Genomic DNA, 138,587 nt, shown 5'->3' on the forward strand with positions numbered 1-138,587 from the left:
GGGCCGAATCCACACGGCACACCCGGCAAAGATGAGGCTTCAGAACCATCCAGCCTCCGTCCTCTCAGGCTGTTAAATTGTCCGTGAGTCAGGACCTCTGGGACCCCACCCAGGGCTCGGCTGAGGGCCACTGACGTGCTCTCGGCTGGGACGTCCCTGTAAAGATCTTCTGAGACACGATAATCTCCCTTTATTAAAAATAGGCGGTCTAGTGGTTAAGACTCACACTTCCATTGCAGGAGGCGTGGGTTCAATCCCTGGTCGGGGAGCTAAGATCCCAAATGCCGCGTGGTACGGAAAAAAAGAAAAAAAAATACAGACCATAATTTATTTTAAAACTTCCTCTGTTTCAAAGGCCCCAAATGTTTATACACTCTAACTCATTATTCTTTCTTCTGATTTATTTTAGAGATAATCAGAAGTGCCCACGAGGTTTATATAGAAAGCTGTTCAATGCAGAATTCATTCTAATAAGAAGACTTGTCGATACTCTCCCTGCCCAGCAGCAACATTGTAACGCACGTACACTGAAGTATCAGCAGCTGTATTTAGCACTTGCTAAACTTCACAGACCCCTTAAAAGCTTCATAATCAATCTATGTGGACCTTTTCCGTCGGTTTTGTATATATGGTAATGAGTAATGAGTGCAAGAAAATGGCCAGATGATTTAGAAAATGATTTCTTTGCTATTATATCAATTCTCACTAAAAGGCAGTGTTTTTTTGTCTTTTTCTTTGCTTGTTTTTTTGCGGCACGCGAGCCTCTCACCGTTGTTGGCCTCTCCCGTTGCGGAGCACGGGCTTCCGGACGCGCAGGCTCAGCGGCCATGGCTCACGGGCCCAGCCGCTCCACGGCATGTGGGATCTTCCCGGACCGGGGCACGAACCCGTGTCCCCTGCATCGTCAGGCGGACCCTCAACCACTGTGCCACCAGGGAAGCCATAAAAGGCAATGTTTCTCCTCCCTTCTTTTGAGACAGTTCTGTCTTCAGGTGGCCCATCAGCGGGCATCGTCACGTTACACGGAGCCCTCAGCGCCCTGGGAATCAGGGGTGCCCCAACGCAGGGTGCTCTGTGCTTCTGTTCCCCACCCGCCCCGTCGCCTCTGCCACACCCCACAGACAGCTCCCAAAGCAGAAGCGATTTCTCACTGTCCCTGAGAGGCCTGAGGCCCAAGTCCCCCCGGGACACCCGCCCCCCACACCCTGCAGCTCCCTGAGCCCCCGTGCGGGGGTCCCCGGACCTCGGACCCTGCCTCGCTGCTGCTTTCCCAGCTCTTTCTCCCAGGGTCCCCCCGACCCGGTGATGCTTCAGCCCCACCCACCCCCGACCCACTGACCCTACAACTGCTTTGCTGTCCAGCCTCCTCCTGGCACCGGCCTGGAAGGCCCAGCGGTGCACTGTAGGTTCCAGGGCAGCGGGGCCAGAGGACCCCCTGCAGGACGGTGCCCACGTGGCCGGGGGCAGGGCCAGGGCTGCCCTGCCTGTGTGGGAGGGACTTCAGGGCCTGAAGATGAGGGGTGGGGACCACTGGCGCCCACCGTGGAGGCTGCAGGTCGTCCCATGTGGTTCCACTTTATGGAGCTCGAGATCAGGCAAAACGAACCTCCGGTGCCAGTGACGGCATTTACAGAAGCTCTGCTCCCGTGGGTGAGGCTTCACTGGCTGGGTTGCGGGGGGATCTCTGTCCTGAACTGGGTGACCGTGCAGGTCCACAGACACGTGTGAAAGCCCAGCTGAGCTCTTTGCTGGCTGTGAGCGAGTTACCCTTCGATACAATGTAAAAATTAGAACCTGTGGCCTGGTGAACACCCCAGGACCAGGGGTGCTGAGGACGGCAGGCTTGCAAGGACACCTGGGCTTGTGTGGGCCTCTGGGGAGAGTGAAGAGGGTCCGTGCACGTCTGTGGGGAGGCTGGGCACCAGGCCGTGAGCTCAGCAGCTCCCCTGGCAGGTGGCACTGGGAAGGGGGGCACGTGGGGAGGCCCTGAGGCCACCTAGAGAGAGAGAGATGCCACCAGCCCCCCACTGCTCTGCGTCCCAACACCCGGCCTTCTACCTTAACCAACCCCTGACCCCCACCCCAGAGCCCGATCCAGAACCACCAGAACCTTCCGGAATTCCAGACCCCAAATCCACGACTGGTTGTTAAAGTCCTGGGTTTGGGAGGCTCCTTCCTCCTCTGACTGAAGCGGTTGGTTGGGACCCGGGTGCGTTCGTGGCACTTCCTGTTGCGAGAAGCCAGTATGGACCCGGCAAGCCCGTCCGCAAACGCTCAGACTGGAAGAACACCTGTGCACCTGGCAGAGGGTGGCCTGTGAGAAGGGTCTCCTCCCGAGAAATGAGCAACCTTGAGAGCCACAGACGGTGCCCAGCTGCCACGTGATCGCTCCCATCACGGGCGGGGCACCGCCGCGAGTCCGCCAGCCCCATCACTCCGCCTGCCTCACCCCCAATCCATGAGCTTGAAAAGCAGCCCCCGGCCCCCCGGCCCCCCGGCCCCCCGGCCTGAGCAAGGGCCCGAGGGGCAGGTGGCAGGCACGGCCCTGAGCTCAAGCCGAGGAGGCCGAGGACGCCGCGGAGGGGTGCCGGGTGCGGGGGTGGGGGGTGCCGCTCGCCGGGGGTGCGGGGATCTCCCAGGCCCAGAGCAAAGGGATCAGAGGGGCTGGGGGCGGCATGGCCGGGGTGAGGGTGGGGCAGGGCTGCGGCTTCCTGCAGCAGCTTTGTGGGCCGAGGGCCTCAGCGGGTGGGCCCACACGTCCCCGCGTAGCTGCAGTTAAGGCCCCAAGCCGACGGAGGGCAGGACCGCGGGACTCACTCTGCCCGGAGGAGGTGGCCGGCTGTCCTGAGCGGTCACCTTCCCGGTGCCGGACAGGCTGCCCAGAGAGTGAGGGTCTGCATGTCCTGGGGCTGCACCACCGATCACCACACACGGGTGGCTTGGAGCAGCAGAAACATATCCTGCCCCTGCTCTGGAGGCCAGAGTCCGACGTGGAGGCCCCGCTCCCTCTGGAGGCTCCCGCCTAGTCCGCTGCTGGGGCCGTCGCTCCAACCCCTGCCTCCGTTTTCACGTGCCCCCCGCCATGTGTCTCGAATGCCCTCCTCCCCCCTCCTCAGGACACCTGCAATGCATTTAGGGCCAACCGGTTAATCCGGGATAATCTCCTCCTCACAACATCTTTAACTTGGTCACATCTGCTGTGTCGCATTTCTCCTATTTGAAGAAAGGTCACATTCCCAGATTCTGGGATCAGGATGTAGACGTGATCGGGCTGGCGGTTCCCGGCTGTGAACCGTGAAAGACAGCCCTGCCCAACGTCAGAAGCACCGCAGTCACTGGGAGGACAACAGGTGGCCTCCGATTTTCAGGGGAGGCTGGAGAGCGAGGTCCAGAACATGGGCACCTAGGCAGGAGGCCGGAAACCAGCCAAGGTGGCGGCCCGGGAGCCCCCGGTGACCTGACCACCCTCCCTGGAGTGTATCCTTCTTCGCACCTGTGTGTGCTGGACTGAGGGGCCTGACTCCCAGGAAACCCTGAGCCGTGTGGGACCTGCATGATGGGAGGCCCAGGTTGGGGCTCCCCAGCGCCTGTGGAGTCCCGTCCGCAGGCGACACTGCAGGGCACAGGTGAGGGCTACATCGTGGTGACGCAGCATCCCTCCAGTGTAAGGAATAAAAGCCCAAGGATATGGAGACTCCGGGGCCCCTCACTGTGGGGCCCCAGCCCTGCGCGGTCAAGTGTCTAGAGAGAGAGGCCTTGGGGAGCTGACCCACCACCACCAGCCTCTCTCCTGGCTGTCGGGGCTTCATCCTCTACCTGATTCATGTCTGCTGACCACTGACCACAGGAATCTGAAGGGAGGGGTCCTGAGGGATAGGGCCCAGGAGCCTCGGGGCCACCAGGATGTGCCGTCCTAGTTTCTGAGGGGTCGCCTGCACCATGAGTCCCCAGGGCCAGGCTCCCCAAATGCAGGAAGGGAATCAGATGCATGAAAGCCAACATGACAACACTGGTTCTAGCTCCAGGCTCCCACGGAGATGAGAGGAAATCCACGGGCGAGGAGAGTTAATCTTTGAAACATGAGTTCTCACCCGTGGTTCCTATGTCACACATTTCTAGCATCATTTTTATTTTATGAGATCCTTAAAACACACCTTCTTTCTCTTCATCTCTGGGCATCGCCACCGAGGCCTTGGAAGTAGAAGGAACCTTGTGACACGGATGCGCCAGGAACCCGAGACCCGGCCAGCCCCAGGTCATGAAGAACAAGTGACCATAAACAGCGTTGAGGGCACCCATGACATTCTCCTTCTCCAGAGGAAGCAGCTGTTATCTCTCACCTTCTATCAAATTCACTTCCACCCTCCATTTGTAAAATGTGAATCGCTCTTTTATTTCAGTTCGTGTATTTTTTTTTCCTGTATATTAGTGAAACAGGACAGAATGATTAAGTTCCATAGCATGGAAATACTTAACTAACTGGAGAGCCATACCATGTACATGAATTTCAACAGAATCAGGCCTCTAAAATTCATGTAGAAGAATAACCCTACAAAATGATCAAGAAATACTTGATAAAAGCAAAAACATGGGAGGGATAGGGAATGTCCCCCATGGAGAAAGAAGGAATATTGTGAAACGGCAGTGTCAGCCCGGGCCCAGTCAAAAACAGTCCAGGAAGCAGATCTGTGTACGTATAAGAATGTGCTATGTGGTATATGTGGCTTCCAAATCCATGGAGAAAAGGTAAAGCGTTCAATAAATCCTATTTGGACAAATGACTGTTCATCTGGAGAAAAAAAATATTGTATCCCAAAGACAAACGCCAAATACTTTAAGACCTAAACATGGGAAAACTACAAATGTATCAGAAGCAAATGTAAAGCAGTGGGTATACAGCCTTTGAGAATTAGGACCTTCTTATACCAGATAGTAAAAACAAAATGCGTAACCAATAAGACGACTGAGAAATTTGACCACCTCAAAATGTGAAACTTCTAAGTTGAAAGACAGTAAGTACACAGAGCAGGACAACTGAGGACGTAACAACGGTCAGAGTCATGATCCGGCATCTGTAAAGAACTCGGAAAATCCACACGGAACAGACACTCAACAGGAAGACAAGTCAGAAGCAGACAGCCTCAGAGGAGGAAATCCTGATGGCCAGTGAGGACTGAGAAAATAAACTCTCTGGTAAATAACACAACACAAATTGAAACAATTTCCACAGCTCAGGCTGCAATCATTTACGGTTGGGTCTTTTCTTGGGGGGAGGAGGGGACGGGTCTGTGGCCGACCCCAGACGTCCAGCAACATGCATCCCTCTTTGTTCCCTGTAAGAGTCCCCGACGCTGAGCTGGGACACAGCTTCCAGGAAAAGTTCATCTCCCAGCTTCCCTGCACCGGCACAGCCACGTGGCCAGCCGTGGCTCACGAGCGGAGGGGACGCTGTGCGTCCCCAGGCTAGTGGGGGCGTGGGGTACATATGCACATCTTCCTTCTTATCGGCTGGTTTCCAGGAGGACATGAGGGCTGGAGCTTGAACTCAAAGTAGACCCGCTGGTTGAGGATGACAGAGCCACAAAGCGAAGGGAGCAGGTCCCCACATGACCATGAGCCAGCAGGCACCACACCAGAACCGTCCCCCCGAATTTTGCCTTTAAGTCCCAGCTCTTACAGCCGCTGAGGCAAATCCTCACCACTGCAGGCTCTCCCCTCACTGCTGGCGGGAGTGCGGATTTGTTAGCACCTTGAATTACATGTTTAACGTAGACACCGCCCCCCGTCCTCAGGGGCCCCCCCCCCGCTACTTTCCTCTGTTATCCTCTAAATGTCCCACGTTGAACCATCCCTGAAAATAGCCCCTCTAGGAGACAGCCAGGCTGACCGTGGTCCACATGGCCAAGGTCAATTAGGTGACGGCGTTGGCTGGACGGGAGTTGGTGACCCGGTTGCATGTCCGTCAAGCTGAGGCCTGTGTTTGGCCACATGGTCAGTGGAGTGACGGGCATTGGGGGGTTTTCATTTTAAAGGGTCATGAGGGTGTTGGGTGCTGCCTCTGAAACAGGGCCCCACGTGGGATCAGAGGATAGACAAGGTCGTGTCAACCCAGGTGGGAAGGAACCAAGACGTGGGGCTGCTCCCACCCACATGGCTCTGCGGAGATCACACACAGCTCTGGTGGGTGAGCCTCAGATCCCCTCCCAGCTCTGGTGGGTGAGCCTCAGATCAGAGCGCCCCAGGGCAGCGCCCCAGTCACCTTCCATGCGGAGGGTGGAAGTGAACGTGTGGGTTTCAGCCTCCTGATCTGAGAAAATCTGAAGCCCTAAGAAAGCTGCTTTTGTTTTCATCACTTATTCCTGGGCCAGCACCGAACATCGGTGCCAAGTATTCATCTCCTCACTGAAGCAGAAAGAAGGCTGGTCCCCTTCTGTGTTCCCATGTGTATTTCAAGGCAGGACAACTTGATAATTTTGTTAAATCTACATGAGGGAGTTCACAGATTCAAACAGGTTCACCTGCTGAACAGAGCAAATCACTGATGGGTTGTCGACTTCTAAGGGAGTTCAGGGCCAGAAAGAGCCCTGACGGTGGGACCCGGGCCTGAGGCCTGGCCTGCAGCTGTCCAGGGCTGGGCCAGCTTGTTACCACCATCACCAGCAGGGCCCACGACCCCTGGGATTCAGCGGGAGCGGGTCTGACACTGAGTTGGTGGCCGAAGCCTGGACCGTCTGTTCCGTGGACCGAAGACCACGTCTGGTGGGAAATCGGGGCCAGCGCAGAGGCAGGTGTGGGTTTCAACGGTGAAGATTGCTCACAGTGACCGAAAGTGCCCAAACACCCAGGGACAGCTGAAGCAAGTGCTCACTGGAGGGCGCCCCGTGGTCTCAGGTGGCTCTCCAGCCAGGCTTCTGAGAGACGCATGTTTGCCCTCACTGGGCAGTGCGCACGCCAGCTGTTTCACTAAACCGTCGCCGAAACAACTGTACTGTGTGTTTACAGCTCGACTCCTCCTTTCTCTCCGGCCAGGATGTCGGCAGGACGTTCTCCACCCCTTCACGAGGGATGGCAGCTGGACATGGGTCTGTATCACCTGGACAGGACCACATGCACGCCGGTTTGTCCTGCGAGCCCGCCCTGAGTGTCTAGTTATAACTGAAAGCTGAAACCAGGGGAGACGTTCTCCCTGCGTATTTCGCCCGCCTGGCCTGGAGTCCCGCCCCAGGGCCATGCGACCTGGGGACGCTATTCAATCCTTGTGTCACAGCTGAGTCTGTAGGAGCAAGAAGCCCAGAGAAGGAGAGGAGTGTTTAAAAATAAGACGTTTTTTAAAAATCAAGCATCAGATTTTTAAAAAAAAAAGAGGAAATTTTTTAGGAACTCTCTGTGATTTGTGCTCTGAAGAAAATGCTGGTCAAGTGACCAAAATTCCCAGAGGCTGCCCTGGGCCAGGCCTCACACCCTCGCCTGCTCCCTGGGGGCAAACACTGTCCCGGGTGTCGCGTGGGAGAAGGTGTCTGCCAGCCGTAACCTCATCAACCCGTCTGCCCTTGACACGCGGGGAGCCCGTCCGAGCCAAGAGAAAATATTGATTCAGTGCTTAGCAAATAAGGAAAATCCATTGGAACAGCCTTGCTTTCACCCGAGAGCCCTTTGAAATCACGGTGGTTTAAAGTAATGGCTGGTTTTGAAATGCCTGTTTAGGTGGTATGAGTGCATTTACGCGCAACTGTTTATATAGCATTGCTATCTTTTTTGGAAAACTTTTATGACGTGTGACCGTCAAGCAGAATACGGTATAATTTCACACATCACGTGGCCATGACAGCACACCCAGAACTCGACACCAGCACACTCACAGTCCCCACTGCCCAGCCACCGCCCGGCCTTTCAGGGACCCCGTCCCCACCCCGGGGCACTGGACAGCGATGCCCAGTTTTGAAATCCGCGCTCTCAGCAGGAGCAGGATGCAGGCTCTTGTCTGGCTTCTGACAACCGCGTCCCCGAGATCTGCCCCAGTGTTGAGTGTGTTTGCAGTTCGCTTATCATCCTTGCTTGCTGGGTTCTGCTGTGCTCACCAGCCCCCCACCATTTATTCGTCCGCTGTGTTTTTCACGGGCAGTGGAGTTGTGCCCAGTTTGGGGCCGTGAACATTCACACTCGTGTGTTTTGGTGAACGTAGTGTACACGTTTTTGTTGGGTACCTGCCGGGCGTGGCATCGCGTGTTCCCACATGCAACTTCAGTGGCATCCCACATGCCTCCAGCTCTAGCTGCTCCACCCTGATGCCATCACTGACATTTCTGTCTGTTTCATTTTAGCCATCCTGGTGTGGGGAAGAAATTCTGAATTTTGGTGTAAGTGAAATGTCCCCATGTGTGTTTGTTTCTGGAGGCCCTTTTTGTCCTGTCGGTCTATTTTTCTTTCTAGAGTCCCACACTGTGTTACTGACGGTAACTTTAATTATTTTTATTTATTTGTTTATTTACTTATTTATTTTTAGCTGCGTTGGGTGTTCATTGCTGCACATAGGCTTTCTCTAGTTGTGGCAAGCGGGGGCTACTCTTTGTTGCAGTAGCTGGGCTTTTCTTGTTGTGGAGCACAGGCTCTAGGCATGCAGGCTTCAGTAGCTGTGGTGCGTGGGCTCACTAGTTGTGGCTCTCAGGCTTAGTTGCTCCGCAGGATGTGGGATCTTCCTGGACCAGGGACTGAACCCATGTCCCCTGCATTGGCAGGTGGATTCTTAACCACTACACCACCAGGGATGTCCATGGAACTTTAAAATAAGTCCCCCAGCCAAGAGCGGTAGTTCTGCAACTTTGTTCTTCCTCAAGATTATGTCTATTACGGACTCTTGGTATTTCAATGTATTTTTCAGAAATGTGTTTTCAATGTCCACACACACATACACAATCTGCTGAGATCTTGATCAGATTATGGTGAATCTATAAATCACCTTGCAGGGAATTAACATCTTCAAATATGAGACATTCATGAACATGGTACATCTCTGTATTCTTTAGGATTCAACACTTTTTTCTGAATAATATTGTGTAGATATTTTGTAAAAGGTTTTGAGCATATTTGATTAGATTTTTTCCTGATTTTTTAGTGCAGCTCTAAATATTTAAAAACTTTTTTAAATTGTTTTTGCTACTATATAAAAAGACAACAGATTTTTAAATAATTCATAGACTTTATGTTTTAGAACTTTTTTTTTTTTTTTTGCTGTACGCGGGCCTCTCACTGCTGTGGCCTCTCCCGTTGCGGAGCACAGGCTCCGGACGCGCAGACTCAGCAGCCAGGGCTCACGGGCCCAGCCACTCCGCGGCATGTGGGATCTTCCCGGACCGGGGCACGAACCCGCGTCCCCTGCATCGGCGGGCGGACTCTCAACCACTGCGCCACCAGGGAAGCCCCTAGAACATTTTTAAGTTTGCAGAAAAGTTGAACAGCAAGTACAGAGAGTTCCCATGCACCTCCTCTCCCCTGACCTGCAGTTTTCCTTACGTCTAATATCTTGCATTGATGTGGTACATTTGTTACACTTGATGAGCCAACGCTAATACGTTATGATTAACTTAAGTCCATAGTTCACACTGTGGTTCAACCTTGGTGCTGTACATTCTATGGGTTTAGACGAATGCATAATGACGTGTATCCAGAATTATAAAACCATACAGACTAGTTTCCCTGCCCTGAACATCCCCTGTGCTCCACCCATTTATCCCTCCCACCAAAGCCTGGCAACCACTGATCTTTTTACTGTCTGCCTATTTTGTATTTTCCAGAATGTCATAGAGTTGGAATCATACATTCTGTAGCTTTCTCTGATTGGCTTTTCTCACTTAATAACATGCCTTTAAGGTTTGTCCATGTCTTTTCATGGATTGATAGCTCTTTTCTTTTTAATATTGGACAAATCATAATATATTAACAAAATATTACCGTGGAAGAAAAAATGAGCAGTCCTGCATATCCAAATATTATTACTTGAAAAAATGATGAGAGTAGGTAGCTCATTTCTTTCCAGCACTGAACAATACTCGATTGTCTGGGTGGACCACGGTTTATTTATCCATCACCTACTGGCAGGAATCCTTTTTGGAAGCACTTAGTGACTGATTTGTTTGCCATCTGTTCTTTAATGTGATGAAATTCACCTGTGTTCCTTTAGCGAGAACCTCTAATTCAGATCCTTCGATCATTAAAACCAGGTCCCCAGTCACCCCCCAAGAGTGACGTTTTAGTGTCACTCACAATGGTCGTCAGTCACATACAGCTGGCCTGTCTGAACCATCCTTTATCTCCAATAAAACTATTCTACAGGTGTGGCTTTCCTTACTCTGAGCGGGCACTATTCTAGGTACACACCACGGTCCCTGCCATCCTGGAATGAACGTCTTGGTCGGCAAGAAAAACAGGAAGGGAAAAAGTAAGTACGAGCCCAGGTGGGTAGGCCCAGGTACTGCCCTTGGCTGAGTGGAAGAGGCCCACCCTGGGGAGAGCCATCTGCTTTACTGAGTGCATGGAATCAAAGGCTATTCTCATCCAGAAGCACCCAGAATAAAGTCTGACCAAGTATCTAGACACTCAGTGGTCCAGTTGCCCCCATAAACTCAGCTGTCACACAGAGTGACATCTCACAGGTAGTTCTGGCTTCTGTATGGACAACATGCTGCTGGGCTGTAGGAGGCAGAAGCTGGAGATGCCTCCAGGGGCCACTGTGATGACCCAGTGGGATGGAGCCGCCCTGCGTTTCCAAGGTCCCAGCCGGCACCCTCTGGTTCTTCCCCTCCGGTACCTGGTTGCACCAATCTGATGCGGCTCTCTGGGAGTGATTTGAGGGACTCTCACGCCGGTCTCCTGATGGCTTCTCCCTGCCCAGGCTTCTCCGGCGTGGACCACCATCCAGCATCTCACCGTCTCCCCCTCCCTGGTTTGGCAACGCACTGGTGCGTAATGCAGTACAGGTGACTCTGAGCCTCAGGGCTGTCAGGAAAAAGGCGCAGCCGCAAATACGTCACGGGAAAGCAGAGCTTTCAGAGTGCCCGTGTGGCTCTGAAATGCAAGTCGCCGCGGGGGGGGGGGGGTGGCCTGCTTGTCACATCAGAGGGGCTCCCGACACCGCATGGGAGACCCAGGTCAGACCCAGGCGCAGCCGGCTAAGGAAGATTCGTGTTTTCTCTTCTTTAGAAAGGGATGCTCAACTTAATCATCCCAGCGGGTTTACAGTTGAAGGAAACATTGTTTCTTTTTAAAAAATCATTCTTTCCTTCCAATAGAGTACAGCTGGCTCTCCATATGCGGTAACTGTTCTACAGAGACACCCAAACACTGAGTTGGCGAGTCCTGAGCCTTCGCTCCTGGGGACACAGGGCTGGGCTCCCATGGGCCCCAGGTCCCATTTCCCTCAATGGGTCAGTACCTAACCCTGTCTCGTGTGTGTTTCTGCTGAGGGACACCTTACCGGATATCTACTTTGCTGCATTGACACAGACCTTCAGCCAAGAGCACGTAACTCCGGCCCTGACAAAGCTTCTCTCCCAGGCCCTTTCTCCCGAAGCACAGTCTTTCCACACTGGGCTTGGGGGCATTTTAAGCAGCAAAATCACCAAAAAAAAAGCACAAAAATGCAAAAATGACAACTTTTCATAGACCTCTAGAAAGCCACGTGTCACAGCGGAGCTGACACAGGAAGCAGTGTCGCCTCTCGGGCCGGGGCTGGCACCACGAGGCGGGGCCACGCTGGCTCGTCCACGAGCGTGGATCTGGAGCCCCAGACGGACTTCAGTGAGCAAGTGTATTTGAGAGCACAGAACCAGGACGGTGAGGACCGGGGTGGTTGCCTGGCCTTTATTCCTCTCTCCTCCGGGACTGTCCTGAGCCTGGGGCTCCCCTGATGTCCAGTATACGCCTCTTGGGGTGTGGGGGGGTGAGCATCGCTTAGCACAAAGACAGCCAGGAGGGGGACAAGGGGTCAGCAGCGGGCCCACCAGGCAGGTCCTGGAGCAGACACCCTCTTCCGAGGGCTGCAGTGACACAGCCAGGAGCACACCTGTTGGAACCAGCCCAGCGCCTGGTGTCCCGTGGGTATTCTGTAAATAGTTACTGCCTGACCGTGAACCCCAAGGGGCCTTTTGAGGATGAAATCTCACTCCGGCCTCCATGGCCCTGCCAGCGAGAGACGAGGGGACGTGGGGCTTGGTACACAGTCTGTCACCTTTAGGCCAAAGGGCCACCCAATAACGGGCGGTGAGACGGCCACGAGTCCACACACTGCCTTGCCTCGTCGAAAGGAGCAGCAGAGGTGGGGCACAGCAGCCTGTGGGTGCTGGGGAAAGCCATGCCTTCAACCCACCTTCAGAATCGCACTGTCACTACAGCGAAAGCTAGAGAGGTCCAAACAGGGCTCTGCTGGGAACGGCTACAACAGCATGGGAATCCCGCCTGCTGAGGAGACCCCCTTTTTCCTTAAGGATGGCGACTAAAAACAAATCTTTTGGTAATTCCCTGGCGGTCCAGTGGTCAGGACTCTGCGCTTCCACTGCAGGAGGCACGGTTCAGTCCCCGGTCGAGGAACTAACATCCCATCCCGCTTACCGTGAGGCCAAAAAAAAAAAAAGATGGCACCTGCCAGACCTTGTGAGGTATGTTCCAGGCATGATTGCTTCCTGGAGAATCGTTATTCTTTCACAGAACTTTTAACCTTAATTTGCTAGAGATTGTCTTAAAGTCTTATCTCTAACATCTACATGTTTTAGGGGAATTCAGATAAAACTTTCCCCTTTTAGGAATTTCTTCAGAGGCTGAGATATTCCAAGCACTATTCTGATTCTGTAATTCACCTTATGGGGAAAGCTGGCTCAAGGAATATTTCTGAGACAGACAAAGAGACCAGGAGATGGGCCAGGCCACAGCCACCCCTGAGCACCATGCCATGCCCCCTGAAGCCTCAGCTCCTCCAAGCCATTGGGAGGTTTTCTCTCCTGTGAGTCAGGCGCCCCCACCTGTGAAACAGCTGATAACCCCCATCCGCCTCTGCTGGGTCTCCGAGGTAATTTACACAACACTTTGCAAACTCCAACACCGTTTGTTGTTTTACCATCACCATGGCTGTTATCATTATGCTATAGATGGTGACAAAAAAATTAATCAGTCGACCTAAGAGAGAAATGAAAAATTTTATTCGAGCCAATCTGAGGCTTCTAACCCAGGAACAGCCTCTCAGAAAGCTCCAGAATTGTTCCACCCATTAGAAGCCCAGGCACAGTCGTTTAAGTTTTTTGAGACAGAGGGCTGTACATTAGATGACGTATTATTGACAGTTTACACGGTCTAGAGCTAAGCGTCACTGTGGCCCCTTAAAAGATCAAGAAGGAATGTTTTCTTTAAGGGGCTGTCTTGCTGGCGCTGGGAGGATGTCGCTCCTCGCGGACGAGCAGGTATGTCCGCCGGTGGGGAGCTGTGGTCATCCCTAATGCAGATACAAGACGCTCAGCTGGGGGAGAGGGCAGGTCAAAGGGCAGAGTAAATTTCTTATGTTTAAATTTTTCCAGTCTTGCCATAAAATATGAATTTTATCTCACATAGATGAAGCTCCTGGTTAAAATAACAATGAAAGTGGAGCACCGATGGTATTTCACGGGTAGAATAAAACACCGCAATCTGAAACAGTTAAAATACTAGATGCACCTGAGTTCTCCAAACTATAATCTTTAAAAACTCAATCTTGTCTCAGAAATTACTTCTCCAAATTTTGACGTACGGTATTTCACGTTTGCCTTCTGCTGGGAGGGAAGTTGCCGACCTGAGCTTAGGGGACGGTGGGTCACCCGTAGGCCGATGACTCAGAGACAGCTGGCTCGGATGCAGCCGGAGGGACTGGGTCTGCTCTGGGTGCCCCCCTTCCCTGCTGCACTTGAGTAGAGGTGGCCAGAGGGACGTCCACCCCCAGACAGCACGGGCTTCCGAAAAAGCTCAAAGGCAGAGAACGGTGGGGTCCTCAGACCAGCACCCCAGCCGTTGGGAACAAGAGTGAATCAGCCCCCTGTGGACAGGGTGGGTGTGATGACATTCCTTGTGCCCCTGTGACCTGGCTGTGGCCCTGGACAAGGAACTACAATGCTTAGACTCACTCCCAGAGGGTCTGCCTCTCCAGGAAGGAGGGCGCTGGGCAGAGAGGGTGGAGAGATGGCAGCTCCCCTCCCCCCAGAGGCTTCCAGGAGTGGGGGAAATCAGGAAGGGCTCCTGGACGGAGGTGTCCGCCACTTGGCGAGGGTGCCGGTTTCCATGGGGGCAGACCCACCTCAGTGTGCCGATGCCGGGAGGTCGCCAGGCCCTGGGTGGACAGCAGGAGCTGTGCGTGCTCTGTCTGGGGATGCAGGCGGTCCTCATGGGCCTGTGTGTTCTGGACGCCAAGCCTGGACCTGCAGACCAAGCCGAGCATCTGAAGGAGGAGGGGAAAACACCAGACAAAGGCAGCATCTGGCCAGAGCGCCAGGACTAGGGCCAGGGCTGCTGGCCTGAGCTCCAGGGAAGAAAGTGCTGGACACTGGCTTTGCACGTGCTCGATGGCCAGGAACCGGTGGTCAAGCCGAGGAAGTCGGAAGTCGAAGAGCCAGCAGACGGAAAGCCCCGCGGTCCAGACTCTCCTCTACGTTCGAGGGTTGATAATCCTGGTTACAGAGAAGCGACGGTGCTCCTGGATGGAGGGGCGTAAACTTGCAGGAACTTTCCCGGTGGTGGGCGGGGGGCAGCGTCCGTCACAGACAGGTCTGGGAACCACCTCAGGGCCCCCGGCAGGGCCCCCAGACTCCACTGCTCAGGGTCGGCCCAGTTCATCAAAAGCCCTACTCAGTGCAGCCCCAGCGCGAGGTCCGGGGTCTTACATGTGATGCTCCAAGCAAGCAGGACAGCCAGCCTGGGCGGGGTCACCTGGGGCCCTGCCCTCCCAGCAGAACGGGTCCAGCGGCTGAAGGGGCGACGTCTCCGCCCCAAGGGTAGGACTGGAGTCGGGGGGACGGTGTCTCAAGGCCACGAGGCGGCCTCCTGCCCACGCCCCAGCCGCCCCCTCACACCGGACGCGCCCACATCCTGGCCTTGGTCAGCACTGCGTGGTCCCGTGCTGCCATTTCCAGGAGTCAGCTGACCCCAGAAGGCGAAGTTCCTGTTTGCAGGGCAGACATTCCGGCGGGGGAGGGGGAGGGACAGCCCCTCCTCCTCAGCTCCGCAGACCCTCCCGAGCTGAAAGGTCACAGTGACACATGGCAGGGGCCCGGGCAGCGTCCCCTGAGCGGCTTTGGGTTCCCCGAGGGAGCCTGTGGGCTTCCTCCAGGAAAGGAGTTGCAAAAGCACCGATTCTAGGGACTTTGTCCAGAAATGACCCCAACCCCCCAGCGGGGAGCATTGCACTGCCTCTCAACTCCAAGGGGCACAGACGCCTTGGGAGGGTCCCAGGAGACCGAGACCCCTCTGCTGAGGGCCCGGTGCGGACGGCAGGCACGGAGGCCTCGGCTTTGGTGGTCTGGGCGCCGCAAACCTGCTGCATGCGAGAGCTTTCCCGCGTGCCTCGGTGATGCTGCCCGGCCCCGACCTGCACCTGCTCTCACCTGGACGCTGGCCCTACTGTTCAAGGTCCCTTTCGTCTGTCTTTGGTGGGGGTCAGCCGCCTGCTGCCAGCCAGGACCCTGCTTATCCCTAGTGGTGCCCCGGGAGACCCACAGACGCCTGCGCAGGGCTGGCCCCAGAGCTGTTGCGCTTTGCGGCCAGGTTGTCCCTGCCATGACCACTCATCCTGATGTGGGCGGACAACGGCCACAGCGAATGCAAGAAGAGCCAGACAGGGCCGCGTTCTGGTAAAACCTCGCACACACTCTGCCCGTGGGTGCCTTTCCCTGGCCTGCACCCACACCCCTGTGACATGTGAACCTGGGAGGGTCCTGGCTGTGGACGGGATGACGGGGCCCAGACCCCTGCCTGCCAGGTGCTGCCCTGAGTCCTGTGGGAGCCTCATCCCCCCAGCCTCCCGCTACGGCCTCTTCCTCCGGGCAGCCTTCTCTGAGCAGGTCACACCTGCGTGTGACAACACCCCCCCCCAGCCCCGGTCAGAGCCTGAGCTTGGCTGCGTTGGGAACATGCTCCCACGTCCCAGGGCCCGGCCCTGAGCTGCGGGGACGGGGCATGAGGGGGGCAGGTTGAAAGCCAGAGCTTCGCCTGTTGAAGACGTCCTGGGCCTGTGAGAAGGGTGCGACGCCACACCTGCGTCAGGGTTTGGAAGTAAAATGACCCCCTTCCCTCGGCTTGGGGTACCCTGCAGCCCAGGCCCCACCCCTGCACGTGAATTCCACGCGGTCCTCAATCATCCGGACCCGACCGTGTCCTTGCAGGGACGCGACCCTCAGGTGACTTCATTCCATGGAGGAAAAGTCAGGCAAGGTGGCCAGTTTGCACAGCGTCACAAACCACAGGTGGAGTCGCTGCCCCGTCCGCTGTGGCGCTGGCCATCCCGGCACACCCGAAAACCCGGGTGTTTTCGTAACACCCGAAAAGCCCAGGCCCGCCCTGTGCTCTCCACAAGCAGAGTCGCAAACGGCATCTTCAAGAAGAATGACAAGAAGGGCCGGGAATCCACCCTGGGAGCAGGTGAAATTTGGTGGGAACCGAAAGCTGCCACTGTTGGCAGAGGGAGGGCCCATCCTGACACACCCTCATGCAGGGAAACCCCTGAGAGCCATTTTCGGGAAGGAACCTAAGATTCCGTGGCTCAGTAAATTTTAGCACGGCACGGAACACCCTGAGCGGCTGGATTCAGAGATGGACCTGGTTCTGCCGAAGTCGGGGCCGGGGTGGGGGCCTGCCCGACTGCGGCCCCGCAGTGACCCTCCCAGCAGCGCTCCCACCGCGTCGGGACATACCCCTGGCCCTCCCACCCAGCCCGCTGCAGACGGGCCCGTCCACTCCAGCCGGTTCCCTGGTGAGCTAAGGAGCGATGCTGCTGGGTCCCGGGAGGCCACCCCTCCCTTCTGTCCCTCGGTGTATAATCAAAACCGTTAGAAACTTTTCAAAAGGCATGCTTTCCATATGCAGTGGTGAGGGCCTGGCAGTCCAGACGTGGTTAGACACAGAAAAGCACCACTCAGTTAAAACAAAAGAAACTCTGAAACTAAGGAATCATCACTGCCAGGCTGTATAATCCTTGTTTTGACAGAAAAGACAGCTTCCAGATTACCCCGTTCTACAACTGAAAGCCTCACACACTGGACCGTCCTGCAGAAAATGCGCCGTGTGCCATGCAGCACAGTCAGAAAGGAGCAGCCGTCGGGTTAACCAGCGGCCGTGGGGGCCTGAGCTCCGCGGGGTGTCTCGCCAGGACCCAGGGTGTCGCCTTCGGGGTGAGCCTCGGATGAAGGTGTTTAGCCTTGAAAAGCACAGTTAGAATTTGCAAAGGTGTCAGGGTGGGGGGACCAATCCCATCACTCTGCAGATCAGGACACCGAGGGGCAAGTCCCCAGCCCTGATCAGGGACCCGCGGTGACCCCACCCGCCCCGCGCCCACATTCCAGGGCTGGCTCTGCAGAACCTCTGTTTGGCACGTGGGCCCTGCATCAGCCACCCGCCTCCACAGTCTCCCGTTCTCCTCCCAGCCCCACGTGGCTAAGTTCAAAACACACCCACCTCCGGGACACACCTGCGGACAGGTGTGTTCAGCAGGAAACCACTCAGAGCCGTCCTGTGCCTACCTAGGCCTCAGAGGGGCAGGACGGTGTAAAAGGAGCTCCCTGAAGCTTTGGTTGGAGAGAGGGGAGGAACGGGGTTAGGCGGGTGGAACACCCCTCGCGGGGAGCCCACCCGGGCTGCAGCGGGTCTGCCTGGAGGGACAAGCCCTCAGCCCCGCCCCCACCCCCTGGCTGACCGCCAGCTGCAAGTCCGCCCCAAAGGGCCTGGGCCGGCGTCGCTCCGAGGACTGTGCCCAGAGGAGAAGCAGGAAACGCGCCCTCTTCTCTTTCTGCTCCGCTGATTTCTGAAAATGGGGCCCAGCAGGTTCCGCCCCTGAGATGCAGCACCGCCCCGTCCTGGGAACTGTGCTGTGTCGACTGGACGGCAAGACAGCCTAGAAAGATCACACGGTGGTGGGCAAGCGCCCCCCCCCCCCCCCGCCCCACCACGTTCTAAGGTGCCAGGGCCTGAAAGAGCACGAGCCCCATCAGGAACCAGCTGCAGCGCCCCCCAACTCCCAGCCCGATGCGTCCGCCTCAGGTCCCTGCCAGGCTGTAGAGTTATCCAAACAAGCCCGCCTCGTCCCCCTGGGAACTGCAAAGCTTCCTCTGCAGCCCCCGGATGGGCCCATCAGTCACGTGCCCGTGACTAACCACCTGCGGCCAGTCTCACCTGTCCAGGGTGGGGTGTGGGCGGGGCGGGTCCCTCCCTTCTGGGTGGGGCGAGAGGCAGGTGGCCAGAGCGGCCCCTTTGGCTGTGTTGGCTGAGGTCCAGGCATCCCTAGACGCGCTTTCCCCTTGGGGTCAGGGAATCCTCCCCCGCCACTTCCTTCCAGGCAACGTCCAGACGGCTAAGGTTTCAAAGCCAAAAAAAAAAAAAAAGAGGGATTGAGAACTGAATACAGCAATTCTACAAAATCTGCAGGAATGGAGGTCTTCCCCAAACCAAGTTCCTGATGCTGAGTTTGTGGGGCTGACGTGAGCCAGTGCCCCCTCCCCGAAAACTAAACACTGGACCGAGCGCCTCAGGAAGGAAAGGAGAGGTGGTCGTGAGGGTCCCGTGACCTCGGAGGTGCTGCAGAAATTCGTGGGACAGAGTCCCCTTCCTCCAGTCCCCCCACTGAACCAGAATCGGGTACCCTGTCCCCCTCCGCGGGCTTTCCCGCCAGGTCCATCTGCAAGTCCGTCCGCGTGGCTGAGCCGAGGCAGGGACCCTCGCTGTGCAAAGCCTGTCGTGAAGGAACAGAGGCTTTTTGTTGCCCCGCGGTTTCCAGGGCTGAGCTGGCCTCACGCACCGAGTGGTCCTGCTCCACAGACCTTGGCCGCCTGGCCGCTGTCCAGCGGGGGACAGAGGGATCTGTGTTGGGTCAACAGCACAGCACAGCCACGGCAGGAAAGCGGGGCGGCCGTTCCCAGAGCCCTGGATTGTGCGAACGAGGTTTCTTTTTCCGAAGTCGCCAAAATGTCGGTCCATGCTGAAAGCTCACCGCCAGCCAGGGTCACTGCGGTTGCATCTAAAATAAAAATACTACAGAACCAGAAGCTGAGTAAATTCTTTTTTCTCACTCTCCTTCAACAAAGCTGAATGGAATAATTGGGATCAAATCCTCCCCTTCAAAATCACATTTGGCTGAGAACCATCTGTGCCAAGTGTCAGCCTGAAATAATCCTTTTGCTGACATTACAAACCCTGTGAAAGAGAGTGGACCACAGAGGTGCTGACACCACCAGAAGCGCGGCAGGACAGATGAGATGTGAGTTCTCTTTAATTTTATTCTTAAAGTGAAAGAGCTTGTCAGCGGAGCTGCATCTAAAACAACGAGTCATGTAAACGCCGTGAGCAGTCTAACAACCTACTGTCGGGATTTACCGTCCAATGTAAAATAAAATTCAAGCCCGGAGATTAAAATTAAAAGTACTGAATATAAAAAGCCATAGTTTCATGATCAAAAGAATAAAGCTCGGGCTTCCCTGGTGGCGCAGTGGTCCACCTGCCGATGCAGGGGGCGCGGGTTGGTGCCCCGGTCCCGGAGGATCCCACATGCCGCGGAGCGGCTGGGCCCGTGAGCCGTGGCCGCTGAGCCTGCGCGTCCGGCGCCTGTGCTCCGCAACGGGAGAGGCCACAACAGTGAGAGGCCCACGTACCGCAAAAAAAGAAAAAAAAAAGAATAAAGCTCACGTCCTAAAACGTACATTCCCAGTTACATAAACACCCGTGGGTGTCTCGGTGTCACAGCCCCTCCTGGGTCCAGCCCGTCTGCTTTCCTGTGCAGGACGGCAGTTGCCACAGTGAGACTCCAACGGACCCCAGCTTCGTGCTGCTCCCCTCACCCTCTGCTTTCGTCCATTTACTGCTGGGGTCATTTACCGTTGCTTCAGCTTTCAGGAGATGTCTCACCACCTCCTGCATCTACTTGTCAAAATCTGTTCATGTCTTAGAAGGAGTCCGAGTCCCCACCCCAAGTGCAGCCTTAGGACACCCCCTGGAACTCTGTGCCTCTCTTCTTTGGTCTTAGGTTGTGATTGTTTCCGTGCTTCTAAACACGAAACACAATCCCCATTCACTGTGGTTCTCCGGCTCTGCCTTGTTACCCACCGCCAGCAGCCGGGGCTGCACCTCCTTCTCAGCTACTAGTCGACAGCTCAGGGCTCCAGACGTGATTCCGCTGACTTCTCTTACCACCTGCCCCCTGGCTGGACACTCCAGTTCTCACAATTCCACGATAAAGCGTCTTCTCAGCTGTGGGGCTTCTCTGGGATGTATCCCTAGGGCTGTCGTTCCTGGGTCACAGGGCGTGTGCACCTTCACCGACCGGATGTTTGCGCACTGGTTCCCGAGCGGCCGCGCTCGCCTCGCGCCCCGGGTCCTGGCCGGTCCCCAGCACCACCTTGCCAGCCCCTCTCATGCGCATCTCCTTGGGTGCGTCTCCCATGGATCTGCAAGCCCAAGCACCTTCTCGTCTCTTCCTGCCCCGCGGGCTTCCTCTCTTGGGCGCTGCCTGTGCGTAAGCTTTCCCCGTTTGGGGTCATTTTGCTTTCTCAGAGCCGTGTAGAATTGCTTTACATTATCAAATGATGCTGGCCCTTTTTCCCATGATGCTCATTGTAACTATTTTCTGGCTGAGTTGTGGCTTTTGTCTTCAGCTGGTTTACAGTGAGACCTTTACAATGTTATGAAACGTGGTGGTGTCTCTTTGGCTTGTGATTTTTGTGGACCCGTTACGAGATCCTTTCCTATCCCAAAGTCACAAAGAAAATCTCCAATTTTTTTTTTTTTTTTCTGTACGTGGGCCTCTCACTGTTGTGGCCTCTCCCGCTGCGGAGCACAGGCTCCGGGAACACAGGCTCAGCGGCCATGGCTCACGGGCCCAGCCGCTCCGCGGCACGTGGGATCTTCCCGGACCGGGGCACGAACCCGCGTCCCCTGCATCGGCAGGCGGACTCTCAACCACTGCGCCACCAGGGAAGCCCAATAATCTCCAATTTTTTTAACTTTAAGGTTACACTTTGCACAATTAGCCACTCATTCACTTGTGGGTTTTTTTTTAACGTGGTAAAATAAACATAAAATAAAATTCACCATTTTAACCATTTTCAAGTGTATGGTTCAGTGGCATTCAGTGCATTCTCAATGCTATGCTACCATCACAGGCTCTTTCTTCACCCCGGACTCATTTGTTTTCTAAACCGTTTATTCAACAGACCTTATGGAGGCTCTCAGGAGGGCCGGCAAGACGCTGGAACAGCCAGTGAAGGAATTAACAGGCCTCCCCCTGTCCTCGGCGGCTGGCCCTCGGGGACGCGTCAGCGGTAAGAAGCGGGGACTCCCCGGCTTTTGCCCGAGGGCCGAGATTTGTCCCCTCTGACCTGTGAGGTGACGCGTGGGGCCGTCACCCCGGCCACGCAGGGCGGCCCGCTCGCGGACCGGACGCTGCTGCATCTCAAGGAGCTTCCCCCAGAGAAAAGCTGCCGAGAGCACCTGGTGGCACAAACCAGCTCCCGGACGCCGCTGATGAGGGGAGTCTGTGGGCAGGAGATGACGCTCGTTCCGTGCAGGTTTCAGATTCTGGAGCAGAGATGAGAACCAGATGAGCTGGTGAGAGGGGCCCCGGGAGGGCGGTGACGGCCACCGCCCCAGCTTTAAAGGGCTCATCCTGGAGGGAGGCAGGCGGCTGCTCTGTTCTGTTCTGTTCGGAGAGCAGCTTTCACGGTGTGGTTGGCGTCCTGGCCCGGGGTCGGGCGGCAGAAGGGGTGGCTCCGAGAACAGCCCAGCCCTGGGGTCCCAGGAGGTGCGGGCCGTGGGGCGGGAGGGCCCGGGATGCCCCCGGCACCTTCTTCAGGTGCAGCCGGCAGGGCCACAGCACGGCCACGGCTCCCCCGGGTTTGCCGACGGCACGGGCTCCTCGGCACAGGCCTCGGCCACATGTCCGGTGGGTAGAGGGAGGGTCGGCCTGCAGTGAGGCCGCCGGCTCGGGACGCGCCCTGGACAGAGGCACAGGGTCGGGGGATGGCTCAGGACCAGCTCGGGGTGCGGACAAGAGGCCCCGGCCGGGTCAGCCCCCTAGTCCGCAGCCAGGCTGGTCCTGACTGTGTCACTCCAGCCGCCCGAGGCGTCGCTGATTTTAACTCGCCTTCTCCCGAGCGGCGAGTTCCACCGGACCTTGGTAACAGAGCCATCGGGGAGCCATCCCCAGAGCGAGGCAGGCCACTGGGGTGCCCTTCACATGACGTTACTCAGGACTGGGGAAGAAGGTGGCTATTCTGTGTCTCACGGGGTCTGGAGCTTACACAACTGCAGGTGCTTTCTTTAAGGAAAAAGGTGTACAATTACAATAATAGATTAGGATGGCATTGAACACCTGTGTGGAGTGAGAACAGAAGTGGCCACATATCACACACGTTCTAAAGCTGCAGGACAAGGTCAGATGTGGGAGGAGTGCCCACCCTGGGGCCGCACCTTCTCCGCTCCCCAGCTGGTTCACACCTTGGACACAGAGAGTCCCGAGCCCAGCCCAGCCAGGCCACATTTACTGACAGCTTATGAAGTTTCCTTCCGCTTTGCCCTGCGGGAGGGCTGCCCTTCTGAGGCAGGAAGGGGGCAGGGCACAGCCCTTAAAAGCACGACATAGCCCAAGGACACGACAGAAGCTGCTTGGAACAACCAGACGGCTGACAAGCAGACCTCCGCTAGACCCCGAGCCCCAGTATCCGCTCATTGTAACACATCAGCTACGTGACTCACCCACAGGAGCCAGGAGAGTTCTGAGGGTGACCATGGAAGGCCCAAAGCGGGCGACGCCCAATTCCCAGAAGCTTCCCAGCCCTCCAACCCTCCTACTCACTAGCCTATGAAATTACCCAGCCCTATAAAAACTGACAACCCCGTACCCTGGCTCTCTCGGTTTCTTGCTTCTCTCACTTTCCGTCTATGGAGTGTGTTTCTCCCTGAATAAACCTTCTTTCTCTACCACGGCTCGCTCTTGAATTCCTTCCTGTGCGAAGCCAAGAATCCACACTCGGCAGCCGTGCCCAGGACTCAGATGGGACCCGGGAGGTGACCATCCTCTCACACCTCACTCTCTTAACCTGCAACACTTTGACCTCAGCTGTGCCAGCTTCTCACCCTGCCTCAGCCTCCGGGCTCGGCCAGGTCCTGGGTGCCCCAGGGGTACCCTGCTTCACTCTTCCGCCTTGAGGGTCACAGAGGTCCACGTGGCAATGGGCCCTGGGGGGTGGGGAGGTCATGTGGAAGCCAGAACCTCGCCCAGGGGAGGGCCTCACCCCACATCCCAGAGAACGCTCTGGAAGGGTCAGGAAAGAGGGGCCCTGAAGGTGGCTGGGCCGGGGGGTTGTGGGTGAGGACCCGGGCACCACTCTCTGGCCAATGGGGAGAAGCACCTCCCGGGGATGCTGTGGCAGTGGGGTGGACACCTGGCAGAGGCCAGTCTCCTCGGGCCAGGCCCCGCGGCTTCCTGGCAGAAAGAGGAAGGAAGAGGGTTTGCTTCTCTGACTTTGGCCCTTTCTCACTGCGTGCACGGTTAGAGCAGAGGCACCGGGCTCCGGCGCTGCAATTGTCATCGTTGTCACCTGGGCCCCCTTGCTGTCCCCTCACCGTGCTCTGTGGCTCACTCCCCTCTGCTCACGGGGGAACTCGGGGCCCCCACGAGTGCTGTCACTTCCTTCCTCTCACCTCGATCCCCTCAAACCCAGCCCCCAAGGGAGTGCCCACCTGGTCCAGTGCTGGGGGGTGACCCCACTGCCCCTCAGTCTCCCCCTCCTTCTTCCTCTCCGGGGCTGCGTCTCCTCTACGGACACCGCCGTCCACTCTGCCCCGCTCCATCTGTGTCCTGGAGCCGCGCCAGACATCTGGGCATCCCTTCCACGCCTGGAGGAGAGGAAACGAATTGGCTTTGAGGATCTGAAAGAAACCACTGCCAAAGTAAACCTTAGTGTCCCCCACGGTGACAAATACCACGGTTGGTTACTCAGACAACCGAGATTCGAACGTAAACGTGTGGGTCCCAAAGACGCCGTGGGGTGGTCCACAGTCAACCAAGGAAGAGCTCGCAACACCAAATGGTAACATGTCCACAGATTTTATTTTCTACTGAATCTCCTATCACTAGAAACTTTCTTTACTACTACGCTAAAAAAAAATTCTTTTTTAAGGATTAAGATAGAAAGATTTAAGTTGGAGCCTAAGAACCTTGTTACATACAGCTTGGGGGATTGACAAAAAAGAGGGAAATGGCAAGGATGCTATGAGGGTAAATCTGCAAGTCTGTCCTGCCTGCAGATGTTACTGAGAGCTTTATATCTCAAGGTAGAATACGCTTCCAAGGAAAGAAATCATTTCTGGAAAAAGGACCTTTTGAAAAATGTCTTTATTTTTTTTTTTTTACGTTACGCGGACCTCTCACTGTTGCGGCCTCTCCCGTTGCGGAGCACAGGCTCCGGACGCGCAGGCTCAGCGGCCACGGCTCACGGGCCCAGCCGCTCCGCGGCACATGGGATCTTCCCGGACCAGGGCACGAACCCGCGTCCCCTGCATCGGCAGGCGGACTCTCAACCACTGCGCCACCAGGGAAGCCCCTGAAAAATGTTTGACTAGTTCACATTCTCACAGTGTGTCTTTACATTTGGACTTTGGATAAAGAGGAGTGGCTGCGTAACGTACCTGTGTCCCCAGGGATCCCAGCACAGGCGTCACCCGACAAGGGACTCCACCTCCGAAGCCCTCGGGGCGGGTCTGTCCTCTTCTCTCCAAGCCCTAACCCTGAAGACTTAATTACTTAGACAGCAGGCCCAGACATCTGGGAACTCATTGGAATTCAAATTCACTGGGCATTCTTTTTGTTTGCTTGTTTTGTTTTGTTTTTTTAAGTTGATATGTTGTATTTTCACTTTTATTCAGTTCAAGGAATTTTTTTTTTTTTTGGCCACACGGCATGCGGGATCTAGTTCCCCAACCAGGGATCAAACTCGCTCCCCCTGCAGTGGAAGTCTTGGAACTGACTTCCAAGTGGAAGCCTGGAGTCTTAACCACTGGACCGCCAGGGAAGTCCCTGGGCACCCTTTTTGGGTGTGGGGAGACCCATCCCATCACCCAGTGTGGGACCTGCAAGGAGCTGCATTTTCACACTTCACGCCTGTGAAATATGACCGTGGCTGCAGAAGTACCTGGGGAGCAGACACAAGGGCTGCACGGGGTTCCTGTGTTCTTACCCGTGTTCGCTTCATAGGGTGGGTCTTGTCACCATCACACCTGTTGGGATCCTACAGGAATTCTTCATGATCGCTTAGCCACAGGGGACGTATGTCCTTAACCCCAGGTTGAGCTGTGCAGCCGCGATGCCCTCCCCCACCTCCGAAGAGGCACTGGATGCCAGGAACGAGGAAGTGGCCCTAGACCGTTTGGTTGAAGTCACTTCATGAATCATAATGATGGTCTAGAACAATAAGCCACATTGTGAACACTGCACGAGTTCACCTCAAATATACTGTGTTGCTGTGTGCAGCCTTTCCCCGGATTTCTTTTTAAAAGGGGAAGACAGAAGACCTTACTGCCCACCCACGTGTGATTCAATGTCCGTTTGTCTCGGGTGGTTTCATATGTGGGAGGTGGGTCCCTCTGGCCGTATTGGGGGCTCCAGACCCCACCTACCCTCGCCCCCCAGCCCCTCCCCCAGCTCACTCCCCCGGGGACAGGACAGGCATGAGGTTGGACCATTTACTTAGTGATTACCTCCGTAACCCTCTTGACAATCATCAAAGAGGCAACAAGATCTGGACGCAGCCAGGCCCTTGGACCCCAGTGAGAAAGGGGGGGAATTAGAATCCAGGCTTAGAGGCGGCCGCCTTCAGCCCCTGTCGACTTCGAGTTCTCACAAAAGCACAGCATGCCTGTGAGAGTCAAACGCATGAGCTAACGGTTTAAAATAAAAGTGCACGTCACATTTAGAGACAGGAAACAAACTGCAATCGAAAATAATAATAATAATTTGAATAACATCATAAAAAGACGACAGCGCATCGGCGCAGTTTGTTCCTGAGAGGCTGTGGTGTGGACGGAGGCCCACGGTCACGAACACTGAGCGGCACCTGAGCCAACGCAGGCCACGATGTTCCGCCTCGTGGAAGAGGAGGTCCATGCGGTTGGCACGGTGAGCGAGGAACAGCAGGACTTCAGGTTTAGGTGTGGAAGCGGCTCACGCGTTTCATGCCGGCGCTGACAGCGATCATTCACTAAGAACTTCCTGCGAGCCCACCTTTTGCTAAGGTTGGGCATGAAGACGCTGTCTGCAGTGACCCTTGAGACACGCCGTCCCACTGACCCCCTTAACTTGTCCAAGGTTCCCCTCGTGGCAAAGGGCCACCCCGAACCCCAACCCTCGGGCAGCCCCTGGGGGGCAGCCTTTGTTCCGGTGCCCTTGGTCAGCGAGCATGTTCATATGTCTAAGTCATGTCACCGTGCACACGTGCTGGGGATGTATGTCCAGAGAAATGCGTGTGTGTTACACAGGAACAAACCCAAACTGTGAAAATGAAGAATGCGGGGCATGTGGTCATAGTAGGACCCACGTAGCTGTATGTGAATGTGGAGGAAGTCCTTTGCTCAAAGAGAAGGTGGGGAGATGCCCACGTCAAAACACACCACCTCTCCTGTAAGAATTGGGGCTCTCTGCTAAACACACGAAGTTGGCACTGCTTTTCCCCAGTAATCTAGTCAGTAGCAAAAATCACATCCAACTGGGCTTGCCTGGTGGCGCAGTGGTTGAGAGTCCGCCTGCCGATGCAGGGGACGCGGGTTCGTGCCCCGGTCCGGGAAGATCCCACATGCCGCGGAGCGGCTGGGGCCGTGAGCCATGGCCGCCGAGCCTGCGCGTCCGGAGCCTGTGCTCCGCAACGGGAGGGGCCACAGCAGTGAGAGGCCCGCGTACCGCAAAAAAACAAACAAACAAAAAATTCACATCCAACTCTCCACAAAACCCCGTTTGCCGTCCAGGACCCAACTCTCAGGACTAGAACTGATTCCCTAACCTTCATGAAGCAGTTGACGCCTTGTGTTTTCCCAACCACATCAAAACAAACTCTACCGAGAACTCAGGGATGTGCTCCTGTCCACCCCAAATTCCCGCTTCTCTGTGAAAAGAGCACTGACTCTGGCAGACGAGCACTGATGAAGACCTTGGGGGCTTCAGAGCACAGGCTACGCCAGGCACCCTTCCACGCCCTTCCAGGCACCTCACCTGCGCTCACTCGGGGCTTCACAAAAACCCTGCAGACAGGTTCAGCTCCATCCTTATTTTGCAGATGAGGGAGGAAAGTGAGGCAGACAGAGGTGGTCCCTCCCAAGGTCACAGCAGAACCCACGCTCCTGACCCCACTCTGCTGTCTTGCTGTGTCACAGAATGTAACTCCCATGACTAAAAAAGACTTGGGACTTGGGTCAACTTGTCCCAACGGTGAGATCACCATTGGTTACAAGAGGGTTTCCAGGATAACCCTTTAATTCTGAGCCCGGATGAAAGGAGAATTGCTGAGACCATGGTCAGAAAACAACCCCGCTCATATCAGATAAGTTTGCCCTATCACGGGGATTGGCACAGCTAAACGGTATGAAAGTATTTCCTTTACAGCTTGAAGAATACAACTGCAGGAGAATCGGATTCATTTTGGGTTTTCAATGCCTGTTCTAACTGGGGGGTCATTTGGGACTTCCCTGGTGGTCCAGTGGTTAGGGCTCTGTGCTTCCACTGCTGGAGGCGCAGGTTCCATCCCTGGTCAGGGAACTAAGATCCCACATGCCGCGTGGCGAGGCCAGAAAAATGGGCTTCATTCTAAAAACACACGATGACGTGAAATATATGCTGTTCAACTCGGACTAAACATGCTTTCCGGGAAGCAAGGGCTGCACGCCCAGTTCTGAGCGCAGAGTCCTGACTCAGAAGCCCTTCCTCAAGCCCAGGAGCTACTTTCCACCCCTTGTCTTAAGAGATACACCCTCCTTATTGAGTCTCTAAAATCAAGTGGCTTATAAAAGCCCTATGCTCCAATACAAGTTCCCGGCCTTATCAATTTAAGTGCTGAAAATAGGCACAGGGCTCCTGTTATGACCGACACCCCGAGGTCAAGGAGCCAGATCAGGTGATTCTCTGCAGCCTCTGTTCTCGGAGACCAAGTGCCCCTGCTCAGGAGGACGCCCCTGTTTGCTGAAGCAAGAACCACTTGTACAAAGTGAGCCCTGGGGCTGCTGCAGCCGGGGCGCCAGTGCACTGGGAGGACATGAAGAGGACAGGTGTGCAGGCAGGGATGTGTGCAGGTGTGTGAACAGGTGCAAGTGTGCTTGCAGGTACAGGCTGTGAGCAGCACAGCCTGGGGTGCCCATGGCTCCACGGCCTAACCCACCCACACCTGCCATACTTGCTCACTTCCAGGTGTGAGTGAGGGATGTGGTACCACCCGCCTATGTAAGAGGTCTTGCCGGAGATCTGGCGCCCAGCCCTCATGTCCCCAAGAGAGGACTACGGGGGGGAGCGGGGGGCAGGCCACCCCCCCACACCTGGCACCACACGCTGCACACACCTGGGGCCTGGAGTGGATGAGGTTCTCACCTCCTCACTCACTACTTTCCTCCTGGACCTCTTTCCAGACTTTCCCAAATGCCCTCTCCTCCTTGGAGACCTCCGTGACCTTCCAGTAGGAGTTACTGCTCCCTTCCTCAAGCTTCTGGGCCTTTCCAGCCCCTCTTTTCCCCCAGGCACCTGCTGGGCCCACCTGCGCAGGTGTTATCCCCCAGCTCGGGGCAAACCCACATCCTTGCCCCAACCTCCCGGCCAGAGCTTGAGATGTACTAAGGGTTAGTCAATCATGAATATGAAGATTTAAGCCACTACACCCATCTAGAAGAAACTTTTTGCTTCTCTAAATGAGTCTATTTTCTTCCTCTCTCTCTCTCTCTCTCTCTCTCTCTTTCAAACAATAATGTGATACAACCAAAATGTCTCAGGAGCCTAGAGCGAAGGTGGCACCTTTGAGAAACATCTCCTGAATCCCTACAACATTCTAGAGCTTTGAGACGAATAAAAAGGTTCGGGAGATGTCAGGCCACCAAGGGCAGGAGGCCCTCCTGACAGGAGAGCAGGGTGGGCTCTGGGGAGTGAAGTGGTGTGGGAAGGGGTGGAGAGGGGCCAGGCCAAAAGGTCCTGTAGAAATTGGGATGAGAACCAACAAGGGGATTGAAGAGGAAGCGGGAGATAGGCGTATTCAGAGGGGTTTCAAGGGGCCTCCTAAGTCTATTTCAGTGCACAAAGATCAATACCTAAGTCTATTTTGTCGATACGAAAAGATCAAAAACATACCTCCTTGGGCTTTGCTTAGGTTTTGTGGGGGGTTTTGTTTGTTTTGTTTTGTTTGTTTTGGTTTTGCTTGGGCTTTTTTCAGTCCAAGCATCCCTAGTGGCCTATATATTCATTAGGATTAAGTTTGCTTGCAAGCAACAGAAAAATCCAAAACAATAACCACTTAAAGATTGAAGCGTACTTCTCACAACCATGAAGGCCAGCGGTAGCCACCCAGGGTTGGGAGCATCCTCCACATGGTCCGGGACTTGGGTTCCTTCTCTCCGATTGGTCTGCTAGGATGCCTTCCACTCCCAAAGTTGTTTCATGGCTCAAGATGGATGCGTAGCTCCAGCCATTACATTCCCCTTCCAGCCAGCAGAAAGGCACCCTTGCTTAAGGGCGCTTCCTAGAGGTTCCACAAATCTTGTGCTTTTGCCCCATCTGCTGCTGGAACGTAGTCATATGACCACAACTAACTGGCAGGTAGGTTAGGAAAAGCAGTCTTTATCCTGGGTGGCCGTGCTTCCCTGTGAAACGTGCATATTCCATCACGAAGGACGTGCGGATGGGTGTGGCCTGGCCTCTACCCTCCTCCTCACAGCGAAACCCCTCCTTCAGGAATATGCCCTTCTTCCGAAAAGTGAGATCTCTGCAACTTCGTAAAAATAATTCGACACAGGATTTCTCAATGCCAACTGGAAACAATTACTGTAAGCAAGTTTTTTCATAAAAGATCACTCCTTTGAGAATATATTTTCATATTTGTGCTTTCTTTTGACATTTTGGGAAGCAAAATTACATGCAAACATTTGTTCTGCAAACCCAATGTGTGAAGAAGCCGTGCCTCTGAGTTCCAAAATCTGTCTAGTTTGCACAGAGGCCCACGGAAGAGCATCTTCTCAGCTCATGTTCCACTCCGAGGATCGTTTTCTTAATGCCACAGAAAATGGAACGCTGCTAAGGGGACACCGCTAAGAGAGGGGCCGTGGGATGACAGACTTTAAACCCCTGCGGCCCCTTACACCTGCATCTCTGTGTAAGTGGCTTCAGATCACCAGCGTTACCCCACGTGGGTTGTAAGTGCTTACCTGAATATTAAATGACAGTCAAAAATTACACATAAGGGGGCTTCCCTGGTGGCGCAGTGGTTGGGGGTCCGCCTGCCGATGCAGGGGACACGGGATCGTGCCCCAGTCCGGGAGGATCCCACATGCCACGGAGCGGCTGGGCCCGTGAGCCATGGCCGCTGAGCCTGCACGTCCGGAGCCTGTGCTCCACAACGGGAGAGGCCACAGCGCTGAGAGGCCCGCGTACCGCAAAATAAAAAAAAAAAAAATTACACATAAAATATAGAAAAATGTCAGGTATCTAGATCCTTACTTGATGTCCAATGTCCGTAACTTTGAGGAAAATGGTTTTGTCTGGAATCCAAGTGTTATAAAAATAGGACCTCTCTCTGGAAGGCCACCTGCAGAGATGGATGACCACAGGGCAAGTCCATCCTGACACGTGAGCTGAAGGAACGACGCCTGGAAACGCGGCCGCGGCCTTCGCTGGTCCTGGCTTGGATCCCGACCTCAGTCTCTGCGCCTCCACTTTCCTATCTATAAAATGGCCCTACTGGGCCCGAGTGTGAGGGGAAGGGGGAGGGGAGGGAGGGAAAAAGCGGTTGGGAGAGAAGGGGGAGACTGGGGAAGGTGCTGACGGGGGTGGACGAGGTCAGGGGAGCCGCCAGCCAGGGGAGAGTGGACAGAGACTCCAGGGGCATCTGGGAGCCCCGGCAGTAAGGTGGACGAGGGGCGTGGCCAGCAGTGAGATGCCCAGGAGCGTCCAGACGCCGACGGACCAGGGCCCAGCAGTGTGGGCCCCAGGACCGGCCGTGGGAGGGTGGGGAGCCCGGGGTGGCAGCGGGTCCGGGCGGCCGCGGGTGTGGCTGCGCCAGCCCTCGGAGAGGACGGACACCTCGGGCCCCTCTGCTGTCCTGCCACCTCCAGAGGGTTCTGGGCCCTCCCCGGTGCCAGAGAGCAGCCCGTGCTGAGGGCACCAAACCAACACAGGCAAGACAGTGACGCTGCTCAGGCCACCAGCACCCGGGCAGCCTGGCTCCAGCCACGGCCACGGGTGGAGCCGGCAACGAGACTTGCGCGGGTACATCCTCGCCTCTGCCAGGTCTGAGGAGGGGTAAGGGCTCTGAAATCCTCCAACAAGAGGCCAGACCTCGCCTGTGTGTGCTGGTGGCTTAGCCCATGCTCGCGGAGACGCAGGCGCGAGCTCCACCCAGAACCTAGGAGACACCGACACAGCCAGGCTTTCTCTAAGGGACCACGTAACGTCGATTCCTGAGCGTGCAAAAGCAATATCTTCTTTGTGCTTCTGTGCTGGACTGTGCAGCTTGAATCTAAATTGAGTACAGAGAGGATGGCGCTCTTCACTGTGTACTAGACAAACCCTGCGTAATAACGCTCGACTGGCTGACGTCCATCAACAGTATACTTTGATAGGTTGAAGTCCCCAGATAGGTAATATTTTCTTTCTTTTTTTCCTCCAAATTGCATCAGTGTTGGGTTGAATAAGAAAGCACGACGGGGGATACTTCACAGCCTTAGAAACGCGGTCACACGCACGGTCCCCTTCTGCCCATGTCGACACCTGTCCCCTGCCCTGGGGAGGACCCCGGCGGGAAGGATTCAGACCCTGCAGCCCCGTCCCCACGGCTCACGGGGGCACTGCAGCCAGGACCCCTCCCCACCTTGAACCCTCCGAGGACTGGACGGGCAGTGGGTGCCCGGAGCAGGAGAGTCCTCAGTGAACTGGGTGCTTGGGTATTTTATGGCCAAATGTGTACGGGAAACTCTCCCAAAGGGATCAGCAAGGTAATGTAACAAGGAGAGTGGCGGGCGTGCAGTGAGACGAGGCCCCAGTGCAAGTGGGGCCACGAGGCCCACAGAAGAACTTGCTCCAGGGCCGGTGCGGCTTGTGATTTCCTGAGCCATCCTTTGCAGACGCCGCCAGTTTGCTTCTGGACGTGGGCGTTTTGGCTGAGCTGCTTCCACCGAGGTGATAACCCCCAGCCCACGGGAAAAGGGAGCCCTGAGCCCTGACCTCTTTGGGGCGGTGGAGGGGACAGAGGCTGTATTTTATCTTTAACATCTATTCACGGATTTTGCCAAGATTGCCCAAGATTAGCTGGCCGTAGTGGGCTGGACCATGCTCCCAAAAAAAGATGTGTTTAAGTCCCGACCTCTGGTACCTGTGGAAAGAGCGTGACCTTATTTGGAAACAGTGTCTTTGCAGATGTGATTAAAGTAAGACCTCCAGATGAGACACTCCTGGATTTAGAGCAGGCCTTCCACCCAATGACTGGTGTCCTCCTAAGAGAAAGGAGAGGACGATTGGAGACCCACAGACACCGCCCTATAGCTATTAAAGAGACTGAATTTCAGTTAAAAACACTCCCAGAAAGAAAACTGCACACCCAGATGGCTTCATGGGAAATTCTACCAAATATCTAAAGAAGAGATAGTGCCAGCTCCACACACACTCCTCCAGAAATTTCAAGAGAACTGAACAACTGCTTCTAAGGCTAACATCACTCTGATTGCAAATCCAGACACGGATGTTAAAGGAAAGAAAGCAACATCCTGCGTGAATACAGATGCCAATTTTCTTTTAAAATGTTTGCAAATAGAATCCAACAACGTAAACAAAGGATAATACATCAGGCCTAGGTGGGAGAAGACAGGGATGTCCACGGTCACCGCTTCTATTCAAAAGTATACTCAAGGGCTTCCCTGGTGGCGCAGTGGTTGGGAGTCCGCCTGCCGATGCAGGGGACGCGGGTTCGTGCCCCGGTCCGGGAAGATCCCACATGCCGCGGAGCGGCTGGGCCCGTGAGCCATGGCCGCTGAGCCTGCGCGTCCGGAGCCTGTGCTCCGCAACGGGAGAGGCCACAGCAGTGAGAGGCCCGCGTACCGCAAAAATAGAAAAGTATACTCAAGACTCCAACCAGTAAGAAAGAAAGAAAAGACATCCAAATTAGAAAGGGAAGGAGTAAAACTGTCTTTATTTGCAGAGAACGTGACTTTCTATCGAGAAAATACAGATACTAGAACTTGCAAGTGAATCTAGTTAGTTGACGACATGAAATCTGTATTAAAAATAAATTGTATTCTTATATACTAGCAGTGAACAATCAAAAATGGACATTTTTCAACAAGGATTTACTGTATAGCACAGGGAACTATATTCAATATCTTGTAATAATCTATTGGTCTAATGGAAAAGAATCTGAAAATATATATTATATATACACACATAAGTGAATCACTTTGCTGTACACCTGAAACTAACACAATATTGTAAATCAACTATACTTCAATTAAAGAAAAAAATAAAAGGGGCATTTTTAAAGTATTGTGTACAGTAGCACCAAAACTTTAAATACTTACTGATAAATCCGACAAAAGATATACAAGATTATACACTGAAAACTACAAAACGTTGCTGAGAGAAATTAAAGCAAACCTAAATAAATTGAGAGATAAACCATGTTCATGGATCAAAAGACTCAATACTGTTAAGGTGCTGTTTCTCCCAAAACTGATGTATAAAAGCAACATAATCGCAACGAAAATGGCAGAAGGAATTTCCTGTGTAAATTCACAAACTGGTTCTAAGATTCACATGGAAATGGAAAGGACCTAGAATAGCTGGAACAACTCGCAAAAAGAAAAACTAAGTTTGAGGACCAATGCTGACTGATGTCAGGACACATTATAAGGCTCTAGTAATCAACATGGTGTAGAATTGGCATCAAAATGGATAAATAGATCAATGCACAGAACAGACAGTCCAGAAATAGAAGCACATATATGTGGTCAGTTAACTCCCGACACAGGTACAAAGGCAATTCCGTGGTAAAAGGACGGTCTTTACAATAAATGGTCTGGAACCATGTATGCCATGGGCAAAATATTAAAAAGCCTTATATATATATCTCACATCAAATAAAAAATGTGTTCACAATGGATGATACACCTAAATGTAAAATATGAAATGATAAAACTTCTTGAAGAAAACAGGAGAACGTATTCATGACCTTGGCTTAAGCAAGAATATTTTTAGATATAACAACAAAAAGCAGGATTCACTTAAGAAATGATAGATTAAAAAACAACCATGAAAGACAGAACTCAAAATAAATATAAATATGAACAAGTGGGGGATTATCCAGAAATACAAGGTTGGTTTAAAATTGGAATATCAACCAATTTCATTCAACATATTAACAGGATTAAGGAGAAAAACTACGTGATAGATCTTTGACAAAATGGCAGAAACTCTCAGCAAACTGGGAATAGAAAGGAACTTCGTCAACTTTATTCAAGGTGGCTATGAAAACCCACAGCTAGGGTCGATACAGAATCCCTTCCCCTAAGATTGTTAACAAGGCACCACCTCTGCCCAGCATCGTGTACTGACGTCCTAACCAGTGAAATGAGAGAAAATAAGAACAATAGAAGACACACGTGTTAAGGAGGAAAAAGCAAAACTACCTTTATTCACAGGTAGCATGACCATGAATAGGGAAAAGCCTAAGAAATCTACAAACATGCTATCAGAACGAAGAAATGAACTTAGCAAGGTTGAAGCATACAAAGTAAACACACAAAATTCAGTTGTACTCCTCTATATTAGCAACAAACCTCTAGAGACTGAAATTAAAAATCAGTCCCGGGGCTTCCCTGGTGGCGCAGTGGTTAAGAACCTGCCTGCCAATGCAGGGGACACGGGTTCGAGCCCTGGTCCGGGAGGATCCCACATGCCGTGGAGCAATTAAGCCAGAGAACCACAACTACTGAGCCTGCACTCTAGAGCTCACGAGCCACAACTACTGAGCCCATGTGCCACAATTACTGAAGCCCGCGTGCCTAGAGCCCACGCTCCGCAAGGAGAGGAGCCACCGCAATGAGAAGCCCAACAAAGGAGCAACGAAGACCCGACACAACCATCAATCAATAAATAAATAAAAACCGTCCCATGAGTCCCATTTGGGAATTCCCTGGCTGTCCAGTGGTTGGGACTCTGCGCTTTCACTGCTGGGGCCCAGGTCCAATCCCTGGTCGGGGAACTAAGATCCCATAAGCTGAGCAGCACAGTCAAGAGAAAAAAAAATGTCCCATTTACAACAGCATCAAAACATAAAACAATTAGGGGCAGAATTAGAAAAACATAGGTAAGACCTATAAGTGATAAGCAAAATCATGAAACATTGCTGAGAAAAATTAAAGAAAACCTAAATCAATGAGATATATACCACGCTCAGGGATAGATAACAATATTACTAAGATGTTGATTTTTCCAAATTAATCAGTAGATTCCACACAATCTCATTAAAAATCCCAGCAGATGTTTTTGAGATATTAACAAATTGATTCTAAAATTTCTATGGGAAGTGAAAGGATCTGGAAGAGGAAAAAAGTTGGAGGACTTACATTATCTAATTTCAAGGTTTAACACAAAGCTTCAGTAATCAAAGCAGTGTGATGTTAGCACAGGGGTCGACGTACAGATAAATGAAACACTACACGGGGTCCAGAAATGGACCCCATACTCATGTCACAAAGTTGCCAAGGTAAGTCAACGGGGCAAGGATGTTCTCATCAACGATGGTGCTGGATATCCAGAGAGAAAACAATATAAGCCTCTGTCTCCACCCTCAACACAGGGCTTCACAAACATTAATTTCCAATGGAATCTAGACCTACAAGGTTAAAGCTAAAACTATAACACTTTTTTAATTAATTAATTAATTTGGCTGCATTGGGTCCTCGTTGCTGCGTGCGGTCTTTCTCTAGTTGCAGTGAGCGGGGGTTACTCTTCCTTGCAGTGTGCGGGCTTCTCATTGTGGTGGCTTCTCTTGTTGCGGAGCACGGGCTCTAGGTGCACGGGCTTCAGTAGTTGTGGCACACAGGCTCAGTAGTGTGGCACACGGGCTTAGTTGCTCCGCGGCATGTGGTATCTTCCCGGACCAGGGCTCGAACCCATGTCCCCCGCATTGGCAGGTGGATTCTTAACCACTGTGCCACCGGGGAAGTCTGATTAAGACAATTCTTGAAACGCCAACCGGAATTCATCCTACTGGCAACTAAGGCACATTAATCCAAAGGTACAGATGTTAGAACAGTGTGGTACCAGCACAGGAACGCACAAACCAATGGAATAAAATAGAGCATCCAGAAATAGCTTTATAAACACTTCTCTTCACGCCCAAAGCGAGACCACAAGTGGGAGACACAGATTGATCAACAGTGTTGAAAATATCGGGTTACTGTGTAAGAAGAAATATCTGTAGATGGTTAGAAACAACCGTGAAAGGCAGAACTAAAAATAAATATTAGAAGAAAATGAAAGAATGTCTCTTCCTCGCCTGTAAATAACTCTAGAATTTAAAAACTAAACAAACCAAAACTACCTCATCACCCAGGAACAGGCAGGTACCACCTGCGCTCCGTGCGTCTGGAGCGCGGGAAGTGGTTCTCTACATCCACCTTCACCAAACCGAGCACAGCAAGAGCGGGGAGGTGCAGGGACACAGCTGTGTCCCCAGAGCACAGCCAGCAGCTCCTGGGTCCCAGTGTCCAGGGTCCGAGGGTTCCTGGGGATTCCAGGCGACTGGCTTTAGTGGTTAAAAGACCCACCTGGTGTTTTTTCCAAAACCAAGAAACTAAGGTCCAAAATGATTGAAAGCTTTCTTTCTCCTCTAGCAAAAGGAACTGCTTACAACTGCCTGCCCGAGACCAGCTTCTCCCAACCAAGCTTCCAGAGCCCTCTGGGACTTCCGGAACATTCCATTACACTATGAAAATTGAAGCCTAGGTGTGAATGACCAGTGCAAGCCAACAAGCTTCCCAGCCCCTCTTCCGAGCCCGCAGCACCCTTCCCCCAGCCCCTACCCAGCGTTCTCGGTCCGCAAAACTGACTCTGCCCCACCCCCCCACCCCCGTGGCACAGAGGTCCCTCATCCCCAGCGGGTAACTGTCCTCCTTTCCAGCTGTAGCAGACAGGGCTCCCCATCCTGTCCCAGCCCGTCCTGTCCCTTCCCCTGATCCGGGATCCTTCAGGACTGAGATGGGGCCACAGTGGGGGTTTCAACCTCCCCTGTAGGGCTGGCTTTTTGCCTCCTGCCCCCAGCCCTTCCCCAAAGAGACAGTCCTGGATCCGAACCCCTCCCCTCCCCAGGCCTCCACTTCCCTCCTACTCCTCTGTCACCCAGCTTTCCCCACGGCCCAGTGCAGGCTGGTCTCCACCACTGGCTACTGCCACTGAGTGGCCATCCCAGTTCTATCCTGGTCGGTCCTCCTGAGGGGGGGCAACGCCAGAGCATCACCCCTGGCTCCCCAGCCCCGCTCTCCTGGCTGTCTTCCGCCCTCCTCGGCCACTCGGGGCCCACCAGGCTTCTGCTCGTTGTCAGTGAGTGAAGCGTGCCTCCCTCGCCCCTTTCCCCTCACACTGCCCAGCCCCCCGCACCATCCCACCAGCTCTCCCAGCCGTCAGAGCACCTGACCACCGAACGTCCAGGAGGTCAGCAGAGGGCCAACGGCCTCAGAGGCAAAGGAGATGGAGCCCACCTGTGTCCACCAGCAAACAAGGCCTATCATGACCCCTGGGGCTTTCGTGTGGTCACAGCATGGTGGAGAAGGCAGGCACTGCTCGAGTTGCCTTTTACAGATGTGACAACCGAGGTTCTGAGGAGTGGTCACTCGCCCAGGTCGAGCATGAGGCTTTGAAGAAGTTTGGACCCAGCCCTGCACTTTCCCTTCTGTATTAACAATGCACGCAGGATGCCGGAGACTTCAGGGGAGACCACTGGCCTCCCTTTTGGCCCTCCTTGCCCCAACCTCTCTCTGTCTCCATCAAAACACAGAAGGGCCCTCAGCATGGCAAGGCTTCACCACGGCATCCGTGAGGGTATTGGCTGGGTTATCAGAGGGCAGACCACTCCCTGACGTGCTGCCCGGGAGAACGCAGATGCCCCAGGAGCCCGGGCCTTTGGAGAAGGTCAGCCAGGCAGCCCCAGAACGATGTGGGAAGAGCTGGGGCTCCTCCCCAAGGTTTCAGGAGTCCTTCCTCACCCGCCACCCACTGCCTTCTCCTGCTCTCCGTCACCTGCCTGTCGGGGCCACAGGAGAGATGTGCGGAAACGTGGCTGTTCTTGATACTAAAGGTTTGCGGTGACTTTTTGAAATTTATAGACTTTGAACAGGGAGTTATTCTGCATTTGCCCTAGTTAGTACTGTGCCACAAATTAGGGATCCCCTGTGTACCCCCTCCACCCAAAAGAGTAATTCCAAGAACTAGAGTCCTTAGGGAATGAGAAAGATTCATCACCCCCTTCTCAAACCACTGGGTCCCTGGACCCTGAGGTCTGAGTGGACCCCGTGCGTCTGGGATGAGGCCTGCCCTCAGGGGCTCCCGGTGCAGCCCACAGCCAGGGCTGACAGGACCACGGGGCAGTGCAGCGTAGCCCATCTGGGGAGGACAGGTGAGGAGGAAGAAAAGCCAAGGGAGCTGGGTCTGGGACGGGGACCCAGTGGAACCTCTCACACGTGCGCCTGGCCAGGCGCTGCTCGACAGCGCCCCTCGGGATTTGGGCAGCTGGGGCTGCCTCCCGCGGGGACTGCTCTGGGGCTCGGCACCCACAGCCCGGGGTAGCGCGTGCCCGCCCCATCTCCACGTCGCTGCACTCCTTCCGCTCCACAGGCCGCGCCCCGGCTCGGCGCCCCGAGCGGCGGAAGGGGGCAACGTGGCGGGCCGCGCCGCGCTGGGGACTCGATCTCCCCTTCTCCGGGACCAGGCCCGCCTCGTGAGTCCCTGTGGTCAGGCCACCGCGAGAGGCTCTCCGCCAGGGCCTCGGCGCCCCTCGGGACCCACGCCCAGCGGCTCCGGCGGGCACACCCGGGAGCAGCGCGCGGAGCCCTGGGCTGTCCGCGCGCGCTGGGGCGGTCTCTCCGGGCCCGCGGGGGGCGGGGCGAACAAGCACGCCCCTCCCCGGTCCGCCCCGCCCACCCCGCCGGCGCCCCCCGCCCGCCCCGCCCCGCCCACGTCATGCAGCCTCCCCTCCCGCGCCTGCGCGGCCGCGCGCCTGGCCCGCTCCAGACGCCGCGCATCCTCTGCCCGCGCCCGGCGCCCCGCGCCCAGCTCTGCGCCCGGCTCCGCGACCCGCTCCTCGCCCGGCCCGGCGCCCCGCTCCCCTCGCCGCGGGCGGCGCGGCCATGAGGCTGCGGGGACGCGATCCCCGAGCCGCCCCCGCCTCCAGCGCGGGGGCCGGCGACGCGCGGCGGCTGGCGCCCCCGGGGCGGAACCCTTTCGTGCACGAGCTGCGACTCAGCGCCCTGCAGAAGGCCCAGGTGGGTGTCCGTCGTGTGCCCAGCCCGCCCCGGGCCCGGGGCCGCGCCGAGGGTCGGGGATGCGCGGCCGGAGGGGGCTGGGAAGGGGACCTTGGGCGCGGCCCAGCCCCGCGGCGCCCCGGGGCCCGCGATCGCCACACTTCCCTGCGACCCGCAGCCTGCATCCCCCGCCGTCCTCACCCCATCCCCGGTTCCCGTCACCCTGGTTCCCACCGCCAGTGCCCTGAACCTGGCTCCGCATCCCCCTTCCCCAGGTCCCCGCTCCCGGCTCCATCCCCCTCTCCCTGATCCCTGGACCCCGCAGCCCTTTGCCCTGGCCCCTGCACCCCGATGTCGTACCCGCACCCCGGTCGGTCGGCGCCGCGCGCTCTCCTGGTCCCGGCGTCCACTGCCGCCGCGTGCAGGCCCCGCGCGGTACCGGAGCGGCTCCCCCTGGATGTGACTTCGTCACTTGATGCGCTTCGTGTGGGGGGACCTCTTTGGTCACTTGAGTCAGTGCCGGCGGCAGTGGGGTGCGGGATGTGGGCTCCCCTGGAGCTGCCGGCAGGACGGTTCTGCGTCTGCGGGTTTCCACGTTGTTTCTGGGGGACTCCCTTGGGGGTTAGTCTGCGGCCAGAGTCGGTCGCGGCCAGCCTGGTCCAGCCTGGGGTACAGCGCGCAGGCGGCCTGCTTCTGGCTCGTTTTATCTGCGGGGTGGTCTGGTCCTGGCTGAGGGACGGTGGCTGCAGGAAGCAGGGCGGCCCCTACACTTGTCCCCTGCCTTCACGTGGCTCCCGACCTGGAGGGATACTTCTCTGACCTGGTGGGATCTCTGAGCTGACTGTGAGCTGTGTCCGCATTTCTGGAGGATTGCTCACAGGAGGGCCTTTCTTTGACTCCAAAACTATGCATAGAAGCAGGGAAGTTTCAGGTCTTCAGGGGTTGTCTAGCCGGTGGGGCGTACACCTCCAACAACACTTTCTGTGGGAAGATCGGAGTTTTTTAAATGTGTAAAGTAACTCATCTGAAATCATATTATAGTGAAAAGTTCTTGAAGTCAGTCTAAAACTGTCATTTCCTCAGATGCCTGCCTTTTCTCTAACAGCCCCCTTGGTGGGTCCGATGGTTGTCAGTGGGGAGCAGAAACGGGCAGAAGACTGGTGGGGGGGGAGAACGGAGAGCGGCAGCCCCCCTGGAGACACAAAAGGACAGGGCCGTCCCACCCCGCCCGCCGTGTGGTCCCCTGGTGCCTCCCCCCTCGTCCTCACTGGCTCACACGCCCCCTTGTCTCCCCCAGGTGGGGCTCACAGTGGCTTCCTCTGAGCTCCTGAGTGAGCCCCCGTCACTGTCACACCCCCGCCCCCTGCTTCCAGGGTCTTCCTCCCGCTGCTTAGAGCCCTCGGGAGGGGGCTCCCTGGGATGGAGCCCTGAAGCCTTCGGGCGGTTTCCGGCACCCCCCAGGCCTGTCACCCTTGCTCCCGCTGCTGCAGAGCTGGCCCCTTTCCGCTCCTAACCCCTCTCTCCCGGCCCCTCTGCTCCTCCCTCAGGTCTGGGGCCCTGGAGGGCCTCCTCTGTGTCCCTGTCACACTGGCAGCCCCCGTTGCTGCGGGCGCACGGGGCGGGGGGGTCAGGTCTGTCCTGCCGGGGACCGTGCTCACTGCCCCAGGGGATGGAGGAGCCACACGCAGAGCCAGCTGGCTGTTGAGGGAATGAACGGGCGAAGGGACAGATGTCAGAGCAGAGTCTGAAACCCTGACCCCCTTCAGGTGGGGGTCACAGGGTTGGGAATTGGAGGATCCCAGCTGTGGGCTGTTGTTGTCTCAGCATCTGGATGAGTTCGGAAGAAGAACAGGTGTGTGGGAGAAAAGAACAGGTGGGTGGCATGTTTTCACCTGCCTCCAAGGGAGGGATACTTTGTTTGTACCTTGTTGCAGTGTTTCAGAGGCCGGGTCAGAATAATCTTGGTGTATTTGTAACAAAGTTCTGTTTCTGCCCAGGGGTCTAAGGCCCCAGGTGTAGTCTGTACTCTCCAATTTCCAAGTCCGGCTCTGCAGAGGCATTTTGCTTTTTACCAGCAATGTTCTGCGAAACTTTCCCCCTTTACCATACTTTGTTACGGTAAAGTTTGAGCAGAGTGGACTTGGCCTATCCAAGCAAAGAAGGCCCACCTCCCGAAATCAGTACATAAATGGATCCTGCAATGTCCGAGCCCCCCGGGGGCCGCTCAGAAGCTCACCTAAATTCTGAGTTGACATAGAACAGTAAGTGTGCCTATATTTACCTGCTGGCCTTTGCTGTAGGGGAGGGGCTGCTGCGCGTCTGGGGATTAATGACCAGTTGGCCCATCTGTCATTTAACTGCAGCTTTAGTGAGGAGCTTAAGCATCTCTTTGGACAGAAAACAACATGTTAAGACCTGAAAAACCATGAAGAGTGGAATATCACATCATCACCCTGTGATTTGGAGTCAGGCGGTGGGTCAATGTCACCGGGTGTTTGTGTACTTCCCGCTGGAAGCCGCGGGTGTGAGCACATCCCCTCCAGCTCTGGTGCTTCCCCATTTGTGAACCCCCTGAACCAATGTCACCGAGAGTTTACTTCCTGGAGAGCAGCCTGGTTTCCCAAACACCTTGGAACTGAGCCCTCGGAGGGAGAGGCCCTGCGTGCACCCCTCCCCCGGTCCAGTCCTCAGAGAGGATCACAGGAGGGGTGACTCCAGGGACAGACCTGTTGGGCAGCCTGCGTGGAGTCTAATCACCCAGAAGTGGGCGATCTTTTTCTCCAAGTTCTGATCCAAATGCCCGAGTCTGGGGCTCGGTCTGGATGCCGAGTTAGGGGCAGCCGCTCTGGGACAGGGAGCCCGTGCCCCGCACACTCCCCAGCCACTCAAGGGAAGGCTGCTGTTTACATCCATCGTGGCCCCACATGTACACACACCAGGCCCACCTGCACGCCCTCATGACCCGCAAGTCTGCGTGCTCCACGCAGGAGACTCCACAGTGAGCAGCTCTTCATCCAACCCCTCCCACAGCCCCAGCGCTGTGCCTGGTGGCGGGGTCGGGGGGTCGGTGGCGGGGGGACGGATGAATGGGGAGGTGGCCCGGCCTAAAGCCGGTGCTCTTGAGGGGCTGGCGATAATAGAAACTGGGAACAGGAGATGGAGGCCCTCCAGGAGAGCATGTGTCCCTGGGGATCTGGGAGGCCAAGGCCCAGAGTCCCCTTCTGAGGACTACTGAGGACCCGGCAGCACGGCCCTGGAAGGCAGGCGGGTGGAGGGTCGGGGGCCGTGTCCTCATGTCCAGGTGAGGAAGCCGAGGCCCAGGTCCTGTGTTGTCCCCGGACTCCGGGCAGATGTCTGACCCGCCGCTTCTCTTACAGCTCACCGGGAGTCTCCTGTAATCCGCTCCTAATTTTCTGGAAGGATGCACGTGCGAAAGTCCGTGGTGGTTAACGTTGAGGAATGAGACGGGGGATTCAAGGGTGCGGGATCCGACTTATTTGTTGCGTTCTCCTGCCCTGAAGTGGGACACACACACGCGCGCACGTGCACAGTTTCCTCTTACACTCGCTTTAATTTCTTAGTGCTGAGCAAAGCACAGTCTTATTTCTCATTTTCACAAAGCACGATTTTGTCCCTGAGAGTGGGCCCGGCCCGCCCCGGCCCCGCAGGCCCGGGGACCGTCTGAGGAGGTGACCTGTGGGCTCCTGTGCCCGGCGAGTCTCAGCACGGCCTCCAGGAGCCTCTGTCACGAAGCCGGGCCCTGCCCACCTGCCCCCGGGCTGCCACCCCACAGCCAGGACAAAGGCCACCATCCCCAGCGGGCGAGGCCCCAGCCCACTTCTCGCGGGAGCTGCAGGTTAGCCTTGTTTCCGGGTCCCGTAAACCTTTAGTCTTGCTGTGAGTTATTCTGAAATGAGCCCAGAGGAAAGCGTGTGTTTGGAAATACCCTGTGGAAATGCGGTAGCGGGTTTGCCCTCAAGCCCAGGTCACCGCTCGGCCGTCAGCGCGAGGTTTGCAGTAGTTTGCTCATTCATGTGTTCCTTGGTGTTTCGACCACGTTCCAGCCTTGTGGGCCGGGCTGTAACCGGGGCTGAATGCCCTTCGTCGCTGCGCACACGGCTGCCGGCCTCCGGGCCCCCCTTGGGCACAGCATCCTCGGTGGCACTCCGCAGGGGTCCTGGATGGGGGCCGAGCCGAGGCGCCTGGGACTGCAGCCTGTGTACCCCTGACTCGCGTTTCCATGTTAGACCCAGAGGAGTGAGTTGCTCTCCCTAAAAAGTTAGTTGCCACTTAGGAGCTTTTTACACTGCATCTTTCACGCTTTTAACCTTTCAGTCCCCCGGAGCTGGGCCTCACCTTGCAGGGTCGTGCTCGGGGTCCTGAGGTCCGGCTGGGGAGGACGGGCCACCCGGCGGGCCCTGCTACTCCTTGCCACCCGAGGAGCCCGGGAGCACAGAGCGACCTCAGTGCCCGAGACAGCGGGGATGCCGCTGGGCTGGACCAGGCACTGAACGCCCGCCCCAAGGCGGGGGTCTTTTTGCTAGCCCCGGAGGGGTAACAGCTGTCCCACGTACAGAGCGAGCGACAGAACCTCCTTTCGGTAGCAGTAGATATTTCTGACCAAGAGGGCAGAGCCAGTGGTCGCTTTTGTTTGTGGGCCTCATAATCTGCACGTCCTCACTGGGTCTCTCTAGCTGGACCCCCGGTCCCCCACCCTGGCTCCCTTCCTTCGGCTGATTGCTGGCCTGCGACCACCCGGCACGAAGGGGTTGATGTGGGATGTGGAGCCCCTCCTCCCTCCCCCCAGAGTAACTGGGGCCACTCTGCTTCCAGCCTCCCCGCAGCGGTCTCCCGCAGTGCAGTGGTCTCCCCGCAGGGCAGTGGTCTCCCGGCTGCCTGTCCTGGCCCCGCCCTCTCCTTCCATCACTGCCTCACCTGTACCTGGTCCTCAGGAGCTGTCCGACCGGTCACCCCCCCGCTTCCCCAGGCTGCTCAGAGGAGGGACTGTCTGGCTGGGGGACAGGCTGCCCCAGGCTCCTCCCCCCTCCTGCTACCCTGAGCAGCCCCAGGGCCCAGTGCTGGGCCCAGCCCAGCCCATGACGATGGAACTGGCGGGCCAGGGGCTACCTGCAACCAGGGCGGGGGGGTGGGCAGAGCTGGGGTGTTCTGGGGGGCTGCCTGCTGCTGGGGGAGGTACAGAACGTACCCATGGGTTGCCTTGCAGCTAGAGGGGCCGTCCCAGAGCTGGGATTAGAGCCAGGATGTGGTTGGGGGGAACCCCTTGCAGTTGGGGGTAGGGCCAGGATGTTCCCTGGGGCTCCCAACAACCGCGGGCCTGGAGGCAGAATTTTGGTGAGGGGCCTCCAGCCGTCGGGCTGGGGTTGAGCTGGGATGTCCTGGGGGTGTTCTCGGTACCTGAGGGTGGGGTGAGTAGGAGGTGCCCAGCTGGGGGGCTGCCTGCAGCTAGGAGCCCCAGAGGGCCCGAGGCTGCTGGAGAAGCTCCCACAGCAGGGGGACCAGGACACTCTGGCCAGGGCCCTGCCGCTTCCTGCAGGTATTTGCTGAACAGGTGGAAGCAGCGGGAAATGCTGCAGGTCTGGAATTTCGAGATTCTCTTCTTCAAACCCTGCAATAAGGGCCCTGGAGATAAGGGATTTCCTTGAGCCACAAGCCAGGGTGGGTCTGACGTCTGGGCGGCTCTGAGCTGAGTGAGCAGGGGCCAGCGAGCAGCCTCTCAGGCCCGTTCTGTGCGGTGGGGCGGGGGTGGGGGGGGCGCTCCTTTGTCATCGGGGTTCTCACAGCTTCCTCCATCCCTGCCTTGGGGACCGCCCCAGGCCCCCCTTCCCGTGTGTCCTGCCCCTGTTGGCCACCCACCAGGGGTGGTAGGATGCATGAGAAGGGGTGCAGGTAGGAGCCAGGCCGCGAGAGCCCCGAGGGCAGGGACTGCCGTGTCCTGCGACACAGCCAGGGGTTCATAGCCACCTGTGGTGAGCCAGCCCATCGGCAGACATTACCTCTGGGCCCTGGCACTCACTCAGGTGGCACCCTTCGGCCCAGCGTGTTGTTTGTGGACGCAGAGGTGCCCCGCCTCAGCTGCCCCCCCCCCTCCCGTGTTTCTCAGCCCCTCGGGGAGACATTCTCGAGGACCAGGCTGCCGGTAGTGCCGGTGGGGTGGGCCCTGCACCCCGGTGCCTGAGCCTCGGCGCCTTTGTGTGGGACTTGCAGCCCCCTGGGTCCGCTTCTGCAAGTGGGGAGCTCGGAGCCTTGGAAGCTCCCTTTCTGCAGACACAGAATTACCGGGTGTCCTAACCCCACAGGAGAGACGCCTGGGGAAGGAGGTCAGGTGTCGCCGAGCTCCTGAGCCAGCACTTGCTCTGGGACCTGAGGCTCGTGCCGGTGGAGCGTCCGGCCCAGAAGGCTTACACCTTCCAGCCTTTCTGCCGCTGCCCCTCCGTCCTTCCCACAGAAGGGCTCCAGCCTGGGGTTTGCTTTACTGTGAATTTCACAGCTGGAGACCGCAGATCGCAATCACGGGGTCCCCGGGACAGAGCTCTGGTCTCCAGCAGAGCGGTCCTGAAAACCCGGAGGAGATGAGATTTGGTACAAAACTTGGGTGCGTCGGAGGAGGAATGAGGAGGGCCAGGGAGGGTGCAGGCAAGACCCAGAGGCCAGCCCGGGGGGCGCCGGCGGCCAGAAGCAGGGGCGGGGCACCGGCTGTGGGCGCCCCGCACGTGTCCGCCCTGCCCCTCCAGGCCCAGCCTCCCCTCCCACACGTGGGAGGCTCTCCCCCTGCACTTCCTTCCGGCTTTGCTCAGATCCCACCAGTTATTATCCTAGGGGCCTTTCTCAACTGCCCTGGAGACCCGGAGTCCACGTGGCAGGCGGCTCCCGGTGTCCCAAGCGTCCACTGCCCTGGCCTCCCGGGTGAGCTCCTCTGCCATCTGCTGGAACGTCCTGAGGCCTCCAGCCTGGCCTGAGTGCCCTGGCCGGCCTCCTGCGGGCCCCCAGGGCTGCGATCTCTGCTGCACTGCCCCCGAGGCCCCCAAACTGCCCCTCCGTGCTGACCGCTGACCCTGGGGCTGCCTTCCCACCTCCTTTGCCTGCGGACCATGGGCCCCACCACCCCCGGCATGCCCCGGCCCCGTGAAAGGCCAGTGTGAGTGCCGCCGCCAGTGTGAGTGCCGCCGCCAGACGCAGGCCGAGCCCGGCAGGATCAGCTAATGTGAAGACTTCGACCCGCCCCCTGGAGCCCTCGGACCCTGGCTGGGAGGAGGAAGGGCCACTGTGTGGTTCTCCTTGCCGCCTGGGCCGCAGGGCGTCACCCTTAGGGTTCCCTCCGACCGAGTGGCTCTGGTCTCTCAAAGAGCCGCACAGGTGTTCACTGCGGCCTCACGAGATCACCCTGTCAGCTGTGGTTGAAAACGGTGAATATGGTCATCTAGGAAAATCGCTCTGCGTTGGACCACGGGACAGATTTGTAAACTCGGTGATTACCGAAAGACACTCATTTTGCAGGAGGCTCCAGATGAGGCAACACGCGCTAACACTTGAGTTGAAAGCTCTTGGATAGAGATCACCGGGATGGTGGGGAAGTTGGGCCTGCTTGAGAGTTTGAAAGAAAAAAATAGCTCTTTAGAAAAGCTATATTTAATTTTAGATTTGAGTGGGAGAGCTAGGAAGAAATAGCTTCTATACACAGTAAGCATGGGCTCTGGAAGGAGAGTTTTCCCGAGCAGGGGCACAGACTATCCTAATAGACACACAGGTAGATGGAGAACCTCAGAGGTCAGGCAGTGGAGGCCTGAGGTCAAGAAGACAGTCACACCTTAGCAAGAAAAAGACAGACGAGTCCAGTGTGAATTTGGGTACAGGATTTATGTAGATGGGCAAACCCCCAAGAGAAGCCCAGGTACCCAATAAACATAAAGTGCTCCATAAGCACAGGACAGGACCTGGGCCCCTGGGCCCCCACTAGCCATTCCCCCCTCGCCAATGACCCCTTGGATCTCTGGCCACACTTAGTGTTTTACCTGATGGTAAAGAGAAGCCTCTTCTGGAGAGCAGCTGTGTGTGTGACAAGGTCCGGGGAACAGCCACGGTTCAGAACGCCAGCCTTTTCTCTGTTTCGCTTTTGCTTTCAAGTATTTTAACTATTCGAATTAGTTGGGAAAAGGGCTGCTCGTCTCCTCTTTGAAGGCGGCCTGTGACTTGGACCGGAAGGCATTTTATATTTAAGGAAGGTGTTTTGATGATGGGGGTGAGCAGGGGGGATGCGCTTCCAGGTTGATTTGCTAGCTTTGCATCTCAGGCATCGGGTCCAGAGCTGGTACTTCTCCTTCCCAGCTGTGACCTCCAAGGGCCTGCGGCTTCACTGTGCCGGCTTGTAAGACTCCGTGGCAATAACTGTGCATTTTCTAAGAAACATAAATAAAGTTAGATGTGTCTTTTTCTCCCTCGCCGCTGCGTCCAGCAGGTGGAGGGTTCCCTCGAGGTTCTGCCGGCTTCCTGCCCGAGCGAGGCTGGGGTGCGGCCACCGGCTGCCCAGGGCATCAGGTGTCACCTTGGCAGTTTTAGCCTCTTCTGTCTACTCTAAAGTGGGAGTCTCAAAAACAGCTGGCTTTATAGTTTGTTTGTTTGTTTTAATACATGTAAGTAACAGCAAAGAAGATTGATTCCCTAGGTGAGGCTTTCCTGTGCTTCTCCCACGTGCCTTGGAGATCTTTCTGCAGAATTTGCGAGTCTCATTTCTAACTTGCTCCACGTGGAACAGCTTGGAGGTGACCAGGACCAGGCTCCCAGGAGAGCACAAGACCAGCCCCAGAACGCACTGCTCCCTCCCCTTCTGCCCCAGCTGTGCTTGTCTCCAGAGGTGAGCTCTGTGCCCCACCGGGACCGCAGCTGACCTGTCTCGGGAGGCTCCTCCTGGTCAGGTCCAAGGCGCCTGTCTGACTCCCTCACTCCTCACCCTCTGGCCCTTGTCTGTGGCCGAGGGGTGAGAGGGTGCTGGACCTGGCCCTGCAGCTTGGGGAAGGACCCCCTGGGCAGGGAGGTGCAGGGAGATGGAGGAAGGAGGCCAGTGTGTCCGGCAGCGCCCGTGAGGGAGCCTGGGGTCAAAGGGTGACTCTGCAGCCGTGCAGAACTCTGAGCCCCGATCTGTCTTGGAGGCGGAGCCAGTAGGAGTTGGTAAGAAAGAGATGTGGCGAGTGTGACTCCCAGGTGTGTGTCCAGGAACAGGCGGGTGGGCGGGGCCAGCTTGTGTGTCCCTTTGGGGGTTGCTGCCAGCTCTCCCATTGATGCCTCTGGAGCGCTGGGCAGCTGGGACGTCAGTGTAGGGGCCTCGTCCGCATCAGGCCAGGGTCCGAGAATGTGAGGGTGCTCACGGGAGGGAGGGGGGTCCCAGGCCTGGGCTCCCCCGCCCCCTCCGCCGCCAGGGCAGCCCCTTCTCGTCCAGGCTGCTCCTCAAAACTTGGCTTTGCTCCCACCGGCGGCTGACCTTGGGAAGCCGCCCCGCCTCCTGGCCGGGCCTCAGTTTCCCCGCCCGTCTGAGCCCATGCACTGTGGGTGCGTTCTCTCCCTGGGGGGTGGCCTGCACCCTGCCTTCCCTGGAAGGATCATCGCTGACGCCCCCTCTGGCGGCCTGCCTGCGTCCTGCACGGGGTGCCCACACTGTTTGGGAGGGTGAACTGATTTGCGGGGAGTTGACGGTCGCGTTCCCGGCGCTGCTTCCTTGCACCCTGTGAGCTGATGAGCTGTCGCCGTGGTTCCCTGCACCCGTGCCGGGTCTCCTGGCCTCTGGCACTTCCTGCGGCCACCAGTCAGCCCAGCGCCTGCGTCCTGGGGTCCCATCCTCGTCGGTTTGGGGAGACCCACAGGGCAGGGCACCTTTTGTCCTTCACACCTGCGATCTGGGCACCCTGGATGCTGGCTCCGTGCGCCCCAGGCCCCTGTGCTGGCAGTGCCTGTAGCACCCCCGTTAAGCCAGGCTTCACCTGGCTTCACCCTCAACGCCACCACCGTGAGTCACTGGCCTATTTTCTGTGTGCTCACCGGGGTCCGCCATCCTTGAAAACACTTCATTCCAGGTTGTGAAGTCATCTAATTGGCTTGCACAGGTCTGTCCCGTCTTGTTTCGTGCCTTTTTTACCGACTGTCACCCTGGAATGTGTCCGCTGTGTCCCGTGTAATTCATCGCTCCTCCCCTGGCTGGCCCCTGGTGTCTGTCACAGGGGTGACCTTCAGCGCACCTGTCCCCCGGTGGCGCCCTGGGTGACATCCAGCTCCACGGCTACCAGCAGCACGCCCATGGGAGCAGCCCCTGGGGAGCGGGGCCCGCCAGCTGGCCCGGTGCCCACGCACAGCTCCCCACCCCTCACCCCGAGTTCCCACCTGCAGCACAGAGGCTCTAGCACCGTCCTCACGGCCTGGGGACCGACTCTGAGCTGTGGTTATTCCCAGAAACTGAGGAGCGCGTGGACTCCAGCAGAACCAGTGGGCCCTGGGCTCTGCGCTCAGTGTCCTTGTGGGCAGTGGTGCAGAGCTCTTGGCCACATGACGTCAGGGGCCAACACGTCTGATGGTCCACATCTGTTCTATCAGTTCATGGATCTTACCCACTGCCCGAGGATGGTTCGTGGTGACTGTGGTAGATCGGGCACCCAACGCACGAGGGCAAAGTCTATTCCTTTTTTTCTTTTCTTAAGTCCTGCTAGGATTTTTTTTTAATTTATTTTATTTATATATTTTTGGCTGTGTTGGGTCTTCGTTGCTGCGTGCAGGCTTTCTCTAGCTGCTGCGAGCGGGGGCTACTCTTCGTTGTGGTGCGCGGGCTTCTCATTGCGGTGGCTTCTCTCGTTGCAGAGCATGGTCTCTAGGTGTGCAGGCTTCAGTAGTTGTGGCACATGGGCTCAGTAGTTGTGGCACATGGGCTCAGTAGTTGTGGCACACGGGCTCAGTAGTTGTGGCACACGGGCTTAGTCGCTCTGCGGCATGTGGGATCTCCCCGGACCAGGGCTCAAACCCGTATCCCCTGCATTGGCAGGCGGATTCTTAACCACTGCGCCACCAGGGAAATCCCTCTTTCTATTTCTATCAGCGTGATTTTCAGGAACTTTCTGAGAAAAGAGATAATGGCTGAGGATGTGGGCTCAGCGCCGGGTTTGTGTGGCCAGCTGGCTCTGTGTGTGCTTGCTTATTACATTTTCTTTCATCATAGGAGGGAGTGAATTTCCCTCCAGCCTCCTGGTGAATGCGGTTCCTTTGGAATGGCGGGATTTCTTCCCATGATGAAAGCGCTGGCATTGGAAGGCGGCTTCGGGAGAGTCTTCCTGTGCCTGCCGGTCAGCACGCTGACGGTCGGTCCCGACGTGCTGGCACCCAGCATCTGGAGCGTCTGCTCCTCCTGTAACGCGGCCGCTGTGTTCTCCAAGCTGCTGACACCGAGTCCCGAGCGCTGTCCTGGCCGCACGTGTCGTGTCGGGGTCTCGCACGGCTGACCGGGGTCCCTCAGCAGGCGTGTGCTCGAGGGCACAGGCATCGCAGCCCCCTGGGGCCTGTCCTCCCTGGGCGAGGGCCTGGGTCTCTCTAGAGATCTTGTCTCTTAAGTAACGCATTATGTTTCCTCGTTGGTTGTGAAACATAAGGCACTTGGACCAACTTGCACGTGGGTGATACCAACGGCCTTGGTGGCCTTGGCGGGGAGGAGGGGTGATTGCCTGCTTAGGGCGGCGGTAACAAAGCACCCCAGAGGGGCCGGCTTAAACCACAGGAATTTATTCCTCCCATTCTCCAGGCCGGAAGCTGAGATCCGGTGTCACAGGGCTGGCTCCTCCCGAGGCCTCTCTCCCTGACGAGTAGACGGCCGTCTTCTCTGTGGCCTCCTGTGGTCCTCCCTCCGTGCGTGCCTGTGTCCTGATCTCCTCTTCTTATGAGGACCCCGGTCACATGGGATTAGGGCCCACCTTAGTGACCTCATGTACCTTAATCACTTCTTTAAAGGACGGACCTCCAAAGACAGTCACATTTGGAGATGCTGGGGGTTCGGACTCCAATACATGAATTTGGGGGACACAGTTCAGCCCCTGACACCAAAGCAGAGGAAACGTAACGAGCCGCCCCCTCTCCCCACCTCAGCAGTCCCCCCTTACAGCCCCTCTGGGCCCACTGACACCCCCTCTTCTCCCACCAGTGATTTGCAAGCAGAGCCCAGACTTTGTCATTTCACCAGTAGCAATCCCGTGGGTATCTGCCGCTCAAGGACAAAGACGCTGGCACCCGCTGTGCAGGCCACTGTCACCTGTCACCCCGGCTACGGGGCGAGGGCGGGTTCTTGGCTACAACCGCGCCCGCCCACACCCCCTCCCCCACGCCCCCCCTCCCCCGGCACACACTCTGATCAGAGGGTCCCCGTCCAGCCTGTCGTCTTGGTTTTCTTCCTACAGTGTATTTGGTGCATCTGTGTCTCCTGGCCTTCCTTTTGCCGACTGCGAGCTGGTCGTCCGTGTCTTCTGGAAGCTGGTGGCTTGATCCACAACTAGAGAGATCCCATTCCCGTCGGGCACGCCCAGCCCCGCCCACCTGCTGGTCTGCGTCTGGGCAGGACCCTCTGTCACGCACACGTGCCTGGATGGTGGGTTCTGGACGCCTGTGCGAGCCCTTCGTGGACGCCCCCACGGACACGCCCCCTCCACCCCTTGGCTGTCCCGAGGGACAGTCTCACGGGACAGGCAGCACGAAGCTTGACGTTGCCCCTAGGCCAGTGTCACGATCAGGAGCTGGTTTCGTAGGGTCGTCCAAAGGCAACCAGGGAGGCTGGGGCACGTGTGTGAGCGTGTATAAGTAGAGGTGTGGTGAGGGTGGGCGTGGACGTGAGCGCACGCCCTGAGGCGTGCGGGCGTGAGGCTCCCATCACGCGTGGCTCTTCCTGTGTGCGTTCCAGTGCGCCGTGTGCGTGGGGCCCTGGGTCCTTGGGCAGGAAGTGGTGCCCTGGGCCCGGATGGATCACCACCTGGACCCGCTCTCCTGGGGCTCGTGCTGAAGTGTGCGGGGCAAGAGCGGGCAGTGCACCTTCAGGTCTGGGTTGAGCCGGCTGCCCGACGACACGGACGTGCAGAGGACTCGCGTGTCTGCGTCTGTGCCTGTTAAACCCCTTTTCCATGGGATGGTTTCTCGTAGACAACTTCTAATGGCTTAACCCAAGTAGCTCAGCTGGGCACTCATTGCACGTCACCCTCAAGGGTTGTGTTACAAGCCCTCGTGTGGCCCTTGAGAAGGGTGACCATACAGTTGACCTGGCACTTTTGAGGGTGATGGGCCCCCGATGATGGCCCAGGGCCGAAGCTGTGGGCAACGTCTCAGGAAACCGGTCCCCCCTGCCCCCCGTGGGCTCCCGAAGGGACGCGCCTCCTCCAAGCAATTTCCACGGCCCCCGCGTGCTTCCTGCCCACCCCGCCCCCCCACCCCGGCCCCGGCAGGGCCGGGGCGGGTCCATGGCTCAGGCCGCGTTCTGCTGGTACCTGCCCATCTCGTCTGTGGGAGGCCTGCCTGTTTGCTGAGGGTCGAGGCTGTGTGGTCCCTCACACGTCCTTTCCCCACTGGCTGCAAAACTCAGACACCAGGACCGTCTCCCCGATGCACACAGAGCGGGCACAGAGATGCAGCCTCTGAGAGGCAAACGTGGTCACACGTCTTGTCCACGGGGAGTGGCCGGTGAGCCAGCCTGCGGGACGTCATCCACTCATCAACCAGCAATTTGAACCGTGGCACTTGCCCTGACTCCAGGGTCACCCCTTCAAGCCTCGTCATCACCCCAGTTGGTCCGGACAGACTGGGGTGCTGCCTCCCCGGGGCCTCAGAAGCCGTGGGGAAACTGGGTGCTCTTTCTGGAGCGCTGAGATCTGTTGTTCTCTTCTGTCACCTGCAGTAGCAGCCGTCCTGGCCATGGAACGCGGCTGCACAGTCGGGGCGTGTCCGCGACCTGTGAGTGCACTGAGCACGCTGGCCCCGGAGCTCCTGTCCGGAGCTTTGCTGCCTGTTCATTCTGTCTGTGGCACGGGCACCGGCTTTAGGGTCCATTTATGGGGACACACCGCAAAGTATCCAGTGACTCAGCTGCCCTGCAACCTGGAGGAGCAGCGGCCACGGCTCATAGGATGAGCGGGTATGAGGGGCTCCCAGCACAGCCCCTGGAGCCAGAGCTCTGGGCCGTCGAGGTGACAGGCAGACCGAGAGGCAGCGCCCCGCCAGCGAGGAGCTGGGGTGTCTCTGCCCTCCCTCTGCAGCAAAGTTACAACAGCAAGGATGGAAGAGGATATGTTTTGAAATGAAGGAAAGGCTACATTTTAAAACCTGTGGGATTGAATTAAAGTCCTTAGAGAAAGCTGCCTTCTCCATGTGAATTTGGGGGAAATAAGGTATTTCTGAAAATATGCTCCAGGCTCTTCCCTCAAGAAGTTAGAAAGAACATTAGGGTACACTCAGAGTGGAAGAGAGAGGCCCCTGTAAGATACAAAATTAATGCGACTGAATAGGTCACAGCAGAGGTAAGGAACAAATGCACAAGCGGTTCTGTAAACAGATTAGCGAAGGGGAGGGCTGTCTGTCAGCATGGGCCAAAGGGTCTCAGAAGCACAAACGCTGTGAACAGCGACGCCGTAGATCAGGGCAGAGTTGATGTAACTTCAGGGCAGCGGTTCTCACGGTTATCCTGAAAATGCACCATGGGGAATCGGGTGGGAGGAGAAGCCTGCTGAGGGCGCCCAGAGATTTCCTCCCTGACAGAAACACTGAAATAACTCCAGAAAATAGGAAATCTAGATAAACAATGAAAAGCATTGGAACAGCCATCAGGAAGCTCCGTAGGAATTCCTCCAATGAGGTGGGCTGGTGTCTGGCGCGGTGACCGCAGGACCCAAGGACGGCGGTGCGGGGGACGTGACCAGGCTCGCCTTCCAGACACGTGTTGGCAAACAAACCTGGCAAGGCCTTAAGAGAGGTGGCTTCCCAGCGCTGGGACCGAGGTTGTGACACCAGAGAAGCCGTGGCTGCCGTGGGTCACGTGGACAGGGTGACAGATGAGCACGTAATTATCCCGCAGGGAAGACTTGCGGTGACATTCACCCCGTTCACGCTGACCCCAAAACAAGACGCTTAGAAAACCTGGGGTGGGAGGCACGTTCCCGCCAGCACGTTCCTGCTCTGTCTGACCCCCTGGAGCAGACCCCCCCCACCACCATTTAACAGGAAGCATTGTCACCAGCGGCGGCCACGACAGATCCAGGGTCACCGGCCCTGTTCCACCTTGTGCTGAAACCAGAGGTTCAGCCAGGGGACCCCAGCCCCTGAAGGCGGGGGGGAGAGGCCGTTCAAAGTCACCATCGTCACAGCACATGGAGATCTGGACCCACACCGGCCGTGGGCGGCACAGGCCACACGTGGCTGTAGGGCACCTAGGATGTGGAGCGCGTGAATGAGACGTGCTGTGAGCACAGAACACACCGGATTCCCTAGACATGATGAGGATAATGTGAACTGGCTCGTCCACGCCTTGCGCTACGTACGTGCGGAAATGATGGTATTTTAGGCGTGTTGGGTTAAATAAACTGCATGTTGAATTAATCTCATCACCTTTGTGTTTTTAAACGTGGCTGCTAGAAAATGTAAAATGGCACACGTGACCTGCGTTGTATTCCTGTCGGGCAGCGCTGGCCTTGATGGAGACCCCAGAGAATCAGGGAACGGTCAGCGTGCAGGCCTGCAGGTGGCAGAGACGGGCGTGGCGGGTGGTGGTGGTGAGCAGCCTGGACACGGTACCACGGACCTGGGTCTCTTCCCGTCTTTCCTGTCTCCTGTGCACCAAACCTACGTATTTCAAGTGTATTTTCTTGCAAATAATCAGAAACTGCATATCTGTTGGTTGTGAGGCTCCGTGAGTTTTGTCTTGTCATCCCTCCGCTCCCCTATTTTCTAATCGACCGCCTGAGATCAAGTTCATCACAAAACACGCTGTTTCTGAACGTCCCCCACCCCCAGTGTGGAGCCAGAACATCACTTTGCATGCAGAAGTGCCGGTACCTCAGACACAGCTGCCCGTCCACCGTGTGTCCCCCCTCACGCGCAGGGCCTGCCCTCCCCATGGAGCCCTAGCCTGCTTTCCCCGTATCCACCGGACCAGGCCCGTGGCTCTGGACGCCCCCCTTCCTCCCTGCTGGGCCCCCATCCCGTCTGTGACTTCCTGGGGTTGGAGAGTCCCCGAGTCCCCGTCTTGCTTGTGGTCTGAGCCCAGTCCTGCCAGCTCTGTGCCTGTGGCCCTGTGAAAGCATCCTTGTGTGCAGGGGCTGCTGGGCGCGCTGAGGAGGGGGCTCGGGGGCGGGGCTGCCGCTGCGGGTGCTGGGAGTGGGCGGAGCGCCGTCGGCCGGGAGAGCACCCCAACCCCAAGCGTCCCCTCGGTGGCTGTGGGAGGGACTGGGCCGCAGCGTCCGCGGGAGGCGGGTGCCGGGGCCCAGAGGGCAGTCCCGCGCGTGACCGTGCCCTGTCCCCGCAGGTGGCCGCCATGACGCTGACACTCTTCCCCATCCGGCTGCTGGTCGCCGCCGTCATGATGCTGCTCGCCTGGCCCCTGGCGCTTGTGGCCTCGCTGGGATCCGCTGAGCGGGAGCCAGAGCAGCCCCTGGCCTTGTGGCGGAGGTAAGTGCACGTCTGTGGGGGCCCTGGGGGGTCGCAGGCCCGCGCTCCCCCCGCCAGCGTCCTGCCCTGAGGCTCCCTCCAGGGCCCCGCGAGCCGAGTGGCCGCTGTGTTGTGCCCCGAGCACAGGGGTCCCGCGCCCCCCTGTCCCCTGCCCTCGAGGCCGCACGTCAGCCTGCTGCCGCTGGTGTGGTCTCTGCTTCGTGTAGATGGACGTGTGAATCCATCTCAAGTGAAGATCCAACAGGGACCTCACAAAAGGACATGAAATCACAGCATTTTCTTGTGTATTTAAATACCTAAAGCTGTTCCTTAACTCAAACTACATGCCGTTTCTAGTGAAGGAAAATGTTGAGCTATGGGAAGGATTTTGGTGAGTATTTCCAGCGTGTTAGAAGACACCGTTCCGGTCATAAAACCAGGTTGCGGGCCACCTCCTGTGTCTGCATCTCCGATCAATCCTAAGGGCCCTTGGACGGTTTATTCAGAACAGAAGTGTTCTTAGTTTAGCGCAGGGCCGGTGGTGGGCTGCAGCCTGTTTTTGTGAATGAGGTTTTATTGGGGTGCAGCCCTGCCCATTCATTCGTACACCATCCAGGGCTGCTGTCCTGGAGGGCAGGGGTCACTGTGGCCAAGGTCTAAACTACCTGCTGCCCGGCCCGCAAGGTTTATGGACCAGCTCAGGCCCCTCCTTTCTCTCCCAGTGTCTGAGCTGCTGGAATGTTGATGCCCTGAGAGGCTGTGGAAACGGGCGCCCATCCTGGACCTTGGTTCCCCGCTGCCCGCGTGCCGTGGTCAGAGCAGCAGTTACATGCAGGGCAGAGACGGCCAGTTAAGGTTCAAGGGTTTTCTGAGCCTTACACGAGCATGGCGCCTGGGGACCCCTCACCCTCCTCGTGGTAATATTTCACGTCCTCAGACCATCCCCAGTTTCAAGTGAACCATGGTCTCTCCCCCTCCCTAGAAACCAGAAGGTAGACATGGCTGTCTCCGTGGGTATGCCCCCAGCACAGAGCCTGGCCTGAGGGACAGGAAAGTCTCTCCCAAATGAATGAATGAAAGAGTGAACGAGTGCATAGACAGCTGGGTTTTCTAATCTCTTTGGAAATCGTGCTTTACCTTGAGATTTGGGGTTTTTCTTTTAATGTTTTAACTGTAAAATATGAATTTGGTATCAAATATATAATCAAGCAAAATAAATCCAGACCGAATAGGAATCAGAATTTCAGTTTTCACTTGGTTGAGAACCCAGAGCTAGAAAGCAGAGATTTGGTAGTTTTTTACAAATTACGAATGATTTGATCAAAAGCGTCTTAATTCCCTGTTCCCCTGCTCTGTTCTGGGGCTGGGCTGCCCTGCCTCCCCGCTGTCCTCTCCCACGAAGGAGGAAACCTCGCACAACCTCGGCGTCTGTCTTTTCAGAACAGGTGGCTCTGGGCTGTTTCCATTTCCCTGTTTTGACTCGCTGTAGCTTTTCTTGTCTGCAATAATGTACTTGGTCTCATCGGGTGATAAATGGGCCACAGCCAACTTGAGTTCCGACAGCCCACTCGCTTCACAGAGGCACCGTGGGTGTGTGCGTGTGTGTGTGACGTGCACACCTGATGTGCCCCACGTGGGGAGATGCGGGGTGAAGGTTCACGGGAGCTCTGGGTGCTCAGGTACGCGGAGCCTGAGCATCGTCCTGAGTATATGTGTATATGGGCGTGTCTGTGTGTATATGTGTGTGTGTATATGCGTGTGTGTTTGTGTACGTGTGAGTGTGTGCATAAGTGTGTGTGCGCATATGTGTGTGTTTATATGTGCACTGGCATGTACCCCAGCTGCACATGCCGCCCACATTGAATTCCCACCCCCTGCAGCCCACGGGGTCTCCACACAGCAGTGTTTCCCGGGAACTCGGTGCACAGCCCTGGTCTCCATGGAAACAAGAACAAACACCCGGCCCCCGAGCTCCTCAAAGGAAACACAGTGACAGAAGGTCCTGAGTTTGGGACACGGGGAGTTAGGAGGAAACAAGTTTAAAGTAACAGGACTCAGAGTAGAGGACGTCAGGTCATCAGCTGGGGCGGTGGGTTGGTTCACGCCAGGCACAGCTGTGCGGTTTTGAGCAGATTTTTGTTTTGATCAGGGAGGATTTTTGCTGAATATAAGTTAACGTCAGTCAGACCTTCCTAAAATAAAATCTTGGGTTTTCAACGAAAGGAGGAACGACACAATTTCGCATAAGACTCTGTGTTTCAAAACATAGAGTGTTGTAAAAACTATAGTATTTATCTTCTTACGGAACCCAACCAGGCAGGGCAGGAGACACTGCCGACCAGTCCTGCAGGCCCTGGCCCTTGGCCGACTCAGGGTTCAGGAGGGTCAGCTCAGCCGTCACAACCGGGTACCACGGCGGGGCTCAGACAGCAGGATTCGTTTCTCACGGTTTTAGAGGCTGAAGTGGGAGGTCAGGGTCAGCAGCCACGGCTCGTGGCGGGACCTCCGTCCACCTGCAGACGCCGCGTCCTCGCAGGCGAGACCTCTTCCTCTCCTGTAAGGACACCGGTCCCCTGGATCAGAGTCCCACCCCGGGACCTCACTGGGGAAGCTCCAGATACAGTCATGTTGGGGGTCAGGGCTTCAGCATAGGAATGTGGGGTGACGTGAGTCGGTCCATCGCAGACGATGCCCTTTCCTGAGTGCCCCGTGTGGGGACGTCCATCCCTGGGTCATCTCCGTGACGACTCTGAGTCGCCACGTGTACGCTGGTGGCGTTTCTCACTTCCGTTGGAGTAACGCGAGTTGGTGGTTATAGCAAAGTGGTGGGGAAGGGTGGGTGGCCGAGGGCAGGCCTGCAGTCCCTCCTCCCAGCGCCACGCAGACGCCCTCCGCACGTGTGTGTGGCTTTTCTGCCGTTGCCTCTGTCACCCTGGGGAAGGAGCCATGAGCTCTGGGCCTGTCGGGGTCGGACCCCAACCCCGAGGGGCACCGGGCGGCCTGCGCCTGTGCACACGCGGGGCCCCGCGGTGGGTGATGGTGGTGGGCAGCATCACCAAGTGCTTCCCTCTCACACGGTTTTTCAGAGTCACCTGCACATCTGCCTGCTTTGTGAAGTAGAGTCTGAACTTTACTTCTTGTATTGTGTTTTCCATTTCACAGAATTTCCGATTTTATTTTTTCTGTTAACCAAGAGAATGATGAGCCCTGAGTGTAGCCTCAAAGTTCTCCACCCCCAGAGTCCTGCGGCCGCTGCCTGGGATTCATTCTCCTCCCAGAGGGTCCGGGGCCCTGACCGCTGCGTGGCGTGTGTTTCTCTTCTGCTGCGCTCTCAGGCACGATCTGCATTTCCTGGGCCTGTTTTCTTTGTCTTTGTTCCAAGATTTTCTGGAGTATTGGGTTCTCAGAAGGAAGATGTGCACGAGGAACTCATTCACATCTTGTGTCTGGAAATGTCTTTATTCTCTCCTCTGTGTTGGTGGGTAGTTCGACTGGGTATAGAATTGCGGGTTTCACGTCGTGTGTCCACAGAGCTTTGGAGATGCGCTGCTGACACCTGCAGCTTTGATGCTAGAAACCCGTTTGTTCCTCTCTGGGAGTTTTTAAAGTCTTCTCTTTGTCCTTGGAAATTTGAAAAATTCTCAGAGGAAATAATATGAGTCTTTTTCATAAAATTTGTTCTGCTCAGCACCTGGAGATGGTGCTGAAGATCTGGGTCTTTCTTCAACTCTGAGAAATTATTTTCTTTACATCTTATAGTTCCATCCTTTTCTTTTTCCTGCATGTTCTGGGAGGCCCCCTTCTCCGCATTTTTGAGCCTTCTTAGGGAACCGGTATTTCTGCATGAGACTTTTGATTTCCAAGAGTATTTCCTTTTTCTTGTCCTCTGGACCTTTTCAGAGCATCCCTCTCTTCTGGCACTGTAATGTCCTGATGCGTGTGGATTTTTACACGTCTCTTCCGATGTCTGCCCTCGGGTCTCCTCAGGGTCATACTCCTCTTATCCATCATGTAGCTGGTTCTGCCCACACGTCCAAGTCTGAGGTGTCCACCTGTGTGATGAATGACAGATGGAGTCGGGGTGCAGGTCCCTGCCCTTGAGCACGTAGACCTGTCTCCCGATTCCCTTCCCCTGCAGAAGCTCTGGCATCTCCGGTGTCACTGGTGCCCTTGCCTTGGGGACCGTGGTGCTGGCCCTGCACTGGGCAGTGGCCGGGGCTCTGCTGTGAGGCCGGTACCCACACCCATAGGCATCTCTTCCCCACAGGCAGCTTGGGGACAGAATTCCTCCAAGACCTTAGAGAATTATCAGATTTGGTTTTTCCTGTCCCAGTACATCACGGTCACTGTTTGACCTTTGGACCCGAGAGGTGGTGGGTGTGTCTCCGATGGAGGGGCTGAGATCTGACCCCCCTTTTCACCAGCTCTCCTCCTGGACCTGCCTTCCTGGGACTGGCTGCGCTCCCACTGCAGCCTCCCCCGCAGTCTTGCTTCTTTCTCCTTGTGCATCAACTGACATCCATTGGCTTTTATTTTTGTAAATGACTTTATCGTGAAAAATAACATGCATGCAGAGAAGTGCATTGAAAAATGTGCAGTAGAACAAGCGACTGGAAGTGCGTGCTTTGTAGTCACCTAGCTCTAGACGCAGCGCCCAGCGTGGCCCCCGCATTGCGTGGGTGACTGACTGTGCAGGACCTGCCCGTGGTCGGAGGAGGTCGTTTCCAGGTGGCTCCTTGCAGGCGCGGTGCAGCTTCAGATCTGTCAGGGCTTATCTTGGGAATTCTCTTGAGAGGGTTGTTAAGCCCCTTGGGAAATCAATCCAGTAAGGATTTAGGCTCCTGTGCTTCTATGCAGTGACTTTTACCCAATTTGATCACCCACGTAGCACAGCAGCACAGCGAGACATGGGTCCTTCTGAAGATGGCCCTTCTCCCAAGGACTCGGGTGCGTGGCCTGCAGTCACTTGCCCGCCGGGCCGTCGCTCACCGTGGTTTCAGTGGCGTGAACAGTGATCTGGTTTGTAGCGTCAGATTCCTGTGAAAGGGAACGTGCAGATTTACATGCTTTACGTTCTCATATGTTTAAAAAAGAATAAATAAGAAGCAAATTCAGTTAATCTAGCCTGATTTTTACTCGGTTTTCCAAATTTATTGTCCATCTAATTTCATCCAGAAAAGGCTGGTTTCCGGAAGGTAACAGCTGCATCCCGGAGCCTGAGGCCACCTGTGGGAGGCGAGGGTGAGGTTGACCCAGCACGTCTCTGCTCCTGGCCTCAGCTCTGCTGCCTCTCCGCATTTCAGCGTGCACCTTAGGTGCTGACGATTTCTTTTCACTTAAAACTTATATCCTTAGCATGCTGGGAGATCACCCGACGTGTCCGTGTCTCTCGTTTTGTCCTGTGGGCCTCCCTTCTCACACGCTGCTGTCCCTGTAACGGGGCTGAGACGGCTTCCGTTTCCTTGAGTGAACGGATGTGACAGCGTTCCGCTGCCCACGTGCACAGTCGGAGGGAAGAAAGCACGGCCGCCTTCCCTTCCCTCCTCGGATGTTTCAGTGACAGTGGCGGCAGGTCTCCTGGGATTGGCACAGTCCCCGATGGGGCCTGGGCAATGGGGCTGCGTCCCCCGCCAGGCCTGGGTCTGACAGCTGCGCTTCTGTTGCAGGGTCGTGGACGTCCTGCTCAAGGCCATCATGCGCACCATGTGGTTTGCCGGCGGCTTCCACCGCGTGGCCGTGAAGGGGCGGCGGGCGCTGCCCGCCGAGGCCGCCATCCTCACCCTGGCACCGCACTCCTCCTACTTCGATGCCATCCCCGTCACCATGACGATGTCCTCCATCGTGATGAAGGCGGAGAGCAGGGACATCCCGATATGGGGAAGTGAGTGAGCCCCCGTCCTGCTGGGAGTGAACCCCCAGTGCCGGCCAGTCCGCGTCACGGTGACAGCACAGCCACGCCCACACAGCTCATACCCACGTGAAACAGGCACCGGGCCTTGCATCCCTGTTTTCTTTGCTGTGATTTCTTCTGTGATATTGTTGTGATTTTCATTTTTTATTAACACGCAAGTGCCCTTGGCTATAAGGTGTTGAAGTGCTCCTTGAAGTTCTAACAAGAACGTGTCACCCTCATCACACAGAAGCTCTAGAAGTTGGGGACAACTCAGTAACTGTCCCATTGAGTTAGTTTCTGTACCATAAATCCAGGTGGACGAGCGTCCTGAGACCTCGTAACCCGTCACCAAAGCCGAGGGCTTAAAATCACAGGAATTCGTCCTCTCCCAGCTCCGAGACCAGAAGCCTGCTCCCTCCGGAGGCTCCAGGGGAGGCTCCTTCCTGCCCGTCCCATGCATTTACCCACCGCTTCAAATGTCTTGACCACAGAGCCACCCGCGGCCTTTCAGCGAAGCAGGCATCGGGCCCTTGTTGTCCGGGCTCGGGGCTCGCGGGACAGAGACTGCGTTTCCCTTCTGTCCTCAGAAGCGTGCAGTTCTCGGGTGGGACTCGGGTGGGGTCTCCACGGACACGCGCAGTCGGGGACCCCTGCCGTCCTGGGTCCAGAGAGCCCTCCGGGTTCCGTGCCTTGGGCCTCGCGTCCGTCCAGGAATTGGGAAAAGCCTCCTCATCTGCTTTCTTCTCTTTGCCGTGTAGACAGAGTAGCTCTGACCAGTAAAACCCACCCCCCACCAGGTGAGCAGGCCTCCTTCCCCCTCGCCCCCTGGGAAGCGGTGCTGTGCTCGGCCAGGACGGTCGCTGGGCTCAGCTGTTTCCCTGTGCCCCATCCTTCTGGGTGATTCCACCGAACCTCCCTTTCCTTCTCATGGTCATCTTTTAGCAGCATCAGGAGTAATTGGTGCGGAAGGATAAAAGAGTTCCAATTTGGTGAAGAAGCCAAAATGTGTTAAGACATGGGAAAAACTATCACTGAGATCCCTTAGATTTTGTGAGTGCCATGGACCCAGCTAGATAGAATTTTATTCTTTTTTAAAATGGTTTTTCTTTGCTTTTTGGAAGACCTCCAAGATGTAAGTCATGAAATATTACTCTTTACAAGTAACAGAAATGCTCAGAAAAGAAGCTCAGAGCTCATCTTGGTACCAGCGAGGTGTGGCCCTGGGGCAGAGCAGGTGGGGACGTGGCCTCACCGGCCCAGGAGGGTGATCAACTGGCACGGCCTCTGCCTGCCATCAGTTCAAAGTTTTCTGAGAAGTATCTTCCCACCTTTACATCCTCGTTCGAGAGGACCAGTGTGCTGGGTGTCGCCATCAGCTTCGGTCAGGGAGCCTTGACCTCACGCGCGTGCTGGGGGCCGTGTGTGTGGTGCTGGAATGGGGTCTGTGTGAGTGTCCTGGGGCAGCCGTGACAAAGCAGCACAGACCACAGAGCTCAGAACTGCAGAAATGTATATTCTGTCACTGTTTCGGGGGCCAGAGGTCCAAAATCAAGGTGTCGGCAGGTTGGTCCCAAGGGAGAGTCCATCCCAGGCCGCCCTCCGGTCTCCAGTGGTCCCGGCTCTCCTGGGCCTCCCCCGGCCATAGCCACATCACCCCGTCCTTGCCTCTGTCATCACGTGGCGATCTCTCCCTCTCTCCTCCTTACGGGGACACCAGTCACTGATCAGGGCCCACCCCAGTGCAGTGTGACCTCATCTGAACTTGACTGTATCTGCAGAGACCCTGTTTCCAAACAAGTCAGTCCCAGGCACCTGGGCTAGGACGTCAGCCTGTCTCTCTGAGGGACACAGTTCAGCCCGCAGCGAGGCTGGTGGGGTCCGAGCCACGTGCCCCAGGCCCTTCTGGCTCTGGGGCCTCCCCACTTCCCGCCCCCCAGCCCCCCACCAGTGACACGGGTGACCAAAGGCTCTCCACTCCCCATGGGGTCAGCCCCATCTGTCTCTTTCTCCTGATTTGTCGTCTGAGAACGCTTGGAGTTGTCATTGTGGGCCCCGCAGTTTGCAGGGCTTCTGGCCATCCTCTAAGTCCACTGAAGCCTCAGTGCCCCCCGCTCCCGATCCCTCGTGGTCCACGCTGGCTGGCTGCCTGCCCGCGCCACGGCACAGCCCTCGGGGCACCTCTGGGGGGCTCACCTCTCACCGGGCGCTGTGAGCAGCCACCGCAACGCGAGCACCGCCCCCCTCTCTTTCAGCTCTGATAAAGTACATCCGGCCGGTGTTCGTGTCCCGGATGGACCAGGATTCTCGCAGGAAGACGGTGGAAGTGATCAAGAGGAGGGCGCAGTCCAGCGGGAAGTGGCCGCAGGTGTGCAGCGCTGCTTGCGTTCTCAGCAGTTCTTCCTAGAGGCGACCTTAGGGATTGGAGGGGAAAGGGAAACACGAGGGCCAGAGCTTGCTTTCCCCGGAGGCTGGGTTCCTTGATCAGTGCAAATCCAAGAATGTGCCGACTATCGGCAGTTTGGGTTCTGGCGTTTTAAAAATAAAAGAAATAGGGGGAAACAATTTTCACGTGCATCTCAAGTTCCCGAATCGTCTTTTAAGTTCTGTGTCGGAAAGAGCCGGCTGCCCTGACCCTGGGGTCAGCATGGGCTCATGTCTGAATACTGCCTTAGGCTGCAAGGTGTACCCCATTGCTTCTAAAAGTTCCGGGCTTGTCTGTCTGGCGTGTGTCTGGTTCCCTCGGGGCATTGGGAAGGCTGCCCCGGGCCGGGCAGCAGGGGCCTCGGCCAGTGTTAGCTGTGGGTGCGTTTGACCTATGCTGTGTATGTGTAGTTTTTCTTTTCACTCGAGCCGACCTTGAGAAGCTGGAAGTCCCACAGGACTCCGGGTTCTGGCCGCTCAGAAGACATTGAAGGCCTTGCTGTGGCACCCATGCCCGAGGACGGGCAGCCCTTTGGGGGCTGTGCTTCCGGGGCCTCCAGCTGCCATCCACACAAGAATAGGTTGAGCCCCTCCGCCATTCAGCTCACCTGCCTGACCCGCAGGCGTGCTGGGGCCGGTCCCACGCTGACTCGGTGCCCCTTGGAGATGATCTTTCTCTGGGGCTCGGGATTGAAAGCAGCCTCCCGGGCTGTATTTTCCACCACGCAGGGGAAAGTTAGCTTACGTTACGTTGCTGCGAGTCAGTAGGAGTTGGAGTGACTGGAGGTCCTGGTGAGGAAGGCGTCACTCCGCCGCTGATGCTGTGGGTGTTTGTGCCGCCGGCCCGGCCCCAGCCTCTCCCCGACCCCACCCCAGGCCCCGTACTCAGCCACGGGCTCTGCATCCCTGCACCTTCGTCCTGCCTTGTGCTCGTGGCTGCCGGCTCCAGGCAGGGGGATCTCGTCCGCACAGCAGCTGCAGGTGGGCGCTAAGGCCACCTGTTCACACATCCCACCGCCCAAGGAGGCACGTGCTGTTTGCGTACCTGCGCTGCTTCCAGGTTTTAGTCAAACCAGCAGTTAGAAGGGAAATTACTGAAGGCTTCTATATGCATCTTAACTTTTTCAACTGAATATAAAGTACCTAAGTCACATCAGGACTGGAGGAAATAGGTTGTGAACTTGGCCCCTGTGAACTCGGAACTGTCCCTTTGATGCTGATTTTTTTTTTTTCCATTTCAAGATAATGATTTTCCCAGAAGGCACTTGTACCAACAGGACCTGCCTAATTACCTTCAAGCCTGGTAAGTAGTTTTCTTAATTATTTCTTTTCTGCCCTGAGAAGGCAGGGGAGACCCTCGCTCCCCCCAAAGCGCCTCAGCCAGGAGATGCCCTTGTGCCTGTTTCTGTGACCCTGGGGTTTTCTCTGAGTGTCCACGGCTGGCACAGATGTTGAGGAAACCTGCCCAGCACTGAATGACCGCTGACCGGGAAGGCCTGTCAGAGAAGCCCACTTTGTTCTGAGACCCACACGGGAAGTATGGGCAAGGGACTTGCTGCCAGGGAGATAAGAGGTGTCCCTTTCTCCCTCTGCAGGCGCGTTTATCCCAGGAGTTCCCGTCCAGCCAGTGGTTTTGCGGTACCCAAACAAACTGGTGAGTGTGTTTTCCTGGCACGAATGTCCAGTGAATTTCCTGGGCCTGAGAATTGCCTGGTATCTCAGGACATTGTCTCCATCTACCCTGGCACTCTGGAACATTCCCCAGCACTAGCTCACAAGTCCCGCTTTCATGGATCACAAAGCCCTGGCCCTTCCTCGAGCCTGACATGTAGGTGTGAGACCCCCGGGTCCTCAGTGGCTCTTGCCTCCCAGCTCGCACTCTGGGACACTTTAAAACTGAGAATATTTAATTCCCAGAGGCTGGCAAGCAGGAGGGAAAGAGGCTAAGTGCCCCCATGGTCCCTCTGCCAGGTGCAGAAAGGTAATCTTGACAGGCCCCAGCTCAGCTCGCAGGGTGGGGGGCCCGGACGAGGTTCTGGTGCCTGTGGGCACTCCTCCTGGGCCGCCCTGCCTGTAACCCCCGTGTGATATCTGTGAGCACCAGGGGCTTTCAGCCTTCCCTCTTCCGGGCCAGGGCCCTGGGGCCAAGGTCAGTGCACTGACCGTGTGCCCATGGGTGTGGACAGGCCCACAGTGTGTGAGCGCCAGTCAGAAGTGGCAGCCGCACGGGCCGGCAGACGCAGCTGTTGCTACAGCTCTGAAGAGGTGCGTTCGCTAGCCAGCTTCTGAGAATGAGGCTCTGTCACCGGTGTGTAGGATTCTAGATTTTCCCCTTTTTAAGTTTGCTGCATCTGCGTATCGGAAGCACGGCGCTGGGCCCTTCGGGGAACGGTGACCCCCGCCTTGCGCTCACGGTCTGTCACGTACTCTTCGGCTGGCTAAGGTTTGAGCACAGACCTGCGTGGGGCGGGGCTGGGCTGGGGACTGCGTGTGGGACGCCCCGTGGCAGGTGGGTTTCCAGGAGCCATAAGGGTGCGGGTGGGTGTCAGGCCTGCGAGAGAAGGAAGCCCTGGTGGGTGACCGGTGTCAGGGTAGAAGCGGGACGTGTGTCACTCACGGTCCTCACCTAGGTGGCTGAGGATGGAGGGCATCTGAAATGTTCCCGTGGGACCCCGGGCAGGCACGGGGCGGGGGGGCGGAGATGCGGCCCTGTGGCTTTGTTCTGCGCTCCCTGCCCCTGTCCGGGGCTGACCGTCGGGGTCGCGTCTCTGACCAAGAGTCCAGGCGGGGATCCTGGGGGCTCAAGTCGGTGTGGAGCTGGAACGGGGCTGCCAACAGCATCACCTGGCTAGGTGGTGGTGATGGGTAGGGCAGGGCCTGCAGAGCACAGAGCAGGTCCGGGCGTGGACTGAAGTTGCCCCGGGCGCCCGGAGAAGGCGGCGGAGGCAGAAGCGGGGCAGGACGGGGTCTTGGGCGGATGCTGGGATGGGTGACCCCGGGGCCGTGGGAGGAGAGGTGAGCGAGTCTGGGGGGACCTGCGGTGGTGGGCTCCCCCTTCTCCCCTGTCCCAGAGGGGATGTGGCTGGTAGGGAAGACAGCACCTCTGGGGTCCCAGGCGGCCAGGGCGAGGGTGAGGGCGGGGCGAGGCCAGCGGGCAAGGAGGAGGGGCTTCCTTCCTGACTCATCGCTCCTTTTCTGCCCCCAGGACACCATCACCTGGACGTGGCAAGGCCCTGGAGCGTAAGTCAGACCCCGCACTGTCTTGTTTGTCCTGTCCTCCCAGGAAAGCAGGCCCGCTCCAGTGACCGCCGTTCTGCTTACTTTAGCAAAGGCAGAAACGGAGCGCAGGGCCACTGCTGCTGGGCAGCAGTTCGGTTCGGCCCAGGGAGGCTAGCTGCACGAGGCTGGCCTTCTTCCCACTCCTGGATTCCAGGGCTGAAGTCAATTGTCCTCGGCCCTGGCGGGAAGGTAACTGAGAACGTCTCTTCCCGCCTGTGTCTGTCAGCTCGGCGATCAGCTGCACATGGTCAGCCCGGAGAGGAGAGGGGAGCGTGGGGCCTCCTCCCGCGCGGCCGCTGGGGGCGTACGGGGGTCCAGGCACCGGCATGTGGGCTGGCGTTCAGAGGCGGAGGGCCGGGCGGTGAGGCCACGCAGAGCCCTCCGAGGCCCCTGGCGCATCCCAGTGGCGGGGGGCGGGGGGCGGGGAGGGGTGGGGAGGGTATTGCTGAGGCTGGAGGGCGGAGTGGGTGGAAGCTGGGGAGTGCCTGGGAAGGGGATCCTTCAGGGTCCCGGTGGCCTGGGCATGGGGATGGCATGATGTAGGGCCTGGGACAGCCAGGAGGGGCCGGGGTCAGGTAGACGAGACCTCCTGAACGGGAGGACGGACAGGGCACAGCCAGGCGGGTGTGCGTGTGTTTAATAAGCCCAGTGGAGACTTCTGTTTAATCAAAGTAACCTTGTCACTCAGTGTTGTGTTTAAGGTTCAGATTTAGGCTGAGGAAGGCTCCGCATCCCCTCCGGAAGGAGAACTGCCTGCTCGGTGGTGCCCTCTGCAGGGGAGCGGGGTCTGGAGACTTCGCTCCAGAGCTAGAAGTAGTTTAACTGAAAGGAATCGAGAAGCTTTTAACCAGTGCTGTAAACTCCGTTCATTTTTAAGGCTGAAAATCCTGTGGCTCACGTTGTGTCAGTTTCACAATCAAGTGGAAATTGAGGTTTGTATAGATGCAGCGTTACGCAACGTTGTATGGGAGTTTATACGGATGCCGTGTTATGCAATGTCGTTCCGTCTGTATTGTTATAATGTTATATTGTGGTCTCTATAGATACAGCGTTACACGAGGTTATTTTGATGTCTCCATACATATAATGTTATGTGGATACAATGATATAGAGGGGTCTCTGTAGATATAATATTATACAATGTCATGTTGGTGTCTGTACAGATACAAAGTTATATGTCATCTGTCTTGCTTTGAACGTTTTCCATTTCGCATGGCTCCTTAAAGGTGCTTCCCAGGGGGTTTGCACCAACTTTGTGTCTCTTGCGTGACTTTTTATCCATTCAGATAGGATTTTAAAAATCAACAGGAAGCTAAGCCCATCATTCTTTTATTATGGTTAGCACAGCTTAAGGGCACGTAAGATTGGCACACCTGCAATCACTGGTTCTTTTGGCTTATACTTTTACCCAGTACTGACACTGCTGATATCGAACCGCTAAACTTATGCTGTTATCCTGTTTAATCCTCGGTCAGACCAGGTAGACCGCCTCCCAGCATTCAGCCCATTTCCAAAGTCACAATACCTGTCCCCTCTTCTCAGATAAGTATGGTCACATTCACGCAGCCCGTAAATTTAATTGAGTGGATGAGGAATAGAGTTTATTTTCTTAAAAGGGGAGTTAACCCGCTACTCCTACACCTGAACGTGAGGGATGAGTCTTACACAACTTAAAGCATTTCATTTGCTACCTTCTGATAAATACTGCAGAGTAATACTGGATTTACAAATGAGCCCGGCTTTCAGCCAGGTTTTTCACTTCAGTAGAACATAAGCCACTTAATTATAAAGGACTGGGCTGGAAGGGCCATGGCCCGGGTCCAGGGGTGGCTGGCTCGTTTGCTGGTGGCCGAGAGGCAGCAGCGGGGTGAGACTCCAAGGAAGATGCTCTATTTCAGACTGGTTTCTAATTTGAAGAGTTGGAAAGAAACCGTATGGCTTTGTGAAATCGCTCTAAATTTTCTCTTTGCGTCACTCCTACAAGACGCCAGTGCTAATGTGAGGAACTGTTGCAACTTACAAAGTCTTTAAAAAGGTAGCAGTAAGTGAGAGACTAGAATCATACGGTGAGAATTGATAGGATTTGGGGGTGTCCCTGTGTTCTTGAATGTCCATACTGAAGAAGAGGGCTCAGTGATGGTCATTTTCCTTTTCTACAGTGGGGGATTGGCACAGGCTTTGAGACGTACTTATTTAACACACGCAGAGACACACGTTCCTGGGACAGTTTATTATAGTCTCCAAATGCAGTAGTTGTCAAAAAGCTAATGATAGTCTTTCACGTGGAAATAATTTGTCGTGTTACCCACAACACAAAACTGAGACTTTAGAAGTGGAAGCACACACGCGATTCTTTCGATTCCAAAGACTAAGCCCCTGTGTGAGGTCTTAAGCACGACTCACGGGCTTCTGTGTCGGAGGAGCGGTGCTCCTGCTGGGGAAAGGTGGGTTGTGAGTTTACACACGTGTGCGTGCATGGGCGGCAGTGACAACTCCAGAGACGATTCCAGTGGAGGGTGCTCTGACAGAGATCTTGATTTGTCCGGGAGCAGGTTGTCATCGTGGTGGTGGTGGGGGGGCGAGAGCAGTGTCCTGTGCTCGTGCGGGTAACCGGCGTCTCCGTATGCGCAGTTCCTTCCCGTGTACACCCCGTCGGAGGAGGAGAAGCAGGACCCCGCTCTGTACGCCAGCAACGTGCGGCACGTGATGGCAGAGTGAGTGCGCGCCCCTTCCGCGGCGGGGTGGCGGGGTCTGCGGGAAGCCCCGGCGCCCTTGGCCACCCCGAGCCTTTGTTACCCAGTGTCCTTGTCCGCCAGTGTCGTGGCCTCGCTGTAAAACCAGTGAGCGGCGTCGGGGAGGCGGTTGGAGCCAGGCTGGGCTGAGCGTCGGCCAGCGTGTGCTTGGCTGCATGCATTGTCTCCTGATTCTGTTGGAGGACATTTCTGCTTGTTCAACATTTGGAAGATGGTTCACTGCCACTTAACTCTGCACATTGCAGACGTCCCCATTAGCCAGCAGTCCCCACGGGGGCTGCCTCCGTGTGCGTCCCTTGGAGACAGGCAGCGGGGCCTGGGCTGGTGCGTCCTCGACACGTGCCATCTACCCAGACAGCGTTACTAAGGTTCTACCTCCGTCCCGCCGAGCTAAGTGTGGTATTTGTGCGCTTAATCTCGCGCTCCTCGTACCACAGTGTGTGTGTAGCTAGGAATAGTCTCACCTCCTACTTCCCTGCAGTTCCCGCTTGTTTCAGGCCCTGGCAGCCTCAGCCCAGACCCCAGGTGCCTTCACCCTTCCTCTCAGTCCCAGCCCCTCCCTCCCCTCCTCTCTTCTCCCGGGCAGGGGCTGCCTCTGAGTTCAGCCACTGCAGTGCCTGGAGGGGTGCTCGGACGGTGTCGCCTGTGGGGAGGTGCACACAGCTGCCCTGGTGCGACTTAGTTTCTAAGGGAAAGTCCGTCTCCTCGCTACGGATGCGTCGTCCCCGCTTGAGTGCATTCTGTGAGACACACTGGGCTGAGTCACGCGTTTAACCTCGGCACACGTGAATTAAACTCAGCCAGGCGTTCAGCCCGCCCAGGCGCCCTCAGAGTGTTGGGCGCCGGAAGTGGAGTCCAGCCAAACCGCGCCCACTCCCCTCAGGCCCCCCTTCTCCGAATCCCACATGCGGACACAGAGCTGCCGGGATGCGGGAGATTCTCAACTCCCAGCTTTTGGGAAGTCAGGGCAGTGAGTGGCACCCTTGATCGACCTCTAGATAAGAAAATAATACCCACAGAGTCGCAGGCCTGACAGGTTAGGTGTAATGCTTTGTTGTTATTCGTGTTCAGACAAATTAACTATTAAAAGTTGTAAACATGTATCCTAAAGAAACTCTTACGGCGTGCCCTATAACCTGTGTCAACAGAGACGCGTCATGTTCAGCGGGAAAGGGCAGAACCCATCGGGTCTCCCGTTACCTCACAGCCAGAACCACGGGCGTGGGCCGTCACCTGCCTGGTCTTTAGTCACACCGGGGCTGCACCTGGGAAGGGCCGGGGTCCCGACAAGCTTTGCAGGCGGCCCTGAGCCAGCCCCGTCCCCCTTCCTGTGGATAGCCCGGGAGCTCCTGGGGCACTTCTGGTGTCTGTCCCCACGCGACCACGCCTACGTGCTCTTAAGGGGAATTTAGCAGCCTCGGAAAGAAGCCTTCAGAGTCGCTGTTTCCTTATTACCTGACTGCACGCAGCGTTGCCATGGCAACAAGGAACTATAGCTGTGCCCCAGTACCCGCCAGGGACTGGTTCCAGGACCCTCGGAGACCAAAACCCCAGGATGCTCGAGTCCCTTCTGTGAGACAGTCTAGTGCAGCCGCCCTCCGTGTCCTTGGATGTGGAACCGCGGATCCGGAGGGCCGACTGTCCCATCAAGATGAGTAAACGCCCTTTCAGTGACGGAGGCGGGCTTGGGGGGCAGTTTTCTATATGTGGTCAATTTCCTACCATGAACGCGCTTTCCATGATAGTCAGGAGAAGGCCATTTTTCTTGAAATCTGACGCCGCTCTTGGAATGACTGGGTTCTGACTCTCCCTCTCACTTCAGGGTGGTGCCAGCACAGATAGCAGCGGCCCCTGCTGCCCGCAAAGATGACTTGAGCTGAACTGAGCACCACTGCGGGCAGCGTCGTCCTCTTTAAGGCGCTAGATGCGTGCTAGTTCCCTAGTGGGCGGAAACCACAGCGATACGAGGCCAACCACGAAGCTGGGGCAGCCCCAGGTTCCACGTAATTGAGATTTGGGGTCAGCTGTTCGGCCTTTATGTTTAGTGCTGAACGTGGTCTTTATTTAATTTATTGATTTGTTTGTTTGTTTCTATTTTGGCCACACCTCGAGGCATGTAGGGTTGTTCCCCGACCAGGGATGGAACCCGGGCCGCTGCAGTGAAAGTGGCAAATCCTAACCACTAGGCAACCAGGGGACCCCCCTGAACGTGGCCTTTAAACATCACCTTCCCGCCCACCTCAGCGTCCGGCACGCTCGCTCTGCTGCCCCGAGGGGCCAGCTGATGGCAGTGCCCTCCTCTCCCGCAGGGCCCTGGGCGTCTCCGTAACTGACTACACGTTTGAGGACTGCCAGCTGGCCCTGGCGGAAGGCCAGCTTCGTCTCCCCGCGGACACGTGCCTTCTCGAGTTTGCCAGGCTGGTGAGGGGCCTGGGGTGAGTTTCCTGCTGCTTTCTCTCGAGCACCCAGTTGGAGGCAGTGCTTCTGTGGGCGCCCGTGACACCCACCAGGCCGCCGCAGGGTCTCCGCCTGGGCACTTGGTGACCGAGCTGGAGGCCACGGGTGGCGGGCGATCGAGATAATTAATGGTGCTTTTTCTGAGGTTTGGGGTTTTTTTTTTTCTCTTTTTTTCAAATTCCACACAGAAGTAAGTGTCTTAAACCCTGAATGGTCGGCCCTGGCTGTCTCTTTATGGACGCGCCCCACCGGCCACCGCCGTCCACCATCCCCTGAGGACCTGCCCAAGGGTGGGGCCCGCACACCCACAGGGATGTCAGTGCTTGTGCGGACGCTCACACAGGGCACACTCGTGCCTTCAAGCTCCTGGAAGAGCCTCTCTTCTCGAGGACTGACTGCTGCTTGGTCTATGAATCGTTTTAATGTTTTGTTGGGGCTTAATACATAACAGTAAATCTGCCATTTTCAGCATTTTGTAATTTTATTGAAAAATAACGTTCCCCTCATTTTTTGTTTAGGCTAAAACCAGAAAAACTCGAACGCGATCTGGACAGACATGCAGATAGCGCCAGGATGAAGCAGGGCGGGAGCTTGACTCTGCCCAAGTTCGCGGCGCAGCTGGAGGTCCCCGAGTCCCAGGCGCTGGAGGACCTGTTTGCCCTGTTTGATGAGGTAAGGCCTTGTTGGGGGGGCTTGGGGGCAGCTGCTTCCCTTGTGATAGAAATGTTCTTCAGACAATTTTGGAAGCAGAGAAGGGGAGACCAGCCCTTGTTGCCCATCCTGCCAGCCACCCAGTCTTTTGGGGTATTTTCTCCCCAAAAGATGCTGTCAAATGCACATAGAAATTTGGCTTTAAATCAACGTTTGCTGATAAACACGCCTGTAGTTGGGGTTTTTTTAAGCGGGCTGCCAAAAGGCCTGTGACGTCACACCCATGCTCGGGAGCGGGCAGGGCTGTCTCCTGAAAGCGTCTCTTCCCAGAGAGGTGGCGGGGAGATGGACATGCGGGAGTACGTGGTCGCCTTGTCCGTCGTCTGCCGGCCGTCGCAGACCCTGGACACCATCCGGCTGGCGTTCAAGGTAAGTGTGGCGTTTACGTGACCTTTAAGTTGTGGGGTCGGTGAGACCTGGGTCACGTGAGGCCTGTGAGACCTTTTATAGCCCCTTGTGACTTTGGTAAACTTACCGTCTGCCTGCTCTTCTCACATAAGCTTGTACTGTAGCCGTTGTTTGTAAAGAGGCCCGCAAACCTCCTCTACTTTATTTCTCCCTGGAATTTAAAGAGCCCTCACTCGTAAGAAGAGTGTGGGGAAGGGTCTTCCTGAGTCCTGGATGCCTGAGCGGGACCAATGGGTTCTGTCTCCCGACACAGCCTCCCCATCAGCGTGTTGACCAGAGGAAAGCAGGGCTTCGGGACTAAGGAGCCGCCTGCCCCGGCGTAGCCCAGAGCCGGGCCGTTCACCGTGGGTGCAGTGAGTCTGGGGAAGGCCCATTATGGGGTCCCGGCCCGCCCGCAGATCCACCTGGCTGCCCTCAAGCATGGCCTCACCTGGTCAGTCCCCTAGGATGGAGCTGGGCTCGCTTTGCCACCTAGAGACATTCTGTCTGTGTCTCACAGGTGCAACTCACATTAGCCAGACTCACGAAAACGTGATGTATAGGTCAGGAAGCCGTGGTCACTCACTGCTGGGAGAACCCCTTCTCTCCCTCCTGACCCCAGCAGACCCTCTCCATGGCAGACTGGGAGAGTCCCCCACGGTGCAGGGCGGCTTCTGCGGGCCAGGCCACGGGGGCTAATCAGACGGCGGTGGTCCTTGGTAGCGCCCTGTCTCAGAAAGCCTGTCCCCTCCTCCGGCCTTGGCGGGCACCTCCCAGGGTTGCCCTCGGGCTCATCGCCCCGTGCCGGCGCTGCCTCGGCCACGCCCATCTGGTGGCCCTGCAGCAGCTTCTCTGACATCTCGCGGTGGACTCGGTGCCACGACAGGGGCTGGCAGGGAGGTGGCCGGCTTGCTGCTCAGTGAAACAGCTGAGCATACGCATGGGCACCTTGTAGCAGCTCTACCGGGCCCCACCTGAGGGCAGGTGCGAGGGCTGCGGGGAGGACGGCACCGCTTGTGCCGCCTTGTGGGTCCCGGCACTGCTCCACGGCAACCTCCCCTGCGGTGACCACCCCTCACGGGCCCCCCGGGAAGGCAGACGGCCCCGCGCCCGGGCATCCCCACGGCGGGGCCGGTGTGTCCTGCTCATGTGGACATCCCGCTGCGGGAAGCCCACCTCTAGGCAGGAGGGCAGAGTGAACGCTCCAAGAAGTCCGGGGGGTTGGGGAGCAGGTTGGTCAGGGGGCCCCCAGCGTGGGGAGGAGAGCCCATAGAAGGCAGCGCAGCGGTGATGGCCCCCAGCTCTCCTGCAGCCCCTGGTCAGGCTGGTAGGGAGGGCGGGGGCAGGGGCCGCTCCTCCCACACTGGGGCAGCAGGAGGAGGACGTCAGGAATTCACAGCGCAGGATGGAATGCAGTCGTGTGCTGGTCTCAGCCCGTCGGTAGCCAGGGTTGCGGCTGGACCGGCCCCTGGGGCTCTCAGTGTGACTGCAGTACGCCCTCGGCGACAGCCATCAGGGAGCTTGGAAAAGAAAGGTCTATTACTCACAGGTCCTGGAGGGCACACGGCGCGCCCTGGGGGCAGCGAGGTCACAGGTCACGGGGCGAGAGTGTGGATCTGGGGCTCTGCCTTTGTCAGGGTTGAGGGTAGGGGCCTAGGGTTTTGGGGGTTCACTCCTTCTTGGCGAATTTAAAGCGTAAGAGTGGGAATTAGGGCACAGGAGAGGAGAAGCAGGGTCCCTGAGGCGGTCAGTTATGTGGGTCACCCAGGGCCTTCTGGAAGGGGGACCTCACGGCGGGGCGGCCTGGCTCCTTTCCTGGCGGTTTCACTGGTCACCGCGACTCACAGCAGTGTGTTCATTCAGGTGGCCATCCGTGAAGTGGGCGCCTCGCAGCCAAAGGCTGAACGCCAGGTCCTCACGTTGCGGTGTATATACCACCCTTTCTTGGTGGATTTAAAACACAAGAGCAGGGCTTCCCTGGTGGCGCAGTGGTTGAGAGTCCGCCTGCCGATACAGGGGACACGGGTTCGTGCCCCTGTCCGGGAAGATCCCACATGCCGCAGGGCGGCTGGGCACGTGAGCCATGGCCGCTGGGCCTGCGCGTCCAGAGCCTGTGCTCCGCAACGGGAGAGGCCACAACAGTGAGAGGCCCGCATACCGCAAAAAAAAAAACAAAAACACACGAGCAGGGAGCTGAGGGCTCCCGGCTGCCACCTGCCCGAGGTACTCAGGGCTCCCGAGGGCTCGGTCGTGCAGCTGAGTTCCGGCCCTTCTGACCCTGTGCTGTCTGGGCCGGCCGGAGAGCTGGGAACGCCAAGGAGGAGAAGCAGCTGCCCTGGATAGTCGGGGCTGGCGGGGCCGCGGGGTGACGCCTGCCCCTGCCTTGCAGATGTACGGGTCGCTGGAGGACGGCAGCATAGATGAGCACGCCCTGTCCAGCATCCTGAAGACCGCCTTGGGCGTGGCTGAACTGACCGTGACCGACCTCTTCCGGGCGATCGACCAAGAAGAGAAGGGCAGGATCACGTTCGGTGAGTGGCTGGGAGCTGGGGAGGACGCCCCTAGTGCGAGGTGGGGGAGGCACTGCCCCCTGCACTCTGGCCAGGCTCTCCTGAAACCTGGCAGGGCTGGGGTGGGAGCTTCCAGCCTTGCTTCTGCAGGCCATTAACAGAAGCACGTTCCCAGCCCAGCTGTAAAGTAGGCGCCATCCCCGGGGCTGCGGCCGGGCTGAGGTCAGGGTCGCCGGTGGGGGGAGGGACTCCGTGCCCGGCCCATCGGGACCGATTCCTGGGGCATCTCCTCTCCCGGGGTTTTGGCTGCGTCACCTGTCGCCACACAACGCGGGACAGCCGAGATCCTCGGGAACTGGGACCGGAACCCGCCTGGGGACCGAGGCCGGGGGTGTGGGGGCAGCAGGAGCCCCAGAAGGCGGCCCGCTCAGCGCGCCGGCCCGCATGCACATCTGAGGATGAGCCCATAATCTCCCTAAAGTGAGAGGAGACGTTTGCTCAGGAAAGGTCATTGTGCACGTTGTGTTTGGATGTGTTTTAATCGCATCCAAATGTCAGGCAGGTGCCGCAGCGCGTTGGTCCGGGTGTGCGCGCGTGTCTGCGCTGAAGGGGGCCGCGCCTCCCGGGGAGCGGGTGTTACGCTGAGGCTCGGAGCCCTGACCGACTACAGGCTCCCCGTGGAGGCAGCTCCGCTCCCAGCGGGAGCACGCGTTTCCCTGCAGCCGCTGGAGCTTGCAGTGCCCTGGGCCCGGGCCTCTGAGCCTCACCAAGCCCCCAGGGTGCCCCAGCGTGAGCCCGAGGGCGCTCCCCACCCCGACGCCATGACCCAGGGCCACCAGGAGACACACAGGCCCCACGATGGCTCGGGGTGACTCTCTGTGCACCTGGTGTCCCCAGGGCCTAGCTGTGTCCATCGAGGCTCCTGCCTCGGGGGTATGAGGCCGCTGCCAGGATGTGAGCACGCAGAATACATCCCTGACTTGACCCTTTAGTTTCCCCAAAGCAGGAGTAGCCGAAAGGATGTGAGAGTCACCCTGGTCTTCACACAGAAAACTGAGGTGCGGTGCCTCTCGTGGCCTCCCGAGGGTCCATGTAGATGCCACGACGCCCCCAGGGTGTGAGTGGGGCGCCAGGGAGAGACCCCGGACTCTAGACCTTTGCCCCCACAGGCCGGTAACCAAGGTGCCTTTGTCTTTCCAGCCGACTTCGAGAGGTTTGCCGAAGCGTACCCCGACTTCGCGGAGGAATACCTGTACCCCGAGCAGACGCACTCCCAGAGCTGCGCACAGACGCCCCCGGCTCCCACCCCCAACGGCTTTTGCGCCGACTTCAGCCCCGAAAACTCGGCCGCTGGGACGGAGCCTGTTCGTAAGAAGCTGGACTAGGACGTAAGGTTCTGGAGAGACGAGGCCTCTCCACAGCCGCCGCCCCGTTTGCTGTGACAGCATCCGGGCTCCACGCTCCCACACGCGCTGTCCCTTTCCTGCCCTCGGGCCCGAGTCCTAGAGCAGCGCGGGCCCGAGGCCGTGGCTGTGCGTGCCCTGACGGGCGGGCGCGGTGAGCTCATGGGGGCGGCTCCTGGGGCTCCCTTCCAGGCGGCACTCGGGGGCCGGCCCGGGCGTTGCTCTCTTTTCACCTCGAGCCTCCCGTTTTGTTTCCATCCTCTCCCACCGTCCCTGCTGGTCCGTTCCAGGCTGCGCAGGCCGGCGGCTGCCACACGCACCTGAAAGTGGGACGTGTCACCCGCGTTTCGATTCCGGCACAAAGTCTCTGCCGACCTCGGTGGAATCGGTGGGCAGACCCACCATCTGATTTTTCAACGTTTCTATATTTGCAGGAGCTCATGAGTATTTTATAAACTTCATTTAGATACTTCAGGAAACACTCCGCATTTTTTTACGAAAAGAGGATTGCTTTTCTACTTCATCTTCCTTGGAGGGTCAGGGGATGTTTACTTATAGGCCCTTTTCCTGACAGACCCTGAGGCTGTCTGGGGCTTTGAGCTAACTCTCCCTCCGGCCTCTCTCGACCAGGGAAGTCCTCTCCGCTGACGCACCCGGCCCGGAACCACTTTTTTGTCTCCTCGGTCCTTTACAAACCCCCTCTTTTGATACCAGCTTGGGGTTTCTGTTTCCGTGCGACATGATCTACTTCACCAAAGTGTCAGCTCCGATCAGAGCATTGAATGTCGGGGAGATGAGGTGGGCCGGGGTGTAAATGGCGGGGGCGGGGTTTCCTGTCTCCCAGGCCGGGTGCCCCAGGGGATGGTGACACTCTGGAAGGCCCCGCCTGCGCTAACTGTCCCCCCCGTTCGCACCAGGGTTCTCGGGGCATCTGGAGACGGATGAGCCTCGGGGAAGGAGGGGGTGGGAAGCAGCGGCAACGGGCAGTTGGGGTGCCCAGGAGGCCCGGGGGGCTCCAGTCCCTCTCTGTGTCCGGGGGCGTCAGTGGGGAGCAGCGCCACCGGGCTCGGGGAGGGGCTCCAGGTGCTGTCTTCACTCTCATGAAACCACCTTGGTTCATCTCCTTGTGACATAACTAGAAACCTGTCCTCAAAGCACAATGACAACCACACACTGAGTCTGTTCCCTGAAGCAAAGCCTCTGGGTCTGTTTGGGAAATTTTTTTTTGGTTTCTAATTTCTCTCGGGGGCATCTCCATAGGAAGTGACCACCAGAGCCAGAAGTACAGGGGAAATGTTTACTAACTTCCTGAGGCTTGGAGATGTGCGTGTCTACGGTTAGTCGTCAGAAAAAGGAAACACCCTTAACTTCCGTTCATTCCGAAGCCCCTCCTGCCCCGCGCAGGGTGCGGGGTGACTGACATCATTCCAGGGCACCGCCCGCCAGGCACAGAGCTTCCCGCACGGCCTTGGTAGCGAACAGGACTGATTTCGTGAGCGTGGGATGCGTGGAGTTTCATTTTTAAAGAGAAGAACCCACACCTGGCAATGAAGGAGGTGAACAAGCCGAGATGTTCTGAGGAAGGGCCTGGGCCCTGCGTCTGTGGATGAAGGGTTTTTGAAGGAAATGCCGCTGTGCGTTTTCAGGAAAAAATCTCTGATAAACAGACATCGAATGGATGTTTGTTCCTCCTGATAACTCTTCTCTTTCGTAGCGACTTAGGGTCGCGGGCATCCAGAACTGTGAACGTACAGAGCTCGGGACTGAATCCCCTTGTGTGGGACCAGGAGCCGCAGCGGCGCCCGCCGCCTGCAGAGGCCCTGCCGGGCGCGAGGGGGTGGGACGGGTGCCTCCCAACAAACTCGGGGTTTTCAATGGAACGAATAAAACGCAAAGTCTTACGTACGTGAGGACGTATTTGTTATGTGCGGTTTTTTTCATCAGAAAGACAACAGCAGACGTGACGCAGGCTGTGACAGGAGAACCAGTCCCGCTGAGATTCCTTAGTGCTTTTCTAGGACGTTGGGGAAGCATCGTAATTGAACTTCTGTAGAAAAAGCTTTCTGGATGGCAAAGGGAGGGTCGGAGGTTTCGCTGGCACGCAGACAGCGGCTGACGTCTCACAGAACTCAACCTCGTAGGCTGTTTGCCGACCTGCTGAGTTGGTTTCTATAATTTCTCTGCGAAACACGCACCTTCTACGTACGCTTAGTCGAGCGGAGGGAGACAGGAACCTTGAATTCGTCCTATTAAGTCAGTGAAGGATTTAGAAATAGAAGTGAAAGGAAGAGCTAATGTACTGCAGTCCCGAAAACCGTAGAGGAGAAAATTGAGGTTGTGTAGCCAGCGGCTTCCGGATGGAGTGACACTTAGCATCGTGTTCATGTCGTAAGTCAGGGAAGCCGGAGAGGAAGCCCGTGGTCTGACCCCATCGGGGCGGCGGCGGACGAAATGCACCAGAATGACATTCATGCACCAACAGGGGTAGGCATTGGCCCTTCCTAACATAACAAATGGGTGTTGCCTTTGAAACTGGTTAAAGTTTGCTCAAGTCTTTAAGTAAAAGAAAGGGCCAAAGCAAGCCAGGGTCTGGACGTTTCACATTCAAAGCTGGACACAGCTTCCCAGTCGAAGGAAGGGGACAAGCAGCCTCTGGGAGCTGTGGTGGGGGCGGGGGGGGGCGGCCTGCCGCGGCTTCTGGGGGTTCCCAGCGCCCCAGAGGGGACGGGTGTTAAGGAGTGGTGGGCGCTCAAGGTGTTCCTGGTGGCGATTCCTACAGAAGCAGAAGGTTCACCTCTGCCCAACCCCCTGCCCCCATTTGCTGATCCGGCCGGAAGCCTTCCAGCCAGTGGGACAGTGGCAGACCCCGGCCCCCTCCTGGGGCAGAGCGCTACACGTGGGGATGCCGCCGAGAGCAGCAGGCGGCCAGTGGCCAGGACAGCCCATCCCTCCAGCCATGCAGGGCCCATCCCCGCTCCTTCCCGCGAGGGAGTGACGCACGTTTTGTAATGGTCACTTCTGCAAACGCAGAGGCTCCGCCTCCTCCCAGAAAGTAAGATCCCGGGGACCCTCGCGTCCATCCCGGAGATGTTCACTCTTCTGGTGCTGGCAGACACCCCTCGATGCTCTGTCACACGGAAAACTAGGTTTTCCCTAGTTCCCAAAGTGCCCGCTCCTCAACACTGCCGTTCCCTCTGTAAACTGAGGACACACACACACACACACACACACACACACACACACACACACACACGCCAGGCAGGAAGGCGGCTGCAAGGGCGCTGCCGTCCTCACTTCCGGGGCCGGTTGTGTGGCTGAGGCCAGTATTTACGACTTCCTTCCTCCCTCCCCTCCCCCGTCCCCCATCCCCCTTCCTCCGGCCTCCCTCCCCGCTCCCCCACCCCCTCCCCATCCCCCTCCCCCGTCCCCTGTCCTGTGGCCCCCACCACACCTTGGACGGTTGGGTCTTTGCCCAGTGAGACGACTCACATTTTCACTCCAAAGCATCCGGAACCTGTGGTCTCGCCTCTGCTGGTCACAGGATTTGTCCTGAAAGTGACGAGAAGCACCCAGAGGAGCCCCGGGCCCCCTTCCCCTGCTGCCGTTAGCACCCGTGACACCCCCGGTCCTGTCACGTCGCCGGCCCGGCCGGAGAAGCCCAACGGCTGGTGGCCATCTGAAGCTGCAGCGCGGAGGCTCCGCGGTGTCCCGAGTAGGAGTGTCTCATCCGGCGGAACGGAGACCCTGAAGACGGACAAGCCCAGAGCTGCAGAGGAGAGAACACAAGCGTGTGGCTGGCTCTCGGGCCAAGATTCAGGGCAGCGACGGGTCACCCCTCGCTCACCTGTCCTGGGGCAGCTCCAGCCGCCTGTCCCCGCGCGTCCCCGTCTGCCAGCGCAGCCTCTCTCCCGGGTCCAGCCAGGCGGGCGCACAGGGAAGAGAAGGGCCCGACGCTTCTCCTCGGAAATAAAACCCTACCCCTGCTCACACCTCCCCGGCCGGAGCGCAGCCCGTGGCACCCGAGTCCCACAGGCCAGGGCACCCCGCAGACGCAGAATCACACAGGCCACACCCCGCGGTCACCGGCCGTGAGGGTGAGAAGAGCGTTCCCACGGGCCCCCGGGTGTCGCGGGCGTGCGTTGTACACGACCAGCTCGGAGCACAGCCTGCATGCCACGGGGGCACCCCATTAGGACGGACCCCGGTCTCTGAAGCGTCAGAAGTCAGGCCGGCGGCTTCTGGTGGGGGCTCGCTCAGAGCTGCCAGGCTTCCCTTGCAGTAAGATAAATCCCTTCTCGACGCAACAGGAGGTGGGCGGCGGGGAGTCAGCCGCCGGTGAGGTCCGCAGGCCGTGCCGCCAGAGCCGCAGGGGCGGGAAGGAAGTCCACCCGCGGCACAAGAGCATGAAGATGACGACAAGCATTTCCCCTCGAGGACGGGGGTCCGGTGCGGGCAAGCTGACGCCCAGAGAAGGGGCCGCGCTGGGAGCTGAGTCCCGGGCCCGTGTCTGACAAAGCGGGGTCCGGCCCGGCCACGCCAGCCGGGGCTGCTCCGGTCGCTCGGCTCCGGGTGGGCATCCGTGCTGCACCCGGCCCCTCCGTCCCCTGCCATGCTGTACTCGCTGGGTCGGCTGGGAAGAGAGGCAGGCCCATAGCCACCAGCCTCATCCCGCCCTGGGCAGGGGCACCTGAGATACACACTACAGAGAAGACACCACGATGTAGCACCATGTAGCACCTGAGATACACACTACAGAGAAAACACCATCATGTAGCAATGTGTGGGCCCAGTGGAGCACAGACTGGGTAGAAAGCTGACCGAAAGAAACACCAAGGGTCCTATCACAGGTGACGGGAGGCCCAGGGAAGGGGAGGTTAGGACAGAAAAAACTATTGGACAGAATAACGGCCGGAGTTTTCCCAAATCTAACAGCTCAGACATCCAAGAAGCTCAACTCGCCACAAGCAGAAGAAATACGGCAAAAGGCGCGTTACAAAAAATTCTGGAAGCCGCTGGTAAAGAGGTAATCTTAAAAGCAGCCAGAGAAAAAGAAAATATTATCACGGAACAAAGGTAAGAGTGACATGCACGTGGAAACCTGGCTCTGCAGAAAGAATGAGTGTTATTTAAAGAGAGACCGTGAAAACGGTGCAAGCCTTCAGAGAAAACAAAATAAAAACACAGAGGCATGACTAGTTAATAAGCCTACAGAAAAATAAAATGGGATAGTTTAAAATAATAATCTCACCCAGACTAAGCAGGAAAGTAAGAAGAAAAAATAAAGAACAAAGGACAGGCGATACAACTAGAAAAGAAACAGCAAGTGGTAAACTCAAATCCAACCGTACCAGTAATTACATTAAATATAGACTAAAAACTCCTACATGACAGTTGCTGGACCAGATTAAAAAGCAAACAAAAAACCCGGACTATATGCTGTTTTAAACACATGTTGAAAGTTAAAAAAAAAAAAACAAAAAACGGAAATACATGTAATGTGCAAACATAACCACAAGACAGCTGATGTAGCAGGATTAATAATATCACAGTAAGTGACCTTTAAGACGAGAAGGATTACGGTGTCAAAGACAAACATTGCAGAGCCGTAAAGGGTTCAGGTCACCCGAGGACACAGTCATCCTAAAGGGGTACATCCCCAGTGACGGTACCTTGAAATATACTAAGCAAACATAGACAGAATGAAAAGAGGCAATAAATAAATCAGCAAACATAGTTGGAGATTTTCACACAATTCTCTCAGTAGTCTATAGAACCACCAGGGAAAGAAGCACAGTTTTGTAGAAAATTTGAAAAACGCTGTTTACCAAATTGACTTCATTGCCATTAAAAATGCACATGAAGCAGTTGGCAAAATAGACTCCATGCTAGGCTTGAGAGTAAATCTCAAAAGATTTAAATCGCACAGTGTATGTTCTCTCATCCAAAGGAAGCCGCCCATATTCCAGGGGCAGAACCGACCTCCGTGGCCCCCCAGCCACACGAGAGTCTGGCAGGGGTCTACCACAGGATTGTCAAGAGCTGCTCGGGCTCTGATTAGTTCTTTTCAACTTAATAAACGTTAATGAGTCCACAATTTTGCTTTTGGTCAAGATGGAGGGGCAGAGGCTGCCATCCTGGAAGGGGATTTCGGGTGGAAACTCAGATGGGTTTTGCCTGAGTCGTGAAGAAGTCGTAACCCCCTCGGCCAAACTCGACTCTGGTCTGCTACACAAAGCTTAAAAGCAAGACCTGAAAGGATGACCAAACGCTTTGTAAGTAGCTTACCTGCAGCCCAAAGTCCAAGAATATTCAGAGAAATATACAACTACCCAGCATTCAAGGGGTCAAATTCACAATGACTTGCATCCCATCAGAGGTCACCTAGACGCAAAAAAGCAGGAAGGATGATCTACAGTCAACGAAAACAGACCCAGAAGTGACTCGGGTGATGGAATTAGTAGATGGAGGCATTGACGATCATTATGTAAAATCCGTGTTCAAAAGCTAGCTGGAAGCTAGTGGAGTTAAGACATGGCAGGTGTCTTTTAAAAGACACAAATCTAAATTCTACAGGTAAGAACTACGATGTTTGTGACGCAAGATACCCCGGTTGGGATTAAGGGTGGCTTTGGCATCACAGAGGAGGCAGCAAGTGAACGCGAAGAGCGGTAGTACAAACTACTCAAAACAAAATAGAGAAAAAAGACCAAAATTTGCACTGAGCACCAGTGAGTGTGAGACTTCAAGTCGCCTGATATACATACCACTGGAGTCCCAAGGGCAAACAAAAATATTTGAAGAAATACTTTCCCAAACTCAGTACAGACTGTAAACCCCTGGGTCCAAGGAGCTCGATGAATTCCAAGCACAAGCGCCACGGAGGAAACACACCAGGAGCGCAGTAATGCTTAAGACAAATGCTTAAATGCTTAATGCTTAAAATAGATGATAAAGAGAAGGCCAGCCACCAGAGGAAAAGGACACAACCATGTGCACAGAGCAGATTCTTCGTCAGAACGACAGAAGCCAGTGAAGCAACGTCCATAAAATGCGCGAAGAAAAAGAACACGGTCAACCCAGAATTCTTCACTCGGCAAAAATAGCTTTCACAACAGAGAAATAAAAAGGCTTTTTAGACACAAAAGCTAAAAAAATTTGTCACTGGCTGGCAGACCTCACTACACAGTGTGTGAAAGTAAGTCCTTACAGCAGAAGGAAAGTGATTCCATTCTGAAATCTGGACCCACACAGAGGCCTGAGGAGGCTCAGAAGCTGGAATCATGTGGGTACATAGAAACACTTGTTTCTCATCATTTAAATCTCTGTAAAGGGTGATTGAGTATCTAAAGTAAAACTGACAATGCATTCTGGGGTTCATAACACATAGGTGACAATGGCACAGAGGCCGGGAGGGGTGACTAGATGTGGCCCCAGGTCCGTCCTAATGACATGTACATCACTGTGATGCCACTTGAAGTTGACACGAAAATGACACAGCAAAGAGATACGGCTAAGAGTCCAACAGGGGAAGCAGAACGTGGGACTTGAGAACTCCTCAGTCTGAAGGACAGCAGGAACGGTGCTAAAGGGGGACAGAGGGCACAGTGTAGCAGACGGTAGATTTAACCCAACGGTATCAGCAGTACATTAAATGTAAATGGTCGAACACCCCAATCAGTCAGCAGAAATCGTCAGATTGGACGTAGAAGCAAGAACCAACCACAAGATGCCTGCGAGAAGCACACTTTACCCGGCCACCAATGGGCCAAAAGGAAAAGGACAGTGCCAACTCCATCAAAAGAAGGTAGGGTAAACGTTGATCTCAGAGCCCAAGTGGTCAGCGGGTGTAAGAGAGGTCACTTCACAGTAAGGATTCAGCTCCCAGGAGGCCGTGGCAACCCGAAGAGAGCTTCCACATGAACCACGCAAAGACAGCAGAACCACAGGGACTATAAGACCAGCCCACATGGCTGTGCCTCAAGGTTTCAACACTTCTCTCCCAATGACCCATAGGACAAGGGTACGAAACTGACTTACACCTTACACCGTGGTAATTTAAAATGGATCTTAATAAGGGTAGAGCCTAAAATTTTAAAACTCTTAGAGGAAAGCTTAGGAAAAAATTTTTGTGATCTTGAGTTAAGTCAAAATTTCTCAGACATGGCACTAAAAGCAGGATTCATTTAAAAATTTGATAAGTTGGGCTTCATCAAAATTAATAACTTCTGTTCTTCAAAAGACTCTATTAAGAGAATGAAAAGGCAATCCAAGATTGGGAAAGATATTTACAAAGCACCTGATAAAGGACTTGTATCCAGAATATGTAAAGAACCCTCAAAATTCAATAATAATATAACAATATAATATAACAAACAAACAACCCAAACGTGCAGAAGATTTGAACGTCCACTTGACAAGGAGTGATACTGATGGCAACCACACACATGAAGGACTGCTAAAACACTGTCATTAGAGAAACGCCAATTTAAACGGCAATGAGATACTACTGCACACTTATTAGAATGGCTAAAATTTAAAAGACCGGCCATTCTAAGTGTTGCCAAGGACGTGGAGCAATGGAAACTCTCGCACTGTTCTTGGAAATGTGAAACAGTATCACCACTTTGCAAAACAACTTGACAGTTTTTAAAAACAGTTAAACACACATCAACCAAATGACCCAGCCGTTCCACGACTAAGCGCTTAACTCGAGAGAGATGAAAGCACGTGTCCACACAGAGACTCGTGCACAAGTGTTCACAGGGGTTTTATTTGTAAGAGTCAAACGTCCATCAGCAGGTGAACGGATGAATAGATTATACGCGCTATCTGTACGATGGAATACCTACTCAGCAACGAAAAGGAATTCACTGATTCGTGTAACAACACAGATTCAGCTCAGACATGCTGAGTGGGAGGAAGAGACCAAGAAACAGTCCTTACTGTAGGTTCCGCTTATATAAAATCCTAGGAAGAAAAAAGGAATCGATAGCTGTCGGACGAGCGGTTGCCTGGGTGGGGTGGATAAAGATGGGTACGCAGGAGCGCGACGATTGTCTGAGTGTGATGGACATTATCCTCATGGCGCTCGTGTCCCGTGGCCACATAAACGGCCTCCCAAATTGTGCACTTGAGACCCACGCAGTTTATGGTATGTCGATTAAACCCCAGTACGGCTGTCTGTAGAGCGAGGACACAAATGGCAAAATAATGACAGAAAATACAGTTAAGTTTTGTGCAGATGGTGGGATTACAAAGTTTCCTTTGTCCTCCAATCTCGTTCTTTTTCGGCATCGTTTTGGCTACTCTGGGTCCATATGCATTTTAGAACCAACTGGTTGAGCTGTTCAAAAGAGCCAGTTAGGGGCTTCCCTGGCGGCGCAGTGGTTGCGAGTCCGCCCGCCGATGCAGGGGACGCGGGTTCGTGCCCCGGTCCGGGAGGATCCCACGTGCCGCGGAGCGGCTGGGCCCGTGAGCCGTGGCCGCTGAGCCTGCGCGTCCGGAGCCTGTGCTCCGCAGCGGGAGAGGCCCCAGCGGTGAGAGGCCCGCGTAACGCATTAAAAAAAAAAAAAAAAAAAAAAGAGCCGGTTAGAATTTTGGTTGGCACTGGGTCGAATCTATAGTCAGTTTGGGAAGAAATCAACATCTTAATGATACTGAGCCTTTAGACCATGGACGTGGTCTTACCACTCCACTTCCTCCAGCCCTTTTAGTTCAGCAGTGTCTAGATTTCAACATTCATGTCTTGCACACGCGCATTTTACGCCTAAACATTTTGTTTCGGACACTGTTGTAAATGAAATTATTTTAAATTTTACTTTATAGTTGTTTCCTGCTGGTATGTAGAAATACAATTGATTTCTGTGTACCCCATGGCCTTCTAAATTCACTTGTTAATTCTAGCTTTTGTTTTGTAGAGTCATTAAGATTGTCTCCATAGGTGATTACGTCATCTGCAGATAAAGGTCTTGTCATCAATTTCCCGATTTTCTTTGAACTCTCTCATCACACAACCAAACACTAGCCAACGTGTAAGCATCACTGAGACCCGTACCTCTGACTGTCTTCTTCTTGGCTAAGGAATAGCCCTGTGCACTGCTCAGGTATCTGCCCACTGGGAAGACTTCCCTGTGTCTTCCGAGCGTGGTTGCAGTGCTGCAGCCTTCCACTCCCCGGTGGGATCCATGTTCCCGCAGTCAGATGGTCGTAAGAAACGCCCGTGAAGCCCAGGTACGGGTTAAGGGGGTGATACCGATGCAACAAGGGGGGCACCTGTTCCTGCAGCCTAGTTGTGTCTGCAGCACCGGCCCGCGCCTGAAAGCGTGTATATTGCCTCCACTTGGTGATAGCAAGTTGCTGTCTGTACCAAACTTTACGGGTTGGCTGGTTGATTTATGCCAGGCAGCTCAGCTTACATGCTAACTCAATTTCTTTGGGTTTCTACTGCGGCTCAGCGGTATACTAACTCAAACGGAGCATAGGATTTTCAGAAGACTGCTTGGTTATTCTCCAAAACTCCAAGCGTTTGCACTGAGTCCCTGCGGGGGCTGCCAGGGGATCCACGCTGCATCTCTATCTTCCAGAATCTTCCACGCCCCACGGGTCCGGCCAGGTCAGTGTTTCTCAGAGTGTGGCCCCAGAACCAGCAGCAGTGGCATCCCCCGAGAAGTTGTTAGGAATGCAGGTCCCCGGGTCCCACCTCAGACCTGCTGACTCAGAGTCTCTGAGGGTGAGACCCAGAATCCTTGCTTTGGGTGTGGGTGGGCCAGGGTTTACGCGGGTGACTTGGGAACTGCGCTAGGTCACAGCCCCCTCTTGCCGGTGCCGCCTGCTCTGGGCTCCCCTCAAAACGAACCCTATGAATAACTTGGGAAGCAGGCCCGCCCACTGGCCTCCTCCTCCGTCTCTGCAGCTGCCCCTGCGGGCTTGGCCGGGCTTCCCACCGCAGACCCTGAGCTGGCCTGACGGAAGCCCTTTGGGAAGCGCAGTCCTAGGCTCCAGCCTCGGCACGTGGGGAGCTTGGGGTGCAGGGTCCAAGCATCTATCCGGACAGATGGCCACAGCAGCACGGAGTGCCCGGGGGCGCTCCCAGGCTGCTGGCGGCTTTTCTTTCCGTCTGCTCGCTGCCCTTCGTCCCTCGGTGAGGAGAAGCCAGGCCAGGGTGGCCAGGACCCTCTGAGCGCAGGAGGCCGCTGAGCACAGAGCCCGGCGCTGCCCTGAGGGTCACTGCCGGAAGCGATCATTATCTCGGTCCCTTTCGCACCGTGTGAGGGTGGTCAGCAAGCAGAGGGGAGAACGGAGGCTGGGCCACCTCACGAACGTCGTGTGACCTGTGAACTTGGGGTGAGGCCTTGTCCGGCTGCCTGGAGCCCTGGCACCCTGGTCTGGTGTCGATGCCCGCAGCAGCGTAGGGTCAGAAAGGGCGAGGGAGCTGTAGCAGAGGTGCTCCCATGGGCTCCGAGCCCAGCGCCCAGTGAGGGTCCAAGCACCACGGTTCTGCTTGGCCCCTTACGTCTAAAGCAAAGCCAGAGGGAACGAGGCCTGAACTGAGCCCCAAGTGCCCTGCCAGTGCCCTGAGCAGGGCATCCTCTCTCACCCTCTGTTGGCACCGCCCCCGAGAGTCCCTTCTTCCCTGGAAGCAGCAGGACGCCTGAAGCCAGCTCTCCTGCACCGCACTCCTCCCCCTCCAAGACTTTGCACGTCCAGGTTAAACTAGCCTGAGCCGCTGGGACCACGTGTCGGGAGGCTCTGACACGTTCTAAGCTGCTCCCCTCGAGAACGGCCCTGTTAAGGTTCTTCTTTGTTGTGGGTTGAACTGTGCCCCCAGATTCAGATGTTGAAATTCTAAGCCCCAGGACCCCAGAATGTGGCCTTAATTGGAGCTGAGGTCTTTGCGGAGGTAATCAAGCTGAAATGGAGCGTTACGTCCGGCCCCGATCCAACACGACACAGACACACACACAGACACACACACGCACGACACAGACACACACACACGCACACGACACAGACACGCACACGCACACACGCACACACACACAGAGAACACCACGTGAGCATGAAGGTGGAGATGGGGCAATGCTTCTACAAGCCAACGACGCCAAGGATGCCAGCAAACCCCCAGAAGCTGGAGGGGGGCCTAGAACAGACTCCCCCTCAGTCCTCGAAAGGAGGCAGCCCTGCCAACGCCTTGATCTCAGACTTCTGGCTCCAGAACAGACAGAGGGTGCTATTCTGTCGTTTAAGCCACCCCATCAGTTATGGCAATCACTCTTGAAACCTAGCCGGGGACCGACCCCATCACCAGTGTGGTGACACCTGAGCTCTCCAGCTCTTCCTAACAGAGCTTCGGGGTGGCGGCCCTCCAGCCAGACGTGCATCTGGGGATGAAGCAGCACCTCCCCTCTGCTGTTGGACTGCTGTGCTCACCGGGCACCGCTACCCCGGCCTCACCTGCAGGTGGCTTTCTGAAGCGTGGGTAGAATTCTGCGTTTATCCACCATGGCTGCAGCCTCTCGGGAACCTCGAAGGCCTTGACATCAGCACGTGGCCTTTGTCATCCCGTGGATGGGCCACCTGTCGGGGGAGCACCCACGCTGCCTTCCAAGTCAGGGTGAAGCGGGCTGCTCGAGACAGGACACAGGGCAACGTCCAGCAGCGACCTCCTCAGTTGGCGGCACCCAGATGGGTGTCCCCAGTGGGGCAGAGCCGCTCTGGGGTCAGCAGCGGGCAGCCAGAGCCCCGGGTTCTCCCCTGGGCCCCCCCACGGGCTCTGCGGCTGCAACGGGTCCACAGCAGACAGCGAGCGACTGCCCTGAGGGTCGGCAGGACGATACTCTGAGATACTTCGTCCATCCAGGGCTCTGAGCCAACAGCAGCCACGCCAATAATAAACCTTGGGCAAAGTTCCAAGCATGCGAAGGCCAGGCGTTTAATCAGCTCTAACCCCACAGGTTCCACCCGCACAGGAGCCGACAGGGAGGACCCTGCCGGGGACGATGGAGGTGCCGACAGGGAGGGCCCTGCCGGGGACGATGGAGGAGCACAGGAGCCGGGCAGCTGCCTGCTCTGTCTTCTGCGGCCAGGCTGCAGGCCCAGCTCCCACGTCATTCTGCTCCAGAGCACCCGGGCTCTTCATCCTGAGTCATCGTTAGAAGAGAGGGTTGGGTGGGGAGGGGGGGGGTGCTCCTGGACGCACGCAGGACTCTTCTCCTCGGTGCAGGTTCTCTGTTGGGCTTGAGCCACAGCTGCTCCCACCTCCCCGGCCCCGGCAGGGTTTGCTCTGCTTCCCAGGTGTGTCCATCTAGTATGTGTGCTTTTCTTTTTTTTTGTGGTACGCGGGCCTCTCACTGTTGTGGCCTCTCCCGTTGCGAGCACAGGCTCCGGACGCGCAGGCTCAGCGGCCATGGCTCACGGGCCCAGCCGCTCCGCGGCATGTGGGATCTTCCCGGATTGGGACACGAACCCGCGTCCCCTGCATCGGCAGGCGGACCCTCAACCACTGCGCCACCAGGGAAGCCCTAGTATGTGTGCTTTTAACATACACATCTGAGCTCACTGGCTCTGCTCTGTGTTCCTGTGACCCTGTCCATTAGGCCCAAACCTAGGACCACTCCTCTTGCTTGAAACACATTGTGGAGCATCTGTGGGGAGAGCCCGCCTGCTGTGATGGCCACTGGTCACAGATTCAAGGTGGCACATCACCATCTTCTGAAATCCCTGCCCCCTCCCCGGGTGTACGGAATGAATTGCGTCCCCAGAATTCATGTTGAAACCCTAACCCCCGTGCGATGGTCCTAGGAGTCGGGCCTCTGGGAGGTGGTCAGGTGACAGGGGCTGAGCCCTCATGGGTGGCACCAGTGCTCTTATAAAGGTGGTTCCAGAGCACTTCTGCCGTGTGAGGACTTGATTTCCAGCCAATACTTCCATGTTCGCAAGCTGCCCCGCCTGTGGCGTTTTTGTTAGCATGGCCAGCGGAAGCCGGGACCCTGAGTCGTGGGTTCTTCCATGGATCCCAGTCCTGCCTGGAAGAGCAGCCCCTGCCGGTGCTTCCCCGGTACCAGGTACCAGCCCTGTCCTGGGCACCAGCCCCTGGTGGGGAGGCTGCCGGAGGGGCAGTGAGATGAGCCAGGGTGCTCTGCGGGCCCCTGGCACAGGGACACTGCTTCTGTGGCACCGCCCGGGAGGGACATACGGCCCAGACAGAGTGGAGAGCAGCTGGCGTGGACGCCCCTCTGCAGCCAGCGCAGGGCAGGAAAATCAAAGCTTACACGGAGTGGGGAGGGGTAGGTTACGGCCCGGGCTTGGGTCACCAGGGCCTCCACCATGTGCAGAGCCAGGGTGCCACCTACCTCGCTGCTGTCCTGCACCTGTGGGTCCTGGGCCTGCTTGGTGGTCTGGGGACTCCATTCCTCCGCATCATGAATGTGCAGTCTTGCTGGGGGTCATCTCAGCAATGATTCCGAATCAGTCCGTCCTGAGCCAGTATCGACAGCTGTGGCTTTCCGGGCTGTCCCTGGAAATCGTGTTCCGATGCGAGTGTGATTCGAGCCCCTTGGTTCCAGTCGATTCGCGCTCCATGTGGGCAAAGCGCGACGACGCTTCGCTCCTTGCTTGACGCGCGCGGACACTGGGTCCTGCGAGGTGTCGGCTCTCGGGCCACAGAAGGACCCGCGTCCCCGCAGCCCGGATCCGGGCGAGGTACCTCGCGGCCGGGGCGCAAGACCGGAGGAGAGAAGGCAGAGACCCGGGCGGGGTCTCCGCGGCCCGCCTAGGGACGCCCACAGGACCCCAAACGCCAGACGCAGGATCCCTGCCCCCAGGCCGGCCCAACTCGAGTGGGGCCGGCTGGTGGAGGAGATGCCCCCAGGGCGCCAGACCTCGGGATGGGCGGCCGCGGCGGGAGGAACGGACGGAACCGACGTCTGGGGAGAGGGGTCGGTGCAGCATCGGGAAGGCGGCCCCTGCGGCAGCGGCGGGAAGAGGGAGAGTGGGCAGGAGAGGGGGAGGGAGGCAAGACCCGGCTCGGCCCCGCGGGATCCCGCGCTGTGCCCCGCGCGCCCGCCGCCCAGCTTCCTCCCCGGGCGGAGCGGCGGGTGGGCCAGGGGAGCCCCCGCCCCAGGCAGATGCGCGGGGCAGCCCCGGGGGGCGCAAGCTCGAGTGGGAAGGAGACGGAAAACCGCCCGTCTCGGTCCTGCGAGGCCTGGGACCCAGAGGGGACCCTGCTGCCACTCGCCCCAGGTTCCGGGACGCGCGAGGCCTCGGGCAGAGCGCGCTGCCGGCCGCTGACTGGCGCCGGCGGTCGGGTCCCGGGGGGCGGGGCTCGGGGGCGCGTCCGGGCTCGTCCTCCGCCCACCCGGGGCGGCACGGAGGCGGAGCCAGGGCGGGTGAGCGCCCCCGGTGGCCGGCGGGGCGGGTCCCGGCGACAAGATAAGAGCCCGGAGCGCAGCGGAACCCGAGCTGGAGCTTCCGTGGACGCTCGGTGTCAGGACCCCAGCAGAGCCGAGGCTGGGGCGCACAGGTGAGGCCGGGCCGCCCTGTGGCCCGCTCCCCGCACAGGTGCCCCTGCGCATCCTCCGGGCGCTCCGCTCCCGCCTCTGAACCCGAAAGCTGCGGCCGGGGGGCGCCGGGCCGGGGCGAGCACCGTCGGGGAGCGCCGTGTCCCGCAGGCTGCGGCGTCTCCAAAAGTCGCCAACAGTTGGGGTGCACAGCGCCGCGACAGTGCCGTTGGCGATCTGAAGGTGAGGTGGCCGAGAGGTGCGAGCCCCGGAGCGGGCACGGGGCTGATGTGCGCCCCCGTGGCCCCTGGCCCCATCCCGCCCCAGGCTCGGAGAGACGGGGCAGGGGCCGGCTGTCCCCGCCTTCCCTGAGGCGCTGACCCCTCCCTGCTGAACCAGACCTGCCCAGGGTTGGGGGCACCTGGGCAAGCGGCCTCCAGAGCCAATAGGGGTGATTTTCTCAGCCATCGCTTCTTCTCACAGGGCTTAGTCTTTGACTTTTAAGGTGGGGCAGGGGTGCAGGGTTGTGGGGTGCTGAGCGTCCCGGCTGTAGGGTTGGACTGCAGCTCTGTTTCTCTTCTCGGTGCAGAATCACACTTTCTAAGCACCACATTCGCTTTCTGTACCCAAACCTGGCCTCTGAGGCCGGGGCTTTCAGGCGTGGGGTGAGCTCCCCCCAAATGCAGAGCCGGGGTCTCCCTGGCAGGTGGTCCCCGATGCGCCTGCGAGAGCCGCTGTCAGAGCAAACCGGCCGGGATCTGGAGCCTGCGCAAGCCCAGCCCTCTCCGCTGGACCCCACTGCAGGCCCGTCCCTCCCGCTTCTCCCCACCCCCAAGTCCCTTCTGTCCCTTTTCATTCATCTCAGGAATGTGCTGTTGTGTTTGTCACAGAGACGTGGTGCATACAATGACGTGTTGTGGGTTTCTGTTCAAACTGGGATGCAGAGGAAAATAACCCCTTTACCGCTACCATCCTGCTACCTGCTGCTTCAGAGTGAGTGTGTGTGTGTGTGTGTGTGTGTGTGTGTGTGTGTGTGTGTGTGTGTGTGTACACGTGCAAGCGTCTGCAGCTGAAACATCCAAATGCCAGAAGGAGTCATAGCTGAAGCTGCCCTGGGCCTCGAGGGCCCACCTTGCTCTCGGCCGCATAATTTCTGTGTTACACGCTATGTGTGATTCCTTCCGTTCTCCTTGATTATATTACCCAGAGTTTCAAGAAGGTAACCTGGAGATGATTTCCCTGGTAAAGCTACTACGTGCAGGAGCTAGTCCTGTTAACCCCCAGGAAAATCCTGACTGGAAGGATTTACCTGACCGGAAGCTCTTGTCCCTGCCCGGCCCTTCCAGGTGTGGCCACAGGTGGACGTGGAATGTGCGGCCATTCCTTGACGGAAACTCTTGTGATCGTTCCTTTGAAACTTTGAATTCCTGTGGCTGACTCTGGTTTTAGAATTTCGCTTTTGACTTTGGTCTCTGAGTATAAAGAATGTATGTACACTGTTGTGAAGACTTACTACTGAAAACTATTTGAAGATTGTCAAGGTGGGGTGGGGGTACAGGGTTGCGGGGTGCTGAGCGTCCAGGCTGTAGGGATGCTGCCAATTACTCCCCGGCCGTGTGGGGAGTGCGGAGGTAGCATCTTGCATTATTACTAAATTAGAGAGGACGCAGCCTTGCACTTTGATGGGAATGGAGAGGGGTGCGTGGGAAGGGGGGAGTGGAGCAGAGTCTGTCCTGAGGTCTCCACGGCCTGTCTCCCAGCCCCACGAGGAGGGTAGCTCATCTCCTACTGTCCTCAACCCTGGCTGTGTCCTCTTGGGCGCTTGGAGTGCGTTTGTTCTGCCCCCCAAAAATGGCTGGAAATGCCTCAGATCTGTGCTCAGGCCACCGGGTGCATCGTGATCCGGCTACTAAATCAGTGTATCCCTGTGTGTTTCTCTTTCATGCTGGCTGTAGACCAAGAGGGAGGAAGCTCTGAGTCCAGGAGGCCATGAGTAACAGCAGGTGCTCTGTGGCACTGATGTCTTCCGTGGTGGCCGCAGCTAAGGAGGCCAATGCCACCGGCCCGAAGGCGGTGGAACTCGTCCTGGTCAAGGAACAAAATGGGGTGCAGCTCACGAACTCCACCCTCCTCAACCCCCCGCAGAGCCCCGCGCAGGCCCAGGATCGGGAGACCTGGAGTAAGAAGGCCGACTTCCTCCTCTCGGTGATTGGCTTCGCTGTGGACCTGGCCAACGTCTGGCGGTTCCCTTACCTGTGCTACAAAAATGGCGGGGGTGAGTGCGTCCCCCCTTCCCCGCGCCCTCCTGCCAGCCAGGGCCACACGGCTGGCATCTGGAGGAATGCGGCATAGGTGGGGCACAGTTTCCCCAGATGAATGTCCTGGAGCCGATGCTGAGGCCGGGAAAGCAGGGTCCCCGAGCGAGTGGTCAGAGGCACCATGGCTCTGCTTTCTGTTTCCAAAGGTGACTTCCACTTTGGAAAAGAAGATTCTGCAAGGCCCAGAGAATGGTATCTTTGGCTGATTTAACCCGTGTTTACGAAGCATGCAGAGGCCCTTGGCGGTTGACGGCACCAAAGATGCCCCGGGAGTGTGCCCGTCCCCTTGGCGGTTGACAGCACCAAAGATGCCCCGGGAGTGTGCCCGTCCCTTTGGCAGTTGACAGCACCAAAGATGCCCTGGGAGTGTGCCCGTCCCCTTGGCGGTTGACAGCACCAAAGATGCCCCGGGAGTGTGCCCGTCCCCCTCCCCCTGCACAGCCGGTCCCAGAACTCCCGTGTGTGGGCTTGAGGCAGAAAACTAAGACATGGGCCAGGGTCACCACAAAAATTCGAGCTGAGAAGCAGTTGGGTTGGTGCCTGTTTCCCGTGAGTCCCCCGACTCTGCCAGCCCCTGTCGGGGGTCACTCCATGCCACACACGTGGGGCTTCGGGAGGGCCTTCCAGGGTGCCTGGGAGTGGGTCAGCGTTTTGGCACCCCACTGGAGACCTAAGCAGGTACAGAAGTTGCCCCAAGACAGGCATCACTCTGGGGTCTCCCTGTCTCCCCCGCCCCTCCCTGGAAGAGAGCCGAGACAAAGCCCCCTTATCTGAGGTGGAGCCAGAGGGCTTAAGGAGGCTGAGCCTGCGGGGCCTGAGCTTTGTGCCCCGAGCGAGGCTGCAGCCCCGATGGAGGCAGGTTCCACATGCCAGGGGCCAGGCAGGGTCACATCCCGAGGATTCACGGCTCAAGAAGGGGGGAGGGGGACACAGGGCAGGCCCTGCCGCGCAGGTGGGGAAGGGACGGCACCCAGGAGCAAAGCCACAACGTGGGCTGACCCGTGACTTGGGGAGGGAGCTGACTGGAGTCTTGGACAGCGGGGGCCAGGCATGGAGGCAGGAAGCTCACCGCCCCTGCCTGCAGGGAGCTTCAGGGAGAAACAGGGACAGGAGACGGATGACAAGGGTCGTGCCCAGGACACACGTGGTCGGCTGGGACGTCCGAGCCCTCGCCCCAATGACAACAGGCCAGCCCGTCCTCGGCCGCAGGCTGAACACGCTGTCGTGTCCCCCAGGTGCCTTCCTGGTCCCCTACCTGCTCTTCATGGTCATTGCCGGTATGCCGCTTTTCTACATGGAGCTGGCCCTCGGGCAGTTCAACAGGGAGGGGGCTGCCGGCGTCTGGAAGATCTGCCCTATCCTGAAAGGTAACGGCGGGGACGCCCCCTTGCACCCGGCGCGGTGTGGACCAGGGCAAGCCTGGAGCAATTCTGAAGCAAGTCAACCCCAGCTGTGTGCGTTCAGTCCTGCTTTGCTGGGTGTCTAGGCACGTGGACACATCCTTTTAATTTTGGTCCTACTTTAAAGCTCCATAATGACTAAGGACTTGAGTGTGTCTCCTTGTTCCCAGGTGAGGCCAGCCTGCAATGGATGAGCAGTGTTTTGTCAAAGTGCTAAAATAGTAGAAAAGATAAAAAATACTTCTAGCTCTAGATCTCTCATCTATAATCTGTCATTCATCTATCTATCCATCTGTATTAGTTTGCTAGGGCTGCCTTACAAAGTACCGCAAACTGAGTGGCTTAAATAATAGATGTTTGTTGTCTCAAAGTTCTGAAGTCCAAACTCAAGGCGCTGGTGAGGTTGATTCCTTCTGAGGGATGGAAGCGGGGGCGTTGCTCCAGGCCTCACTCCTTGGGTTGTGGGCGGCTGTCTTCTCCCTGGGTCTTCACATCCTCCCTGCATGTGTGTCTCTCCATCCAAACTTCCCTTTTTACGGAGACATCAGTCACACTGAACTAGGGCCCACCTCTGTAAAGACCCTGCCTCCAAATAAGGTCACATTCTGAAATACTGGGGGAAAACTTCAACAAATGAATTTTGGAGGCCACGATCCAACCCATAGCATGATCTATCTACCATCTGTGGGGGAGTTCTTCCTTTTTGATGGCCTGCCGGGTGAACCCTCAGGCATGAGCCCCTTTCTCCTAGGCTAGATGATGCACAGCTCACCCAGCAAAGGAGCTGCAGGGAACCCCTGGCCCAGCTCACCCCACACGCCTCTGCAGGGCGGGGCAGCAGCTCTGGGTTCAGGTGCCAGTGCCGGGCGTCCCCTTAGCAGGATTTGCTCACAGCAGTCAAAGCTTAAGTAAGTCACAGGAACGGCCTCTGGTGCGCTTGGGGTTCCCGAGGGCGGAAGCGCAGGAAGCTGAGACTGCGGGCGCCTCTTCAGAGCCGGGCAGATCGAGGGCACGGCCGGTGTCTGCGGGCAGGGCCGATACCGTCTGGGGCAGCGAGTCCACCCTGACACTTCAGGACGCGTGAGTTCATCCTGTTCTCCGGGCCTGCCGGGCGGCCAGCACCTCCCGCGATGGGCTGCGCCGCTGTCGGTAGTTACACAGCACGAAGGTGCCGGGTCGGACGTGAGGCGGGTCCGCCGTCAAGTGACCGTCCTGGGGACGCCAGGGAAGGACGCCGGCTGTGCGACCCGTTTACTTCGGCCTCTTTCCCGAGAAAAAGGACGCTGACCCCAGGGCTGCAGGCCCGCAGACAGAAGCACATTTCCAGCTGTGTGTCCTACCAGAAGAAGAATTTTCTCCAACAAAACTGCCAAAGTGGATCTCTACGCTGCAGTTTGTAGAACGTCAATAAGCGGTCTCCAGGGGTCGCGAAGGACTAGTTAAGCCTGAAGAATTTGGTTACTGCAGAACATCCGACTGGAACAGTGAGAGTGTCAGCCCCTCCACGGGGAAGTTACGCGTGCAGCTGCGGGGCAGTCAGCACGGCCTGGCCTCGGAGCCTGGAGACCCGGGCAGACGCCAGCTGGCTCCGAGCTCTACTCCACGTCACGGCCCATCCACGCTCCTGCCTCCCAGGTCTGGAAGCTCATCCTCCTGGAGGGCTGTGCGGGGCCGGTGAGGCCACACGGAGAAGCACCCCGCAGCGCCCGCGGGCGGGAGCTCAGCCGGAGCCTGTAACTGGAGATTTGGGGAAATCGCACATCACAGAAAGTCAGCCGTCGAGCCTTGGAATCTTTGTGTCATCAGCACAGGGCTGTTTGTTGCCGATCAGAGAATCAACGCAAGAAATTCTGTGTGTGGAGAGGAGGCACCTCGGATGGCTTGATACTAACGAAGCTACGGTCCCTAGCAGGTGATCACCTGCTCATTCAGGCTAAGTTTCTCCACAGGATGCCCATTGGACGGGAGGTCGGCATCGCTCCTTGAGTGAGGTGAGGCAAACCTTGCTGTCCGGGATACCCTGATACACATGTCTTCCTTTCCTTCCTTGTCTTAAAAAAAAGTTTAACTAATAAAATTGCACATACTTTCATGTGTCATTAAATAGGGGGAACACACGATAAATGAAGACATCAGTTAAAATGCTCCAAACGGCCATCACGGGGCTGCAGGTCCTCCAATGGGCGATTGGTGCATCCGGGCCCTGCGGAAGGGAACCCAGCTCTCCGGGGAGCCCTCTTCCCCCTCTTTCCCTTCCCTGGACCCCGGGAGCCTTTCCACGGGCCTGACAGCACTGAGATCAACCCGAGAAGGCCAGGCAGTGACGCCCACGGTCAGGGCGAGGGCCCTCAGAGGGCCGTGCCGTGTCCTTGGTCCCCGGCACTGTCCCTCCAGAGGCTGTCGGTGATGCCGAGGGCAGCCAGTGTGACCACGGGGCCTGGGAGGGGGTCTCTCCAAGCTCTCCCTCCCTCCCTCCCTCTCCTTCCTCTGTCTCTGTCTCCCCTCTCCCTCTCCCTCTCCCTCTCATTCCCTCCCTGCCCCTCCCCTCCCCCTGCCCCCCCTCTCTCACAGACACACACACACACACACACACACACACACACACACACACACACGTGCGCATACATATGCACACACACACACCGAGTAGATACGAAAGGCACTCAGACCCACAGCGGAGGAATTCTCTCCTGTTTCCTTCAAAGACCTGCCAGTGAGTCTTGCGAGGAATGGGAGGCTGCTCCATCAGGGCGTGTCCTCCAGCTGGGGTCCTGGAATTACTATTTGTCCCCGACACCCTCTTCCTGCTGAAGCCAGCTCCGGGGAATGCTCTGGAGTGACCTGGCTTTAGTGGTGGAGAAGGGGGCTGTTGTCCCTCTTGAGACCCGAGGATGCTCCATTTCAGGTTGTCTGGTTAATTGCCTAAGATCACCCCCCACTGTGTGTACGGCATGGAAAACACCTGTTTTAGCGACTATAAAATAATTTATTATACTTTGTGGTCAGTAATATTTTAGTGTGGTTTACCAAACTCTTCCTCTTTCTAAAAAGGAATTTTAAGTGGCTTAAAAGAAAACAAAATGCGTGCAGAGTTAATATTAAAAATACTGAACAAACTGAGATTTAAGAAAATTGACCTTAAAAGCTGTGATTGAAACTCACACACGGTCTTGAGCCTCCAGGACAAAAGAGGAACACATCAAGTTTTCATTCATATTTTCACTGGGAGTATTAGAGGGGACCGAGCCTGCCACCTCCTTGGGAGGGACGTTTCCCGTGGTGTAGAATGATAGAAGAAACGTAGCAGGTGGAGCTCGATTTAGCGTATATGACGACGTATGAACACTGATCATTCACAGAACGAGAGCGTTCTCAGAGCAACAGGGCAGTGGATGTCGTGTGGCTGGGTCTTAAGTGACAGAAAGGAAGAACTTGAAGGGAGGGCCGGTGAGGGGCTGCCCTTGGGCGGCCCAGGGCCAGGGCTTCCTGGGGCTCTGTGGTCCTGGAGGACAGAACTCAGAGGGACCGAAAGAATGGCTGGCGCTCACAGCCACATTCCCAGGAAATCGTTCCTTCACGCAGGCCTTTGGGGCAGCTGGACGGCAGCGCCCTTGGATGGGGGACCCTCCGGGGCTGGTGTGCTGCGGCCGATGGGGCAAAGCCCACGTGCCCTGGGAGCCACGTCAGCCCGGGGCACCCTTGTCCCTCCGCTGTGACAGCGAGAAACCCGGCCTGCCCAGCGGAGGCTATCCACGCGGCGGTGGGTCCTGAAGGACCAGAAGCGGAGGCAGCTCTCTCGCTGGCCCCGGATTGGGTCTGCTTTAGCGTTTGATCAGAGGCTCCGTTGAGTTCCCCAGACTTCAGGTGGAGGATTCGGTGTGCAGCGTTGCCACCTTCCAAAGACTTCCGGGCAGGCGCCCACAGCCAGCTCACCACCACGGCACACCTTCCGTGACGCACCGGAAGCAGCGTGGCTTCCCGCCGACGCGGCTGCCGGGGCGAGTTCCCGGGGAGCCGGCCTCCCCTCAGGGGCTCAGGGAGCGGAAGTGCAGTGAAGAGTTCTTTCACGTTGATGAGTCCACGTTGGAGAAGGCCTTCCGAAGGAACGGTTTGGGTTTTGTCATCACTGCTCCTGAGCGCGTTTTCCAAGAGGGACCACGTACCAGGGACTGTTTGCTTTTAAATAAATCACTCCTGATACTGAGTGACTTATAAGTAAATACACGTAAGTAAATGGTAGTCCCTCTCTTTTTGCTTTCAGAAGAGGAAAGAGAATTTTAATGAAGTGTCCTGAGCAGGAAAATAGCTTCTCCTAAGGGCTAGACCCATAAAAAACAAGCCAAGCCACTCCCTGAAGACGTCAGCTTGAAGGCAAGCTCCTCCCTGGACACAGGCAGGCAAGACGGGGCACGGCGCCCCCCAGGTTCGAAGACAGTGAAGTTATAGTCACAGCCCAAACTAGTCCTAGCAACAAAGCCGGGAAAGAATGCTGAAACAAGAGAACCCTGCATGGAGCCTGTTACCGTCGACCGCAGTGACGGGACCCGACGGTGCTTGTCCAACACCGAATAGGGAAGAGGTCTCACTGCCAGACCATCCGTCCGCCACAGCCAGGATGTCGCGTCTCCAAAGACTGCCCACCACTCTGTTCTGCTCCAGAAGCCAGGAGCCCCTCAGGGACTGTCAACAAATTCCAGGGCTTGTGATCCTGGAAAGGGACTCTGACACGCCCTGGGGGCCCCGGCGTGGTCATAGGTGACCCTTGGAGACCCTGGATGGTCATGCATGGTCCTGGGTGATGTTGGGTAGACCCAGCTGACTCTGTTTGCCCTGAGTGGCCTAGAGGGGTGTGGTTAGCTATGGGTGGCCATGAATGGCCCTGGACAGCTCTAGATAGCCCAGGTAGGCATGGATTGTCTTGGAGGCCCTGGGTGGTCCTGGATGAGCCTGGTTGGCTGTGGAAGAGCGTGAAAGACCCTAGCTATCCCTTAGTGACTATTGGTGGCCCTGCATGGCTCTGGGAGGCACTGGGCATCCCTGGGTGACCCTGGATGGCCTTCATGGCCCTATTGGCATGGGTGGCCCTGGATGGCCTTAGGTGACCCTGAGCGGCCCTGGATAACCCTGGGTTGATGCCCTGGGTGACCCAGAGTGGCCCTAGATGACCTTAAGTGAGCCTGGATGACCCAGCCTGGCTGTGAGTGATGGTGGACAGCCACGGATGGCCCTTAGTTACCCCGTATGTCTGCGGGTGACCTGGCTGTACCAGGGCGTCCCTGGATAGCCCTGCATGTCTGGGTAGACGTCAAGGACCACGGATGGTTTTGGAAGTGGGCAGCCCCTTCTCTGACCATGACGCGAAGTCTGGGACCCACCCTTTCCCTCGTCTTCTGGTGTGTCTAAAGGCGCTGCCTGGTTTCAGGACAGCCCAGGTGGAGCTGCGACCCGCGAGGGGAGGGGCAAGGGTGAGCTGCTAATGGGGCCATGCTCTCCCCACCAGGCGTGGGCTACACGGTCATCCTCATCTCACTCTACATCGGCTTCTTCTACAACGTCATCATCGCCTGGGCACTGCACTACCTCTTCTCCTCCTTCACCACGGAGCTGCCCTGGACCCACTGCAACCACACCTGGAACAGCCCCCGCTGCTCCGACACCCGCGCCCCCAGCCCCAGCCCTGACCCCAATGACACCTTCAGGACCACCCCTGCCGCCGAGTACTTTGAGTAAGTGGGGGCCTCGGGGTCTGATGACACCCCCGGGGGTGGGGAGGGGGATCCGGGCCAGCCACCCGCCCCTGCTGCCTCCCGAGGATGTGGGGAGGACCCCTCCCTGGCCAGTGCCGCATCCCGTTCCTCTGGGCTCTTGTGGGCTTATTTCTGACCCCACCTCTAGCAGCTCAGCACGGCTCCTGCAGGGAGACCTCGCAGGGAAGGGAAACTGGATGGGCCGCCCCACCTGCTCCCTGCGGCCCTTTGGGGTCTGTTGGGGGGGATGGCCTGTGACCCTGCAGATGCCGCAGGGAGGAGGCGTGTGGGGCTGGGCTCCGGGGGCTGCAGCACTGCCTCCAGAGGGGGCCGGGCTCCCCTTTCCCAGTCACCTTCCCCGATCTCCCTCCGCTCATGGCCCGGTCTCCAGCCAGAGGCGGGACCATCAGACAGTTGCCCGAGGTCTTCCCTGAGGGAAGGCACTGTCCCACTCCTGGGGCCTGTGGAGCTGGGTGAGACAGCAGGTGTGCAGGAGAGAAACTGAGCCTTCCGGCACTGGGAGAATCTGTCGTGTGGGGGTAGGAGTGACACCGCCAGAAGGGCGAGGGATGTTCATGGAACCTGCAGACATTCAGCGTCTGAAGTTGCGTGTTTCAGATACTCAGGGTCTAAGTCCTTTGCTCTAGAATCCCCGCCACACGTGGGGAACGTATCTCCAGGACCGGCTGCTTCAGAAAGTGGCAGCGATGGGCAGGAACGGAGTGAGGCGGGGTTTGGGGGGCCTGAGGGGACCGCCGGAGGGGTGGGGTGCCTTTCTCAGGCATTATAGGAAGAGCACGGTTAGGGTGAGGACGAGGGTTGTGTGTGATGGGACTTGTTTAATTTTTTGGAAGATAGTCTTTTGGGCAGTTTGGGATTAGAGAGTGAAGGAGTCTGAGGAGGGCAGGGAGGGAGGTTCCGCGAAGGGGGGAAGAGAGGGGCCACTGAGAACCCGCCTGCCCGGAGGAGGGAGAGTCCAAAGCTGGGGGGTGAGGGCCTGGGTCTCCAGGAGCTCTCAGGAGGGGGCGAGCGGGTTTCAGAGGACGGGCTGGAGATGAGAGTCCACCTGGGATGGGTCCCATTAGATCTGCCTGAAACACTCCAATGCGGACGTGCCCGTGAGAAATGGAAACCCAGGCCCTGTCACCTGAGTGTGTGGGCAGGACTTAGTGACAAACAAGCAAGAAATGATAGATTCGTCCAAGTAAAGGAGAGCAGAGCATTCATCAAAGCTGCTTGTGCGTTCTTAGGAGCTCGTTGCCAGCCTGTTCATGACTGCATTTCCCAAACCTAAGAGCATCTCACGGACAGGTCAAAGCCCGGGCTGCAAGTACTCTCACCAGTGGCCCAGCTCTCAGGTTTAGTGTGTGATGGGAGACGGGGGACCAGAAAAGAGAGCGGGAGGGGTGGGGACCCCTGCACCAGAAAGCAGAAAGGGGAGACACAGACATGACTGTGGGCGAGCGCCTGGGAGCATCCCACCCATCCCACCACTGACAGACGTGCAGAATCAGCTCTCGCTAGAGTTGGGTTTAAGTTATCATTTCACCAACAAAATGATGGCTAAGTTTTCAAGCTAGTGCGTCTTTTACAATTTTAAGATGGATTTTGGCGCAATTCAGAATGTTTAGAAAGCTTTAAGAGATATCAAGTGTGTCAGGTGAGGCCATTTGGGGACACTTACCTTCTGTTTGGGAGGTGTGGAAAGAGTTGATTTAACTAAATGATTTTTCAGATGAGAAAAATAGAGGGAAAAAACTGGTTAGTCAATGATTTATTATTAAGAATGCTAGAAGGAAACATATGTGATAGGTGAATTTAAAAAAAATTAAAAAACAGAGAGCTCACTAGTGAAGTCTGTTTGGAAATTCCAAGTCTGGAAGAGAAAGATTGAGCTGGAAAGCTGCCTGGACCCTCCACGTAAAGGGCTGTTAGCAGGAGCAGATATCCAACCGTATTTGGAGGGGACCCTGGGACAAAGGCGGGGCCTTTGAAGGTTTACGAGGAAGTCATAGATCATTAACGACACGATGAGTTATTAAACTGAACTGACGACACGCCAGGTGATTTCACTAACGGTGGTGACTGGGTTTCCCTGAGACAGGCCCCACTGACTGTCAGGTCTGCAAGGGTTTTCTGGAATGTAAACCCACTTTATAAAGCGGATCTTTGTGGAAAGCATTACATGTTCTTGAAGGCACATGTAATTAGGGAGTTCACATCCCACCATGAAACTCCAGGATAACTATAATCATTGAAGTAGTAAAGCTGTAAGTGCTACAGAGTGCATGTGGGCTTTGGAAACCCCAAAAGATTGGCCCCTGTAACTCCCAACTAGTGTTAAATTTCCCTCAACTCAACTCCATAAACACTTATTAAAACCACCTTCACCTACTTTCTAATATAAATTAGAACGCTATATATTTAAAGCTACAAACTTGCCTCTAAGAGACTGCTTTAGCTGCCTCCTGCGCGTTTAATATGTTGTGTATTCAAGTATTCCCTGATCTGCCTTGTGATTTCTTCTTTGATTCACGGGAGATTTTTAGAAATTTGTTGTTTGACTTTAAAATATCTGGAGGTTTTCTAGATATATTTCTGTTATTGATTTCTAATTTAATTCAGATTTGGTGAGATAACATCTTTTAAAACCTCATTATTCCTAAATATACTGAGATTTGTCATATTGCCCAATATATGGTTTATCCTGGTGAGTATTCCACGTGCACTTAGAAAGAATGTGTATCCTGCTGCTGTTGGGTAGACATGTTGGCTAGGTCCTGTCAGCTCCTAGTGCTGTTTAAGTTTTCTACATCCTTACTGTTTATTTGTTCTATCAGTTACTGTGAAAGGGGTGTTGAAATCTCAATTATAATTGTGGATTTGCCTATTTCCCTTCACAGTTCTATCAGTTTTTGCTTCATTCATGTATTTTAAAGCTCTGTTCTAAAGTCTACACTTGTTTATCAGATCTTTTAATTGAGCCCTTTTCCATTATGAAATGTCCCTCTTGGTGCCATTCCTCATTCTTTTTTCTCTTTTTCCTTTTTTTTGGCTACATTGGGTCTTTGTTGCTGCGCGCGGGCTTTCTCTAGTTGCGGTGAGTGGGGGCTACTCTTTGTTGCGACGCGTGGGCTTCTCATTGCGGTGGCTCCTCTTGTTGCGGAGCACAGGCTCTAGGCGCGCGGGCTTCAGTAGTTGTGGCACGCGGGCTCAGTAGTTGTGGCTCGTGGGGTCTAGAGCGCAGGCTCAGCAGTTGTGGAGCACAGGCTTAGTTGCTCCGCGGCATGTGGGATCTTCCCAGAGGAGGGCTCGAACCCGTGTCCCCTGCATTGGCAGGCGGATTCTTAACCACTGTGCCACCAGGGAAGTCCCTATTCCTCATTCTGATGTCAGCTTTATCTGATATTAATATGATCACTCCAGCTTTCCTATGAATAGTGTTTACATGGGATATCTTCTCCATCCTTATGTTTTAAACCTATACGTATCATATTTGAAGTGGGTCTCATGTAGACAGCACAGAGTTGGTTGTTGCTTTTTTATTTACTATGACAATCTCTGTCCTTTAATTAGAGTGTTTCCAATCAATAATTATCAGTATGGTTAGGGTTTTGTCTTTCATCTTGCTTGTCCCACTGGTTCATTGTTTCTTGTTTCCTCTGTTTATTTCCTTTGGAATTAATTAATTATTTTGGCTTCCACTTTATCTACTCCATTTGCTAATAAGCTCTAGCTCTTCTTTTCTTGTTTTGTTTTGTTTTCTTGGCCACACCACACGGCATGTGGGATCTTAGCTCCCCGACCAGGGATCAAACCCGTGGCTCCTGCATTGGAAGCGTGGAGTCTTAACCACTGGACCACCAGGGAAGTCCGTCTAGCTCTTTGTCTTAATTTTTAGTGGCTATTACAGGGTTTGCAATCTACGTCTTTAAGTTATCACAGTCTACTTTCTCCTGACAGTGTGGCCCTGGGCCAGGGCTGGGCTTCTGTGGGCTCCCAGCGTGCGGTGGCCCACCTGCTCTCCTCACCTGGAGGGTGGGCCCTGCATCTCCACTAAGGCTGGGGTCCTGGCCTTTCTGGGGTGGGGGGCGAGGGGTGGGGGTCTCCATCAGGCCAGGTCCCTGCTGCCATGCCAAGTGGGGGAGGGCAGGTCTCTTCACAAGTGCAGCCCCCTGTTCCAGTTCAGGGCAGGGAGGCAGCCCTCCCCAGGACCCTCATCTCCTTCCTCTCCAGGCGTGGCGTGCTGCACCTCCACGAGAGCCAGGGCATCGACGACCTGGGCCCTCCCCGGTGGCAGCTCGCATCTTGCCTGGTACTGGTCATTGTCCTGCTCTACTTCAGCCTGTGGAAGGGAGTGAAGACTTCTGGGAAGGTGAGGCAGCAAGGCTCACCAGCTGGGGAGTGGACAGGTGGCCGTGGTGGGTTGGGAGTGGACAGGTGGGCCGTGGTGGGCTGGGGAGTGGACAGGTGGCCGTGTGGGTTGGGGAGTGGACAGGTGGCCGTGGTGGGCTTGGGAGTGGACAGGTGGGCCGTGGTGGGTTGGGAGTGGACAGGTGGCCGTGGTGGGTTGGGGAGTGGACAGATGGACCGTGGTGGGTTGGGAGTGGACAGGTGGCCGTGGTGGGTTGGGGAGTGGACAGATGGACCGTGGTGGGTTGGGAGTGGACAGGTGGCCGTGGTGGGTTGGGGAGTGGACAGATGGACCGTGGTGGGCTAGGGAGTGGACAGATGGACTGTGGTGGGTTGGGAGTGGACAGGTGGGCCGTGGTGGGTTGGGAGTGGACAGGTGGCCGTGGTGGGCTGGGGAGTGGACAGGTGGGCCGTGGTGGGTTGGGAATGGACAGGTGGCCGTGGTGGGCTTGGGAGTGGACAGGTGGCCGTGGTGAGTTGGGAGTGGACAGGTGGGCCGTGGTGGGTTGGGAGTGGACAGGTGGCCGTGGTGGGCTGGGGAGTGGACAGGTGGGCCGTGGTGGGTTGGGAATGGACAGGTGGCCGTGGTGGGCTTGGGAGTGGACAGGTGGCCGTGGTGAGTTGGGAGTGGACAGGTGGGCCGTGGTGGGTTGGGAGTGGACAGGTGGCCGTGGTGGGCTGGGGAGTGGACAGGTGGGCCGTGGTGGGTTGGGAATGGACAGGTGGCCGTGGTGGGCTTGGGAGTGGACAGGTGGCCGTGGTGAGTTGGGAGTGGACAGGTGGGCCGTGGTGGGTTGGGAGTGGACAGGTGGCCGTGGTGGGTTGGGACAGGTGGCCGTGGTGGGTTGGGAGTGGACAGGTGGCCGTGGTTGAAGAATGATGTCAGGAGAGTGCTTTCAGCGTGAAGACAAGCACAACAAAATATTTTTGCTGATGAAAATATTTTGGTCATTATCTGGGCGCTCAAAGCAGCGATGACCAGAATGCCCCTGTCACTCGGGCTAACACTTGCAGTGACTCTCCAGCACCGGAGAGTCTTCCGACGGCCACAGGTGCTCTCTCCACCCCCCGCGGCCCAGAGTCCATCTTTCACAAGTGACCCAGGTGCCCATTTGCACAATCAGTGCAAATCACTCACATCTCCCTCATCAGGAATTCAGCCAATGCTGCCTACTGCCATAGCCCAAGTGCAGAGAAGGAGGGCTCCTTCCTTGCCAAATTGTTTGTCCATTTTAATCCCTGGGAAAGACAACACACAGGATAGAAGGCACTGGACAGTCTCGCTCCAGGAGGCATTTTTTGAGCTGGTGTCCTGTGACTGTTTGGGACGGCGGGCTTCCCAATCTGAGGTCCCCCTCTCTGAGCACAAACCATGAGGGTGACTCTGTGCCCAGCCATGCCAGCCGGTGGCGGTGCGGCCTGGTGACACTGTGCTCTCCCCAGGTCGTGTGGATCACGGCCACCATGCCGTACGTGGTCCTCTTTGCGCTGCTTCTGCGAGGCGTCACCCTCCCTGGGGCCGTGGACGGCATCAGGGCGTACCTGAGCGTGGACTTCCGTCGGCTCTGCGAGGCCTCGGTGAGTGCGCCCTCCGCTCGCGGCCCCAGTCCACATGGGTCATGGGGCTCTACATCCCAGGCAGGAGACCCCAAAGGCTGCAGCTGGGCAGCAATTCTCACTCCCCCGCTGTGTGCTGGGCCCACCCAGCAGAGTTCCCTGTCCAGGTGACATGGGGCGGTGTGGGCACAGCAAGCAGCTGAATGGACCAGAGTAAGGACATTAGGGGAACAGGCCACCCAGGTTTCTGCAGGGAGAGAGCGGGAGTCGGCTGCCTCTCGACCTCTTCGCTGCGGGCCGTGCTCTCCCTGGAGCAACGCTCCCGGCTCCTGGGATGAGCACCTGTGGGACGGCCCGGTCTGTGCCCGAGGGTGTTGCCGCTCAGCTGGATCGCAGCCGCAAGCTCTGGCCCCGGATGCATCCTCGGAGCTGGGCTGAGGCTGCGTGAACTAGGGTCCCCCTCGGGGAGCCAGACCTTGATGGTCCAGCACCCGGCGCCCCCGGCGTAAAGACGCGAGGTGACCGCGTCGTGGCCAGAACTTACTCCACAGTCAGGCTGCAGGTTTCTTCAGGAAAGGAAGAAGTAATTCTGGGTTGAAATATGAGAAGACAACCTCATGAAGAGAGGAGGCTCTGCCGGGCAACGGCGGGGCGGCGGTGGGTGGCCAGAGAGAGAGGCAGCAGCATCGCAGGGAAACAGGCCCAGAAGCGGGGAGGCTGGGCGGGAGGCGGGGTCACTGGAAAATCAGGTGGACTAGACTGGGGCAGAGGGAGGGGCCCCAGTGGCCACCCAGGGAGGCTGAGCTACCGGGAGCAGCACGAGGGCGAGGGCGGTCTCGGCTGAGGCGTGGGGCCGGGGCCTGACGCTGCCAGGTTGTGAGAGGGTCGGCTGTGGGGCTCATCGGGCCGGAGGAGGCACCCCCTGGGGCAGCAGTGGGCAGGAAGGGCGAGAAGGGGAGGCAGACGTGGCTCCGACCCCAGGAACCCTGGGAATTGGGGGTGCTGACAGGGCGGAGGTCGGGCGCCAAGGGCAGCGAGAGGAAAGCACCACGGTCTCGGCCCCACAAGCACACAGGCGAGGGCAGCCGTGAGCAGGGCACCAGCCGGGCAGCCCACCCGAGGACCGAGGCTGTGAGGGCAGCACACGGGTCTCCACAGACGGCTAAAGGCAGAGTCCGTCCAGCAGCGGGTCCGGGGCCCCACAGCTGCAGAGCCAAGCCCGGGGAGCTGAGAGGTCAGCAGGGCATCCATCCTCGGGAAAGCCCATGGCAGCTGGGGGGTGCTGGCAGGAGGAGGTGGCCTTGGGCGTCCCAGGCCAGCCGGGCGTGATCTGGAAGTCAAAGAGAAGTGGGGCGTCAGGCAGGAAGGACAGGCGGCATGAGGGTACGCAAAACAGATGCCGGGGTGCGAAGAAATCAGAGAAAAGTGGGAACCGGTGGTTGTCACAAGCGAGGTAGATCGGCAGATGGACGAGACAGAAAATAGATTTCAGGTGGACGGATGATGGCTCATACGCAGACAGGCAGTGGATGACGGACGGATGACAGAGGACAGGCGTAGGTGGTGGGCGACGGAGACACAACAGGACTGGACCTGACCTGAGTGTCCCTGCCTCTAACAGTCCCGTCAGCTAGGGAGGGGAAGAGCAGAGACCAGGACAGAGCAGGCCCACAGCACTGGGCTGCTGGGAGACCGCGGTCCCCAAAGGACAGGTCTATGCAGTCCCCAGCGCGGAGGCTGGGGCTGTTCCTGGTGCCCCCGTGGGGTTCTGGCTGACTTTGCACCATGTCCTCCAGGACAGAGCAGGGCCTGGGCCTCACCCGCTGGGCGGCCATCCTGAGCCGTCCTCCCAGGACTGCTCCGGGCCCAGCGGCTGCCTGTACGCCCTCTCCCAGGCTCAGGACAGCCTCCCTCAGAGACTGAGCGGCCCCGGCACCCTTCCCCTGGGGCTTGGCAGTGGGGGACCAGGTCCCACAGGCCCTGAGGGGATGTGGTTGGGGACTGGCCCAGATCGGGGCGCAGGGCCCCAGCACCATCCCAGGCTCGTCCCTGCCCACCCCCTGGGGGTTCAGCCATGGTGGCTCAGTCCAGAGGGGCTGAGGGAGGGGCCTGGCCAGGTCCTCACTGGTCCGGGCCGGGTGGGAGCAGAGGTTCCACTGAGGGGCCTGCCCGGCACGCGGATGGGGCGGAAGTAACCGTCGGCTCCGTCCCTTCTTGTGCCCCTGGCACCGGGGACCCTGTGCTGCTCTGACGTGGAGGCTGCCCTGCATCCTGGGGCCATTTCTAGACCCCCATGGGGATGAAGGGGACTGCCTTCGGGGTCAGCGCCACTGTCCTCAGTGGCACCCAGAGGCCCGGCCCTTTCAGGCCGTCCAGACTCTCAGTCGTCCATCTGCAGCTCTCGTGGAGCTGCTCCATCGGACAGGCGGGTCTGGGCTGGGCAGAGTGCTGTCTGGGAGGGCTCCATTCCAGCGGGAGAGAGGAGGACGGGAAGTAAAGGAAGGGCAAGTCCAGGCCAGTTCTGAGAGGCTGCCCAGGCAGGCCCCAGGGTGGACCGTGGCCTGGGTCTGGAGCTGGGTCCTAGGAGTGGCAGTGAGCAAAGGCCTGGACAGATGGCTGGGAGGCGTAACCTGATGGGTGAGCTGCACGTGCAAAGACTCTGGGGTGGCCACTGCCCACTGTGAGGACCTGGGGTTGAGAGGAGATAGGAGCCCCCTGGCGACACCGCCTCCTGTCCACAGCTACCTGCCCAGACGAGCTGGCTGATGACCAGCACGAGGGGACCCCTTGGCCCCCTGCCCACCTGGCCACTCTAGGCCTTGAGCTGGGAAACATGCTGTCCCCAGTGCTGGGGTGACCCCAAGACTGGGCGTGCTGCCCGCCCTCACTCAGTCACACTCAGGCCAGCTGCCCTGTGTCTCCAGCTGGGGAGCTCTGGAGTCACTGCCTGAGGACCTCGGCCCACAGGCCTGCACCACGGGCTGTGGGGACAGCCCCCAGGACCTTCCAGCACAGCAGGTCTGGCCAGGCCCCCGGGGGGGCTTCCACTCTCTTCATCCCTGCCCCAGGCTACGCAGGGCCAAGGGGGGCCCACATCACCATCACCAGCTGGTCTCCACATCACCCTGACCCAAGAGGGTCGTGTCTGACTTTAAAATACCTTCTTGGTCCAGTATCGACTGCAGGCCTTCACCTGTCATGTGTGTCAGCACCCGGATGCCACCTGTGCCACCCCCAGCAAGCGCACACTGTCAGAGCCACGGTCAGCTCCACAGGCCTTTCTTCACGTCCCGCCGTGTGCTCACCCGGCACTCACAACGTGCTTCCGTGGGAAGGACGGAAGGCGGGTGTTGGTGGGCACGTGTCTGATTGAGGCACGCACGGCACACAGCATTTTCCTAAATCACTGCTGTTACCAGGGTCACGGGCCAGACCAGCCCTCACCAGTTGGAGTAATGAGGAACCGCAGGTCCTGCAACAAGACGCAGCCCCCTGTGTTTCAGGCTCTCTCGGGCCAGCAACGCGGGAAAGGTTTATTCCCTGAGATGACATTTGCTTGTTGACAATGATGTCGAGTTTAAGTTCGACCCTGTTCCTTGGAGCCCCTGGCATCGAAGGTGCGGCCGTCTGTGGGTCCACCCCAGGACCACTCCCTGCCCTTGGGCTGGCCGAGCCCCCCGCAGGGACCTCTCACCGCCGCTCTGTCTGTGTCCCTGCTCCGCGCAGGTCTGGATAGACGCCGCCGTCCAGATATGCTTCTCGCTGGGAGTGGGGCTTGGAGTGCTCATAGCTTTCTCCAGTTACAATAAATTCACCAACAACTGCTACAGGTGAGTCCTGGGCTCCTGTAAGAGGCTCTACAGAACCAAGTGGGGGCACAGCTGATATGGGGGGGCATCGTTGGCTTTAGGAGGTAATGTGTCCGTGGATGAAGGGAGGGGGAAATGAGCTGTGCTTGCAACTCCAAGCCAAATGGCTTTTAAAGTGGAAATCGAACAGGGAAGCTCTAGGCGCAATGTTGATTGTGGCTTTAAGGGAGCATTGAAGCAGTGGAGATGCTGATCACCTCGCTGGGAGGAGGCGTCCCGGACCCCCCACCCACCCACCCAGGCCCCTTCCTCTGCCCCCTGCTCCATCCCCTGCCCCACCCAGCCGGCCCCATCCTCCCAGCACTCAGGGCGGGTCTCCTCCCCCACGTGCCCCGCGAGGAAGGGCCTGCATGTGTCCCCACCTGGCCTGCACCTAGGGATCCTGGGCCCCAGGGGCATCCCAGACTCTGTGCAGAGGCCGCCGGGGACCCGGCACCAGGACGAGCCGGAAGGTGGCTCCACTGTGCGCCCAGAGCTCTGGCAGCATCTCAGCTGGGGCCGCCCCGCCCGGATGACCTGAGTGACCTGCACCCACTTGCTGGCCCTGAAATCCTTCTGAAAACAGAGAAAGAATTTCATCCAGGACTGCTTTCTTTGACCTTCACGAGCCTGTATTTATTCTCTTTCATATCATGAGGGTAAAAATGCGGTAAAAATACAAAGGCGGTGCGCACAGCAAAATGGCCAGGCTGACCACTCCCCAGAGGGCCACGCAAAGGTGGGGTCTGCGTGGCAGGGCCAGAGCCCACCCTGTGCCCACCTGGGTCTGAGCACCCTGCAAACGTCCTTCCACTCGGGCACCAGGAGGGCTGACCCCGCACTGCCCCCTCCCCTGCTCTCTGAATTCTCAGCCGTCAGAGTGGGGTCCACAGGCCGGCAGCACGGGACCCCCAGGAGCCGATGGGAGACACAGCATCTGGGGCCCACCAGACCCGCCCCGTCAGAACCTTCATCTTAACAAGGTCCCCGGGAGACATCTCAGAGCCCGGCCTGGCAGCCCCTGTCGAGCAGGGCTAGGGACCCCTGTGGTCGTCTGTGCTGCCCACCTGGAGCCCCAGCTTTGCTGGCGGGACTGTCTCGCCTTCAGCACTGAGTCGGGGGTCCCAAGAGTCCCTTGGTCCCCAGGCAAACATGGAGGGGCCATAGGGCCTGGCCTAGCCAACGTCTGACCAGAGCCCTAAGCCGCTCAGTGGGGGGTCCAGGTGGGAGGTCCTGTCACCATCACCGGGTGGCAGCCTCCCTCCCGCAGGGCAGCCCCGGAAAGCCTCTGGGACCGCAGGAGGGGCTGGCCTGCTCGACTGGGGAAGCGCCCCCGGAGCTGCCTGCCCCAGACGCAGTAAATTACGGATGATGACTGGAAATTGCAGCGGCTCCAGGCCGGGTGCTGAGACAGCACGTCTTGTTCCTGCAGAGACGCGATCATCACCACCTCCGTCAACTCGCTGACGAGCTTCTCCTCCGGCTTCGTGGTCTTCTCCTTCCTGGGGTACATGGCCCAGAAGCACAGTGTGCCCATCGGGGACGTGGCCAAGGACGGTGAGTGCCCCGGGGCAGGCAGCTCCCCCCCCACCCCGCCCGCTCCCGAGGTTCAGGCTGCCCAGTTCTCGACGAGTGTTTTCCCTGCAAACCTAGAGGGAAAGGCACAGGCCTCCAGCGCCCTTCCCAAGAGCGGCTGATGTGACTGAGAACAGGATCCTGGGTGCAGCGCACCCACCGCCTCCCCGCGCACCCTGCGCCTGCCCCCTCGGACCACCGTGCTGCATGCAGAGGCTTGGGCATCTTTGCCCCTTGTCCCAGTGCGCCTTGCAGAGGCCACTCGGCTGCAGGACGAGGGTCTGGTTCCCTCACTGGGCGGCCCCCGCCGTTGTTTACACCTGGCCAGGGACGTGAAGTTCAGGGCTCTGAGCTGTTCCGAGCGGCACGGACCTCGGTGTGGTCAGCCAGAGGGAAGCCGGGCTGGTTTGGACATAGCAGTTACTCTGTTCCAAAGCTTTTCCTCCAGATACCCAGTGGCCATGGCACGTGTAGATGGGATTTGGTTAATAGCCGAGAATCCCCTGAAGTCTCTGGACACGGTGACAACAGAGACCCACGTTCCCAACCTGCTCACCATGCCGTCACAGACACCGAGTGTCTGCAAACCAGGAAGTTAGCTGAGGGGGAGTGGACGGGGGAGGGTTTGGGCCCAGGTGACACAGGGACCGAGCTGGGCCCCGCAAGAGAGAGCCCCCGGGGTGCTGGGCAGAAAGTCACGGCTTAGGACCCCAAGGCCTCCCACGACGGCCGCCACCCTCACCGGCCTGCAGGATCGCTCTGTGCGTGAACCAGGAGGGGCCTCCCCCGAGACCGTCCCGCTCAGGGGTGGGCCCCTCCCTTCCCCTGGGAAGCCCCTCTTCTCCCGGGGGCTGGGGGACTGATCTCCTCCTGGGTCCTCTCACTCTTCAGCAGGAGGGTAGCCTTCAGGGAGGGGCTGAGGGGGACAGAGGGCCAACCCCACCTGCGCCCGGAGCTCTCAGTGGGTCGGCCCGTCAGCCCATCCAGTTCTTGAGAAGTTGAGTGTTGGGAGCCGCACTTTTTTTTTTTTGAATTTTTGAATTTTATTTTATTTATTTTTTTATACAGCAGGTTCTTATTAGTCATCAATTTTATGCACATCAGTGTATACATGTCAGTCCCAATCGCCCAATTCATCCCACCCCCAGCCCCACCCCCGCTGCTTTCCCCGCCTTGGTGTCCATAGGTTTGTTCTCTACGTCTGTGTCTCAATTTCTGCCCTGCAAACCGGTTCATCTGTCCCATTTTTCTAGATTCCACATATATGCGTTAATATACGATATTTGTCTTTCTCTTTCTGCTTACTTCACTCTGTATGACAGTCTCTAGATCCATCCACGTCTCAACAAATGACCCAATTTTGTTCCTTGTAATGGCTGAGTAAGATTCCATTGTATATATGTGCCACATCTTTTATCCATTCGTCTGTCGATGGGCACTTAGGTTGCTTCCGTGTCCTGGCTATTGTAAATAGCGCTGCAGTGAACATTGGGGTGCATGTGTCTTTTTGAATTATGGTTTTCTCTGGGTATATGCCCAGTAGTGGGATTGCTGGGTCGTACGGTAGTTCTGTTTTTAGTTTCTTAAGGAACCTCCATACTGTTCTCCATAGTGGCTGTAAAAATTTACATTCCCACCAACAGTGCAAGAGGGTTCCCTTTTCTCCACACCCTCTCCAGCATTTGTTGTTTCTAGATTTTTTGATGACGGCCATTCTGACTGGCGTGAGATGATATCTCATTGTGGTTTTGATTTGCATTTCTCTAATGATTAGCGATGTTGAGCATCCTTTCACGCATTTGTTGGCCGTCTGTATATCTTCTTTGGAGAAATGTCTATTTAGGTCTTCTGCCCATTTTTGGATTGGGTTGTTTGTTTTTTTACTATTGAGTTGCATGAGCTGTTTACACATTTTGGAGTTAAATCCTTTGTCCGTTGATTCGTTTGCAAATATTTTCTCCCATTCTGAGGGTTGTCTTTTCGTCTTGTTTATGGTTTCCTTTGCTGTGCAAAAGCTTTGCAGTTTCATTAGGTCACATTTGGAGCCACACTTTGAAAGCAGGAAACAGAGGTTTGGAGACGGGGCGGACAGACCCCTCCAAGACTGCGGTGGGAAAGCTGGGGGCTGGGGTGAAATCTCAGCAAGTGTTTCCAAATCCATACTCTTTCCTGTAGGAAAAAAAAAAAAAATCCAATATAGGCAGGAGAAAGGGAACATAATGCAAATAAGTACAGAGCAGTGAAATTTACTCTGTTGCATTTATGCATTTTCACCGCTCTTTTGCCCTTTATTATGATAAGTAGCAATAGTTTGCAAGAGCCTCCATTAACCCCTGAAGTCAGCTGAATGTATTCTATGCATTTCCGTGACAAGCAAAGTAAATGTCATTTATGGCTCTAATTCTCAAGAAAACAGGGTGAAATGTTATCCCAAGAACAGAAATGAAAGGTGAGGATGTTGGCCTTACGTTCAGCCGAGCATATGGTTATAGCTTCCTGGGTTTGTGGCATTTAGACTGTAGAGCTTTTCAAACGAGCCACCCCTTCGCTCCACACCGGAAACCCTGCTCCTTCCGTGGGGTTGGGAATCGCAGAGCACAGGCCTGACACCAGGGCTCCTAAGAGACCTTGGGAGGTGGGCCCTGGCTCTGGCCTTCGTTTGATTCTCTAGAAGGATCAGTAAGTGCCCTGTTCCTAACAGCTGGCACCCGAACAGGCCCCGCTGAGGACGAGGGAACCAGAAAAGTTGTTACACCTCCGTGATCAAGTGCTTGGGAGACCGTGCCAGGGAGCTACATGGCACATCTTTTTAGGTTACCCATGAAAATGATCAACTAGCGGTTTCCCGTGGGCATCTTTTTTACTTTGGGAGCACTTGCTGAGATTTTACCCCAGCCCCCAGCTTTCCCACCGCAGTCTTGGAGGAGTCTGTCCGCCCCGTCTCCAAACCACGTAACAGTGCATGGTTTCTAAAGATGATATTCGAGTAATATGTTGGCGCAGAAAAGTATTTACAGCGTGGGCTACGCGGGAGGTGGGCCCTGGCTCTGGGCATGCCTCTCAGGCATGCCTGAGCGTGTGGGCAGCGCACATGTGTCCACGACGGGCACAAGAGACAAACCAGGAGGTGCCCCGAGTGCTTGGAGGGATAAAGGGTAGGGCCCCTGGAAAGCCCCTCCCACCCTCTTCCCGTTGGCTGTGCCCCCTCCTCTCCCAGGGCCCGCACAGCCCCGGGAGGCGGTCGGCAGGCTGGAGGGGACAGAACAGAGGCCCTCCCTCCCATGGATCCAGTCTCCATTCTCCAGAGTCCTGGGCCCTGAATTCCAGGAGGGAGGACTTTCCAAGGAGGGCGGAGATAAGGCCGTGGGCAGGGCTTTGTGGTCTCCGGGCGGGGGTGGAGCTGGGGGTGGCGGGAAGCAACGGCGGGGTCTGCTTTCAGGGCCGGGGCTGATCTTCGTCATCTACCCCGAGGCGCTTGCCACGCTCCCGCTGTCCTCCGTCTGGGCCGTGGTCTTCTTCGTCATGCTACTCACCCTGGGAATCGACAGCGCCGTGAGTGACCTCGGCGCTCCGCGTGCCGTGGGCCCGCCAGTGACAGCCAGCCCTCACAGGGCCAGGCCGGCCCCAGATGCCCTTGCGGGTCTCCCAAACCCCTGTGCCTGCACAGAGCCCCTGCGTGGGAGGCAGGGTCCCACAGTAACTGGCAAGGAGGCTTCAGACCAGCTCTCCCCTCTTCTTTCCCTGGGGGTGGAGGGGCACAGAAAGCCCCCCGAGAGTCCTAAACACACAGGCACAGGGCCGGGGGCAGCAGGGCCGTGCAGGAAGACGAGGCAACGGGGTGATGGGACTCGCAGGGCCCGGGCAGCCTGCCCCTCAGCCGCCAGGAGGAAGGGTGCCCGTGCGGGGTGGGAAGCGGAGGCTGCGGCCAGGCCCGCTGAGCATCCTATAGCGGCCCTGCGTGCGCATGGGCGCTGGCTCGGCAGGCGGACTTCCTCGGGCTACTCCTCCGCGTGGCCTGCTGGGACCGCCAGCCGAGACCCCAGGCCCCACGCTCATCCGAGCTTCCTGGAAAGTGCGGAGGACCACGGATCCCCACCCTGTGACTGCTGGTCACGCGCTGTAGCCCTCCACCTCCATCTCCCCGTCAGCCTTGTCACCTGCCCACTGGGTGGGCACAGCCTTTGGCGGTGACTCCCATAATCAGCACTTCCTGGAGGAGGCGGTCCCAACAGAGCAGGGCAGAGAGGCTCCCCAGCTGGCCGGGTTTCGTGGGCGACACCCCGTCACGACAGTACTGAGAGTCAGGAGGGCTTAATCGGTGAGGGCATGGCCAGTGGCCAGGCCGGGTCCTCCCTGGGAGCGAAACTAAGCCGCGCTTGCGGGACAGACACTTGCTTAGAAAAGCCCAGCACAGCTGAGCCTTTGTGGCGACGCAGGGGACGGTATTACGAGGGCCACGTAGCGCTCCACCCCCGTCTGGCAAATCCTCACCAGGGGACAGGGCATCTACCCCAGGTCCTCGCTCTCCGGTGGCCGCGTCTCCAGAGCAGCCCTTGCCGAGGGTGCATTCGGCACCCCAGACACCGTGCAGCTCCTGGGTGTGCGCGTCCGTTGAGTTGCCCGAATGGGGGCCTAGGCGGGGTGCAGAGCGCCGGCCCCGCCCCCAGCGCTTCTCTGCCCTGTGTCGGCTGCAGATGGGCGGGATGGAGTCGGTGATCACCGGGCTCATCGATGAGTTCCAGCTGCTGCACAGGCACCGGGAGCTCTTCACCCTCGTCATCGTCCTGGCAACCTTCCTTCTCTCCCTCTTCTGCGTCACCAACGTAAGTACCTGCGTACCTGCGCTCGCCCGCCTGACGATGTCTCATTAGCATTTGGTGTTGGGCAGCAATGGTTACTGCTGTCAGACCAGACAGAACCACAGCATTTCCGAGGGCTGCACCCCTCCAAACAACCCATGACCTGTAATACGCGGGTGGCTGTGGTCACACTCGGGGTGGCCTTGAACACACGCAGGGAGCCACGGTCACTCAGAGTCGCCATGGTCTCACGCGGTCCCTGGGTGCCTGAGCACTTGGTCTGGAGTGTTTCAGAACCTGGACAGCTCCCTGGGAAGAGCCCGTGGATTTGTGGGCCTGGAGGGTCAGGGGAGGCCTGTCGGGGGGATGCAGGACCCAGGTCCCCTCCCTCACAGAGGCCCTGCCAGCTTTGGCATTTGCTTTGCCTTCATCCCTAATTGCTGGGGAGGAGAGGAGTTTTTCTTTTTCGGAATAGATGGGTCCCTAAGTAGCTGCTTGTGTACTGAATTTTAGTGATTCAAATAACACTCTCTAGGGAGTAAACTAGAAGTTGTCTGTCAACTGAAACTGCAGGCCAAGTTTATGCTTTGGAAAGCTCACCTTCGTGGGCGAGGCGTGCCACACCAGGCACCCCGAGTTCAGCAGGCGCTCCCGTCTCTCCTAGGGTGGCATCTACGTCTTCACGCTGCTGGACCACTTTGCGGCCGGCACGTCCATCCTCTTCGGGGTGCTCATGGAGGTCATCGGGGTGGCCTGGTTCTACGGTAAGGACGGAGCTTTCCTCGGGGGGCTGGTGTGCTCCAACCGCAAAGACCCAGCCCCTGTGCCATCACTGCGACCAGCAGGGCCGGCGTCCTTGGGCTTTGTCGCTGTGCTGCTTCCTTTTTGGCAAAGCTGCCCTGCTCTGTGGTCACCACACATCACAGAGGAGGCTTGGCAGCCAGCTGTTCCATGGATCAGTGAGGACAGCCTGGACGGCAGCCCGAAATCCTTACCGCGGTCAGAGCACTCGGTGTGGCCACAGAATCACACTGCTGGTTCTTGAGGAGGAAGGATTTGCGAGGACGCTGGGACACTGGCTGGTGCTGGAGGCGAGGTCTCCGCACCGAGGTGGCAGGGGAACAGGCTGAGTGGGCTTCTCTCTGGGGACGTGCCACTAAGGCCCTCAGCTGACGGGAGGGGTGACGGTGGTGTTCAGAGAGCCGCTGTTCAGCGTCAGGTCAGAGCTCCTGACCCTGCGCGGACAGCACCACCTGGACTCCAGACCATCCCCCGCCCTGGTCCAGAGCTCATTCGTGGATTAGGCCTGGGAGCCCCTCGAGGTCAGAGGCCTGCTGGTCAGCAGGCAGCCCCTGGAAGGGGCGCCGCGCGGCCTGCAGCCGTGCTCCCCGGCCCCTCCTGGGGCGCCTGCCCTGTTTCCCGGGATGTCCTGCTGTAAGTTTGACAGCTGCAGACGCTGTGCCCTTTCCAGCCTGCTGCCCGGCCCACCTTGAGCTCTCTCCGTGTCTTTCCTGTGACCTGGAGTCATGATAACGGGCACACTCCCCTGCATGTGTACGTGCTGTAGCCCAGAGCCGAAGGTCTGTGCTGTCCAAGAACCGCAGTGTCGCAGCAGCCCCGGCGTCACACGAGGGGGCCGTGGTCTCTGCCTCGGCCCTGGAATTACAACCTGAAAAGCACTCCAGCTTTGAGAGGCTTAACTTGGCAAATAGTCCCTATTCCAAGAACTCTCCCAATTATAGTTACTTTGCTACAGAAAAGGGAAATATCAAGCTCTCTGTGCCTTCGTTGGCACCTGGAACCAATACTTGTCTATAGCTTTAAATCATAATCTCCCCACCCCCAAATAAAACCTCAGAGAAGGAGAGAGAGTACTTCAAACGTATCCCACAGCCATGAGCGTGGGGCTGGCGGAGACGGGAGGGAGGCTGGCCCTGCAGGGACCAGGTGCTCCCCAAAGCCTCTGAAGACAGAGGTCACGCTGTTTCTCCGGACGGCGATTCACACCCAGAACGCACCCACCTCTCAGTGCCCCCAGGTCCCTGTGGACGGGTTGGCCCGCCCTGGACCTGCTTAAGGGCCCAAGGGGCTGGTGGACACGCCCGTCTTTGCTGGCCTTTGGGGTCAGCCCCCTCCACCCCACTCCTCCAGGGTCCGAGTCCGGGATCTGCGGATGGGGTTGGAGTGTGAAGAGGGGATTCTGCAGGGCAGTGTAGCTCTGCTGTGTCCCTGCATGTGACACAGACTCGGCCAACCAGCTGCTGTCACGTGACCAGAGGCCAGGCCAGGCTCAGGGCAAGGGAAATCACTGTAAGATCTGGAGAGAGCTGTGGCACACGGAGCTTCCAGAAGTAGCTTTCCTTACAAAAGAATGTTGCCATAAACGGAGCGGACATTGTGACACGTGCTACTACAGCATGGAGGAACCTTGAGGACATCATGCTCGGTGACATAAGCCAGTTACAGAAGGAGATCCTGTAGGATTCCCGTGAGGTCCCCGGAAGAGTCAGGTTCACAGACAGGAAGTAGGATGGGGGCGTGGCATGGGCTGGCCGAGGGGGTGGGGAGTGAGCATTTAATGGGGACGGAACCTCAGTTGGGGAGGATGAGAACATTCTGGAGGTGGTGGTGGTACTTGCACGACGGTGTGAATGTACTCAATGCCACTGAGCTGTGCACTAAAAATGGTTAAAGTGGTAAGTTTTATGTTATATATATTTTACCATGATTTTTGTAAATGAAAAAACAGTGATTACAGAGGGGAAGCAGGGATGGCCGTGGGCCACAGGGAGGAGGACCTGAGATGGGAGGAGGGCGGAGGCCCCACAGGCCCCCTTGGGGTCATCGGTGATCCCAGTGTCACCACGGGGACATGCATCGGACCCGGGTCAGCAAGACCCCTGGGCGGCTGGGTGGGGCGGCCTGGGCACCAGCGTGCCTCCCGAGCTCCAGGTCCGCTGGGGGTGGCCCGGGGCTGGTGAGGGCCCGGCGGGGCCCGCGTCTCGGGCAGGTGCCGTGCTGACCGCCTGCTTGGCCACCTCCCCGCAGGCGTGTGGCAGTTCAGCGACGACATCAAACAGATGACCGGGCAGCGGCCCAGCCTCTACTGGCGGCTGTGCTGGAAGTTCATCAGCCCCTGCTTCCTCCTGGTGAGGCCCCTCTGCCCCGCTCCCCCGCCACCCGGTCCAGCAGTGCCCACACACGCCTGATGCTGGGGGAGGGGCTCGGTGCTGCCCGGGGACCAGGGTCTCCACGGGCGGGAGTCAGCAGGAGGGCAGGCTGGCCCCCCACATCCTCTGGTCTCCTGAAGGCCCGCCCCCGACTGGAGCCACTGAGAAACCACTCATGGGAGGCAGGGCTCCCACCCGATTAAGGCCCGTGTGTGTCCTGCTCGGCCCCTGTGCTTGGAGGGCATCAGCTGACCTCTGCCTGGAGGCCCGAGAGAAGGGTTAGAACCTGGGAAGACGGGTGCTCAGATGCGAGGCCGGACGGGAGCCGCTCAGGTTCTGTGACAGCACAGCCCCCAGGGCTCCCCAGTAGCTGCTGTCGTCCAGGCCATGGGTCTGCAAGCTCGGGCCTGCGGCCAGGTCCACCCACCGCCTGTTGCGTTGGAACACGGCCGTGCTGGTTCATCCACACATCCACACCACAACCTCAGAGCTGGGTGGCTGTGACCGAGCCCCGACGGCTCACGAAGCTGGAACTGCCTGCCCTGTCTGGTGGCCCCAGGCAGCCGTTCAGCGGCCTTCCAGCTCTGAGTGCAGAGCCCAGGCCGGCGAGCACCTCGTGACCTTGGCCCTCCTCCTGTCCAGCCAGCCCAGCGGCCCCCAGGGTGTCCACGGACGGGGCAGGGGCCTCGGGCAGCGCCCCCTCCACCCCGAGGGCCAGTGAGAGAGGAGGCGGAGTGGGGGTGAGGTTCCCAGTTCAAGCCCCAAGCTCCCTGAGCTGCTCCAAACCCGCAGGGGCTGCTGGTCACCCCCAGCTACCCAGCAGCCTGGGGCATGTGACCTCCAGACCGGCCAGGTGTCCTGCTTCTCCCCGTGTGGCAACCTGTGAGGTGTACAAGGGACAGTGAGAGAATCCCCGCCCATCAGACTTAAGAATTGGAGGGATGTGCGCCCCGCAAGCACCCCCGCCCCATCCCGCAGCAGCCCTGGTCTGCAGAGTGCACACAGACGCCCACTGCCCAGGTTCACGGCCTAGTCCCGTTGTGCGGGGGACCCTCCACCGGAGCCACCCGCTTGGTACCCCTGCCCCCAGCCGCCCCTGACCCCTGTCCCTCGGTTTCAGTTTGTGGTCGTGGTCAGCATCGCAACCTTCCGGCCCCCGCACTACGGAGCCTACATCTTCCCCGAGTGGGCCAACGCGCTGGGCTGGACCATCGCTGCATCCTCCATGTCCGTGGTGCCCATCTACGCTGCCTACAAGTTCTGCAGCCTGCCCGGCTCCTCGAGGGAGGTGTGTATCTGGACGGGTCTCCCTCACCTGCCCTTCCCCCCCGCCCCCGATTGTGAGGCCACCAACAAGGTCAGGCGGGTGTCCCTGTCCCAGGCCTGCTCCCGCCTGCTCGTCTCTGCCCAGCAGGAGGGGCTGGAGGGGCCGGTGATCATGCCAGAGACACGTGGGCTGGTGTGGGGGTGGGCTGTGCCTGTGCGTGTGTGTGTGTGTGTGTGTGCGTGCCTGTGCGTGCCTGTCTTTGTGTGTGCACCTGTGTGTGCCTGTCTTGGTGTGTGTGTGTCCTCACCTGGGCACATACACGTGCGTACTTGTCTGTGTGTGTCTCTGTGTGTGCACACATGCTCTACGGTGTGCAGTGCAGGTGGAAGGGCAGTGGTCTGAGGGTGGGGGTGGAAGCAGGGGACCCGCCCTCTCCTGGGGCCGAGTCCACGTGGGGCCGAGCAGGGCCAGCGGGATCCCCAGGCGGGCACCCCCGTGTGGGTTGGGGGTGGCTCTGGGCCTCGCAGTCGCTCGGGCAAGCTTCTGCGTCACCTATGAAGGAGGAGGTGGGTGGGTTGGGCACGGGGGTCCCTCTACCTCACATCTTGATGCCGGGATTCCTGGAAGAGATGGAGGGCACCTTTGCTCAGGGCCCACCACGAGCTTGACGTGGAGACGAGCCTCCTCCAGTAGTGGCTACTTCGAGTTGGGCTGGACTTTGCTCCAGGGTCTAAGGAGACCCAAGCCATCAGCTCCCACATCGACAGCCGTTGAGCAGGGCCCGTTCACCCCGCTGAGGCTGGGCCGGTACCCACAGTTGCTCCTTGTCTTCTAGAAGCTGGCCTACGCCATCACGCCCGAGAAGGATCACGAGCGGGTGGACAGAGGGGAGGTGCGCCAGTTCACGGTGAGTGCCACTCTCCCCGCCGCTGGCTGGGGGCGGAGGCGACCTGGGTGGGTGACCCTCCTCCAAGCCCAGAGCGAGGTGCGTGGTCAGGACGCCCGCGTCAGCTGTGAATGCTGCACAGCCAAGCCCTTCCAGGGCGTGGACACTGACTCAAAAGCTGTGTGAGGGACATGATTTTAGGCAGGGGTGGAGGTGGGGGCCTATTGGGACAGAGAACTTCCCCTTACGCAGCTTGAAGGGTCGCGACTTGGTTGCAGGATGCTCTGTTTGTGCTTTGCTTTCTGCCTCGTTCATTTCAGCCCTGTCATTATTTCTCCCTTCTACTTTCATTGGTCTACTCTGTCATACATTTACTAACTTTTGAACTTAGACCATGGATCATTAATTTTCAACCTTTCTTCTTTTCTAACATAAGCATTCAAGGCTAAGAATTTCCCTCAAAATACCCTGTTGGCTGTGTTCCACAACTTTTTTTTTCTTATAATTAGAAATTGTTGTTAACGTCTTTATTGGAGTATAATTGTTTTACAGTGTTGTGTTAGTTTCTGCTGTATAACAAAGCGAATCAGCTATATGTCACAACGTTTAACACGGCATTTTGTGTATCATTTAGTTCTAAGCGTATTTTAATTTTTGTTGTGACTTCTTCCACCCACGCTTAGAAGTCTGCCTTTAAATTCCCCAATATATGGGGACGTTTCATTTATCTTTTCGTTATTGATTTCTAAATTAATTGCATTGTGTTCAGACACCTTTTTACTCATTCTTTGGAGTGTACTGATACTCCTTTATGGCCAAGTACCTAATCAAATTTTATAAGTGCTACGTGTACCTTTAGGTGAGATGTATTCTCCAATTGTTGATATGCGATTCTCCTTCTGTCCATTAGATTGAGCTTGTAACTGCGTTGTTCAAATCTTTTACAATTTTGCACATTTTAGCTCTGTTTAACCATCAGTAATCAGTAGATATTTATGGGATATCTGACCCTGAAAGCATATTTGTCCAATTTCCCCTTGTAGTTCTACTGGGTTTTGCTTTATCTACTCTGAGCCTGTTTTCTGGGACAGGTATGGGTTCCAAATGATCACACCTACTTGGCCGATCCTTGCTCCCTTGCCGTGTTTTTGCTCTTAAAGTCCTTCTTGTCTGAGGTGACTACGGCTGCACTAGGTTTCTTTTGAGTTTACCTGAAATGTCTTTTGTGATCTTTTAACTTCCAACCTTGCAATCATCTTAACATTTAGGTGTCTTTTGCAAACCTCAAATACACTGGAATGCTTTAGTCTGGCAACTGGGCAGATTTAATCCACTTATATTTGTTGTGATTATTGGTCAGTGTCAGTTGACTTTTCTCATAAGGGGTTGAGTTCTGCTGCTGCTTCACACGTCTGGTCATTGTTAATTGGATTCCAGATATTGTGAGTTTTACCTTGTTAGAGGCTGGATGTATCTGTGCTCCTTTACATATTCTTAAGCTTTGTTCTGGGTCGTCATTAAGTTACTCGGAGACAGTTTGATCTTTGGAGGACTTGGCTTTTAAGACTTGTTAGGTGGGACCAGAGCGGCATTTAGTGGGGGGCGGTTTCCAATGCTGGTGCAAGACCTTGGTGAACACTCTACCCGGCGCCCCAAGATCCAGGAGATGCTCCGGCCTGGCTGCGGGGCGGACACAGCTCCTGTCCTGTGAGTTTCAGAGACATTTCCCGAATCCTGCTGGGAGGGTGTCTCCGGCCTCGAGTGCCCTAAATGCTCAGCTGAACCCTCGGGTCCCTGTGCACGTGCCCAGGGCTCTCAGTGCCGCACTCGCCCCTCTGCAGCTCCATCCTGTGAACTCCAGCCGCCTTGGGCTCCCCAGCAGTCACCCCACCTCATCAGGCCAGGGGTTCGCTGCCCCACCTGGGCGTCCCCTCCCCCGCTGAAGCCTAGATTGCCCCTCGAGGCCGCAATGGGGCAGTTGGACAGACCCCCCTGCTTGTCTCCCTCGGGGAATCTGTCCTTTGCCGTCTGGCCTCCTGTGTCTGAAAACCCATTATTATATACATTTTGTTCATTTTAAGCTGTGTCAGATGGTAGAATATATTCAATCCCCATTACTCCATCTGGACCAGAAATATCTTTTTTTTCTTTTTGGCTGAGCCGGGCATCTTGCGGGTTCTTAGTTCCCCGACCAGGCAGTGAAAGCACCGAGTCCTAACCACTGGAGCACCAGGGAATTCCCTGGACCAGAAATATCTTTGTCTGTAGCTGTGGCCGTTCACTTTGACGCTGCACATGGAAGTGTCACGTGTGCAGTTATGGAAAAGCGTCTCCATCACGTACCCCCTTCCTGTGTCCCCCTTCACCGACAGTCACATTGTCCACGTCTCTGGAAGCAGCAGTTGGCCTTGGAACTGTGTAGCACCGTACGTGGCATCTGTCACTTTTTAAACCATTTCTTACACAGCTGCCCAGTAATCTGAGGATCACACAACCTCTCTGGTCCGTGGGGATCTGAACTGGAGTTTCCGGTTCTTGCCGACCCGCCCCGGGTGGCTGCTACCTGTGTTTCTGCCCTCCTGGTTGCAGCTTCACGGCCTGATCTCCACCTGTGGGGACTCCGAGAGGCCCTGTAAGCACACCTTCCTCTGAGAAGGTCGCCTTCGGCTCGTGTGTGGCCAGGACACAGGGCCACTTCACCCCCGGGGGCGGGTCTCAGCTGGGGCCCAGGTGTGCCCCCCCCACCCCCGGCCTCAGCACTGGTCTGGGGCGTCCCTGGTCAAGCCCTGCCCTCTGGCTGCCCTTTGGCTGCTGTGTGGGTGTGTCCTACGGCCCTGCGGTGGGACCGGAGGCAGAATCTTCCTACCCCCGGTGTGGCTGTGTCAGAAACAAGCCCTGCCCGTCTTTGTCTGGAAACGTTTACAAAACACGGTTCTTGCCATTTAGTGTGATCGGATGGCTTGTGCTCAAAACTAAGCTGAACTAACAGCTGGGTGATAACAGGCGATGACATTTGTGGACAACTAAATAGGGCCCCTGTCCGTCTCACCCTTCCCCGAGTGGTGAACGAGGCCTCATCCCCCACCCACAGGGTCACAGAAAGCAGACAGCTCCACGGGGTGCAGGGTTCCACTGGGTCGCGATCAGAGGCCCCAGGGGGCCAGGGGCGTCGCAGGTCACGTGCGAGCCAGTAGGCGAGAGCTCTGGACCAGCCCAGGCACGCTGGCACCCAGTGTCTGCCCAGCAGCTGGTGCCACACTGGCCAGGGATGGCAGAGGCCGCTGTGCCCGCCGACAACATCTCTTTGTGAAGTGATGACTTGTCTCCATAAAATTAAAAAGGGGGTCAGGTCTGTGGTGCCCCAGGAGCAGTGCTGGGCCCCCAGCCGCCCGCTGGGCTCAGGGATCTCCCAGCTACAAGCCGGGCCGCCGGCCCAGGAGCTGCTTTTATCCCAGGAGCTCCTCCCTTCACGTCTGAATAAGCCCTGTTTTCTTTCCAGCTCCGCCACTGGCTCATGGTGTAGAGGGGAGCGGAGGAAGGAGACCCGCAGGGCACCATCCACGGCAGGACAGAGGCAACGAAGAAGGGAAATCTGAGTTTCGAGAGAAAGGAGGGCTGCTCCCACGCCGCACCTTCTGCTTCGCTGGACACGCTCAAGCCCTTCCCCTGACTGGTCACACCCTCTGTGCCACGGGGAGACGACCCTCTGTCCGCCGTGTCACTGTGTAGCTTCCCTAGTCTGTGCCCGTCCCGCAGGTAGAAACGTCTGAGTCGTGTTCTGTGCGTTAGAGCTGCTCCCTTCTCCCGTGCCCACCCCAGGGCCCCCTGGAGCCCACAGCTTGCTGTCATCCATGTGTGCAGGAGAAATACGATAATTATAGATTACGGATTCTCTGAGAATCCCAGCGCTCGCAATAGCTTCTGGGATCCTTTGTTTCGCTCGTATTAAAAATACCGAGTGCCATGTTTCGCCTAATTATGCAGAGGTGAAATGGCGGAAGCCATGCGAAAGGTGACGAAGTGGGACCACGTGTCCCCACGTCACACAGGTCTGCTCAGAGCCCACGGAGGGCCAGGGCCCGGGTGTGAGATGGGGGTGCTGTTTATTTCCTTGTAGCTACAAGAAAACTCCATAAAATGCATGTGGGCTGCCACGACTCCTGCCCGACGTGGACCCCCAGCCACGGAGAAAGTGAGCTCGGCAAGAGCAGGAGTGCGTCCCCCGTGGTGGTCCCCGACCACGCAGAGCCCCCGAGGTGGCAGCCTGGAGCCCCGCAGTCTCGGGAGGGAGACCCCGCCGGAATTTTCTCTGAGGCACGTGTCACGTCAGGAAGAGCACTTGTTTCCTCAGGGAACGGCTTTTAGAATCGTATTACATGGGAATCAAAGCCCGTTCTCAGAATGCAGGGCTGGTTTCTGAAATCTGTTTGCTGACGTTCCCGTGGTCCTTGGCGAGGGTGTTGGACCCTCAGCTGAGAAATGCTCCCAGCACTGCCGTCCTGGAGGGAGCACGGCCACAGTCCAAGCACGTGCTGCTGGGCCGCAGGAGAGGCACTGCCAGACAGGCCCACGGAGGCTTCTTGGCCATCCCTGCGAATGGACCTCGGCCCAGGCCTGTGGAACCGGCCGCTCAGGGGAAACCAGCTTGCGGACCAGAGCGCGAGAGGAATCGGGCCCACCCTGTCCTTCCCAGGAGTGTTGAGCACTCGTGTAGAAAACCCACGTTGTCCACGTCCATCTGTCTCACAGTGGCCTCTTGTGTGGTCGTCACCAACAATAAAAGAAACCCATGGAAAAACGGCCAGCTTCCTGCTCGATGTCATTTTGTGCCAGAGGCTGCCTCGGGCCCCCCCCTCCCCCTCCCTTGAGAACCTGCCTTCACTCACCTCTCCCTGGCCAAGAGCAAGCACGGCCCCTCCCAGGTCCAGTGGGCTTAACCCAGACCCACCCCAGGGCCCCCGCTGGCTGCGCGCCATCCCTTCCTGCCCCCATCTGCCCTACCTCTCTCTCAAGCCCTCACCTGCCTGGTCAGCTCCCCTGCAGTCTCCCCAGGTGTCCAGACCCCAGCCATGTGGTCTGACCACTGCTACCGCCCAGCCCAAAAGCTTCTTCTGGGGAGACAACACCAGAGTCCTGAGTGGCTCCCTGCCTTTGGTCCCTAAGGATCTCTTGTCCACCCTGGCCAAAGAGGTCCTTCTAGACACCAGTCAGCTCTGGCCACAGCCCAGAGGAGATCTCCGTGGTTTATCATTATGCTTGGACGCCACCTCTGGAAGTCTTCTCTGGCCCCGCTTCTGGGTTCTGCCCTGCTCAGTGCTCCTTGATCGCCCACTGTCCCCAGGCCTCCCCAGCAGGTGTCCCATAGAATGGAGAGTGCTCACTGCCCCCCCAGTTTGAGCAGGAGCTCCCCTGGGAGCAGGGGCTGAGCTGGTCTCATTCGCTTCTGCCATTGTCTTAAATAGACCTGGTACACAGTAGACAGTGGCACTCAATTTATATTTACAGATGAATGAGTTAATGGATGGGTATTTAGGTGGATGGGTAGGTGTATGGATAGATGGGTGGTTGGTGGACGGGTGGATTGATGGATGGATAGAAGGAGGAAATGGAGAAAGGAGCGAGGGAAGAGGGGTAGAAAATGGATAGATGGGTGTGTAGACAATGAATGGACAGATGACGGAGGAATGGATGAATGGATGGATGGAGGGCTGATGAGCAAGTGGTTAGATTGATGGATGGCTGATGAATGTATAAGTGAAGGAATGGTGGATGGATGGGTGGGTGGATGGGTGGGTGGATGGATGGATGGATGGATGGATGGATGGATGGGTGGGTGGATGGGTGGGTGGATGGATGGATGGATGGGTAGATGGATGGATGGGTGGGTGGATGGGTAGATGGATGGATGAGTGGATGGATGGATGGATGGATGGATGGATGGATGGATAATAGGTGGATGGATAGATGGATTGATGGATGGTTGTATGGATAGGTGGATGGATGGATGGATGGATGGGTAGATGGTGTGTACTTGGGTGGATGGACAGGTAGGTGGATGGGTGGAAACACAGATGGTGGAAGGTCCTGTATTACATGTAAAAGTCTATCATTCTGGTCCAGTCTCACACACCCCAGTGGGGCTAGCCTTCTGAATGCTGTGTTTGGCATCTGTTCTCCATGGGGAGGTCAGGTTCTTTAATACAAGTGAAACATGTCAATTTTGAAACACCTGAAGAAGTCTTTTCTTTCCACGCTAACCTGGTGCAGAAGCCAGCTCCCTGGGCAGGAGGAGGCTGCCTGGGCCCTAATTCTGTTGATGGGAGGCCTCGGTCCCTCTGTCCACACTGCACTTTGCCATCAGATTCACACTCTTCACCCAGTGACCTTTAGACACAAAATCTGGGTGTTAAAGCCCAGAAAAGCATGTGATTTTTCCTTTGAGAGAAGCATTTTAATAAAGGTTTGGCAACAATGAAATAGGTGATTTGAAGGGTAAACAGATTCCTCCGTAGTTGGCTTTCTTTGGTTTTGCTCCACAACTTCTCCTTTAATCTCTATAGATGCACCTGACCAGCATCTTTACCTGTCTCCTGGTCACTGACAGCAGGAAAAGGTCACTTTTTTTGAGACACTTAATTAGCAAGTCCTGTGTTCCGTGGTCCCCTGTGGAAGATGCTGCCACGCCCTGACCTCGGGGGACCTTCCTGCTCCCCTCGTCCCCGCAAGGACCCCCAGGGCCCCAACACCACTGACAGAGCCTCCTAGCAGATCGGGGGCCTGCAAACCAACCTCCCACTGAGCACAGAAGGCCCACCCAGAGCTAGGAAAACAAAACCAAAGATGGTAGTCCACCTCCCCAGCCCCTGGCCTTAGGTAATGGTGCCCCAGGTGATCCCTGCCGCCCCTGCACTGGGCCACGGCAGACAATTTTTGGTGCCATTACGCAGAATGGGAAACGTTGGACTATGCCAATTTAGTGAGTCTGCCTTGAGTTTTTTTCAATTTAACAAAATAGAAAATATCAGAGTCAGCGCACCTAAGAAGGGCAAGGTCTGTTTTGTGAAACATGTGTTTCAGGTATGCATCTTACCTGCGTGAGCGAGCGACAGCGAGACAGACAGAGTCAGAAAGTCAGAGACAGAGAGAGACAACAGGGTGTGGGGAGACAGGCCCTTGCAGGTCAGGATCAAAGGCCTCGGGGCCCCGCCCTGGGTAGGGCAGCGACCACCCCAGTCTGCCCCGTTCTGAACGGCCTAGTCTCCAGCCCCCTGGGGCCCCACTGCGTCCCTCTGCGCAGGCTGGCTTGCATTTACTTAACAAACCTTAAAACTCAAGTCAGTATTGACTCAGTGCTGAAGATATTCACCTAGAATTTGAATAATTCTACTTGTTCCAAGAACTAAGTTCTTTGCTTTAAGTCATTTGTTGTGTAGACGGAGGATTCTGTGGGACAGGACGTTTCTCTGGGTTAAAACCCGCCTGGTGTCTGTATTTACGCAGCAGCGTAGTTGGCCAGCTCCTTCCCGCCGGGATCAAAGGTTAATATTTGGAAGAGCTTTTCAATAAATGTATTCAAAGATGGTGTTGCGAGCCATCAGCTATTAAATGCTCTGATATCTTTAAATCCTTGTTCACACAGAGAAACTAAATGTAAATTCTAAAATGTTCTATTACACCAGAAATGATCACCTTGAAAGCTTAGAGATCCAGCCCCCGAAGGCAGTGAACGAGAAGCCGCCTGGAGGGTGACCCTGGGCTCCACCTCTGGTGGTGATGCCGGGCCGGCTCACCCTTTATCTCCCGGGTGGGGACTTCAGCTGTCTGAGGACGAAGCGGGAGAAGGAGGCAAGGGCAGGGCTGGCCCGACTGTCCAGGTGAATAACTGGCCCTGCCGTTGCCTGGGTCCTCACTGCCCACCTGTTTGCCCACCTGTCATAGGTGCCTCCCCCTGCCCACCTGGGTGGCTATTAAAAGCATTAAAGTGTTAAAATGTGGGAAGTGCTCAGAAGTCCTGGGTGAGTGTGGCTGGTGGTGTTTCCGTCTGCTCTGAGCGGTATCTCAGACAGAGAGCTGACGCTTTCTAATATGCTTCCTGGTTATGGCTGGCATGTAGAAAAGTTGTTTTTAATCCAGTTAATAGCTTGTTTTTATGGCTCTATCTGACTTTGGAAATGCAAATTTATTTGAACCCCTAAGCTGTCCATTCCTTTGCTCTCTGACCACAGCACCATTACCTTGTGGGCGCGTTGGGACGCCCGTCACTCTGACGCGCCCCCTGTTGGCGTGGCCCGGGTACGCCTCCTTGCAGGCATCCACGGTGCCCACGTGGATACAGGGGCCAGGGCTTTGGAGATGTGGGCGCAGCCTTGGCCGGGAGATGCTCTGCCCGTGCAGTGAAGTGTCCATAGCAGCCAACGAGGACCGGGGAGGAAGTGCCTCTTGGGCAGGAAGGAGGGAGTGGGTAACGCCAGGGAGGATGGGCACCCACGGGTCCAAGGCACCGCCCCCCCCCCCCCCCGGCTCCCGTGGGCCCCGCTCTGAGAACCTTGTAGATGCAGGGCCCGTTACACTCAGCAGACCGAGTGCAGTGTTCACAGCCCCTCCTCCAAGCCCCCATCCCCTTGCACCACTGATGGGTGTGACTCCGGGTGAGATGGGAGGGCCTAGCCAAGGTCTCCAGCCCTGCACGGCCCTGTGATGTCTCTGGGTCCAGGTCTAGAATTCAGCCTTTAAACACCTGCTCTGTGTGCTGAGGCTCTTCAGCCGGGAAAAAGTCTTAGACCTTCCCTTCTCTGATGGAAAAACACATCCCTGCGTTTGGGCTCATATCAGGAAACTCTTCCTTGTTTCAGCAAAACAACAGACTTTCACCAAAAATTTTTAAAAAATGCTTTGAGGGCTTCCCTGGTGGCACTGTGGTTGAGAGTCCGCCTGCCGATGCAGGGGACACGGGTTCGTGCCCCGGTCCGGGAAGATCCCACATGCCACGGAGCGGCTGGGTCCGTGAGCCATGGCCGCTGAGCCTGTGTGTCCAGAGCCTGTGCTCCGCAACGGGAGAGGCCACAACAGTGAGAGTCCCGTGTACCGAAAAAAAAAAAAAAAAAAAAAAAAAAAAAAAATGCTTTGAAATTAAAATGGTACAAAATGAGATTCAAGCTCCCAGGCAGGGCTGGGAGATTCCAGGGAGCACAGGGCGGATTAGAGCCTCAGCTGAGTCCAAGGCCCCTCCCACAGGCCCTTCGCCCGCCGCGACCAGGCGCAAACAGGGCAGGCGGGGAGGGGCGCTGGGAACGCCCCCTCTCCCCGCCCCCGCCCGCAAACGACCTGCCTGTCGCTGAGCGTCCGGCCGACCACCGTCCGGCCCCTTGGGTCCCTGGGCGGCTTCTCCGTCCTACTCACGTCGACCAGACGCCGATGCATATGTGCACTGGCCTCGCTGGGGCATCTTCTCTGCCATCCCCGCCCTGGGAGGGTGTGGCTCACGCACCCAAGCCTCCACCTCCACCACACGGAGCTGTTCGCCCTCCGGGGACACCTCCCGTCTCAGCCACAGGTGCCCCAGGCCCCGCCATCGACCCTGTCTCCAGTGGCCATTGGAGGAAACGAGCCCGAATGGGGCCGAGTGACCCTTGCCCCGTGGCCTCTCCCCTGCCCCATGCCGCGGGCCTCCTCTGCTCCGAGGGGTCTGGCTGCGCTGCCTCCCAGAGCTCACGCCCTCGGGTGCCCTGCCCCCGCCGCCCAGCCTGCAGCTCCCATCTAGCTGACAGGACGCAGCAGAAATGAAGGGACAAACCGCGGAGGCCGCACTGGCTTTACTGGAGTCTCCTCCGTGATGAGGACGCAGACGGCCCAGGTCACGGGGGCAGCGGGAGTAGCCTCCGGCCAGCATTCAGCAAAACTGAGTCCGGGCCCGCGGCCACGAGAGCAGCCTGGGGGCTTAGACACAGTCCTACCCCGTCGGACCTCAGACCGGCCGCGGCCCGAGACCCTCTCCCGCCCGGCCCCCAGCCTCCCGTCACGGCAGCGGTGGACAGACTGGCAGACCAGTGGCTGAGCAGGCCAGGGCATGAGGCCCCCATAGCTCAGGGGAGACCGGGAGGGCTCCGAGTCCCGCAGGGCTGGGACAGGAGGGCAAAGCGTTCGAGGGGCCCCTCGATGGCCCACTGCCCTTCCTGCATTCGGGTTTGGGAGCCAGCTGGGTCCTGCGTGCACGTGAGCCCCTGGCCAGGAGGACTCAGCACTCACTGTGGACGCGTTGAGTTGGGGCTGAAGAAAGACAGAGGCCCTGAGGGAGAGCTGGGGCCCGCAACCTAGACGCCGGACCCCGGGATTTCCAGGACTTCACCACACTTCTTGTCCAGTTAGGGCTGCACTTGTGCCCCCAGATTCGTGTTGAAGTCCTAACCCCCAGTACCTGGGAGTGTGACCTTGTTAGAAATGGGGTCTTTGTGAATAGACCTCATGAGGTCACACTGCAGGAGGCCAGGCCCTGATCCAACAGGACTGGTGTCCTTGTAGAAACAGGACATTCGGAGATAGACACATTCACGGGAGACGCCATGTGAAGATGGGGAAGAGATGGGGTGATGCTTCTACAGGTCCAGGGTGCCAAGGACGCCAGCAGAGCAGAGAAGCTGGAGGGGGCCTGGACCAGATTCGCCCTCGGCCTTAGAAGGAACCAGCCCCACTGACACCTTGACCTCAGACTTCCGGCCGCTGAACAGGGGTTACGGCAGCCCCGGGACACTCACACCTCCCCTCCCTCATCTTTCTGTCCAGTGAACACACATGACATCCTACTAGTGCCAGGCACCTGGGAGGTGCTGCAGAGACAACGGGGCCCAGACAGGCCTGGCCACGTCCTGGGGTCCACAGCTCACCGCGGAGACTCTCAGCCTAACAAACACGGCAAATGCACTGACGCTGATGCGCAAAGAGGCCCCAGAGCCCCAGGGTCCCAGCACAGCAGGCGGGATGCAGAAGAGATGCTTCAGTGGCAGCTGCAGTGATCTGATGAGCTCATGGGGACGCGGGAGAGGAGAGGGCCGAGGCCCCGCGCGGGGGCTGACGCGGGGCGGGTGTGGCCGGCACAGCCCCTCCCTGCCGCTCTGTGAGCCCCACCAGAAACACACAGACGGGGGTGGGAGGGGCGAGGGCCGTGCTTGCCGGCCTGCCTGCAGGTCATGACCATCAGTGGATGGAGGATCCAACACAAGGGTAGCAACTCTCTCTTTTAATGAATTAGAAAACGCCACGTGTGCCGTATGTTACAAGGGTGAGAATTGTTTCCGGAGACCTTCTGTTCAGTTACTTATACACAGGTTACGCGCGCACTGGGGCTGAGTAGACTGCTTCCTGTCTGACGCCGCGAGTGCCCACCAGGAACCAGATGCACACGATCCACACCTCGATGTCCAGCCCAGGACGGAGGAGGCACCTGGGCGCCGAGACGGCCCCAATGCCTTCCACAGCGGGCAGAGCCAGGGTTCTGGAGCCAGACCGCCAGCCTCTTCCTGAGCGACGGCCGCAGGACAGAGCCTGGGTGCTGGACCCCAAAACCTCACGTGCCGACGGATGCCAGCTGTGTGTGCCCTGTGCTGGCGGTCCCCATCTAACGCTGCCCGGGACCCCAAGTCCCACCCGCTGCCCATCCCGGAAAGCGCACGATGGCCCAGGGAAAAGAGGCTTCCCACCAACCTCACTGGTGTCGTGGTCGAGAAAGCACGTCACACGCTCAAGGGAGTTGTGTAGGTGTGCTCGTGCCAGTGCACGCGTGAGTGCACGTGTGTGTAGATGTGTGCTCACGTGAGCATGTGCACGCGTGTGGGGTACGTGTGTGCGCTCACCCACACACCATCGTGGTGCCGGGCTGGGGATGGAAGCTGCCTGGATGTCTTCCCCAAGTGATTCGGGGAGCGGAAGCCAGAGAGGAGCCACAGGGACGCGCGACACTCACTGGACGGTGAGATCCGTGGGAAAGCACGGGTCCATGAAGGCGAGGGAGGCGTGGCCAGCCCTCCAGGTACCACAGCCAGCCGGGGCCAGGCCGGGGGCAGCCGAGGAGCGGGTGCTGGGAGCACCGAAGGCGCTGCCCTCTGCACCCAGTCCAGCCGGTGCTCACCTGAGGCCGCATCCGGACTGTGCCCTGCACCTCCCTTTCTGCCACCCTGCGAGGGGCTCCCCACTGCTCCCTGTGCCCCGCCGGAAGCCGGAGGGCCAGTCGCATGTCCACGTGCTCCACAAAGTAGGTGTGTCCCGGGATGTGAGTCTGCATAGGATGTGCTAACGGGGAAGGGGGCCCACGAAGCTTCTACAGATCCCACCCACAGCGCCAGACCAGGCTCAGCAGCCACAGCGGACCACGAGTGCCTCTGCAGAGCTGCCCACCAGGGCTGGCCGTCCAGGTGGTCACTCCTGACCCCTGGCCGGGTTGCTGACCGCTCGTCCCACACAGGAGGGGCTGCTCCACCGTTGGGCACTACCCCCGTCATCCTCCCTCTGTTTCTCATGGGAGTGATGCTAAGCCGTTGCCTCACTCGTGAGGTTAGTTTAATTAAAACTGAATGAGCTGGGTGACCAGGTGCAGATAAAGCACAAACATGCCAGGCCCGGCCACCGGCCTGGTGCCCAGCTCATACTCCCGGCCAGCCAGACGGGGGCCAGCCCTTCCCTGGCCCAGGCCTGAGTGTCCCCACGCCCCTCCCTCTCCAGCCCTGCATGTCCCTCCTCCCTCAGCCCCCCTCACTGGGCCGGCCAACCGTCCACCGGACCTAGGGTGTGCCAGCCCAGCCTGTGTGGGTGGACAGATGGACACCTGACCCCAGCCCAGCCCCGGTCACTGGAAGACGGTGTTTTGACTGAGAACTGTAAGGCGTAGAGCTGTGCCCTAGTTAGGGCGTTTGTTTTGCACAGAGATGAGTGAGCCGTCCTGAAATTGCTCTGTATTTATTCTAGAATCGGGCAAGCAGGCAAACGCATAGGTAATCAGAACGGCTGCAGTTCGCAAGTTCTGTTCAAAATGAGAACGCGGGGCCCTTGCTCAAAACTCGCTCAGACTTTCAGGACGGCAACAGCAGAGCCGCAAACCCTCCAAGCGCGAGGCCCTGGATAATGCGAGTCTGGGCTGGAGGAAGGAGCCGCAGGTCAGCAGGGGAAGCGGGGAGGGGGGCTGCCGCCCCACGTGGGAGTCCGCACGCGCTCAGGACTGTAACACAGATATGGGTGTGGATGTCGCATGTCCACATGCTCCACGCACGGCCAGGCAGGCGGGAGGGCATGGCCAGGCAGGCGGGCGGGGACCTGGGCACAGGTGTGTGTGGAAGCACGTTCTGAGCTCCGGTCTCAGACGCCGCAGTGCCCAGGTGGGCATGGAGCCCACTCTGAGCCCAGACCGCAGTTCCGAAGATCCTTCTCCCGCCAGAGGCATCAGGGCGCCCTGGAGAAACCGCTGATTCCAGAGCTCAGGCCCAGAAGGCGCCAGCGAGCCCGGAGTGTCCTTTGGGGCCACAAAGGGAGAACACAAAGGGGGGCCCATGGGAAGGACAGAGCCACCCCAAAGGCTCCCGAAGGCCAAACCTGGGACAAGCTGACCAAAGAATAACAATAATGACAGTGACGGGTTACAGACTCCTGCCTCAGCCCGGGCTGCCCCGACAAACACCACAGATGGGTGTTTAAACAGCAGGCAGA

The 138,587-nt window shown here is 57.3% G+C and overlaps 2 protein-coding genes and 4 long non-coding RNA genes across 14 annotated transcripts; 3 read left to right on the top strand and 3 right to left on the bottom strand.

Annotated features, from left to right (window-relative positions):
- Nucleotides 1–17,129: 17,129 nt before the first annotated feature.
- LOC116750702 lies at nucleotides 17,130–18,104 on the bottom strand. Its single transcript, XR_004349067.1, has 3 exons — nucleotides 17,915–18,104; nucleotides 17,677–17,786; nucleotides 17,130–17,419 (listed from the first exon to the last, which is right to left on the bottom strand). It is a non-coding gene; the product is annotated as an uncharacterized LOC116750702 (long non-coding RNA).
- Nucleotides 18,105–18,417: 313 nt separating this feature from the next.
- On the bottom strand, nucleotides 18,418–40,358 carry LOC116750703. Its single transcript, XR_004349068.1, has 3 exons — nucleotides 40,309–40,358; nucleotides 23,947–24,102; nucleotides 18,418–18,568 (listed from the first exon to the last, which is right to left on the bottom strand). It is a non-coding gene; the product is annotated as an uncharacterized LOC116750703 (long non-coding RNA).
- LPCAT1 (lysophosphatidylcholine acyltransferase 1) lies at nucleotides 39,711–80,334 on the top strand. Of its 3 annotated transcripts, XM_032625668.1 has the most exons (15): nucleotides 39,864–39,969; nucleotides 52,386–52,573; nucleotides 56,486–56,628; nucleotides 62,274–62,488; nucleotides 64,753–64,865; nucleotides 66,164–66,224; nucleotides 66,517–66,575; nucleotides 68,127–68,161; nucleotides 69,078–69,132; nucleotides 70,832–70,914; nucleotides 73,263–73,388; nucleotides 73,929–74,082; nucleotides 74,392–74,490; nucleotides 76,898–77,039; nucleotides 78,219–80,334. In XM_032625668.1, exons 2-15 carry the CDS (start codon nucleotides 52,571–52,573, stop codon nucleotides 78,401–78,403), a joined length of 1,473 nt encoding a protein of 490 aa, XP_032481559.1. In that variant the 5' UTR covers nucleotides 39,864–39,969; nucleotides 52,386–52,570; the 3' UTR covers nucleotides 78,404–80,334. The 3 variants fall into 3 exon arrangements, with proteins under 3 accessions (XP_032481558.1, XP_032481559.1, XP_032481560.1); XM_032625667.1 differs by lacking the exon at nucleotides 52,386–52,573 and having other exon boundaries at nucleotides 39,711–39,969; XM_032625669.1 differs by lacking the exons at nucleotides 39,864–39,969; nucleotides 52,386–52,573; nucleotides 56,486–56,628; nucleotides 62,274–62,488 and adding an exon at nucleotides 62,940–63,297.
- On the top strand, nucleotides 42,089–45,022 carry LOC116750701. The gene is made up of 3 exons (XR_004349066.1): nucleotides 42,089–42,209; nucleotides 42,312–42,421; nucleotides 43,326–45,022. It is a non-coding gene; the product is annotated as an uncharacterized LOC116750701 (long non-coding RNA).
- On the bottom strand, nucleotides 74,497–82,997 carry LOC116750700. 3 transcript variants are annotated; one of them, XR_004349064.1, is made up of 4 exons: nucleotides 82,266–82,997; nucleotides 81,911–82,187; nucleotides 81,422–81,548; nucleotides 74,497–76,028 (listed from the first exon to the last, which is right to left on the bottom strand). It is a non-coding gene; the product is annotated as an uncharacterized LOC116750700 (long non-coding RNA). The 3 variants fall into 3 exon arrangements; XR_004349065.1 differs by lacking the exon at nucleotides 81,422–81,548 and having other exon boundaries at nucleotides 81,911–82,165; nucleotides 82,266–82,991; XR_004349063.1 differs by lacking the exon at nucleotides 81,422–81,548 and having other exon boundaries at nucleotides 82,266–82,987.
- A 10,862-nt stretch (nucleotides 82,998–93,859) lies between these two features.
- Nucleotides 93,860–129,692, top strand: SLC6A3 (solute carrier family 6 member 3). Of its 5 annotated transcripts, XM_032628652.1 has the most exons (15): nucleotides 93,860–93,941; nucleotides 95,874–96,193; nucleotides 97,472–97,603; nucleotides 103,137–103,362; nucleotides 107,620–107,758; nucleotides 109,240–109,374; nucleotides 113,080–113,183; nucleotides 114,634–114,758; nucleotides 118,216–118,328; nucleotides 119,471–119,599; nucleotides 120,240–120,339; nucleotides 122,624–122,724; nucleotides 123,866–124,033; nucleotides 124,851–124,919; nucleotides 128,398–129,692. In XM_032628652.1, the coding sequence occupies exons 2-15, from the start codon at nucleotides 95,908–95,910 to the stop codon at nucleotides 128,419–128,421; spliced, it is 1,851 nt and encodes a 616-aa protein (XP_032484543.1). In that variant the 5' UTR covers nucleotides 93,860–93,941; nucleotides 95,874–95,907; the 3' UTR covers nucleotides 128,422–129,692. The 5 variants fall into 5 exon arrangements, 2 of the variants coding, with proteins under 2 accessions (XP_032484543.1, XP_032484542.1); XM_032628651.1 differs by lacking the exon at nucleotides 93,860–93,941 and having other exon boundaries at nucleotides 124,848–124,919; XR_004349398.1 differs by lacking the exons at nucleotides 120,240–120,339; nucleotides 122,624–122,724; nucleotides 123,866–124,033; nucleotides 124,851–124,919; nucleotides 128,398–129,692 and having other exon boundaries at nucleotides 118,216–119,094; nucleotides 119,471–119,572.
- The last annotated feature ends 8,895 nt before the right edge of the window (nucleotides 129,693–138,587 follow it).

This window comes from Phocoena sinus, chromosome 3, assembly GCF_008692025.1.
Source record: "Phocoena sinus isolate mPhoSin1 chromosome 3, mPhoSin1.pri, whole genome shotgun sequence".
Taxonomy (NCBI): Eukaryota; Metazoa; Chordata; class Mammalia; order Artiodactyla; family Phocoenidae; genus Phocoena; species Phocoena sinus.

Excerpts from the sequence above, each read along its gene's own strand:
- LPCAT1 (XM_032625667.1), top strand. The coding sequence starts at position 39,835 with ATGAGGCTGCGGGGACGCGATCCCCGAGCCGCCCCCGCCTCCAGCGCG. Across the intron at positions 62,489-64,752 it reads GGACATCCCGATATGGGGAA|CTCTGATAAAGTACATCCGG; the intron begins GTGAGTGAGCCC and ends CCTCTCTTTCAG. Across the intron at positions 74,491-76,897 it reads CCATCCGGCTGGCGTTCAAG|ATGTACGGGTCGCTGGAGGA; the intron begins GTAAGTGTGGCG and ends CCTGCCTTGCAG.
- SLC6A3 (XM_032628651.1), top strand. The coding sequence starts at position 95,908 with ATGAGTAACAGCAGGTGCTCTGTGGCACTGATGTCTTCCGTGGTGGCC. Across the intron at positions 118,329-119,470 it reads CCCTGGGAATCGACAGCGCC|ATGGGCGGGATGGAGTCGGT; the intron begins GTGAGTGACCTC and ends TGTCGGCTGCAG. Across the intron at positions 124,920-128,397 it reads GGGAGGTGCGCCAGTTCACG|CTCCGCCACTGGCTCATGGT; the intron begins GTGAGTGCCACT and ends TTTTCTTTCCAG.